Source organism: Oryx dammah, unplaced genomic scaffold (genome assembly GCF_014754425.2).
Source record: "Oryx dammah isolate SB20612 unplaced genomic scaffold, SCBI_Odam_1.1 HiC_scaffold_18, whole genome shotgun sequence".
In the NCBI taxonomy this organism is placed as follows: domain Eukaryota; kingdom Metazoa; phylum Chordata; class Mammalia; order Artiodactyla; family Bovidae; genus Oryx; species Oryx dammah.
The window spans coordinates 52,448,394-52,592,572 of NW_024070202.1; the positions used below are offsets into that span (position 1 = coordinate 52,448,394).

The following is a 144,179-nucleotide window of genomic DNA, read 5'->3' on the forward strand; positions in this document are numbered from 1 at the left end:
TGAATCACAGCACGTCAGGCCTCCCTGTCCATCACCAACTCCCGGAGTCCACTCAAACTCACGTTCATTGAGTTGGTGATGCCATCCAGCCATCTCATCCTCTGTCGTCCCCTTCTCCTCCTGCCCCCAATTCCTCCCAGCATCAGAGTATTTTCTTCCAATGGGTCAACTCTTCTCATGAGGTGGCCAAAGTACTGGAGTTTCAGCTTTAGCATCATTCCTTCCAATGAACACCCAGGGCTGATCTCCTTCAGAATGGATTGGTTGGATCTCCTTGCAGTCCAAGGGACTCTCAAGAGTCTTCTCCAACACCACAGTTCAAAAGCATCAATTCTCCAGTGCTCAGCTTTCTTCACAGTCCAACTCTCACATCCATACATGACCACAGGAAAAACCATAGCCTTGACTAGACGGACATTTGTTAGTAAAGTAATGTCTCTGCTTTTGAATATACTATCTAGGTTGGTCCTAACTTTCCTTCCAAGGAGTAAGCGTCTTTTAATTTCATGGCTACAGTCACCATCTGCAGTGATTTTGGAGCCCCCCAAAGTGAAGCCTGACACTGTTTCCACTGTTTCCCCATCTATTTCCCATGAAGTGACAGGACCAGATGCCATGATCTTCGTTTTCTGAATGTTGAGCTTTAAGCTAACTTTTTCACTCTCCTCTTTCACTTTCATCAAGTGGCTTTTTAGTTCCTCTTTACTTTCTGCCATAAGGGTGGTGTCATCTGCATATCTGAGGTTATTGATATTTCTCCCAGCAATCTTGATTCCAGCTTGTGCTTCTTCCAGCCCAGTGTTTCTCATGATGTTCTCTGCATGTAAGTTGAATAAGCACGGTGACACTATACAGCCTTGATGTACTCCTTTTCCTATTTGGTACCTGTCTGTTGTTTCATGTCCAGTGCTAACTGTTGCTTCCTGACCTACATACAGATTTCTCAAGAAGCAGGTCAGGTAGTCTGGTATTCCCATCTCTTTCAGAATTTTCCACAGGTTTTTATGATCCACACAGTCAAAGGCTTTGGTATAGTCAATAAAGCAGAAATAGATGTTTTTCTGGAAGTCTCTTGCTTTTTCCATGATCCAGCGGATGTTGGCAATTTGATCTCTGGTTCCTCTGCCTTTTCTAAAACTAGCTTGAACATCAGGGAGTTCATGGTTCACGTATTGCTGAAGACTTGCTTGGAAAATTTTGAGCTTTAGTTTACTAGCATGTGAGATGAGTGCAATTGTGTGGTAGTTTGAGCATTCTTTGGCATTGGAATGAAAACTGACCTTTTCCAGTCTTGTGGCCACTGCTGAGTTTTCCAAATTTGCTGACATATTGAGTGCAACACTTTCACAGCATCATCTTTCAGGGTTTGAAATAGCTCAACTGGAATTCCATCACCTCCACTAGCTTTGTTCGTAGTGATGCTTCCTAAGGCCCACTTGACTTCACATTCCAAGATGGCTGGCTCTAGATGAGTGATCACCATTGTGATTAACTTGGTCGTGAAGATCTTTTTTGTACAGTTCTTCTGTGTATTCTTGCCACCTCTTCTTAATATCTTCTGCTTCTGTTAGGTCCATACCATTTCTGTCCTTTATCAAGCCCATCTTTGCATGAAATGTACCCTTGGTATCTCTAATTTTCTTGAAGAGATCTCTAGTCATTCCCATTCTGTTGTTTTCCTCTATTTCTTTGCATTGATCACTGAAGAAGGCTTTCTCATCTCTTCTTGCTCTTCTTTGGAACTCTGCAATCAGATGCTTATATCTTTCCTTTTCTCCTTTGCTTTTCATTTCTCTTCTTTTCACAGCCATTTGTAAGGTCTCTCCAGGCAGCCATTTTGCTTTTTTGCATTTCTTTTCCATGGGGATGGTCTTGATCCCTGTCTTCCATACAATGTCATGAACTTCAGTCCATAGTTCATCAGGCACTCTATCTATCAGATCTAGGCCCTTAAACCTATTTCTCACTTCCACTGTATAATCATAAGGGATTTGATTTAGGTCATACCTGAATGGTCTAGTGGTTTTCCCTACTTTCTTCAATTTAAGTCTGAATTTTTAATAAGGAGCTCATAATCTGAGCCACAGTCAGCTCCCAGTCTTGTTTTTGTTGACTGTATAGAGCTTCTCCATCTTTGGCTGCAAAGAATACAATCAATCTGATTTCAGTGTTGACCATCTGGTGATGTCCATGTGTAGAGTCTTCTCTTGTGTTGTTGGAAGAGTGTGTTTGCTATGACCAGTGCATTCTCTTGGCAAAACTCTATTAGCCTCTGCCCTGCTTCATTCCATATTCCAAGGCCAAATTTGCCTGGGGGGCCTGGTGGCCTGCCGTCTATGGGGTCTCATGGAGTCAGACAAGACTGAAGCGACTTAGCAGCAGCAGCCAGGTGTTTCTTGACTTCCTACTTTTGCATTCCAGTCCCCTATAATGAAAAGGACATATTTTTTTTGGTGTTAATTCTCAGAGGTCTTGTAGGTCTTCATAAAACCATTCAACTTCAGCTTCTTCAGCATTGGTGGTTGGGGCATAGACTTGGATTACTGTGATATTGAATAGTTTTCCTTGGAAATGAACAGAGATCATTCTGTCGTTTTTGAGACTGCATCCAACTACTGCATTTCAGACTCTTTCGTTGATCATGATGGCTACTCCATTTCTTCTAAGGGATTCCTGCCCACAGTAGTAGATATAATGGTCATCTGAGTTAAATTCACCCATTCCAGTCCATTTTAGTTCACTGATTCCTAGAATGTCGACATTCACTCTTGCCATCTCTTTTTTGACCACTTCCAATTTGGCTTGATTCATGGACCTGACATTCCAGGTTCCTATGCAATATTGCTCTTTACAGCATCGGACCTTGCTTCTATCACCAGTCACATCCACAGCTGGGTATTGTTTTTGCTTTGGCTCCATCCCTTCATTCTTTCTGGAGTTATTTCTCCACTGATCTCCAGTAGCATATTGGGCACCTACTGACCTGGGGAGTTCCTCTTTCAGTATCCTATCATTTTGCCTTTTCATATTGTTCATGGGGTTCTCAAGGCAAGAATACTGAAGTGGTTTGCCATTTCTTTCTCCAGTGGACTGGAGAAGGCAATGGCACCCCACTCCAGTACTCTTGCCTGGAAAATCCCATGGATGGAGGAGCCTGGTAGGCTGCAGTCCATGGGGTCGCTAAGAGTCGGACACGACTGAGCGAGTTCACTTTCACTTTTCACTTTCATGCATTGGAGAAGGAAATGGCAACCCACTCCAGTGTTCTTGCCTGGAGAATCCCAGGGACGGGGGAGCCTGGTGGGCTGCCTTCTCTGGGGTCGCACAGAGTCGGACACGACTGAAGCGACTTAGCAGTAGCAGTCTCCAGTGGACCACACTGTGTCAGACCTTTCCACCATGACCCACCCGTCTTGGGTGGCCCCACAGGGCATGGCTTAGTTTCATTGAGTTCGACAAGACTGTGGTCCTAGTGTGATTAGATTGACTAGTTTTCTGTGATTATGGTTTCAGTGTGTCTGCCCTCTGATGCCCTCTTGCAACACCTACCGTCTTATTTGGGTTTCTCTTACCTCGGAGGTGGGGTATCTCTTTACAGCTGCTCCAGCAAAGCACAGCCGCTGCTCCTTACCTTGGACGAGTGGTATCTCCTCACAGCCGCCCCTCCTGACTTTGAACGTGGAGTAGCTTCTCTAGGCCCTCCTGTGCCCATGCAGCCACTGCTCCTTGGACATGGGGTTGCTCCTCTCTGCCGCTTGTGCGCGGTCACAGCCGCCAGCACTTGGCTCAGGTTAACTTAAACATGTATGGAATTGGGGAGTATACAATTAGAGAAGGAAATATGTGGGCCCTTGGAAATATGACATAAAACTTCCCATGAAAAATGTTTACAATACTTCTTGATGGAAACTTCAAGAAATATTACAGTATGAGAATATTGATATCCTGTGGTTATGATACTTTTTCTTTCTGGGTTTTAATTTAAATGAGAGATAAGATAGATAAGATAGGTTTAGATAAGCCTGGTGACTCAGATGGCAAAGCGTCTGCCTACAATGCGGGAGACCCGACTTCTATCCCTGGGTTGGGAAGATCCCCTGGAGAAGGAAATGGCAACCCACTCAAGTACTCTTGCCTGGAAAATCCCATGGATAGAGGAGCGTGGTAGGCTACAGTCCATGGGGTCGCAAAGCGTTGGAAATGACTGAGTGAAAGAGACTCAAAAAGGAGAATGTCTTCTGTTATCTAAAGATAGATAAAGCCTTTAACTATGTGGATCATAGAAAACTGCAGAAAGCTCTTCAACAGAATACCAAACCATCTTACTTGTCTCTGAGAAGTCTGTATGCAGGTCAAGAAGCAACAGTTAGAACCTGTATGGAACCACCGACTGGTTCAAGATTGAGAAAGGAGTATGACAAGGCTGTCTGCTGTCACCCTGTTTGTTTAATCTATATACTGAGAACATCATGAGAAATACCGGGCTGGATGAGTTGCAAGCCAGAATTAAGATAGTGGGAGAAACATTAACAACCTCAGATATATGGATGATAACCATTGTAATGGCAGAAAGCGAAGAGGAACTAAAGAGCCTCTTGATGAGGGTGAAAGAGGAGAGTGAAAGAGAGCTTAAAACTTGAATATATATATATAAAAAAAAACAAAACTAAGGTCATGGCATCTGGCCCCATATCTTCATGGCAACTAGAAGGGCAAAAAATGGAAGCAGTGACAGATTTCCTCTTCTTGGGCTCTAAAATCACTGCAGATGGTGACTGCAGTCATGAAATCAGAAGATGATTGCTTCTTGGCAGGAAAGTTATGACAAACCTAGACAGAGAAGACTCTTGAGAGTCCCTTGGACTGCAAGGAGATCCAACCAGTCCATCCTAAAGGAAATCAGTCCTGAAGATTCATTGGAAGGACTGATGCTGAAGCTGAAACACCAATACTTTGGCCACTTAATGCGAAGAACCAACTCACTTGAAAAGACCTTAGTGCTAGGAAAGATTGAAAATGGGAGGAGAGGGGATGACAGAGGATAAGATGGTTGGATGGCATCAGTGACTCAATGGACATGAGTTTGAGTAGACTCCAAGAGTTGGTGCTGGACAGGGAAGCCTGGCGTGCTGCAGTCCATGGGGTCACAAAGAGTCGATCTTGACTGAAACTGAACTGAGACAGTGTTTTGAAAAGCACAGACATTACTCTGCTGACAAAGGTCAGTATAGTCAAGGTTACGGTCTTCCCAGTGGTCATGTATGGTTGTAAGAGCTGGACTGTAAAAAAGGCAGAACGTGAAAGAATTTATGCCTTTGAACTGTAGTGCTGGAGAAGACTCCCGAGAGTCCCTTGGACTGTAAGGAGATCAAACCAGTCAGTCTTAAGGGAAATCAATCCTGAATACTCATTGGAAGGACTGATCCTGAAGTTGAAGCTCCAGTATTTTGGTCACCTGATGTGAACAGCCGACTCACTAGAAAAGTTCTTGATGATGTGAAAGATTGAGGGCAGAAAGAGAAGAGGGTATCAGAAGATGAGATGGCTGGATGGCATCACTGATGGAATGGACATGAACTTGGGCAGACTTTGGGAGATGGTGAGGGACAGGGAGGCCTGGCGTGCTGCAGTCACAAAGAGTCAGACATGACTAGGAAACTGAAAACTCCAAAGATAGAAGCAGACATATTGGCTATATTTTGTTTTTCTTTTTGCTTTGCAAGTATTTTTATATGCTTTCTTATTGTTTTATAATGTTACATAGAGGTGTTGGATGTATTTGTTTGCTCAGAGTAAAAATGTCTAATGGAGTTCTCTCACTAGTATGATTTATTGTAATTTGGGAGAGTTGGTTAGCTCATCACAAAAATGTTTTCAATAATAAGGACACTTTCTTTTAAATTTAGACACATTGTGAAAACACTGAAATAATAATTGTGTTCAGAAAAAGTGTTATGCAAATATTAGATTATTTAACAATACCCCCTAACTTCAGCCAAACCAGAAAATAGTGTTTCATGGGTCTTGAAAAGTTCTCATACATGTTGGTGGAAGTGAAAATTGGTACAACCTTTGTGTAGTTGCCAGGATTTCTCCACCAAAATATGGAACACATTTGAATAGAATTCTTTGAAAAAAATAATCACAATAATGATACATGTACAACATGAGAAGTTTATTGACATGATACACAATATATTTTATAGGTAACCTTAAGTTTAGGCTTTTTTCAATGTTTATCTTTCAAAAATTCAGGTTGCCTTTACAACAGTCAAAAATTTTATTTCATATATCTGTAAGTTCAAGGTTCACTTCTTATTTCTTTAAACTTCTTCAGTTTTGCCCACTAGTAGATAAATAATTCATAAAAATTACGTATTCTTTACATTTTAAACCACATCTTAATAAATCTCGTGCCATTGTTCCTACTGTGCTCAACTAATCATTTGAACTTTTTCAAAGGAAGTAAACTTTAGACATAAGACCTAGACTTTTCCATGAAGAACATTTGGAGTCTCTTTAAATTTTAAGTACTCCAGGAAAAAATTAGCAGAGTTTGGTAGATTTTTATCACTAATCCTCTTTTTAAGATATTCAAGAATTTTCCTATATTCATTTATTATTCTTAATGCAATTATAATATTATTTTTTGTGGTAAATTTAGCATCCTTTCTTTTATAAGAAAAAAATCAGAGGGCATACTTATGTTCTTAAAAAGTCTTGAAGGGTAGCAATCTTGAAAAATAAATCTACAATTGTTTCTTACAGACACTTCAAACTCAGAAAGATGAAAGCTAAACAAAGAACAATACTGTTTTGAATCATATATTTAATAAAAAGAAAAAAAGGAACTAAAGCACTACTATGCAAGCATACACTGGATTGCAGGCAAAGCTGATTAAAGGCTGGAGTAGGTGAATGTGCTGGCTGTGCGGTTTCCAGAGAGCTCAGGACCTGACCTTCCTGACCTGGGCTGGAGGGTGAGTGTGGGTAGACCATGCCTACAAGCCACCAGAGCACAGTGGGAATGAAACTTCCAACTGAATGACAGAGGTAGAGATGGCTCAATGAAGAGGATTTACAGCTTCAATTTCTTTTAACTTAAAAAAAAAAAAAAAAGAAAAATTAACAGCAGAAACAAGTTAGAAAATTAACAGCAGCTTAACAAGAAAAGGGCAATCTTCTCTCCATAAATTTGGAAAGTGGCAAGCTAAGAGAGAGAGAGTAGACAGAGGGAGGAATCCTTCCAGAATATATCATTCCTTTATGCAGAACCCTCTGATGGCTTCCCATCCTCCTCAAAGTAAAAGTGCAAGTGTCTTCCTGGGCTCCCACCGCCTATCTGACCTCACAGCTTACCAGTCACCTTGCCAGGATTGCCATGCTCTCCTTCAGGGGATCTTCCCAATGCAGGGATCGAACCCAGTTCTCCCATGTGGCAGGAGGATTCTTTACCATCTGAGCCACCAGGGAAGCCCTTGTCCTCCTCACTGTGACTCAGATATGCCAATCACCTTCCCAGTCCCCGGCTTTTGCATTTGGATTTTTTCTGCCTGGAGAATTTTTCTTCTCATAGCTACCTGGCTCACTTACTCACTTTCTTCTGGTTCATGCTCTGTCACCATATCAGAGGTTCTTTTTGACCACCCCATCCAAAACAGCGAGCCTTATAACTATTATGCTTCACTTTATTAAATCACATTTATTACCTGATTTATGTATATTTTGTTATTTATTCACTGTTATCTCATTCCCACCAGAAAGTAATCTTCATGAGGCAGAAACTTTGTCTATTTTTTTAAAAAAATATTTATTTTAATTGGAGGATAATTGCTTTTCAATGTTGTGATTGTTTTTGAATCAGCCACAGGTTTACATGTGTCCCCTCATCCTGCACAGCAACCCCCACCTCCTTCCCCACACTGTCCCTCTGGATTGTCCCAGAGTACTGGCTTTGTGTGCCCCGTTTCATGCATCAAACTTGCATTGATTATCTATGGTAATATACATGTTTCAGTGCCATTATCTCAAATCATCCTATCCTCATCTTCTCCTACTAAGTCCAAAAGTCTGTTCTTTACATCTGTGTCCTTTGCTGCCCTGAATGTAGTATCGTTATCATCTTTCTAAATTCCATATATATGTGTTAATATACAATATTTGTCTTTCTCTTTCTGAGTTACTTCACTCGTATAGTAGGCTCCAGTTTCATCCACTTCATTAAGACTGACTCAAATGCATTTCTTTTGTATAACTGAGTAATATTGCATTGTGTATATGTACCACAACTTCCTTATCCACTCATCTGCCGATGGACATCTATGTTGCGTCCATGTCCTAGCTATTGTAAACAGTGCTGCAATGAACATTGGGGTACATGTGTCTCTTTCAATTCTGGTTTCATCGGGGTGTATGCCCAGCAGTGGGATTGCTGAATTTTATGGCAGTTCTATTCCTAGTTTTTTGAGGAATCTCCACACTGTTCTCCATAGTGGCTATACCGGTTTGCATTCCCACCAACAGTGTAAGAGGGTTCCCTTTTCTCTACTTCCTCTCCACTATTATTGTTTGTAGACTCTTTGAAGATGGCCATTCTGACCAGCATGAGATGATACATCATTGTGGTTTTGATTTGCATTTCTCTAACAAAGAGTGATGTGGGAGAAAATAATAGCAAACGAAACAACTGACAAAGAATCGTCAAAATATACAAGTAGCCCTTACAGCTCAATACCAGAAAAATGAACAACCCAATCAAAAAGCGGGCAAAAGAACTAAACAGACATTTCTCTAAAGAAGACATACAGAAGGCTAATAAACAGGTCTATTTTTTTTTTTCCACTGATGTAAACCTAGAATGGTGCTCACCACAGAGTTGACACAGAAAAATACATGTTGAATATAGGAGTGAATTCTGATATGGCACTCTGTTTCTATTTGGCAGAAACAACACTGTTAATGTTGTGCATTCTACAACATTATGACATTCTCACCAACATCGTCCATAAGGAGGGAAGTGGATTGAGGAGGCATCCTTGGAAAGTCAGGAGAGAAATACAGGAAACACTTGAGTGCATGAGCTCTCACTGTAGGATCTCAGCAAAGGCAAAAAGTGCATTTCCAGGAATGTGTACTAAGTGGATAGAGCAGGAGAAGGTTGCAGAAGTGAATATAAGCCTGGCTGGGTGCAGGGGTCCTGCTAAAATGTGTTTAGTAACAGTGTTTCAGAAGGAAAACCATGTTTGTGACTTCATTTAAGCATTTCTCCCTTGGTAGCTTCAGTATACAGGAAATAGAACAAGAGATTTTAAAATCTCAAAACTCAGATCTTTAAATGTCATACCAAGAGATGAGGAGAGACTATCAAGTAGATTTTACCATACAGTGTCCACAGTCATATTATAAAAGAATGAGATGTAAAAGTGTGATCCATCAATCAATAGTTGGATAATTAGATGAGAAATATGGTATGTGAAAGGCAAAATGATGAACTTGGTCTGGAGGAAAATACCAAAGAATGGAAGACAATTTATGTGAGTGCCTTGAGTTTATTTTAAAAAAAAACCCAAAACTTAAAATTATGAAATCAAAAATAAATATGTAAGATGGGATTAAAGTAATAAAAAAGTAAGATGACATTAAGAGGGAGATTATTATGCTAAGTAAGCAAACTGGAACACTACTGGAGTAAAATGGCAAAAGCAATATATATAACTGGAAATCTTAATTCTTGTACAGTGAAAAACCATATTTTATTTATTTGTTTGTTTTAAGCAGCTTCAGTTTGATTATGAAATACTGAAAACTCATGAAACTTGCATTCATTGAAGAAGAATGGTGACACAAACCAAAATCTTATAGTAAAACAAAGGGATATAATGAAGTAGGAAACAAAAACCAATAGGGAAGATGTGTAATTATTCAAAGATTCTTGAAATTAATATTTATAAAACCCCCATTACATTCCAGAAATCTCATTAATTGCTCAACATATCATACATTATTTTTGTAACAGATTAATTTCTTTCTTGGAGGAGAAGAGATTTGGACCTGATGGTGGAATCATTGGGACATAATTTTTAATTGTCTTTGTATATGGTGTTTAAAAGTCCCCAACTGACAGAGGGTGCTGTTTTAGTCCAGAGTGAGTTTGTCAGTGAATGTTGAGGTTCTCTTTGTGACTGAAAGATTTCTTGAAGTCTTCATGTTGGCACGGTTTCTTCTCTCTGTGGATCTTCAGGTGAGTGCACAGGGTGGAGTAGTGGGTAAATTCCTTAGTGCAGAGTTCATAATGGTATGGCTTCTTGCCTGCATGGATTTGCTGGTGAGCTTGCAGATCTGAAGACTGCATGAAAATTTTGGGGCAGATATTGCATTTAAAGAATCTCTCTCCTGTGTGTGTGTTCTGGCAAACTGAGGTTTATAATGAAAGCTTTTCTTTGCATACCCTACTTTCATTCAGTGTCTGTGACTTCTTTTCCAGTAGGATGACCTACAGTGTTCAGTGAAGGAATTGAATTTGGCCCATGTTGTCCCTAGCAGCTCAGGACAAATATGTGGCCCCTTCTTGAGGTACTTCTTGGGAAATGGAACTGTTGTCCCATTTTTCTTTTGGAACTCTTTTGAGAGCCTCTTTTGTGTCCACTCTGAGTCAAAACTTCCCTTTCACGACCCTGAAATTTAAGTATTCTTGCTTCTGCCCCGTCTTCCATCAGGCCCTTCTTCAATTTCTGGTTGAGTCTCAGACCCTCCAGTGTACCCTTTTTTCAGGAATGGTCTTTGACAGGAGAATATTCTGTTCCTTCTGTCATCTGATGTATCTCACTCATAGAGCGTTTGGGCTTCCTGAATAAGTTTCTCCCATTACCCATGTCACTGACCTCAACTTCTACCATCTGAATGTTCAAATTTGCAGAAGAAAATTTTCTCCTTGTAAGGTGACTGTGGTCTATTTATTGGGTTTCTTTTTATTTCTTAGCACGTCCTTTGGGTCTTTGCAATTTTCCAAACCACTTTCCTTGACTAAGACCTGGAACTCCTGAAATGTGGAGATCCTAAACTGCTCCATCACCAACTTATCTACAATCTTCTTGTTGGTTTATAAACCTGGCCTCAGCCACAGATGACAGAGCTCAGAGAGTCTCCTCAGATCCTTGAAGGGGTTGAATTCCAATAAGGTGGTAAAAGTTCTGAATCTAACATGCCCAGTCTCAAAGTTGTAGTCTTGCTTTTCAATGTGTTCCTTGGGATAGTACAGACACTGGTGACTCTGATCCAGGGCTGTCCTGGGTTTTTCTATGACCCCATGGAAATGTCTGGTCTGTGGCTATATTTACTGGAGAATTTTCCAATATGACTCTGAGCCAAGTCTTCTAGAATTCGTGCCTAATTGAGATCTATCAAAAGGGATTTACCTTGGTTTTCCTTAGTAATAGATTCACTATTTATTCAGGAATCTCCTTCAATGTCCTCTTGCCTTCAGCTTCCTTGTGTCTGGGGCTGGATCTTAAACTGTGCCTTGAGTTGAAATGTCTTTATTTATATAGAGCTGTTAAAGTTCCTAGTCTCTCTTCCAATGATTGGGCACAACCTCATCAGCCCAGTGGTTGATTTAATGCCATGGAAGGAACCATTTTAGATGATCTGAGTGGATTAAATTTCGCATGGAAACTCCACAGAAAGAAAAAATAATTTGTTAAACAGTAGACTTCATTATATTATTTATTGTAGATTTTTATTGATTGTACTGAGTGGTTACAAGATTGGTTTTTCTGGTCTAGTGAATTTTTTATCATATGTCTGCAGTGTTCAAAGGAGTTAAGGAATATAAACCAAACCAAAAAAGATTTTGTTTAAAACCATCTGACAAGGCAAAGTGTGAGAAGAACATATTACTGAGTAGGCATTTAGAAAAATAGAAATTGTGTACCATAAAGAAAAAGAATAACATATAATTTAGAAATTCTTATTTTTCCTAAATGGCTAAGGCAGCATATCTTAATAAGTAAAGAACATGTAAGAAGTTGGTGGGCTGATATCAAATCAATGATTTAATATAGCTGGAACAAAATTTTAATATAGTGATTCAAAGATTTTGAAGAATAAAGAAAATTTAAAACATCATTAAGATTCCTCATGTAACATTAATTGCTTTTCATTTTTCAATAAAATGTGTGTATAAACCACATCTTCTGTATCCACTTATCTATCAATGGACATTTTTATTGTTTTGCTTTTGCTCACTTTGTTTGGGTAACTTTTTATTGTTTTATATTTTTTAATTGGGGTATAGATGATTTATAGTATTAGTTTCAGTACAACATAGTGATTCAAAATTTTTATAGATTATACTTCATTTAAAGTTATTATATTTGCCATATTCCCTGTATTATACAATATATCCTTTCAGCTTATTTATTTTGTACATAGTAGTTTGTACCTGTTAATCCCCTGCCCCTATCCTGCCCCTGCCTCCTCCCTTCCCTCTCCCCACTGGTAACCATTCGTTTTTTCTCTAAATGAGTCTCTGTTTTGTAATATTCACTCATTTGTTTTTTAGATTCCATATATAAGTGATAGCATACAGTATTTGTCTTTCTCTGTCTGACTTACTTCATTAAGCATAATACCCTCCAGGCCCATCCATGTTGTTACAAATGGCAAAATTTCATTCTTCTTTATTTCTGATTACTGTTTCATTGTATATATATAGGTACCACATCTTCTTTATCCATTCATCTGTTGATGGACACTGATGTTGCTTCCATATCTTGGCTCCTCTATATATGTTGCTGCTATAAACATTGGGATACATGTACATTTTCAAATTAATGTTTTTGTTTTCTTTGGATATATATACCCAGGAGTGGAATTGCTGCATCATATTGTAGTTCTGTTTCTAGAGAAACCTCCATTGGTTTCCACAGTGGCTGCACCAACTTATATTACCATCAACAGTGTACAAGGATTTCCCTTTCTCTGTATCTTTGTCAGCATTTGTTATCTGTGGTCCTTTTGGTAATAGTCATTCTGACAGGTGTGAATAAATATCTCCTTGTGGTTTTGATTTGCATTTTTCTGATAATTAATAATGTTGAGCATATTTTTTATCTGATTGTTGGCTATCTGTATGTCTTCTTTGGAAAATGTCTGTTTAGGTGTCTTGCCCATTTTTTTAAATCAAGTAGTTTTTTTTTTTTAATTTGGATATTGAATTGCATGAGCTGTTTATATATTTTGGCTATTAACACCTTATTGGTCATATCATTTGCAAAAATTTTCTCCCATTCTGTAAGTTGTCTAAAAGCTTTTGCGTTTAATGAGGTCCCATTTGTTTGTTTCTGTTTTCTTTGCCTTTGGAGACAGATCCAAAAAACAAAAATTGCTGTGATTTATGTCAGAATATTCTGCCTGCTTTCTTCTAGAAGTTTTGTGCTTTCAGGTTTCACATTTAGGTCTTTAATCCATTTTGAGTTTATTTTTGTAAATGTCATCATTTTTTTTTTAACATATAGCTGTCTAGTTCCCAGCACCATGTATTGAGGAGACTGTCTTTTCCCTATTGTATATTCTTGCCTTCTTGAATTGACCATAAGTATGTGGGTTTATTTGTGGGCTTCTTATTCTGTGTCTGTTTTTTGAAACAGGACTGTAACATTTGGATGACTGTAGCTTTGGAGTATAGCTTAAAGTCAGGGAGCACAATACCTCCAACTCTGTTCTTTCTCAAAATTGTTTTAGCTATTTGGGATCTTTTGTATTTCCATAAAAATTTAAATGTATTTGTTCTAGTTCTGTGAAAATGTCTTTGGTGTTTTGATAGGAATCACATTGAATCTGTAGATTCCCTTGAGTATTATTATCATTTTAAGGATCTCAATTCTTCCTACCCATGAACACAGTATATCTTTCTATCTGTTTATGTAGTCTTCAATTTATTTTATCAGTGTTTTGTAGTTTTCTGAATACATGTCTTCTACCTCCATAGATTTATTCCTAGATATTTTATTATTTTTGATGTGATTGTAAATGGGATTGTTTCCTTAATGGTTCTTCCTGATAATTCATTGTTAGGGTATAGGTTTGCAACAGATTTCTATATATTAATTTTGTAGCCTGCAACTTTGCTGAATTCATTGATGAGCTCTAGTAGCTTTTGATGGCATCTTAATTAGTAATTGCTATTTTGGAGCATCCACATGATTCTTTAATTACTGGAATAATGGCCCTAGAAGCAAACTTTAACACATTATATTAATCATTTCATTCTAATTCAGAACTAATTTGCTCTCAATTTTTAAGGAACAGAAAGCAAAACTGAGCATCTAAATCCCAGTTTAGCACCAGGGTTCAGTTTTCTATAGCAAACTTGGTTAGGCAGATCTTCAGAGGATAAGATCACCATAGAATTGGCCAAAGTGAGAACCGAACCCCTAGCAATAAGGACAGAGGTGGAGGATGGCTCCTGTGTTGTGGGGAGTCTCCATACAGGGAGAGCCTCAGAGGAGGAGTTCACTGAGGCTTCGAGGTGCTCCAGGATCAAGGACAAGCCAGAACAAAGTTACATTCTATGAGTCATATTGAGTCAGAATTTTCAGCCCAGTCAGAAAGCTATGCATAGAATGTTTATGGTATGAGAGAAAGTCTTATTGGATCATCTAATAAAAATCTGTTCATTTTACTGATGAGGAAAATGAAGACCAGACATAAAAAGCTACTCACACGTGGTGCAAACTAGATAAGGGTCCAGGATTCTGGTCTCCAAATCTAGTCAGTTGTCACCACCTCATGCCCTAGCTTCCTATTTGCACACAAATGCATCTTCCATTTGCTCCTAGTAGTCAAGGCTTTTCCCCCCCCCACCACCTTCTTAAATTGGTTTCTTCATCTGTTGATTCCTTAGTTATGGAATCCTAAACCCCATCCACTAAGTCAACTACATTGAATAAAAATATGGCCATAAGGACTCAGCAGGGGAAGAAGAGGGTGGGAGAAAATGAGAGAGAAGCAATGATACATATACATTACCATATGTAAAACGATACCAAACAGCTAGTGGGAGGTTATTGTATACACAGGGAGCTCAACTTGGTATTCTGCAACAACCCAGAGGGGTGGGATAGGGGGAAGTAAGGGAGGAGATTCAGGAGTGAGGCGATGTATGTGTACTTATGACTGATTCACGTTGTTGTAAGGCAGAAACCAACACAACATTGTAAAGCAATCATCCTCCAATTAAAAATAAGTTTAAAAAGTGCATTGCATATATATATGTATATATATAGCCATGGACTGATTGACCAAATCTGCTCTTACACAAGCTCCCAAAGTGAATGACCTTGCTGGTTTACTCCCACTTTTTTCCAGGGAGAGCAGCATCACCTCAGCTACTTCAAAGCAGATCTAACATTCCAGCTCAGGGAATGACTGTTTCTTCTGGGTGTGTTTCTGTGTGGACTGCTTGTTCTTTTCAGGGACCTCCCCCTGAGTTATTTGAGTATGAAGACTGCTTTCTTCTGAACAAACCACTGGCCTACATATTTCTATTTAAAAGCGGGGGAGGGGCACTGCTACATCAAGCAACATAAAGTCCCAGACAATTTCCTAGTTATCTTTCTCCTGTACTTTATTTTCCTATCTAAAAAGGGTGGTGCAATTTGTGAGCCAGCAAAATAAATTGAAGAAATTAACAAATAAGTATATAAAAGAATAAGCATTAAACTATAAACTCAGTGCTTCGGTAATGGGCTCCTTTCTGCCATATAACTTTCTTCAAAAAGATTCTTTTCTTTAACTACTTGTACTTCTGCATTTCTAACACTCAAGCCTCCTCTTAAACACAGTCACACCCTGTTCCTTCTCTCCTTCCCCTCCTTCTCCCCATTGCCCACACTTTCATCTTTAACCATTCAAATGAAAGAGCAATTTTAATCATTGAATCATACTGGTAGTGGGTTGCTATTAGTTAACAAGCCGTAAGCAACATTTAGGTCTAAATTTTATTTTGACTTTTTGTGCAAATTTAATCATGGTGGTAGATTTTTGTAATATTCAGAGTAAATGTGGAAAATAATGGGTATGTGTATATATTTGTGAGAAAAAGAATCAGAAAGGCACAGGGAGATAGAGAGACATCGACAGAAAGGGGCAGAAACAGAGAGGTTTCAGATGAATGTTATTTTACATTATTTGGTTCTATTAAAAACAAAATAAAGCATAAAGGACATTAGCAAGATCAAAGCTGTGAAATACTTAAATGGAATTTGAAGAAAATAGCAAAAGATAGTGAAAATAAATTTTAAAGTCATATAACTCTATATAATAAGGATTTTTGTTTGTACTGACCTTCCTAATTACATTTTAATGTTACTAATAACCGATTTCCCTAAATTTATTCCTACCCCATACTCAGTTTTTGTTTCATAAAGTCTTGTTTCCTTATGTGCTGGAAAGAGAGGTAGAAGAGTCAGGATGGTCTCAGCGCGGCATGCGCCGTTCACACTCCCACCGGTCTGTTATAACTGGTCATGTGGTCCCGCTGGAACTCTAAGAGAGGCTGGGGGATGGAGGAACTGTCAGCGGCTTCTGCCACCCTTGAGCTAGTTGAAAACTTATGGGTCTTGGAGTCCAGAAAATCTGGATTCCAGTCTACCCCAAAGTCAACAGAGGAGATAGACTCTTCTTTGATCAAAAGTCATACTCTGCTACTGCTGCTAAGTTGCTTCAGACGTGTCCAACTCTGGGCGACCCCACAGACGGCAGCCCACCAGGCTGCCCCATCCCTGAGATTCTCCAGACAAGAACACTGGAGTGGGTTGCCATTTCCTTCTCCAATGCGTGAAAGTGAAAAGTGAAAGTGAACTCGCTCAGTCGTGTCCGACTCTTAGCGACCCCATGGACTGCAGCCCACCAGGCTCCTCCGCCCATGAGATTTTCCAGGCAAGAGTACTGGAGTGGGGTGCCATTGCCTTCTCTGAAAGCATGTTCTACTTTTCCATATTTCCAATCACATGTATAGTCATGCTGCTACACTGTTGTTTTTTACTTGCTGAGTTGTATCAGACTCTTTTGAGATCCCATGAGCTGTAGCCTGCCAGGTTCCTCTGTTCATAGGATTGCCCAGACAAGAATGCTGGAGTGGATTACCTTTTCCTTCTCCAGGGGATCTTCCCAACTAGAGATCAAACTGTGTCTCCTGCATTGGCAGGTGGATTCTTTACCAAGGAGCCACGAGGGAAGGCTCACCTGGCCTTTAAATAGACACTTGTTACTGAAGAACATATATGTCCTTGGTTTATTGTTTTTCTTTTCATTGAGAGCAATGGCATTATATTCCAATGAATAACATTTCCACCAAAAAATAAGTAAATAGAAGTGAGAGTCAGAAATAAAGTTAGGAGAAACATTTATTTTACAGTTTACAATTTGTTGCGGTAAGCACACTGCAGGAGGTTTAACAGCATGTGTAGCCTCTATAGTCAAGGCTATGGTTTTTCCAGTAGTCACTACAGATGTGAGTTAGACCATAAAGAAGGCTGAGTGCCAAAGAATTGATGATTTCGAACTGTGGTGCTGAAGAAGACTCTTGAGAGTCCCTTGAACTGCAAGGAGATCAAACCAGTCCATCCTAAAGGAAAGCAGTCCTGAATATTCATTGGAAGGACTGGATGCTAAAGCTGAAGCTCCAATACTTTGGCCACCTGATGTGAAGAACCAACTCATTGGAAAAACCCTGATGCTGTGAAAGATTGAAGGCAAAAGAAGTAGCGGGCAGCAGAGGATGAGATGGTTGGATGGCCTCACTGACTTAATGGCCATGAATTTGAGGAAACTCTGGGAGGTGGAGGACAGAGGAGCCTGGTATGCCTCAGTCTATGGGGTCACAAAGAGTTGGACATGACTTAGTGACTAAACAACAACAACAACAACGATGATCAAACTTTTGATAATCGTCATTGATGAGACACTTTTTTTTGCATACATGATAAATTAAAACCATTAAAATATTCAAACTTTAAATTCTAGCAACCTCTTCCTTGTCTCTCATGACAATTATAACATTGAAATTTCCTTTGTTAATGAGGATAGATGTTTTTAATCCAATAGATTTTTTTTCAGATCATGTGTCTTGAGATAATAGCAAAGCTCTATTTTGGGACAGGTCTTCTTCACATCAAAATAGCTACTGTGCAGCCAGCACATCAACTGAAAACAACAACAATAAAAAAATCAATTTATGGGAAGCCAGAAATGTGGGGCAACTGGTTCAGAGATTCTTCTTGTTGTTCAGTCACTAAGTCATGTCCTGACTCTTTACCATGTGTACAAAGGCTAACTCCAATCTAATTTGGTATACAAATGCTAACTCCGATCCAAATGGATCCAATGTGGATCCAATCTAACCCACATTGGATCCAAATGTAGATTCAATACTAACTCCTCCAGTAGCCTCATGGGCTCCATGGTAGGAACCACAGAAAAATATATTTATTTCCTAATTCCTGGGAACTAGAACCGTATTCAGAAAAAGTGATCTTTACAGATGTAATTTCATTAAGAATTTTGAGATGAAGAGATCATCCTGGAATGTCCATACAGTCGACTAAAGCCAATGTCACACATCTCTGTAGGAAATACACAGGGGAGATTTGACAGACAGAAGAGGGGGAGGTGATATGACCACAGAGGCAGATATGGGAGTGATGCAGCCGTAAGGCCACAAGTCAAGGAATGCTAGCAGCAGGGTCAAAGGACAGAAGCGACAAAGGAAAATTTTCCCCTGAGCTGCCAGAAGAAATGTAAACGTGTCACCTTGATTTCAGACTTCTGGCCTGCAGAACCTCAACAGGATAGTTTTCTGTTGTTTTAAGCCACCACGTTTGTGGTACTATGTACCTCAGCCACAGGAAACTAAAACAGGGCCCTTGCTCCCTGTAGGCAGTAGGCACTTGGTAGCTGGCTGTTGAAGTGAAGTTCACTGACTGCCATATCCTATCTATGCTGAATGGCAAGAATGGCTGTTGCACTTGCCCCCTGCATGGACCACAGCAAGACCTGAGCTGCCTTTGAGGAGCTCTAGATGAGCCATGCTAGCCACCCCTGCCAGCTGCCCCAGATATCAGGACTCAGGTAGGCAGGATATTGTGGCACACCCACTCAGCCCCTCTTGACACACTGTCCTAGGGGCTGTCACACCAGGTTGCTAACTCATTTAACTCATCCTCTGGTTATGATGTGGTACCTTCTCACTCAGGTTACTGACTCTCTGCAGTGGAAAAGCAAATTATCTTCTACCAAAAATATTCATAATTTTTAGGAGGAAAAATATGAGGTTATGGTTAACCAAACAACACATCAGAAAACATTTCCAATTTTTATTGTGATTTTTATCCTTGAGCACAATACAATAGACACTGACAAACTGGTAGACAGTGGTAGAAATGCTTTGCTGCCTTCTATATTTGGGTTTAGAATTATCTTAAGTTCATGTGTTCATCTATTTGCACTTCATTTTATTAACTCTCAAGGGAAAAATGCTTTGAGAAATTTTCTTTAACTCACTTCAGGTCACAATTTTCTCTTTTTAGTTCCTGTACCTAGACCTTTAGTCTGCCCTCCTCAAGTAGTAATTGCCCTGCCTCTTCCAATGGCCTTTGTGTTGTCTCTCCTGAACACTGCACTGGGATAAGGATATTTTCCCAGGATAGCCTATGAGTACAATTTATTTAAGAATTTTATTCTAAAAAAAAAAAAAAAACAACACCAGAATAGAGTGCTAGATAACTTAAAATTAGTGATTGGTTAGTTTTTGGAATTTTTAAATAGCAGTGATAGGCTTATAGAATTAGACTTCTTGGGGCAGAGAGGTAAAGAGGGAAGTTGGTTTCTCTTCTAGATCAGAGCATAGTAATGTTCAACAAACACAGACAGAGCATGAGCAGCACCCACAGCCACTTCTAGAAGCATCTTCGGATCAGGACAGGAGTGAGAGCAGTCACAACAGCAGCACAGAGGGCATTTGTTTCTGGAATTGCCGTCATATAAATAGTGTTGGTGCAGTCCTCATATCCCAAGAAAACTGTCTAAATTGTAGTTGAGAAATACTAAGACTCCCCCTTTGGATGTAACTGAGCACCTCTGTAGCTTCTTGATGATGCTAGGGATGAGACCCTAGAGGAAGCTGGAACCTCTATTCATCTAGGTTGGTTTTCATTTGTTGTTTAGTCCCTAAGTCATGTCCAACTCTTTGTGACCCCTTAGACTGTAGCCTACCAGGTTCCTCTATCCCTGGGATTTCCCACACAAACATATTAGAGTGGGTAGCCATTTTCTTCTCCATGGAACCTTCCCAACCCAGGGATTGAACCCACGTCTCCTGCACTGCAAATAGATTATTTACCACTGAGCCACCATGGAAGCCCTTTTCATCTAGGTGTGTATGTGTGTGTGTATGTTAGTCACTCAGTCATGTCTGACTCTTTGCAACCCCATGGACTGTAGCTCGCCAGGCTCTCCTGTCCATGGAATTCCACAGTCAAGAATACTGGAGTGGGTTGTCATTCCCTTGTCCAGGGGATCTTCCCAGCCTAGGGATCAAACCCAGGTCTCCTGCATTGCAGGAAGATTCTTTACCATCTGAACCACCAGGAAGCCCATTCATCTAGGGAGGTGGGATTAATTTTACTTTGGCTCATTTAAATGACATATACTATGACCAGGGCTTTGCAGATGGCTCTGGTAAAGAATCTACCTGCTAATGCAGGAGACACAGATTCAGCTCCTGGGTTGGGAAAATCTCCTTGAGAAGGAAATGACAACCCAGTCCAGTATTCTAATCTAGGAAATCCCATGGATGAGGAACCTGGCAGGAAACAGTCCATGGGGTCGCAAAAGAGTCAGATACAACTCAGCTGCTAAATAACAACAGTAACAATACTATCACCAAAGCTCTAAGTACTGCCATTGCTCCATTTAATAGATGGAAAAACAAGGCACAAAGAGATTCAACATCCTGTTCAAGATGACAGTTAATAGAGGCAAAGACAGAATTAAACCCAGGCAGTCTGGCTAGATATTCTGTCTGATATGCTTTAAACTGCACTTACTTCCAGTAAAGAGAGTGGAAGGATTACTCTGTTGCTATTCAAATAATTGTTCCAAGAGACAGAAGGAAATATTGCGTGAGCTATTTACATGTTTGGGTGAGTTGGTGTCCCAGTGTGACAGGTAGATATTTCTGGCATTTTACAACAGGCAAGAGTCATCAAGGATATCTTGCATTTAGTCCCGGAAAAGTTGAAACTGCCTTATATACACAAAATTGAGATAATATTTATTTCGGTAAAATACTTTGAGCCTGTTCACTTTTATACCCCGAGGTTTGGAAAAGCTGACATTTTCTTAGCCTGGCCAGTTTAATCTACATTAGCATTAGTGTTCCCAATTTCTAATGAAGTTAGAGGTTTAGGTTAGAAGGAAGTCTTTATTAAAGTAAATGTTTTCACTGTAATGTTGTTTAACTTAACTAAACCAATATCCAAGTTGCTTCTGAAACACAAGATCTGTAGATCATGAAGTTTCAGTTCAGTTCAGTTCAGTCCCTCAGTCGTGTCCAACTCTTTTCGACCCCATGAAGCACAGCACACCAGGCCTCCCTGTCCATCACCATCTCCCGGAGTTCACTCAGACTCACGTCCATCAAGTCAGTGATGCCATCCAGCCATCTCATCCTCTGTCAGCCCCTTCTCCTCCTGCCATCAATCCCTCCCAGCATCAGGGTCTTTTCCAATGAGTCAACTCTTCACATGAGGTGGCCAAACTATTGGAGTTTCAGCTTCAGCATCAGTCCTTCCAAAGAAATCCCAGGACTGATCTCCTTTAGGATGGACTGGTTGGATCTCCTTGCAGTCCAAGGGACCCTCAAGAGTCTTCTCCAACACCACAGTTCAAAAGCATCTATTCTTCAGTGCCCAGCTTTCTTCACAGTCCAACTCTCACATCCATACATGACTACTGGAAAAACCATAGCCTTGACTAGACGGACTTTTGTTGGCAAAGTAATGTCTCTGCTTTTCAATATGCTATCTAGGTTGGTCCTAACTTTCCTTCCAAGGAGTAAGTGTCTTTTAATTTCATGGCTGCAGTCACCATCTGCAGTGATTTTGGAGCCCCACAAAATAGAGTCTGACACTGTTTCCGTTGTTTCCCCATCTATTTCCCATGAAGTGATGGGACCGGATGCCATGATCTTCGTTTTCTGAATGTTGAACTTTAAGCCAACTTTTTCACTCTCCTCTTTCACTTTCATCAAGAGGCTTTGTAGTTCCTCTTCACTTTCTGCCATAAGGGTGATGTCATCTGCATATCTGAGGTTATTGAGATTTCTCCCAGCAATCTTGATTCCAGCTTGTGCTTCTTCCAGCCCAGTGTTTCTCGTGATGTACTCTGCATATAAGTTAAATAAGCAGGGTGACAATATACAGCCTTGACGTACTCCTTTTCCTATTTGGAACCAGTCTGTTGTTCCATGCCTGGTTCTAACTGTTGCCTCCTGACCTGCATATAGGTTTCTCAAGAGGCAGGTCAGGTGGTCTGGTATTCCCATCTCTTTCAGAATTTTCCACAGTTGTGGAAAATTGTGATCCACACAGTCAAAGGCTTTGGCATAGTCAAGAAAGCAGAAATAGATGTTTTTCTGGAACTCTCTTGCTTTTTCCGTGATCCAGCAGATGTTGGCAATTTTATCTCTGGTTCCTCTGCCTTTTCTAAAACCAGCTTGAACATCTGGAAGTTCATGGTTCACATATTGCTGAAGCCTGGCTTGGAGAATTTTAAGCACTACTTTACTAGTGTGTGAGATGAGTGCAATTGTGCGGTAGTTTGAACATTCTTTGGCATTGCCTTTCTTTGAGATTGGAGTGAAAACTGACCTTTTCCAGTCCTGTGGCCACTGCTGAGTTTTCCAAATTTGCTGGCATATTGCATGCAGCACTTTCACAGCATCATCTTTCAGGATTTGAAACAGCTCAACTGGAATTCCATCATCTCCAGTAGCTTTGTTCATAGTGATGCTTTCTAAGGTCCACTTGACTTCACATTCCAGGATGTCTGGCTCTAGTTTAGGAAGGTTAAAAACACATGACTGGTATTTTTGAGTCAACTGACCTCAATCTCAACTAATATGTTATTATATTTTCAATCAACTTTTTAAGAACATGAACAAAATCTTAATTGCTCTTTCTGTCTAGGAAGCCAGGGTGTCGCTGTTGATCCCTAACACCCACTGAGAATCAATTATTTAATATAATATAATTTTAGTTATAACCAAGTCATTTATGTCAGTATCTTTTTTGGGAGAGTCTGGGTCATCAAAAAGATGGTAAAATTTCACATGTCATATTTAGGGATTAAAGATTAAGCCCAAACTAAAGTTGCAAATTTGCTCTGGCTCAACTAAAAGTTGTTTGAATGAAAAGAGAAACTGCCATTTAATTTAAAATATCAGCAGGTGGAGACCATCATATATAATGATATCTTCAAAATTTTTGACTCATGTGTGCTATTTCCAGAACTTCAGGCACATCTTATCAGCCACGTTTCCCTGGACATGATATTGTCTTTTTAACGAAACATGCCCCAAACAGAACTCCACCTCCCTCTCTCTGTCCTACTCCCCCTAGCCTGTATGGTCCATTCATCACTGATGCTAGAAACTGCAGAAACGTCATTGACTTATGTTTTGCACCTCTTGGCATTGCAAGTGAAATGGCTGAATTACTTTTTTTTTAAATGTTTTAGTTTGAAATAGTTTTAAATTTACACAAAAGTTGCCAAAAAGAACTAAAAATTTCCAACTAGATTGGTCACCAGTTTTTTTTAACATTTTTGCATATTCTCTCTCTCTCCCTCTCCATATATCTATATGCATGCATATATTCATATAACTTTTTCTGTTCTTTTTGAGAGTGAATTACAGAGCTCATGTACCCCACTCCAAATATTTCACTGTTGTTTTCTAAGATTAAGAATATTCTCCTAATAATCACAGTAAAAATTTTCAGAATCAAAAATTAACTGCTACAGTGCTATTATCTGATCCGCAAGACCTACTCAAGTCACTCCAGTTGCCTTTTTAATGTCTTTTATAGCATATGTTTTGCTGGTCCAGGTTTTAGTCTCCCTTGATCTGATAAGGTTCTTCAGCTTTTCTGTCTTTTGTGATATTGACATTTTTAGAGAGATCATTCCATTGATTTTATGTCTGTCAACTTGGTTTATCTGATATTTTTCAAGGTTAGTTTTAGGGACTTGCCTAGAGGTTCAGTGGTTAAGACTTTTGGATCCCTGGGCAGGGAGCTAAAATGCCTTGTGGCTAAAAACCAAAACATAGAACAGAAACAATATAGTAACAAATTCAATAAAGATAAGAAAATTATTTTCAGGTTATATATTATTTGGAATATAATGTAGGTGATACTGTATCCTTCTTAACATATTATATCAGTAAGAACATGGTGTCAATCTGTCTCATTATGGATGGTGTTACCTTGGAGTACTTGGTTAAGTTATTAGTTATTTTTCCCTTCTCATTCACTTCTTTACTCTCCATGTCCAACTAGTCCTTTGGTGCTGTCAATTCTGAAAGTTTCCCCAATTCAGACTTTTCCCTTCTTTTTCATTGTCTTTGCTTAGATTTTTCTCTTAGCTTCCTCGCTCATCTTCCAACAACTCTGTCTCACTTCCAATCTGTTTTCCCTAATCTTGCCAAAATTGCATTTCTGAAATGCAGATTTGGCCCCCAAACTCTCTGACCTTTAACAATTAAGACTTTCAATTTCACTCAACTCTTTATAGTATCATTTCCTAATTACCTTATGTGGAACACTGGCTCTTCAAAGTAACCTGTGCAAAATAAGGTTCTTTGGTCAAATAAATGTGGGAAATTCTCTTTTCTACCCTTTTTTGTATTGCCATATGGATTAGCATACTGAAGACTCTGAGAACTTCTGCAGAAAAGAAATTCAGCATTCCTCAAACTTACTTGAATAAGAAGCTTTCAGTTTACTATAAATAACCCAAGAAACAAGTGGTCTATGAAATTAATAGTTCATAAAACACCTTTTGGAAAATATTGCTGTGTAGTCCATATTCCTTCAGTTCAGTTCAGTCACTCAGTCATGTCTGACCCTTTGCGATCCCATGGACTGCAGCACACCAGGCCTCCCAGTTCATCACCAATTCCCAGATCTTGCCATATTCCTTTGCAACCCTTGCAGTAAGACTCACACCTTGCCTTTCTTCTTTGCCAGCCCGAAGTCTGTCAGTGTCTCCATCAATATTCCCTCTCTTTATAATCAAAAATTCCTACAACCTCATTTCATCCCATACTCATGTCTTGTTCCTGCACAATGTCTTTTTTTTTAAAAAAAAGTTATTGGATTATAGTTGATTTGCAACATTGTGTTAATCTCAGGTGAAGAGCAAAGTGAATCAGTTATACATATGCATATATTCACTCTTTTTCAGATTCTTTCCCCATATACACCATTACAGAGTAGAGTTCCATGTGCTATACAGTAGGTCCTTCTTAGTTATTATTGTATATATATATAATAGTATATATATGTCAATATCAATCTCCCAATTTATCCCTCTCCCCCTTATCTCCTGGTAACCATTGTTTTCTACATCTGTAAGTCTATTTATGTTTTGTAGGTAAGTTCATTTTTACCATTTTTTTAAATTTAGATTTCACCTGTAAGCAGTATCATGACATTTGTCTTTCTTTGTCTGACTTCATTCAGTTTGACAATCTCTAGGTCCACCATGTTGCTGCAAATGGCATTATATGAATTGCCCTTTACTGCTCCATCTCTCTTCTGAAAAAGAAAAGAAAAAAAAAAAAAAAAAGACCACATTCCTGTGTGTTCCTTTTCCTGCTCACAGAGAACACTTCAGTGGCCAGATCTGTGTTTCCTTGCAATCACACTGCACTACTTTACTTCTGGCATTTCTGATCACCAAATATGTGGTACTTTTCCCACACCAGACAATTTGTGACAACAATTGGGTATTCTACAGTTTAACTTAATTCTGATACTATCTACCTGGAGATGGCATCAGATCTCACAAGTTAAGGGCCCAGACCCACAAAACTGCTTCCCCTTTACGTCAGATGCCAGTCACAAGTTCAGGTTTTTACCTGGGATCTGACTGCTGGCTGTAAGTTGGGGCTCCCTAGAGCCTACTCCTCAGATCAATTAATTTGCTAGGGAGGCTCATAAAACTTGGGAACATAGTTTACTTACAAGAACACCAGTTTATTATAAAAGGTATGACTCAAGAACAGCCAGATGTATGAGAAGAATGGTTCCGTCTATTGATGGTTTAACATGCAGTATACTCATTACTTGTTGGCATGTCTGCTTCTTCCCCCATGCTGAGCTTCTTGAGGTTTATATACCTCTTTCACACCTTGTAAACATCACAAAATTTGGTAAGCCTTGAGAGGTTGATTGTTGAATAATTGAGTGAACACATGCTTGTTATTTTCTATATACTTATGAGATTGTTAACATCAGCCATATCCAGTGACTGTATCAGATGATTGATATGAAGGAAATTTTGCATCAAGTCAAAATTATGAGTATCCAAAAAAGGATTACTTATTATTAATTCCTCTTTTCTCACATTGTTCACCTTTACCAGGAAATACATGTTGCAAGGAATATAAGTAAAATAACGACTTATTTCTCTGAATATTAATCAAAGATTCATGAACTAAGAAGGTATAATCATTTTATTGCCTAGCAGTCAACATGATTTATCCTCTATAGTCTGAGAGAATATGTGAGCTTGATATAAGCTTTTTAGGGCAAATTCTAAGCTTGTAGCCACATATTTCCCAATTTTTCTGTTCATTCAAAATGCCTTTGTTGTTGTTCTGTTGCTAAGCTGTGTCTGACTCTTTGCAACTCCATGGACTACCTCACACCAGGCCTGCCTGTCCCTCACTATCTCCTGGAGTTGTTTCAAGTTCTTATCCATTGAATCAGCAATGCTACCCAACCATTTCATCTTCTGCCTCCCTCTTCTCCTTTTGCCTTCAATCTTTCCTAGCATCAGGGTCTTTTCCATTAAGTCGGCTCATCACATCTGATGGCCAAAGTATTGTAGATTCAGTATCAATCCTTCTGATGAGTATTCAGGGTACTTTTACTAGGTTGTTGTTTTTTTTTTTTTTCCATTTAAGATATTTGAGTGATTAATGCAGTCTAAGAAGAAAAGAAGATTTGGTTCTTACAGTTCTCCAGACAAGAATACTGGAGTGGGTTGCCATTTCTTTCTCCAGGGGATCTTCCCAACCCAGGGATCGAACCCGGGTTTCCCACATTGGAGGCAGATGCTTTAACCTCTGAGCCACCAGGGAAGCCCTACAGTGTATTTAGTTTCTTTGAAATGAAATTTAGAACTTGATAGCTAGTTGCAATTCATTTTGCCAGATAAGGTGCATATTGCTGATAAGTAAATCCATTTTCTTTATGTAATATAAACAGGTGATGACAAGTGGTGGGAAAGTGTTCCCACATCTATTCTGACTTTTATAAACATACCTATCTTACAATATTCTTAGTCTTGCAGTTAATGATGTGAGCCATCAGACTTCACATTTGTTCAATAGGACTGATGAAAACTATTATTTATGGTAACTCAGTTTTCTCAAACACATGCCTTTCCACTTCAGCACACCAAAGGATGGGATAAAAGCACATTAACTGACGAGGAAAGCTGGGTTGTCTAAAAGGGTCAAGAAATGGACTCCTTCCTAATCAGAGCTCAGAGCCCAAAAGTGTGCAACTTAGCTCCTGTCCCTTTGGAGACAATGTTAATGGGAATAAACTTTTCCAAAGCAGTAGAGACACAGTGCTTTTTCCATATTGCACTCCAGTTTTTTTTTTTTTTGATAGTGTGCTTGAAGTCAGATGTTGAACTAAACTCTAGATTTGTCTTCTATTTCAAATGCATTCCATACAGATTATGGCACAAGTGAGGGGTATACCACTCAGTCTCCCCACGCACTATGATTCATAAGGAAACCCCTTTTACTGACTGCCAACAAATCAAGAGCTTGGGAGAGCAGAGTTTGAGAGTGCTCAGATTCAGAGTGAGCTGGGGCTGGGCAGGAACACAGTGTGCATTCCAGGTTGGCAAAAGTGTGCAGTTTACAATTACAAGGCAAGGCGGAGCTGCTGGTGCTGAAGTCAAAGAAGCTAATAAAATGAACAGTTCTCTCTCTCTTTATTTCTCTCTCATTTCTTCAATGTTTTCAAAACTGAGACATTAATTATAAATTTTCCAAAGTCCGTTATTCATTGTTAATGGGCAAACCACCGTGTTATACTAAGCAATCTCTGCAGCTACACACTGATCATTGCTTAAAACTGCAGCTAAGTTTATAATGCTGAGAAATGTGGTGGTTTGAATCGGTGTTACCATACAAGGCAGCTTTGAATTCCTCATGGTAATCTTTTGTTACTCTTTTCAAGTTTTCCCTAGCACTGCCAAATATCTTGAACTTTGTGGAATGAATATAAACTCTATAAACAAAACCTTTGATTCCACTTTGAAATCTGTTAAAGAATGCCAAAATTATATTAACAATGCACATTTAAAAACCAAAGACCCAGATTATTTTGGTTACTTTAACCCTAGAAAACATCTGTTGTTATCATTGGACAATAGATAACGGGGCATTGCAACAGCTGTTTCCAGAAAGAAGATTATCCAACCAGAAGCAATGCTTGGGCTGGAAAGCTGGCCTGTTTCTGGGGTTGTTTGCAAATGTCTCAGATATTTAGAAAGCTGTCCCTTTAAAATCTCCAAAACATTTGTTAGAAACAGTTTATAACATAAGTATGTTTCCCTTGGCACCTCAGCAGGGCAGTTCTTGTTTTCAGCTCAAAATATGAGGGATTTAGTTGAGAAACAGAAAGGATTTTGTCTTTAGCAGGCTGACACAGGGCTGCTGCTGGCTGCGTGGCCCATGATCAGTGTGATGTGGAGCAACTACTTAAGGAGAGAAAAACTTCCTCTAAAGGATGAGCTAAATCTTTTGGAAGATGCAGAGGTGCCTATAGGAAATCCCTGTGCAAAGGCAAAAAAGTAAAAAAAAAATTTTTATGTGGTCTTGACATAGTTTATATGAAAGGGAAGTTACATATACTCGCTATGGCAGTATAGTGACGTGAATAAGAATTCAGACTTTTGGGCCAGATTGCCAGAATGTGAATTTCAGTTCTTCCCCTTCCTAGGTCTGTGACTTGGGCCAAATTACATAATTCCACTGTCCTCAGTTTTCTTATCTGTCAAAAGATTTAATAAAAATACCTACCTGAAAGTGTTGTTATAAGGACTGAGTGAGTGTATATGCATAAAACATTTAGAACAGTGACTAATTCAGTTGTTCAAAACACTCTTAAGGGAATTTTAAAAAGGGAAGAGTGACTAAGAATGAATTTTGTTTAAAGAAAATGTTTCAGCCCAATTTTCTCTCGTTTAATAATGCTTGTCCCAACACACACAAGTAAGAAAGATGATTCTAAAGCTGTTAACTCTTCCTTTGGTAAAATCCACATTAAGTACTTTGAAAAAGGCTTTGTGATTATCCCCCAAAGATTTTTTTGGCTGGAGATAAGTAATGGAAATTCATATGTTCATTTTATAAGTGAAGAAGCAAGAAATATTCTCAGCCTTCGATAGGATTGAGGAACTCTCCCTCTGGGATGAAACCCTTTATGTCAACAGCTTTGCCTGTAGTGTTTGCTCTCTATATATAAAAGCAGAAATATATATTTAACATATATAATATATATTTGTTATATATAAAATTTTATACAATTTTGCCTAAATATAAAATATAAATTTATATAAATATAAAATCCTATATTTATGAAAATAAAATTTTATGGTATCTGTAGCAAATTTACATATTTTGCAGGAATGCTTTATGTTAAAGTATAATGTGTATACATTATGATAATACATACATATGTGTGTATATATATGTATTATGCATAGTAATGCAGAAGATTCCTGTAAAACACGTATGTAATAATTCTGTTCAATAGGTGTTATAGATATCATGACTGCATAGCAGATTACCCCAAATTTTGTGGCACTAAGTAACCATTCATTATGCTCATGGATTCTATGGTTCCAGAAGTTGGACAGGACACATGGGTTTAGCTTGTCTCTGCTGATCTCAGGGTTTCAGCTGGAAGATTCAAGGCTCTGGATTGGAATTATCTGAAGAATCATTCACTCACGTTTCTGGCAGTTGATGTTGGTATTGGACTGGGAGCCTTGGTTCCGCTCCACATGGACCAAGTGGGCTATTTTGGTCTTCCTTACAGTATGGTGACTAGGTACAATCCTTGAGGCAGAGAGCCTGGAGAGGTCATAGCACTTGTTAGGACCTAGCCTAGGAAGGCATGCATGTCACATTCTCTTCACCCAGGTAGTTACAAAGTCCTGCTCAGGTTCCAGGTGAGGGAAGACAGACTCCAGATGGTGAGTGGCAAGGTTCTGGAAGAGGATATAGGACCAGAACTATTACCACAGCTATTTTTCAAAACGCAATCTGCCACACAGGGATTGATGTTTGTATTTTATAGATGAGAAACTGAAAGGTTATGGTTGTTCAGAGCTTGCAATGTATATTGTGGAAGTACCAAAACTGTTGGTATACTTTTCATTTTCTCAAAAAAGAGGAAATAGACTAAACTTGTCTTTAATTATATCCAGGAAAAGTAATATGAAAATCATTTCAAGAGTATTTTTGACATATAGTCACATTTCATAAGAAAACTTGGGCCCCTTTTTGTAAGTTAATATGAGATACTAATATAACTTTTATCCATTGGTTTCTTTATCTATATCTGCAGCCAGAGGTTTTTCTTGAGCATCAGATTTCAGGTTCTAAACTTATCTTTCCACATGCCTCAAACTCAGTGTGTTCCAAAGCAAGCTCATCATTTTTTCTCTCAACCTAGCTCCCCCATTAAGCCGCTTTCCCATTTATCTGGATTTCACTGTCATCCTTTCAACTGGCAGGGCTGGGGCTTCAGAGTTGTCCTTGACTCCTCCCTGTCCTTCAATCCCACTGTGATAGGTCTTTTAAGACTATGTTTTTGCAGTGTTTCTTCTATTTATCCATCCATTCACCTAAGAAAATTAAATATAACCTCTGCTATTAGAGAAGACATTTCAGTATCACAGTCACTCTGGGATCATTTTCATTGTCTTCTCTAGGGGACAGGTCTTCATTATTTCAATTTCCAGTTTACCTGTCTCCTACATGAGACTATGGAGAAGACAACAAGAGAAGAATGCAAGAACAGAAGCCTTGCCTTGTTCACCCCCAATTCCCCAGCATCCCAGTATAACACATGACCAAGTCAAGGGATGTTTGCAGAATGAGAAAAAGGTCTGCTTTATTTATCGGTATTAGTTAGGAAAGGTTAATTCCTATGACAAACAAACCTAATCTCAGTGCTTACAACAGTAAAAGCTTGTTTCTGGCTCACATATGTTCCAATGTGAAACAGTTTATTTCTTGGCTCCACCATCTTCTGGGGGATTCTGATTTTTTTAAGGCCAAGCCTAGAAGGAAACTACTTATTTTTGTTCATATTCTGTTGAACAAAATCACAAAGCCCTACACAACTGTAATGGATGCTGGAAATAGGCAATGTTTATCACACTGTTGGGCTTCCCTCATGGCTCAGTGGTAAAGAATCCATCTGCCGATGCAGAACGTGTGGGTTCAATCTCTGGGTCAGGAAGATTCCCTGGAGAAGGAAATGGCAACCCACTCCAGTATTCTTACCTGGGAAATCCCATTGACAGAGGAGCCTGGTACATGGGGTTGCAAAGAATCAGACACAACTGAGTGACTAAACAACAACATCACACTATCATTCTATCTACATGTTTGCAATTACAATAGTCATCTTGAGGAATATCTTTCTGCTCACAATGACTCCCTAAATAGCTGACCCTACCCCCGCCTTATTCTCACTGTTTCTCCCTCAAATCTCAGGCAGAGATTTTTAACTGTTTCAGGCAGATTTTTACCTGTTTGCTTACATTGCATGAGTCTACCCTCTGGAATTCAACTATTTTGTCCAGTATGAAACAATTAGTATTAATTAGATTTTCTTTGGGGGAAATTTGGAATCAGAACCTAGAGACAGCCCATCAGTCTCTCATTGTGACTGAACTCAGAAACATTAGGGCAGCCCTCTTTCACTGGACTGAGGACCGGAGAGAATGTGTCTACAGCAAAGAGAAAAATGGAGCAGATGTGCACGGGAGACCTGGAACGAGAGAAAGATGGGAAGAGACCTGATGGCTGCCCAGACTATGTCTGTTCTTTCTTTAGGCCAATGACTTCCCGCCTGTACCTTTATGATGAGTAATCTTTTTGGCCATTTGGAAAAGAAACAAAAATAATGCTAACCAAAAAGATATGCTACCTAGTTCCACAAAGAATCTGAAGCAGGTCAAAGGGGGAACTCATATAATAATGTAGTCTGGAAAAATAATAGAGATACTTGAGTCATAGTTGCTATGTTAGTGGAGGGTCAGATTTTGTTCAAAATTTCCTGGAAGTAAAATGAAAGGGAAATTGCAGTTATTTTTTTCACTCTCAATTTCAGAAACGTGGAAATGAATGCCTTCCTTTGGAGAGTGAAGCTCTATTAGTACTGACATATAATAGTAATTTTCTTAGGCCATGGGGTAAATAATCCATGTGAGAGAGTTCACAGCCTTCCCTCAGTCCACTCAGTGTCAAAGAGGTTCCCAATTCTCACATGTAAAGATAAAAGGCAATGCTTAGAATCATAGAATAATGTGGACCTCCATTTGTAGCTACTAGGTAGGTCCTTATTCTTTAATATTTTAATGGCTTTTAATTTGTTATTTGTATATATTCTGATTTTGAATCTTATTTTCCCCAGTTGGCCACATTTCCTTTTTTTGTGTTAGAATTCTTTACTTCTCTCTAGAACATAAAGCACCGTAACAGCAGGGATCTCGTCTCATTTACTACTTTGCAAACTGCGGCCATTCCAGACATATAGCAGATGGTCAATAAACATTAATTGAGTGAGTGAGTGAATGGATGAAGCACTGAGAGAAATGGAAATGGCAGAGGTCTAGAGAGAAGTTGGACAAGATTGGGGTTTGGGGGACTTGTGGACAGAGCAGATGGAGGTCTGAGGAAAACAGGCAGGACAGAAGAGGGGATTTTTAAAATAAGTACTGCTGGAGCAATGTACTTTGATCCTTGTAGCAATATGTTTTTTAAATATTTAAGTAAACCTTGATTTTTTTTAGCTTACAGCTCCTGAGCTGTTTCTTCTACTGTTGTATTTTTTAGAAATGACCAAATGAATTCCATCAAACTTAGTAAAATTCTCACTTAATTTTCATGGCTTATAGAGATCTCACTTAATTCATTTTGTTATTTACCATTTTAAGGCACAAATTAGATAGACAGAATGAGATGGTGGTGGTGGTGAGGCAAGCCAAGCAAAATCTGGTAATGTCACCCTAAAGACTTCACAGTGTCTCTTGCTCTGCCTCCACATAACCTCTGGTCATGTAAGTGACACCCTGCCTAGGAAAGATGCTCCCAAATGATGCCCCTGTCTCATCTCAGAGGCCAACAGAAACCCCAACTTTCACAATAAACAATTGCCCAGCTAAAAGACTCTGAGTTCTAAATGACTATTCATTTATGTGGTCTTTGTCATTCAACAACTCAATGGTCATTTCTTTTCTTCCTGTATCAGAACATGATGGTCATGTGTCCAGTACTCGGAGTATGAATTATGATCAGATAAGTCAACTCTAGCTACTGTTTTTTTCTTCTCATGTGAAGGAGCATGTGAATTAGTTCTAGCTAATGAAATGGAAGGGTAGGTAGGTCTGCTGGAGCCTCTGGGGAAAGATTTTTCTCCTTATTAAGAAAGTAAAATAACCTTTTGCCCTCTCTCTGCTCTGTATCTTGGATGCTATTATGTGAAGGAGTGGTGCTTGAATGGAAGGACAAACCTGCGAATGGAATGCAACACATAGAGGATAGCAGAGCATAGATTAAAACAGCTTGTTCTGAGCCAAATTTGGACTAGCCTATGTCTGGTCTTTAAGTTAATCTTAGCTGTGTTTTTAGTTATTTACAGACAAAAGCTCATCCTTCACTAGCAATCTAAACTTGGCATGCCCCTCAGTCCTGTTTACCCCAGATATCTAGATTTTTCTGGCTTCATTTGGAAACTTGATATCCATTCTTCTTTGTGAATTTCCTAATTTGGCTCTTTTCCTTCCTACACTCCTTAACTTTACCTCTGGGCTCTCTAAAATTCAACTTCTATGAACTGCAAACTCCCTTGTACTCTCAAGAGCTTCATCTTGCTCCAACTGATCCCTGGTTATCCCTCAAAGTCTTTCAAGCAGAGGCCAGCTACTCTTTCTCCCATATGGGAGTTCTGCAATGCCAGTGGAGTAGGTATCTTCCTCATTCCTCACTGTTATTTCTGATGCCAAAAGCTCAGCCTCTCTGTACACCAAGGCAAAACTGAATCTCAGAGATAGAGTTGGGGTAAAGAATAGCTTTATTGTTTGGCCATGCAAAGGGGGACAAGTGACCTCCTGCCTTCGAAAGCTAGGTTTCACAACCTTGGGGAATCTGATGGAGTTTTATAGCAAAAATGGGGTTTATATGGGTTGCCAGGAATGGGGGAGCCTGGTGGGCTGCTGTCTATGGGGTCGCACAGAGTCTGACACAACTGAAGTGACTTAGCAGCAGCAGCTGACAAGATTAGGGTATCTGCAGGGCCTCAGATGGTTGGTCTCTGATCTTTTAGCTTCTCTGGTCCCTTTAACGTTGCCTCACGTGGTTTCTTGGCCGCTTCTCTTCTGATTAGCAACTGTCCGAATCTGCCTTTTGGAACTCAGAGAAGACTGGAGTCTTGCCTACAACAAATGGGACATAAGAAGACTTCTGTGCTCAGGAGCCCCTCAAGATCCTTCTTGGTTTCATGTCAATTCCTTTTTGTTTCCTCAGTCACAGCTCTTTAAAATGTATCTAGTACATGGCTACAGACTTTACCACCTATTTCTATCCTTAGATGCCATGTTCTATCAAATCCAGCACACTCCTTCATTTTTTAACATGACTTTAGCCTCTGGCTCATTCTTCTCTCTGCTAATTTCCCTACTGTTATTCTCAGTGGGTGGTGCTGTTTAGTTGCTAAGGCTTGTCTGACTCTTTGAATCCCATGGACGGCAGCATGCCAGGCTTCTTGTCCTTCACTGTTTCCCAGAGTTTACTCAAACTCATGTCCACTGAGTTGGTGATGCCATCTTCTGTTGCCCCCTTCTCCTCCTGCCCTCAATCTTTCCCAGCAACAGGGTCTTTTCCAGTGAGTCGGCTCTTCACATCTGGCCAAACTACTGGAGTTTCAGCTTCTCCATCAGTCCTTCCAATGAATATTCTGGGTTGATTTCCTTTAGGATGGACTGGTTTGATCTCCTTGCAGTCCAAGGGACTCTCAAGAGTCTTCTCCAACACCACAGTTCCAAAGTATCAATTCTTTGGTTTGCAGCCTTCTCTATGGTCCAACTCTCACATTTGTACATGACTACTGGAAAAACCATGTTAAGTCACTTCAGTTGTGTCTGACTCTTTGCAACGCTATGGACTGCCAGGCTCCTCTGTCCATGGGATTCTCCAGGCAAGAATACTGGAATGGGTTGCCATTTCCTCCCAGCATCTTCCCAACCCAGGGATTGAACCTGCATCTCCTGCCACCCCTGCATTGCAGGCAGATTTTTACCACTGAGCCACCAGGGGAAGCACATACCTTTAAGTATATGGACCTTTGCCAGCAAAGTAATGGCTCTGCTTTTTACTATGCTCTCTAGGTTTGTCACTGCTTTTCTTCCAAGGAGCAAGTGTCTTTTAATTTCGTAGCTGCAGCCACCATCCACAGTGATTTTAGAGCCCAAGAAAATAAAATCTGCCACTGTTTCTACTTTTTCCCCATCTATTTGCCATGATGTGATGGGACCAGATGCCATTCAAATGTTTTTTGAATGTTGTTTTAAGCCAGCTTTTTCACTTTCCTGTTTCACCCTAATCAAGAGTCTGTTTAGTTCCTCTTCATTTTCTGCTATTAGGGTGATATCATCTGCATGTCTGGGTTTGTTCTCTCTCCCAGTGATCTTGATTCCAGCTTGTGATTCATCCAGCCTGGCATTTCACATGATGTACTCTGCATGTAAGTTAAAAAAAAAGAGTGACAATATACAGCCTTGATGTACTCCTTTCCCAATTTTGAAGTTACCGTTCTTGGTGACTTCAATATATTTGTAGATGTCCAACCCACACTCAGGCCTGTTATTTCCTAGACTCCTCAAATCCAACAATCTTTCCTCTGTTCTATTCAGTATAACTGTGAGAGAAAGGATCAGTGGGACTTAGCCAGGTCTCTAGACTCCTAACCCCAGCCCTCCTTTGAACTATGCCATGATGCTTTCAAAGTTAGTCGCTACTTGGGAATGTCAATCCAAATGTTTCTGCATTCAATGGCTGGCTCTAGTAAAGATACTTGGGTACAAGTTGTTTGTGTTATTGTTTGAAGGTCAAGATATCCTGGGGAAAAGTATCACTGAAGAAAAATCAATAATCTCCTTTAAAAATGTCAGCATAAAATGCCATTCAAAACAATATGAAAGGTTAATGATGTGTTGAGGGTTTCAAAATACATTATTAGATTAAATAGAAGCTACAATGACATGCTGTCAGCCCATGAAGAGGCAAAATACTTAGTTAAAGCTATTTAAACATCTAGTAAATACATGAAAAAAAAAATCTCATTAATCAAGCAAGAATGTGTTTTAGGTTGTTTGCTCAAAACACACCCATGTACCCCAGTGAGTCCTTTCATGTATATGAATATCTAGTTCAATGTTAAGAGTTCTCACTGAGCACTCAAATTGGGAGAGGTCAGGGAGGGGCAGGACATGTCTAGCAAGAATGTGTGGTAAAGTGCTATTTTACGGAGGCACTGATGGAGTCATAAGTTTTCTGAGGAATTAAGTGAACAGTCAGAAGACAAGTTCAGATATGCCAGGGCATCTTAAGACAAAGGCTTAATGCTCATCTTGGGCTGTGGTGTCTCTTTGGTAACCATGGTGAAGTTGGATGAGCTTAAACACTTCATGTTGAAAATTCCTTAAGAATGAGTCAGTAATGAATCTCTTGACTTTGGTGAAATTGGGCTGAAATACTTCAAAGTCAGATTTGGAAATCTGCGCTTGAAGACTTCAGAGTCACAGAAGTTTCAGCTAGAGTTGATTAAAGGAAAAACAACCTTCAGCCCCTCATTTCAAAAAATAAATAAATAAATAAATAAATAAGACACCATACTGTAAAGTATGATGACTAGTCTCTTGAGCAACTTGTATTTCTGAAAGGGACTGGATGACAAAAATACACTGATTTCTTAAAATTACAACTGTACTCAAAAGTTAAGAGCAAAATGCTTTTGTTTAGAGATGAATACGTGTGTGCTCAGTCGTGTCCAACCCTTTGAAACAATCTGGACTGCAGCCCACCAGGCTCCTCTGTCCATGGGATTCTCCAGGCAAGATTATGGGAGTGGGTTGCCACTTCCTCCTCCAGGGAATCTTCTCAACCCAGGGATCATACCTCCATCTCCTGCACTGGGAGGAGAATTCTTTACCACTGAGCCACCTGGGAAGCCCTTAAAAGATGAATAGGATATGCAAATTCTGTGGATGAGTTCATGATTAGTCATTCTAATGTCTGATTCTTCCAATAAGGATACTAAATGTATTATTTCAATATACTCCACCAACTGATGTGTCAAAATCTTTTTTCGAACTTCCTGGGTCTCAGGAAAAGAAACATCTCCCTTCTCTTTCTGCATCTAACACTACTGTTTCAAGTACTCACTGCTGAACAGGGGCATCAGATGGGAAAAGGCACTTATTTTCTTACTGTTTGTGGTACCTTTATTGTGTGCTTCACATTCCAGTATCCTGCCCCTCCTGATCTAGTCCCTGTCAGGCCACGGGTCTCTCAACTGCTAATTATCAATACACAGACATGTTAGTCAAATGCCTGCTATACTGAGTACAAAAAAGGGATAAGCTATATATTTGAAAAATATAACTTAAATGGGATTTGGATAATAGAAATTTCCATTTATTGACCCCATAGGAAGTTAAGTAGGCCAAAAAGTTATTCTTCATATTTATTTTTGAAGGAAAAACTGCACACATTCAGATAGAAACATTACTTTCTTATCTTTTCCCCATTGCAAGGGAAGGATTTAATGCTGGCACCTGTATCAAGTAAGCCATTATTTAGAATTGAAGTCAATGCAGAATATAAAGTGATGACTATATAAAATGGGGTGACCATATCCTAAATGCTAGAGGAAAAGAAAATCTTATAGAATCTAGTAACCATCTTACTCTCTTGTTAAGTGCTTAAAGGGCAAAGTATTTGATAAACATTTTTGTTTTTAAATGATAAACAATGAAAATGGTACACATTCTCTTGCATTACATTTCATTACAGTTCATTCTATTGTATTACAAGGCCAAAGTAAAACCAAGTCAGGGTAATGAATCAAAACAAAGATTCTGTATTCCTCAGGCAAAGTAGTTTCTTCTTCCAGGAAATACCTAATATTCATGCAATCAGTATCTCAGGTAGTGAGAGATGGATTTAACCAAATTTCTTGAGCCTCTCCATCTCCAAAACAGCCTGCTTCAATCCCAGCTCCAGGAGAGGAGAGGCTGTGCAGGCAGACATGTGAAGAGTAGTTCTGTTAACATGCAGAGAAACTGTTTCAGTTTATTCTCACTTAGCCATGTTTGGGAATATTAAGCTGTTAAACGTCACAGAAAAAATGCAATGGAAATATATCTTTTGCCATTGGAGACAAAGGTAAACTAGAGAAAGCATAAAGTGATACTTATAGACAATGATGGATATCTGTGACATTAGCATTTAAAATTACTTCTTGGATAAGGTGACATGTTCAACTCACTTCTTCATGGCTAAGGAAAGCATAATGCAGAGAGGGAATATATGTGGAAGGTGAGTGTGGAGTTGGGATGGGTGGGGGTGTGGGGTATAAAATTTAGGAGAAACACTATTAACCAAACAAATATGAGCTCAAAAATAATCAAATTATCCTGGGTATGTGTCAGAGAAAAGTGCTACTTCTACTGTGACAAATACTTCAGACTGAGGGAAAAACAAAAAACAAACAAAAAAACCACCTCATAACCTGCTAATATTAGGAAGAACAAAGCTGCAACTCTTCCACATTTGCTTCCTTTTTCACAATAGCCTGCTGTGAAAAAATTCATAGAAATCCAGAGTTGCAATTTGAGTGTAAGAGTTAATACTTGTTAGACTTACCTGAAAAGAATGTAGCTTTCCAGACTTCAGTTAAAATGACACTTCCTTTTTTCTGAAAGAAAAAACTGGTGCATGACTTGAAAACCAGCTATTTAAATGCTTTCACTTATTATGAAGTTTCATAAAACTTAGCCCTTTAGCATAATGAAAAGTCTAGTTTCTGTTCTGTTTTGTCAGGAAGTAGTCCTTATTTGTCAGGTTATTTTTTATCCTTGGAAACACTGCCCCCTGCTGTAACAAATACTTAATTGCAGAAGGACTTTTTGGCTCTCAAATGAAAAAGATACAAAAAATAAAGGTATAACTATTAAAGTGAAAGAGACTTTATTTTGAATAATAATACATATATCATTCATTCCATTTAATTTTCATAGTGCATAGCTTTGTATGGAAGTAGAAAAGGAAAAATAAACATTAGAAATACCTAAGGAAGGAAGTATACAGGCAAAGAAGACATTTGTTATACATCCATGAACAGGCATCATATCATAGGACAGTATCCATTAGAAAAGAATGGAAACCGTGCAAAACGTCTATTCAAATCACACAGCCAAGTGAAAAGAGTACAAGTTATAGCTTCTTGGATACAAAAAAGTATTCATGTTCTTTGGATTGAAAATATAACATAAATGAGTGGCTTGCCAAAAACCATCTATAGAAGTAAAAAGTGTGGAAGCCACATGTGACAATAAAATATTCAAGGCCACAAATGGAGGTCATCAGCTTACAAAGAGAATATTGAGAGGTAGAGCAGATTAAAAAAAAATAGAGATATGCAGTAAAGCCATCTCTGCCTAAGTTAGGAAATAGCAAATGCATAGACATTAAAATGATAATGGTTCTTCATACTATGCTGCATTTCTATTTTGTCTGTCAAAAGAATTCACTGTGTATCACGATAAAATTCAGCGAATAAGATGAGGCAATAAACGCACAGCCTTGGCATTAGGGCAAGTTTAATTTCCTTTTCATTTTATACAAGAAGGGAAAAAGAATATAGAACATGAAATGCTCATCTTTCCATTCAAACACTAACTTTTAAGTGTTTCATATATACTGTGTTTGGCACAAAGAAGGTAGGAATATGAAGACATTAAATTCAAGCTTCCAACTCAAGAGATTTTACATCTGGAAAGCCAAAGAAAGGTAAAATTCTTTACCATTTAAAAAATTAAATGCTTAAAGCAGGTTTTAAAAATTGAGATGCAAAAATTTGGTTAGGAAAAACATCAAAGAAAGATACTGAACAAAATTTCCTGGTTTCCTTTATAGTTTCTTTTTTTTTCCTTTTATTTTTCCAAATTGCATTTTACAGTAGAAATGCAGACCACTCTGGATAGCTAGGGCTCACTATTGCTTGGTGCTCTCCTCTTAAGACATCATCTTCTTACACTCCACTGAGCAGAAAACCATCCCTTCTACAGGCATGAACTTCTGCCCAATGAGACACTTGCTGCAGCAGGAGCACAGAAAGCACTCTGTGGACGCATGCCAGCTAAAGTTGTTATAGGTCACCCGCTGCACTTCAGGATCAATGGCATTGTGGCATCCTTGACATACCTGTTAAGGCAGTTATACAAAGAAGAGAAGAGGATTAGAGATCAAACTGTGATGGTAACATTTTCACAATAGAATGAACAGTGCATTTCTTTAGATGGTGAAATAAACCAAGAATGACAACCTCAAAGATACACAACTGAGAATGACCTTCTAGTTAACCTTCACAGTTATATGCGGAGCATGTGGGAAATAACAGGTGAAGTCCAAACAGCACTTGATGCTTCTAAGATAAGCCATGGGAGGGAGTTCAAGGCAGAAACTCTTGAAGTTCCAAAGCAGTGTGTTCGGTTCCAGTGTATCTATTAGATTGTATATCAGCAGTTATATTTTTTTTAAGTTTTATGATTTTTCCTATATCACAAATGCTGGCAAGAACAATAGAAACTCTTACTCATTGCTGGTGGGAACACAAAATGTTTCAACTCATGTGAAAGACAGTTTGGCAGTTTCTTATAATAAGACTAAGCATACTTTAATTATATACTCCAGCAGTCGTGCTCTTTGGTATTTATCTAAATGACTTGAAAACTTATATCCACAAAGAAACCTGCACATGATGCTTTAATTGTAATTGCCAAAATCTGGAAGCAACCAGGATGTCCATCAGTGGGTAAATGGATAAAGAAACTAATACATTCATACTCAAGTGAAGTTGCTCAGTCATGTCCGACTCTTTGCGACCCCATGGACCGTAGCATGCCAGGCTCCTCTGTCCATGGGATTTTCCAGGCAAGAATACTGGAGTGGGTTGCCATTTCCTTCTCCAGGGGATCTTCCCAACCCAGGGATTGAACCCGGGTCTCCTGCATTGTAGGCAGATGCTTTCACCATCTGAGCCACCAGGGAAGTCTCCACATTCATACTACTCAGAGCTAAAAAGACATGAGCTATCAAGCCATGGAGGAAAGTTAAATGCACATTACTAAGTGAAAGAAGCTAATCTGGAAAAGCTATCTGCTGTATGATTCCAACTATATGGCATTATAGCAAAGGCAAAACTAGGGAGAAAATAAAAAGATCATTGGTTGCTAGGGGTATGGAGTAGGAGACCGGCAGGATGAAGAGAAGAACAGGCAGAGCACAGAGGGCTTACAGGCCAGTAAAAATATTCTGTATGATATTACAATGATGCATATATGCCATTTGTCCAAACCAGAGAACACACAACATCAAGAGTGAACTCTAAGCTGAACTATGGACTTTGGGTGATTATGGTGTGCCCATGTAGATTCATCCTTGTCTAAAAATGTACCACTCTAGTGAGTGATGTTGATAATGCACAGGACAATGCATGTGTGGGAGCAGGGAATACATGGGAAAATCTCTGGATTTCCCTCTTAATTTTGTTATAAACCTAACACTGCTCTAAAAAATAGTCTTTTTCAAAAAGATTTTTTCCTCATTCACTAAAGCTCTGAAGCAATAATTTTACCAGTCTTACCTATGACACATGAGATGATTAACACTACTAATTTCTAGACAGCAGTAAGTGAAAATCTGGAGAAGGGAATGGCAACCCACTCCAGTATTCTTGCCCGGAGAATCCCATGGACAGAGGAGCCTAGCGGGCTACAGTCCATGGGGTCGCAAAGAGTCGGATATGACTGAAGTGACTTAGCACACACAAGTGAAAACTATGTTCAAAGTAATTCAGGACTCAAGCAAAAATACTGACAGTGTTTGAGAATAATTAGTGTGCACTAAAAATATCTCTTCTGTCATAATTTATGTAAAATCAAATATCATGGAATATTAGCACTTATATTCCATATGCCATTCAGTATATATGTATGTTATGTACAGATATATATGAGATATACACATCCACACCCACAAAGACACATAATTTTCTTCTTTAGCTGAACATGTTTAGCAAGAAAATAAATGAATAACTGGCATTATTACAGCAGAAGACAAAACTACCCAACTGAGAGCTCCAAAACATTAGATAGTTCATATGCCTTCTTGTTTATATGTGTTATGACTGAAACTGCCTAATATTTTTCTTTTAAATATTTTATAAACAAATGAAGAAACCAGTAAGATTGTCCAGCATTACATAAAGGTGGCTAATCTTCTGCACTCTTGGTCTCTTACTGTGATTGTCAGGAATTCCTGTGTGATGAATTGCAGATGGATTGCGGAGGGTCACAGATGTGTGACTTTCACTCACTGGGTGAACTGATGTAGCATGTAGTGTGAGGCCTTGGTATAGATATCCATTTCAGACCTGCAATATAGTAATACTTTCTATATTTTTAGATAAGTACAAGGTTTCTAATTACAGAGACTGTAACTCCTTATCTCACAGTTTATGTCAACCCAGTCTTCCCTAAGAAGCAGGGGAGATCTTTGCATGATCAATCCTGAATACAACAAAAATGACTGTTTTGATTACAATGACTCCTAATCTGAAGCTGCACCATGCAAGCAATTGCTTTTGTATAAATTCATTTTTATAGCTTTGTAATTTTTGTTTTCACACTCAATTTTTTATTCCCCTGATTTTAGATCATGATCTACCCTCTCTATCTCAGCCCTTTAATAGTAGTTATAGAGCATTTTATAATCTTTCAAAACTCATGTTTTCACTGTAATTTTTAAAAAGTGATAATTACTGTTCTATGTACAATTAAGGAAACTGTTTTGGTAAAAAAATTTAATATATAAATAGCAGTAACAGGCAAATTTGGCCTTGGACTACAGAATGAAGCAGGGCAAAGGTTAATAGAGTTCTGCCAAGAGAATGCACTGGTCATAGCAAACACCCTCTTCCAACAACACAAGAGAAGACTCTACACATGGACATCACCAGATGGTCAACACTGAAATCAGATGGATTATATTTTTTGCAGCCAAAGATGAAGCAGCTCTATGCTGCTGCTGCTGCTAAGTCACTTCAGTCGTGTCTGACTCTGTGTGACCCCAGAGATGGCAGCCCACCAGGCTCCCCTGTCCCTAGGATTCTCCAGGCAAGAACACTGGAGTGGGTTGCCATTTCCTTCTCCAATGCATGAAAGTGAAAAGTAAAAGTGAAGTTGCTCAGTCGTGTCCGACTCCTAGCGACCCCATGGACTGCAGCCTACCAGGCTCCTCCGTCCGTGGGATTTTCCAGGCAAGGGTACTGGAGTGGGGTGTCATTGCCTTCTCCGGAAGAAGCTCTATATAGTCAGCAAAAACAAGACCGGGAACTGACTATTTCTCAGATCATGAACTCCTTATTGCCAAATTCAGACTTAAATTGAATAAAGTGGGGAAAACCACTAGACCATTCAGGTATGACCTAAATTAAATCCCTTATGACTATACAGTGAAAGTGAGAAATAGATTTAAGGGCCTAGATCTGACAGATAGAGTGCCTGATGAACTATGGACAGAGGTTCGTGACATTGTATAGGAGACAGGAATCAAGACCATCCTCAAGAAAAAGAAATGCAAAAAAGCAAAATGGCTGTCTGAGGAGGCCTTACAAATAGCTGTGAAAAGAAGAGACGCAAAAAGCAAAGAAGAAAAGGGAAGATATACCCATTTGAATGCAGAGTTCAAAGAATAGCAAGGAGAGATAAGAAAGCCTTCCTCAGTGATCAATGCAAAGAAATAGAGGAAAACAAGAGAAAGGGAAAGACTAGAGATCTCTTCAAGAAAATCAGAGATGCCAAGGGAACATTTCATGCAAAGTGAAAGTGAAGTAGCTCAGTCATGTCTGACTCTTTGTGATCCCATGGACTATAGCCTACCACGCTCCTCCATCTGTGGGATTTTCCAGGCAAGAGTACTGGAGTGGGTTGCCATTTCCTTCTCCAGAGGATCTTCCCTGACCCAGGGATCAAACCTGGGTCTCCCACATTGTAGGCAGACGCTTTACCATCTGAACCACCAGGGAAGCCTGCAAAGATGGGTTCAATAAAGGACAGAAAAGGTGTGGGCATAGCAGAAGCAGAAGATATTAACAAGAGGTGGCAAAAATACACAGAGGAACTATACAAAAAAGATCTTATGACCCAGATAATCATAATGGTGTGATCACTCACACTCAACTAGAGCCAGATTTCCTGGAATGTGAAGTCAAGTGGGCCTTAGGAAGCACCACTACGAACAAAGCTAGTGGAGGTGATGGAATTTCAGTTGAGCTATTTCAAATTCTGAAAGATGATGCTGTGAAAGTGCTGCACTCAATATGCTAGCAAATTTGGAAAACTCAGCAGTGGCCACAGGACTGGAAAAGGTCAGTTTTCACTCCAATCCCAAAGAAAGGCGATGCCAAAGAATGCTCAAACTACCATATAATTGCACTCATCTCACATGCTAGTAAAGTAATGCTCAAAATTCTCCAAGCCAGGCTTCAGCAATACGTGAACCGTGAACTTCCAGATGAACCAGAGGAACCAGAGATCAAATTGCCAACATCTGCTGGATCATCGAAAAAGCAAGAGAGTTCCAGAAAAACATCTATTTCTGCTTTCTTGACTATGCCAAAGCCTTTGTGTGGATCACAATAAACTGTAGAAAATTCTGAAAGAGATGGGAATACCAGACCACCTAACCTGCCTCTTGAGAAATTTGTATGCAGGTCAGGAAGCAACAGTTAGAACTGGACATGGAACAACAGACTGGTTCCAAACAGGAAAAGGAGTACGTCAAGGCTGTATATTGTCACCCTGCTTATTTAACTTATATGCAGAGTACATCATGAGAAACACTGGGCTGGAAAAAGCACAAGCTGGAATCAAGATTGCTGGGAGAAATGTCAATAACCTCAGATATGCAGATGACACCACCCTTATGGCAGAAAGTGAAGAGGAACTAAAAAGCCTCTTGATGGAAGTGAAAGAGGAGAGAGAAAAATTTGGCTTAAAGCTCAACATTCAGAAAACTAAGATCATGGCATCCGGTCCCATCATTTCATGGGAAATAGATGGGGAAACAGTGGAAACAATGTCAGACTTTATTTTTTTGGGCTCCAAAATCACTGCAGATGGTGATTGCAGCCGTGAAATTAAAAGACACTTACTCCTTGGAAGGAAAGTTATGACTGACCTAGATAGCATATTCAAAAGCAGAGACATTACTTTGCCAACAAAAGTCCATCTAGTCAAGGCTATGGTTTCTCCTGTGGTCATGTATGGATGTGAGAGTTGGACTATAAAGAAAGCTGAGCGCCGAAGAATTGATGCTTTTGAACTGCGGTGTTGGAGAAGACTCTTGAGAGTCCCTTGGACTGCAAGGAGATCCAACCAGTCCATTCTGAAGGAGATCAGTCCTGGGTGTTCATTGGAAGGACTGATGCTGAAACTGAAACTCCAATACGTTGGCCACCTGATGCAAAGAGCTGACTCATTTGAAAAGACCCTGATGCTCGGAAAGATTGAAGGCAGGAGCAGAAGGGGATGATAGAGGATGAGATGGTTGGATGGTATCACCGACTCGATGGACATGAGTCTGAGTGAACTCTGGGAGTTGGTGATTGACAGGGATGCAGCAGGGATGGCGTGCTGCAGTTCATGGGGTTGCAAAGAGTTGGACATGACTGAGAGACTGAACTGAACTGAAATAGCATAGAATGTAGGGTTTGTGGGCTTCAGAAAATTTAGGGTTATTAATAATTTGATTGCCATTCATCCCCAAATCTGACATGTCCCCAAGTAAAAACTACCGATCCCTATCCCTGCTGCTGCCTCTAAGTCAATTCAGTTATGTCCGACTCTCTGTGACCCCACAGACAGCAGCCCACCAGGCTAGCCCGTCCCTGGGATTCTCCAGGCAAGAACACTGGAGTGGGTTGCCATTTCCTCCTCCAATGCATGAAGGTGAAAAGCGAAAGCAAGTTGCTCAGTCGTGTTCGCCTCTTCACAACCTCATGCACTGCAGCCTACCAAGCTCCTCCGTCCATGGGATTTTCCAGGCAAGAGCACTGGAGTGGGGTGCCATTGCCTTCTCCGGATCCCTATCCCTAATTCCTCATAATCTGAAAGCTGCCCAGGACTCAGCTAAGGGTCTGGAGACTCCAGGACTGGTAAGGGAATTTATGGACTTCATCCACCACTTTATGCTTGATATTTGATTATCCTGAATTCTTAATTAAACTGCTAATAATCTGTTATTATTTCCTTCAATTCCTCCTAATTCTTTTATTTATTTGTATATACATTATAAAATAAAAAAATTGATAATGACGTTTACTCTCTAGCAGGAGGGTCCTGTGAAATCGCAGAGATGTGAAATCTTGGGGTGGCCACTTAAGACTGGAATTCCAGAGACCATGCAGAGACAAACTGAGTGTATTTCCCACTTTCCTCCTTCCAGGTTAATTTTTTCTTCAGAAAAGTCCTTTTTTGAGTTGAGGTTTTAGCTTCAGGTCTAAAAATTATTTATATTCTCACTCTTTTTTTTTTCTTTTTAAAATTAAAAGATCTAAGCAGATCAATGCCCAAAACTAGACAATCTTCCAATTTTTATATCCTTTAGCATGCTTCTATCACTTAAGTTTTGTTCAGATGATGAATATTCATTTTAGTATTAAGCACATGGCAATAGTGTATCTTACTGAGAAAGTACACCTTCTAAAATAAATCATGCTATATTATAAAGCTAAATAACTTAGGGTCTCTTGCATTCTCTCTGTAGTTATTCCTCTCCAATAACTACTGCAATGTAATGGAGAGAAGCTTGTATTTAATAACAAAGTAGCTTCATCTGTTAAAAGCTTTATTCTATAAATGAGTGCCTACTATGTTGTCCTGTGTTGAAAACAGAACCGAAAAGAAGCAGAAAAATCCCTGCCCTCATGGAGTTTACATTCTAGTCCTTGAGGCCAAGGTAACACACCATACAGTGAATGCTTATTATGATAATCCTCTTCTGCAGAGAAACTGTTGCAACTACATTCAAAGAAGCATTTTTTTAAGCTAAATGATCTATTAGACTGCATAGTGGTTCAACATCTTATCCTCAGTTATAAGGAGGGTCCATGCTGACCCTCACAGAAAATGAGAAATGTTAAAACACGAGTCAGTCACTCAAACATTTCCTAAGTGCAGACATTGAGGGTATGGAAATAGAGGGAAGCTCTATGCTCCAGCTATTTACAGTCTGGTGGAAGAGACAGATGAGTGATATTGACAATCACACATGTGGGTAAGTACACAAAGAGCCCCAAAGGGAAGAGAGACATCCTGCCTAGCCAGAGAGAAAGGGGTGGAACATGGGTAGGGAATCAGGAAAGGTGTTCTGAAAAAGTTAAGCTTAAACTGAGTCTGGAGGAGTGTGCAGGCATAATCAAGTAAAACAGGCAGGGGATCCTCTGGCAACCCAATGGTTAGGACCTGGTGATTTTACCGCCAGGGGCCTGGGTTCGATTCCTGGTCAGAGAACTAAGATCCCATAAGCTACGTGGCACAGCCAAAAATAAATAAATAAATAAAAACAGAATAGGACGATACACTAGACAAAGGAATGAGTGTTAGCAGAAGACAAAGAACAGTATAAACTATGAAGTGTAGGTACCTTGGGAAATGGTATGATTTGGGTTAGATAAATAGTAGGCAAGCCTGGCCTGCTGCAGTTCACAGGATCACAAAGAGTTGGACTTGACTGAACAACAACTAGTAAAAGTGGCTGGATAGGTAAGAAGGGGCTGGATCTATTAAGTAAAGGCTTAATGATCAGGTTTTCATTTTAGAAAGATTATCTTCCATCATTATGGAAGGCAGCTTTGAACAAGAAGAATGGAAGTGGGGAGGCCAAATTTGAGGTCACTATAATAATCAAAATGACAAAAGATAAAGCTCTGAAGTGGAATAGTTGTAACTGTGAGAACCTGAGATACATTGATGAGGCAGCGTTGATAGAAAATGATAGCTGATAGATTATATCTGAGGGCAACGGGTAAATGTTGAAAATTGGCACTGACATCAAAACTTCTTAAACTTATTTTCATATTAATAATATCATACTTCTAGAACTATATAAATATGTCATTATATTCCTCAGCCAGGAGTCTCCTCAAGTTGATAGTTCAGGGAGATCTTTAGTATTTATTTACCTGCATATAAAGTAAACATCTATCCTTTTAATATTCCTGGATTATAAGTTTTACCATATATGGTCAACTCTTTATCTGTCTCTGGGCCATCATGCAATAGAAGCTCTGTGTAAGCATGGCAGATTTTATACATATACATATATGTGTGTGTCTCTGTGTGTGTGTATACACACACATATATATATACTTTCACATTAAATATTTGAATGCTTGGCTTATGCAAATAAACATGCAAGTCAAATTTTGTTCTGAAATTGTTTCACAGATATATTAATTCAGTGAGGGTTTAAGAAAGGGCACTGTACAATCTCCAGGTAGCAAAAACAAAGCCACAGTGTGTGATCTGGTAACATGAACAGAAATTTATAAATATTCAAACAGAGCTAAGGCATATGAACAGTCTCTAAAAACCTTAATTTAAGTGAAAGCTGATCTGTATGATGAGAATCAATCAATGTTACTCCCATTAAGGAATTTTCTTGGTGGAGATTTGGTTATCAAGTAGCACTTCATAGTATAAACTGCATATACAGAATCTTGAGGTGGGTCATCCTAGTCAACGCATGTACTGTTTTTGAATTACCTGGATTTTAACACCCTATGGTAGAGTTCACCTGTTTCCTATTTGAGAGTAGTACTTTCTGTTTCTCCTTTGTAAGAGACCTAAATAAAGCAGGTCAAGGCTACTGAATCCCAAGGTGTCTCTTACCACAGCATGGTTCTTCACATAACAGGGTTTGCACACAGGCTTGTCATTGACCATCACGTATATTTCTCCAGCTAGGATGTTGTCACAGTCAAAGCAGCAGAAGTGTTTCAGATGCCAGTTTTGGTTTTCTGCCTGGGTATACTCGTTACTGAATATCAGCTAGGAAGAGGATAAAAATAAGATCAATCATGTTTTTTCCTTTTTGCTTCAAATGACCAAGCTAGGTTCTTTAGACAACAGATTTAGATCCACAAGGAATATCAGTCTACTTTTGGGGGTTTGAAGTCTGAAGATAACCTAAAGCTTGAACTTGGATGATTACTTGGTTTAGTTCAAATCAATGTTTCAGGTATCTGGACAGTCTTCATTTATCAACACTATTAACATGGGCATTCAGAATGACTGAAATGTTTTTGTCATTCAACTTCTTTGGATGTAAATAAAGCACACGATACTGGCTTAATTCATTCTGCTTTCTCATTTCTCACTAAGGGAGGCCTGGTTAGCATGGTGAGGGAACCACAGGAAGATGCAAAAGGGAGCCTGCATGTGGGTGACCCTAGGGAACATACCTCATCACAGCCAGCACACCGGGGTTTCTCACTGTCACAGTAATGTCTGCCACAATACAGCTTGCCATTCTTCCAGAAATAAATCATGTCGACCAGGAGTTCATGGCAGGTACTGCAGACGAAACAAGCTGGGTGCCATAGTTTATCGTATCCGGCCCTTTCAGCATAGATGGCTGGGTCTCCCTCCTTCATACTCAGTTTGCAGCAGTAGCAGGACTGAAAGGGAAACCAGCCAAAACAAGCTAGTCATCCAAGACTGGCGCTTCTCATCAACAGTTCCAGTAGGAATTCAGAGAAACCACTTCCAAGAGAAATAATTTCTACTGAAGTTAGTAATTTGTCCATATAGGAGTATGGTGTTAGTATTTGTGAAAAGCAATCTCTTGGCTTTCTCCAGGTTCTCCAAATGTAATTCTTGCACCCAGTGTGTAACAGAGCACTGTTTACTGAATCAAAGTTGCTTATGGAAAAAGGCTAAAAGTAATCTGCACTTCAGGTTTAAGTAGTTCTCTCAAAAATGATTACCTTAAAACTTATTCTACCATTTTTTTGTTTTGTTTTGTTTTAATACAGGACTAAGCCTGGTTGGTTGATGTGCTAACAGGATCTATGAAAAATACCGAACAGTAAGTTTAGTTCTTATTTTTGGTTCATCTATGTCACAATTTTCTTCTACTTTCAAGGCATAAAAATGACTTCAATTCCCCTGTTTTAGGAGACATTTTTAAAAAGTATGATTGACTATATATCCACATGTTTAAGTTTGAATTTTATGCATGTTCTCACGAGCAAAACCAAATTAACCTAAGCATATATTATTCTTATTTATGGGGAGAGAGAAACAATTAACAGCAAAATTATGTTTAGAAACAGATTCTAGATTGTATGTTTTATTCCAGCATGACACCATGTTAACTGCTGTGTACACATAACACTTGTAATTGTCTTTGGCAACAGATAATCAGAAAACCTGGCTTTAGACCAAGGTTTCAAACATGATAATTATCTAAAATAAGCCTAAACTGAAATTATAATTCAATTTACTTCCCTCATCTACTCCCTTCTGGAAACAGAGGAATGCAACTTCCCCCGCCAGTCTCCCACAATTCAAAGAAACGGAATGAACCTGTAAAATGTACCAGATGGGCTAGCATCACGACTGCGTTACTTACATACTGAGCTCTTTTGGGTTCCGCTGGTTTGTCCTCCATGGCCCCTACTGCTGCTGTGGTGCTTCTGTCCCCTCCAGGAATGTACATCCTGTTGGGGCCTTGAGTGTTCATGTCACACGGGAGTTTGACATCTCCTACGCCCAGAGCCTCGCTCTTGTATTTCTTCACAAACTGCTCCATCTCCTTCACCTCTTTGGGAGATAACTCATGGCATTTTGAAGGGTCCTGGTCATGGGCAGGGAGCTGCTTTGCCAACTGCTTCTTCCGGTACTGTGCCCCCTCTGAGCCTGCCACCGGCTGCTTCTCTTTGGGCAGCATTTGCATGTACTGCCTGGCCTAGACCACAAAGGAGACCAGTGTTAACTGGGAGAGGCCTTGGCCATCAGACAAATGATACTATATAACACTCATTAGAATCAAATTACTGAAGAATTCAGTTTTATCCATTAATAGCAACTGATCTTCATAACACAAGTTATCTTGAGATGTTAATATATTAAAAAACACATTAAAAATGGTGCAATAAATAGATTTAGTCAGTAAAAATGAACACATTCAGTAAAAATGAACACATTTTTTTCTTCATGAAAGTAAAGCTTTTTTTTCAGTTTGTAAAGACTTGGGTTATTGATGTTTACTTGTGCTAAAATTACTTTGCTATACATCTGAAACTAACACAACATTGTAAATCAACTATACTCCAATAAAATTAATAAAAAAGACAAAGCCCCCCAAACAAACAAAAATACAACTGTATAACTGCAAAAGAAAACAATTTTTTAAGCGACATGTTCAGAATGGCCTAAGATCATCAGTATTCTGTAAGAAAATGATATCACAAGATTCATTCTCATGATTTAACTAACCGTCTTAAAAGATTTCCAAATGTCTCATCTAGTTATTATATTAGTGGAAGGAGCTTGACACAAAATTGCTTTTTTCTGCCTTATATATAAAAGAAATATAGTGTTGACCACCTTTTGAGTTACAAAAAATTGAAAGAAATTCTATTCTTTAGATTTTTTTAACCATCTTAAGAAAAATCTTCCCAAAAGTAACAAAGAAGTTACTAACTTTATACAAAACATGTTTTTCATTTAATTACTGAAAGTGTCATGCCATTTCTTTGAAAAGGTCAACACCAATTATCTAGGCAGTGAGAAAAATTCTATGGGATATCTAATCTTACTTCCAAAAGTCCAACAGGAGTTGGAAGTCAAGGTACTAGGAAAATCCAAAAATAAAAGACCTGAGGTCAATTAGATCACTAAAGGAACTGCCCTTAATAAGTAGCGTAGGAACTTTAATAAAGGGACTTCCCTCCCCCTTATTATTTACCAGTGCCTGATTCTGGACAGGAGGAGCCCATTCGTAGGTAACTGTATTGATGGAGACATTCTTCTTGGCAGCAACTGGATTGGTCAGTATCATAACATTGCGTTTATACATAGGAATTCCATCTGATTTTAGCTTTGCAATCAGGGTGGTGTACTTGGTGTCTTCAAAAAGTTTCCCCACTTTTCTATCCTCTTCATTGCTCAAGAGGACATCATGCTCTTCTTGGCCACACTTGCAGTTACGACATATTTTTCTATAATTTTGGAGATAAGCAGGCAATGATTAATTATACTTAATCAATCATACATATATAGTTCATAATATATTTTTACAAATATTCCTTATAATGGTATGCAAAGTCAAGACTTATGACAGGTGGGGGTGAGGGGATTACAAGTAGCTATACATAAGTTTAAGTAAGGAAACATAAAAATGCATCTTTGCTTTATAAGACTTTGAAAAAGGTTTTGATTAGAAAGTGCATGCTCAAGGGAGTATGGCTGAGAGTAACCCCAATGTGACAGTCCTCATTCTCTCAACCAGATACGCAAATAAAACAAAATCACCAAAAACTATCACAGCAAGCATTTTCATATTTTATTGCATGATAGCAGCCATTACCTATTTTTTTTTCCCTAAGTGAGAGATAAAGAAGTTGATATAACTTTTCTCCTCAAGGATGGTAACCCAAGATTTATGTTTAGTTGTTTTCATTTTCTTTCCAATTTCCTTTTCTCTCTTTTCTCATGTTCCATTTCCTTGCTCTTCCTTTCCCTTTCCTCTTCTTTTATTTCTTCAAAACATTTAGTGACCACCTAACCTGTGCTCCCTTATGTATAAAAGACACAATCTCCCTTCCCCAATCTGGTGTGGTATGTAATCTTTCATTTATGCAACATATATGAGTGTCCATGTGCCAAGCAATGTACCTGATACTAGGACATAATGATGAAAATAATTAGGCCCAGTCTCTGACAGTCTAGATCTTATGCTTACCACCTAGTGAGGAGACACATTAAACAAATATACACACAGACATACAGACACACAGACACACACAGACACAGACACACACACACACACAGACACAGACACACACACACACACACACACAGACACACACACACACACACATATACCTATAAATGCATTTGTGATAATCACAGACTACTTTGAGAGGATATAATTTTGACTTGGAACTGGTGAGCAAAGGACTCCATAAGAACATTAATCCTAAGAAAGTGACATTTAGGTTGAAATCTGAAGGATGTGTAAAATGAATGTGAACTGTGTGTGTGTGTTTGAGAAGAGGTAAAGACAGGAGAAGAAAAGCCTCCAGACATTTTGGGTAGAAAGAGTATGTGTGGTCGTCCTGTATTAGGAGACTGCATCCTTAGGCCCTATGATCAGAGAAGTCTGGTATGTATGACTACAGTGAGCTAAGTAACTTGGGTAGGGACAAGGCTGGAAAGGTAGGCAAGCCTGAGATCATGCAGGGACTACTTGTAAGGCATATTAAGAAGTCTGGCTTTCATTGTGTGAGCAATCAGGAGGCTCTGAAGGCTTTTAAGTCATGGAATAACATGATTAGATCTATCATTTTCAAAAGCTGTAATACCAGCCATATGGAGGACTTAGGGATAGATGTAACTTAAAGCAGGAAGACCAGTTAACATGTCAATGGTGCATCCAGTCTGCTAGGTCCTAAGGAACAGGGATTCTACTGCTATTTCAAAACTGGAATTTACATCTTGGATGGTTACTGTTTTGGCCTGGGTAAGATGTGTAATAGTTTGCACTGAAGTATCTGATAGTGGAGATAAAAAGGGAGGAACAAATTTAAGATATCCTTAATGTGAAACTGGTCTTCCCTTGTGGCTCAGTGGTAAAACAATCTGCCTGCAATGCAGGTGACTCTCAGGAAACCTGAATTGGATCTCTGGGTCATGAAGATCCCTTGGAGAAGGAAATGACAACCAACTCCAGTATTCTTGCCTGGGAAACTCATGGACAGAGGAACCTGGCAGGCTACAGTCCATGGGGTGCAACGAGTTGGACAAGACTGAGTGACTAAACAAATAATGTGAAACGAATTAAGCCTTGTGAATACAGCGATGAAAGGAAGACAGAATCAGCTAAAAAATGAACCCAGGTTTCTGGGATGAGTAAGATTGTAAAAGGAATGTAATTTATTAGATCATAAAAGCAAAATAAGAATAGTACTGAGGTATGGGATGAAAATGTTGGTGAAATCTATCCAAACTGAAATAATAAGTTTGAAATGCCTATAAAACAGGGTAAAGATATCAAGTAGATTATAGGGTATATAGATCTATTATTAGAAACTGTAGCCTGGTGGAAAATATAAATTCAGAAGTCAAGGAATAAGTTGAATAGAGCACTTTCACCTCCTGGGGGAAGAGCAGAGGGAGATGAGGCCTCAGGAGGGAGCCTGGTACAGGAGCAGAAGCTGGCAAAGATGACAGAGGAAAACAGAGAGTAGAAAGAATTTGTGGGATTAAAAATACAAGCTGGAACTAAAATACAGCACAATGATAGCATATAAGTTAGAGGGAGAAATCGGAGAGCTAAAAAAAACAATTTTATTATCCTTACACTGTTCAGGAAGATACTGAAGATATAGATTAACATTGGATGTTGTTAACTATATATGTTAAAATATCCAGATAACTAAAGAAAGAAATGTAATTTCTAACTATGATAAAAAGGGATGAAAATATGAAAATGTAATTAGTCAAACAAGATCGGAGAAAAATAAACTTGGGAACTTAGGACATGTAGAAAGCACAAATTAGATGGTTGATATAACACAAGCATATCAACAGTCACAATAAATGGACTCATTTCTCCAGTTAAAAGATGAAGGCTTTCAGAAGGATAATATAACAAAGTAGTTAAACTATATGCTGTTTAAGAAACACTTAAATTTTAACCACATAGAAAGGATGAAAAGTATGACGATGCAAAAAGATAAATCTGGCAAATACCAGCAAAACGTTGTTACATATATTGAAAGTGAAAGTCGCTCAGTTGTGTCCAACTCTTTGTGACCCCATGGACTAAGTCCATGGAATTCTCCAGGCCAGAATACTGGAGTGGGTAGCCTTTCCCTTCTATAGGGGCTCATCCAACCCAGGGATCGAACTCAGGTCTCCCACATTGCAGGCGGATTCTAGACCAACTGAGCCATGATATTAGGGAATACAATTAAGTCTTTTTCCCTCAATGAGTATCAGAATCACTTCACAGTAACAAATATTTAAAATCACTTCTCTGCTATAACAATTAACTTAATACCACCTAATAACCTAACTTCAACATATATAAGCAAAAGTAACAGAACTATAAGAAGCAAATGGACAAAGCCATCATTATGGTGAGATTTAAAAAAATTAGAGATAAAGATTTGAATAACACAAGTATCAAGCCTGACCTGAGACACATGAAAGCATTATATCCAGTGACTGGAGAATATATATTCTTTTTACAACTATTTGAAACACTTTGAAAAACCTAACATCTACTAGGTGATAGAGCAAGTCTCAAGGACAGATCATCAACCAGATAAACTGAACAGAATGCAGTTATGTTAAAAATCATCAACAAAAACATTACAGAGTACTTTAAAAAAAAGACTCTTAAAAAATTAAATGTTGAAAGAAAAGAATTACAATTAAAACAAAAAACATTTTAGGAAAAAAGAAAGCAAAACTATTACTTCCTGAAACTTGTAAAATACAACTGAAGAGATGCTGAGGAGGAAAATTGTAGTTAAGGTATGCTCAAATTAGAAAGAAGAATAAAAATTAATAAGCTAAGTGTTTAACTCAGGAGGTTAGGGAATATTCAGACAAAACCTAAAGTAAAAAGGAAAATAAAGACAATAACAGAAACTGATAAAGGTTTCCTTCTCATTGGATACAGAAAACATTCAATACATATCAACATTTCTTCTGATTACATTTAAAGTAATTTTAGTTGTAGAAAGGAATTAGGACTTTAGAAAGGGTTTCTGGGGAAAAAAGTCAGCAAGCACTCAGCATCCATCATACTTAGTGCATTCATTTCAGGATCTGAAGCAAGAAAGCAACCTTGCCATTGCCACTGCATTCATTTTTCCTTGGGTAGTAATCAGAGCAATAAGAAAGTTCAAAGAAATACAAGTGGTAAGGATTCATCAGAAAGGGAGAAACTAAACTGTTAATTACACATGCTCAAATCAATCATATAAAAATGTATTAGCATCATGAAAAGTTAATTAGTAAGTCTTACATATTTAAAATTAATATAAATAATCGGATTTCTCTACATCAGAAAATTACCAAAAAAAACCCCCAAACACTTTGCCAAATAACAAATTATTAAATAATTATTTACTTTTATGTTCTGTTTTTCTTAAGGTGAGGTATGCAAACTGAAAATATTACATTGGACTTATACAGTCCCAGAAAGAGAGAGAAAGACAATGTGTCAAGAGATGTAGGGTAGGGAGGCAAAGTATTTCCCTTGTGTACACATCGGTCAGAATTCTTTATTTGCTAATAACTTGCTGAATAGTTTGCATATTCTAGTTCAGCTATAAAAGACTTACATCTGGTTATCTCATACTTTCATCTCCTGCAAAGGAGCATACTATCCTACTACAGTATGTTCTTCATTCCTGTTCTTCAGTTAACAAAAACAATACAATTATTCATAAAACTATCACAGTGCTTTTGGATCAAGTTTAACATGATGCCTTCCTGAGGGGAAAGAGGTAGGCTGGGAGTTTAGTTCTTACATAAATAAACAGTTCCTTATATGGCTGTGAACTACGGCATGCATCCTGGTATCAGCAAAGTGACTGCCTAAAGAAGGAAATAATAATGTTACAAGGATAGTGATGAATACTGGCGTTCCTTTAAAAATGTTCATTATCCAGGTGTGCACCAGTATAACATGTATGCCACGAAATAAAGAGAGCAAGATTCTAAAATCTGAAGGATTAATAGTAAAAGAGTAAGTGAAACAAAGCCTGTGGACTTTCTAAAGCATGAACTATACTATGACAAGCTGTAGCATGGTTAAATAAATTATATTTACTATGAAAATGTTATATAAAAAAGTATATTAACCAATGACATACTAGCCGTCTCTATACTTCTTCTTCTTATTAATCTTGGTTATTCTTTGAAGATTTACATTCTGAGAAAATCTATATTCCCTGTCTACCCGTTAACCTATCCAATATAACTTTATTAAGCAAGTAAATTCAGGTTAAGACACCACACTGATAGCGCAGTGATGAGGGAAGAAGTAGTAGCTAAAGGAGTCAGCCTATGCCTGATTAACAGTTTCCTAAGCGGGGAAAACCTATGATTGATTCATGATCATTTTTAAAATCCCAATATACTATAAGCCTCATCTGCATCCTTACTCCAAAACTGTGACCTGCAATAACAGAACTGGCAAGAATGTGACTCAAGAAGGGTAGGATGATTCTTTTAGCCAGAGAGTTGTCATCAATGTAGTAGCTGGAATGACCACATTCGTTCCAGACTCCGAAAACCAGAACTCCATTTCTGCAATAAAAAGGGACAGCTACAAACCACTAGGCAAGAAAGAAACCCATAAAATCTGGGCCAGGTGCCAAGAGCTATCCTTGTGGGAATGTGCACTATCCACTACTTACCTAAGTTTTAAAAAATATTTTGGGGGGTTTTAGTCTACAGTGTTTTATATTCTAATCTCCCATATTTAAATTATTTTTTTTAATTTTTAGAAATATCTTTTAGGAAATTTCAAGTCATTTGGAAAATAGTCAATAAATTTATTAAATGGAAAATTCTGTTAAGAAACTAGGGAAGAGAGAGATACCGTTATTTTTTATCTAAGAGAAAGTCTGAGGATGAGTAGGATATTTAAGAAAACAAGGAACTTTAAAAAGTTTGTTTTAGACCAACCTGAAATGAAATGAAAACGGCACAGGTGAGCAGAGCACCCATGTGCAAGGGGCTATGTTTAGAAGGCGTGTGCAGTATGCTTCTTCAGGTGATTCACATGTAACTTTTGATGATACGTGTAAGGCTTAAAAAGTTTATTAAATTTATTTGAGCTATTCGTTTGAGGGGAGTATTTAAATCAGCTCCCATACTTAGCACAGCCGTCATATCTCTAAATCTTCTAAACTGCCCTATAGCATTTCTGCCCAAATTTTCCATGGGAGGTTAAAAGTTGTGTGAAGGGGAAATGTAGGGGAGACTCTGAATTAAGTTAGTTTAAAACAGTCTTTTTTATATGACTTTCTAAAAAAGATTTGAGGGTAGACTGGTAGACTGGGAAGCTCTATGATGTAGGGTAAGGAGGGCTATTTGTCCTAAAAAGTTTAAAGCTGTTAACATATACACATGCAAAGATTAATATGCATGACAAATCAGAACTGTATACTCACAGTTTTATATTACAACTTCAGAGTTCTTGAGTTAATTTCAGGAGAGTACAAAACTTACCAAAAGCACTGCTCAGAAAAGTACATAGATTTATAGTTGCAAGCTGAAAGCAGTCAAGAAACTATCCCTCAAAAGAGACGTTATTTTTGTAGCACTATTTGTAAAAATTACTATTTTTCCAAGGCAAGTAGTAGCAACTGGCGTGCTCTGACATACCGCCAGCAGTCCCGGTGATTTAACGGAACGGTCATGGCACAGCTATAAACGAATAATTTAAAAGGGTTGGGAGCTGCCCTTTTACAACAGGCATATACATATATGGACTTAAGAGTGGGCCTCTGTTATAGAATTCAACACAGGCATTAATCCATTTATGGTGGGGAATTTTCAGTTTTCAGCCAGCTCTAACCCAATCAGAAATTCTCTGGACAGATGTATGCTATATTCATCCAAATAACACTTTTCTTGTAAAATGCAACTGTTTTATTGAAACGATTTATTGAGGATTAAATAAAATAATAATTTTATTACTTATTCTATTACTTATATAATAAATGATCTATGGTTCCAATGATATTACTTTCAATATGAAATAATTGGCTATAAACTTCATATCCTGGGTTTCTGTCTCGTATTTCATAAGTATTTGTTATTTCTAAATATTACTTAAAAGTGTGCCCAGAAGATAGTAGTTTTTACATGATAAGTATTAATATCAGGTATCCTCAGTCTTTTACTTTCCTCTAGCTTTGTAATTACTGGTACACTGAAAAAAAGGAGAGCTCACTGTTACAATATTTTTGTCCACAACCATGTCTATGCTGCAAAAGTGCCACACTGGGAGGGCGCACAGCCGGTGCAGTCCACAGTTCACTGGGCAGAAGAGTGTGAATGTGGGTTCAAGTTTTTGTTATGTCCTGTAGAAAAGTGGTGATAAGGAAGGTTTTGGTAGGCTTTGGGTCCAAATTCCAGCTCTGCCATCTATAAGCCATGCCTTAAATAAGTTATTTAACTTTCCTTAAGTCTTTGACTTCTCAAATATAAAATAGGAATACTACACTACTTATCTCAAAAGGTATTATGAGGATGAGGTACAATCAAGTAAATAAAGTGCTGTGATAAACAGAATTTTAAGACAGTCCCTATGACCTTCACCTTGGTATTACTCCTATTATGTTACTTTATATGGAAAAGGAGAGGTTATTCAGGTGTGCCAAATCTAATCACAAGAGCCCTTAAAAAATAATAAGTTCTCTGGCTGGGAGTGTAAGAGGAATTTGAAGAGATCAGAGGTGCAGAAAGGATTCTAAGCCAACTATGTTGGCTTGGAGGTTGCCATGTGAGTGGCTTCCAGAGGCTGAGAGTAGCCCCTGGCTAACAGCCAGCAAGGAAACAGGGACCTCAGGTCTACAATCACAGAGAAATAAATTCTACCTCCCTAAGGAGTGAGCCTGGAGGCAGATTCTTAGAGCTCAACCTGGCCAACACCCTGATTTCAGCCTTTTAGGAGCCTAAGAAGAGAATCCAGCTAAGCAGCCCAGACTTCTGACCTAAAGCACAAATGGATGTTGAGTTAATTAACATCCAGTTATTGTTTTAACCTGCTAAATTTATAGTCATTTGTTATGGAGCAACAGACAAGTGTTTATTGGTGTGCGACAAAGATGTTCATGTATTTCTTACTAAGAACCAACAGACTCAAATAAGTCTCTTCTTAAAAACTCCTTTGGGTTTTAAGTTCGATCTGTAAAATGAGCTTTGGCTAGCTAACTTATGAATCCCACTCTAAACATTTGTATGTCTAAGAGTTTGTTTTCAGCTTTTTACAACCTTTGGGACACACTTTGAACAGGCAGTCATGCCTGCTGGATCTCTCCCACTCACTCTCTAGACCCACTCTGCACAGTACCCTGTGCAGGGCCTTACCAGGCAGACACTTAAGGACTGTGGCAATGGGCCACCTTGCCCCACCAATGGAAAGCCCCAGCAGGAGGTCCGAACGATGAAGAAAATGAAATTTGAGCATTTACTTCCTAGATTTCTACAAGTGTACAAGGTGCTAAAGGGGAAAATGATTTACTTTACTTGGGTGTGTGTGGACCAGGAAAAGAAGGTGCTATGGAATGAACAAGGTCCCTCCCCCAATTCATATCTTGAAGCTCTAACCCCCGATGTGACTGTACTGGGAGAGCTTTTAGGAGGTAAAATTTAAATGAGATCATAAGGGTGGAGTTCTAATCTGAAAAGATTGGTGCCATATAATATGAGAGAGACCTTCTCTCTCTGCATGTACACACAGAGAAAAGGGCATGTGAGGATACGGCCAGGAGGCGGCCATCTACAAACCAGGAAATGGCTCCTCACCGGAACCCAACCATGCTCATGTTTTAGTCTTGGGCTTCTAGCCTCCAGAAGTGTAAGACAATACATTTCTGCTATTAAGAAACCAGCCTATGGTATTTTACTACAGAACCTGAGCTGACTCATATAGGGAGCAAACACAACTTCTCAGAGACATCGCCTGGGCCAAGACTTGAAGAGAACAGGAAGGACTTTTTGTTTCCATGTGGTGAGACTTCTTTTTAGTTTGACCATATAGGGTCTTTCTAGGCAAAGGGAACATGAGATAAGGCACAGAAATTTTAGGAAACAGCATGTGTCTAAGTAATTGAAGCACAGGGTACTTGAAATGGAAGGAAGGTTGGAAGAGTAAGCAGAGGATAGATATTGAGGTTTAACATCAAAGGCCAAAGACTTTGTTCAAAGGATCAAGTCCAGTGGGAAAGCATTAAGATTCTTAAGCTATTGGTAAGTACACAATAGTATCCATTTTCAAAAGACCATTCTTGTGGCTGCATAGAAGGTCAGACTGATAAAAGTGAAGAACAACTAGGCTCTGATTTTCACAATGTGCTCCAAGAAGCCCTAAGGGTCTTAGAAGTCAAGGTCACCATGAAGATGGAGGAGGAGGTTAAGTGGGCAGGAACTTGAGACCCCATGTCAACTTCAATCACAGCAGTTCTATGGCCTCGAACCAAATCTGGAACCTTTGTTACACAGGACAACCAGCCTTAGAAAGTCTGTAAAAGTCTTCAAAATGGCTCATCTGGAAGTCAAAGGGACTTACCCTCAAGCTTTCCAGCTGTGGTGAAAAGGTCAAGGAATTATCAAAAATTCTGAGAAATGTGTCTGGGCTGATGCCAGGAAGAAGACAGAACTACTAAATAACACCATTTGTACAGACTATATAAATCCAAGTTAGACTGGAAGCTGTGGCAAAGCCCTAGTCTTTTACGAATATGTGTGAACATGTATGTATGTTCAGTTGTATCTGATTCTTTGTGACCCCATGGACTGTAGCCCACCAGGCTCCTCTGTCCATGGGATTCTCCAGGCGAGAATGCTGGAGTGGGTTGTCATTTTCTATTCCAGGAGCTTCCTGACTCAGAGATTGGACCCTTGTCTCTTGTGTCTCCTGGATTGGTAGGTGGATTCTTTACCACTGAGCCAGCTGGGAAGCCCTAGAACAATGTGTATCAGGAAGGAAAGAAACATGGTACATTAATACAGAGCAACAACAGAATAAATCCACATAAATGGGGAAGTAAGAGAAAACAAAAAACCTATCTGAAGAGGTAACATTTAAGCCATGATCTGAGGGCTGAGCAGTTATACCCAACAGGATAAAGAGGCCAGTATCATTTGTGCAGACAATGTAAGGGAAAATGTAGGGGAAAAAAACTGGATTATGGGGGATAAATAACTTCTCAAATACTCTAGGGAACATAGAGAAACTAGTAAATCATAGGAAATATCTACACTTTGGGTAAGATCAGGGACTTTTATCTTTCTTCAGTTCAGTTCACTCAGTCATGTCCGACTCTTTGCGACCCCATGAACCACAGCACGCCAGGACTCCCTGTCCATCACCGACTCCCAGAGTCCACCCAAACCGATGTCCATTGAGTAGCGACGCCATCCAGCCATCTCATCCTCTGTCGTCCCCTTCTCCTCCTGCCCTCAATCTCTCCCAGCATCAGGGTCCTTTCAAATGAGTCAGCTCTTCGCATCAGGGGGCCAAAGTGCTGGAGTCAGCACATGGCAAAATATCTAAAGCGTAACAGATGCTTGGTGAATGTGTGTGGAACAGCTAATAACTCAGCCTGAGTTCTGAGACCCTGGGAGGTCAGGCAGCAACATGCTAATGAAAATACTACTAGGTAGTAGTCAGAGTTTGTCTCTTTTTACTTGCATATGGTTTCTCATAAGCAACCTGAGGCAATCAGAAACACAAGACATTTGCAGGTCCCTAGGGTAAAATTATTCAACAACTACCACCTCTAGGAAGAGTTTCAACTGATCTGACTTTTGTCAAGTGCCCATAAATGGACCAATCAGTGTGAACAAGGAAATGACGAACCATGACTGGGTCAGCTTACATCACATACCCAACACTGTGGTTATTAGCCAGAAGAAAAGTGAAAGTGAAGTCACTCAGTCATGTCCGACTCTCTGTGACTCCATGGACTGTAGCCCACCAGGCTTCTCCATCCATGGGGTTTTCCAGGCCAAGAGTACTGGAGTGGGTTGCCATTTCCTTCTCCAGGGGATCTTCCCCACCCAGGGATCAAACCCAGGTCTCCCGCATTGTGGGCAGATGCTTTACACTCTACGCCACCAGGGAAGCCCAACCAGAAGATATAGTATTTTATGGTTCTTAACAGATTCTCAGAAAATACTGAGGCTAAGGAGATGAGACTACATGGAAAAATGATAATAAAGTGATTTTCATGTCACTGCTCTTATCTGACATTTTTATCTGAAAATATCAGATGATAGTTATCTACAATACAAAAATAATACAGAGCAAATAAGAACTACTATAAACTAACCTGCTTTAAATAAAAATCTCATTAGCAGTTTTGGCAAATGCATAGTCAAACTAAAAAGAGCATGATGTGAGACTGCAAAGCAAGAACTGTACCCAGCAGAGGGCAGTGCAGCTCTCCACAAAATCCACTGAGTACAAAGAGCTGTGTTCTCAGGAGCTGAAATATTCTAATGCATGACAACTATTTTGTGTTTGGTGACTTTACCTTTCCAAAATATTACAGACATATTCACAAACTGCTATGTCCCTTGAAGAGGCAGCATAAAGAAGAGCCAGTAAAGTCTTGTAATTTTAAAATTCCCTGGGCCATTTTAGCTCCTTACACATAGAGAACTGTATCATCATTTGGGGGAGGGCTAAGGTTTCCTTTGCCTTCACTATTTAAAACAACTGTCCTTGTTTCCTAAAACTTATTATGTAAATGAGCTTTTAAAGAAACTTAATACCCTAAATTTTATTTTACATTCTTCAACTTATACTGTATACAACCCTATAGCCGATTACATTTTTTATTCTACAGTGTTTCCTATGGAAATATGCAGTGTAAGAGTGGTCCTCAAATGAGATTCATTCTAACAGTCAGCTGCCATCCTAATGATGTATGGTTGATCACTTTAATTTTTTCTTCTAGCAATAATATGCTAATTCTAGCTTGGAAGAAAAGTTATGACCAACCTAGATAGCATATTCAAAAGCAGAGACATTACTTTGCCAACTAAGGTCCGTCTAGTCAATGGCACCCCACTCCAGTACTCTTGCCTGAAAAATCCCATGGGCAGAGGAGCCTGGAAGGCTGCAGTCCATGGGGTCGCTGAGGGTCCGACACAACTGAGCGAATTCACTTTCACTTTTCACTTTCAAGCATTGGAGAAGGAAATGACAACCCACTCCAGTGTTCTTGCCTGGAGAATCCCAGGGACGGTGAAGCCTCGTGTGCTGCCGTCTATGGGGTCACACAGAGTTGGACACGACTGAAGTGACTTAGCAGCAGCAGTCAAGGCTATGGTTTTTCCAGTGGTCATGTCTGGATGTGAGAGGTGGACTGTGAAGGAGGCTGAGCGCCGAAGAATTGATGCTTTTGAACTGTGGTGTTGGAGAAGACTCTTGAGAGTCCCTTGGACTGCAAGGAGATCCAACCAGTCCATTCTAAAGGAGATCAACCCTAGGGTCTCTTTGGAAGGAATGATGCTAAAGCTGAAGCTCCAGTACTTTGGCCACCTCATGCCAAGAGTTGACTCACTGGAAAAGACTTTGATGCTGGGAGGGATTGGGGGCAGGAGGAGAAGGGGACAACAGAGGATGAGATGGCTGGATGGCATCACTGACTCGATGGACACGAGTCTGAGTGAACTCCAGGAGTTGGTGATGGACAGGGAGGCCTGGTGTGCTATGATTCATGGGGTTGCAAAGGGTCGGACACGACTGAGCGACTGAACTGAACTGAACTGAACTTTGAACACTTATAAATTATCATTATGGTCTTGGCAGCCACTGATGAACGACATTTATGTTCTTTAAAAGAATGGATTTAAAATACCAATTTTAGGTTTATATGACATAGAATAATGATTTTTAAAAAACATGCAAATAAGAGCTATAAAAAATTCACGTTTTTGATCCACTAACATTTGTCTTCCATAGGTAGGCACTTGATTCAAATCAAGACAATGGCAACAGATTATCATTTTTTTTTAACTCAAGCTTTTCAAAGGTTTTCAGTAGTAAATTTACAGCTGAAAATTTTTTGGGGAAAAAAAATCTAGATTCAAGTCCGTTTCCTGACAACTAGGACATGAATGCTCAACTCATTGTATTTATTGTTTAATCACAAATATGCAGATGAGATGTGCATAGCTGTCCATTCTTAATAAAAGACTAACAATTGATAAATAGTCCTTCAGGATCACCATAAACTTATTTGCCACTCAGAAGAGACATAGTCAATATTTTAGTCTCACAGGAAAACTGAAAACCAGCAAATAAATCAAGCAAATAAATAGTCACTATAGCCCAATAAGCTCAAATAATGATAAGAAGTCAGAATAGCTTTATTTCTTATTTCTTAGAAAAGAATACAATAGATCACAACTTATCAACCATGCTGGATAACTTGTAAGCAGTCTCCACTGTCTGAGGAAGCAGTGCCAAAAAGCAGAAATTACTAATGTGGCTTTAGTTTTCAAAACATTACCTCCAGAAGTGCAGTTCGAATCCCTCACATTTTTCTTTGCATTTTAAACAAGGGGCTCCAAATCCTTGCTCATGACCTAGACCCATCTGTTAAAGAGAAAACAACATGGATTTATTATTATGTTTTAAAAAAATCTTAAAAAAAATCAAAAGACCACAACTTTAATTCAATTTACCACTCCTCTTCATATAACTTTCAAACAAATATTTCATGAGTATCACATTGTTTAGTCAGTGATGACATCCAGGTATGCTATATGGTGATTCCAAGTGCATACACAACATACCCTGTATTCTTATTGCTTTTTTCATGAATAAAAAAGCATTAGAATACAACTATATAGAAGACTAAACATATTGCAAAAGTCACAAAAAGTCATGAATTTATCTTTTTGGCCACCACATGCCCTGTATATAATAGGTACAGGAAACAGTCAGAGGAGCCAGAGCTTGGAAAGCAAGCATGGCCCCAAATGACATATTTTTTTGGCAAACAAGGAATATGCAAACGATTTGGGGAAATATTGTTTTAATTATTTAATTAAATATTGATTTAATATTATTATTTTATTTTTGATAAATATAATAACAATAATAGCAACAACAAACATACTGAATGACAGGGATAGAGATGAGCACTTATTTCACTAAAATTTTACAGAACCTCATAAAATACTTATAAAGTAGGCAATTCTATTCTCCATCTTAAGAGATGACAACTGAAACTCTGAGAGGCCACAGAGCTTACTTAAGATGGTGTACAAGAGATCTGACTCCAAGGTCTGTGCTCTTATGCCCTAGATAGGGGTGCAGGGATTGCACTACTGCCCTTATATAGCAAACCATTTTTTTCCTTCTACCATATTAACAGTAATTCTCAGGAACTGCTGAGACATGACTTAATAAGCAAAAGAGGAGGGGTGCAGATGAGGGAAGGACACCAGAAGGCAATGTAAGCTCTGTAACCCAACTATTGGTATTAGAGTGAAAAAGATCAACTAGCTTTGCTTTAGCACATCAACAAATCACCAGTGCTTCCATTATTCATATCACTGACTGCTGACAGATTTGTTACTGTTTAGTGTCTGGAGTGAGTGTTACAAGTCAGACAAGAGACTTTTTTCAATGGCTCCCTTTTGTAGCTTTATCAAGTTGTGTTTGTCACTGCAATCAAAACCACAAAATTCTGTAAAGCAACTATCCTTTGATTAAAAAATTTAAAACAAAACACATTGTAACTTGTTCCATGAAAGATCAGCTTGATCAGATGAAGTTTAAATGAAGCCCTTCCTTTTTTCTTAAGAATTTTACCACATCCTTTTACATAACTAAGGGCATATTCAAAACCAGCTGGTCTACCCAGCTGCTTAGGAGAACCTACGATTTTTAAAGTTAAACCATTTCAAGAATATTTGCTAAACGTGATAAAAACCTGTCCAGCATTAACTACACTTTATTACCTTTGCCATATCTCCATTACCATTTTCAAAAGATTAAAAATTCTCTAAATTGTATACTTTAACACTAGCCACTTTGTTTTTTTTGAAATAATCAAATTATTTTCTTGTCACTTATCATTATAGTTCACAGTACAGAAATAAAATGGGTTACCAAAAGACAGATTCTAGCTATTTTAGTTTATTGGTCTTTTGCGATGAACATAATTAAAAAGTTTTTTTCTCCACTACAATACCCATAGTAAAATGAATAGCAAATCTAAAAAAGTCAATTATTTTTCCAGCCCTTCCTCGTTTTCCATTACAGGAGAGGTAACAATCCTGAATCTGTCTAGTATATGGATTTGCCTCATACTATGTTCCATGTATCCCCTGCTAAACTGAATCTCAGATGAAAATTAAGATTATATTATTAAGGCTTAATCACATAGCTCAGCTTAAATCAGCTGCTTCTAAACTCACAGTAAGAAATACATTTTGAGGTGGTCCTAAGATGGCGGAGGAATAGGACGGGGAGACCACTTTCTTCCCCACAAATTCATCGAAAAAACATTTGAATGCTGAGTAAATTCCACAGAACAACTTCTGAGTGCCGGCAGAGGATATCAGGCACCCAGAAAAGCAGCCCATTGTCTTCGGAAAGATGTAGGAAAAAATATAAAAGATAAAAAGAGACAAAAGAGGTAGGGACAGAGATCTGTCTGGGGAAGGGAGTCTTAAAAAAGAGAGAAGTTTCCAAACACCAGGAAACACTCTCACTGGTGAGTCTGTGGCGAGCATTGGAACCTCAGAGGGCAACATAACGGGGAAGAAACATAAATAAATAATTAAAACCCACAGATTACGTGCCCAACGGTAACTCCCAGTGGAGAAGCAGCCTCAGACACCGGCAGATGCCCGCATCTGCCACTAGCAAGCAGGGGCTGGGCAGGGAGGTGCAGGCTGCATTGCTTACAGTAAGGACCAGGCCTGAATGCCCGAGGGCAATCTGAGGGAACTAACTTGAGATAGCAAACCAGACTGTGGGATAGCTATCCCAAGAAAAGCCCTAACCTAAGACACCGCCAGGCCCGCTCACAGAATAAAGGGCTGAGCAGAGCTAGCCGCCTGAGGACTGGACCATCCCCCGCCAGAGAGGCAGGCGAGGGCAGCCAGAGCTGGAAGGGGGCAATCGCGGCCCCAGAGAGGCATCATCTACCAAACTGCAAGCAGGCTTCGTTGCTAACAAAGACTTCTTGGGATTCTGGATGGTCAACATCTGCCGGGAGGGTTGCAGCCAGAGATCAGATCCCCAGAAGAGACACAAGGCACACCTAAAAAGGTGCTCCATTGTACACCCAGAAAACTGAGCGGCAGGGACGGGGGGAGGCCATAAGTCACAGTGACCATTCTCGCCAAGCACCTGGTCACTTGAGTTGCTCAGACCTGGGAAGGGCACAAAACACAGGCCCAACCGAGTCTGTGCCTCTTGGAGTATCCGAGTACCTGAACCTGAGCGGCTAAGACCTGGGAAGTGCATGCAATCCAGGGCCAGCCTCAGACAGTTCTCGGCAGAGCAACCTAGAGCCTAAGCAGTGTAGACAGGGAAAGCACACACATCGTTCAGTTCAGTTCCATTCAGTTGCTCAGTCATGTCTGACTCTTTGCGACCCCATTAATTGCAGCATGCCAGGCCTCCCTGTCCATCACCAACTTCTGGAGTTCACTCAAACTCATGTCCATCGAGTCAGTGATGCCATCCAGCCATCTCATCCTCTGTCGTCCCCTTCTCCTGCTGCCCCCAAATCCCTCCCAGCATCAGAGTCTTTTCCAATGAGTCAACTCTTCGCATGAGGTGGCCAAAGTACTGGAGATTCAGCTTTAGCATCATTCCTTCCAAAGAAATCCCAGGGCTGATCTCCTTTAGAATGGACTGGTTGGATCTCCTTGCAGTCCAAGGGACTCTCAAGAGTCTTCTCCAACACCACAGTTCAAAACCATCAATTCTTCAGCGCTCAGCCTTCTTCACAGTCCAACTCTCACATCCATACATGACCACTGGAAAAAACATAGCATTGACTAGATGGACCTTTGTTGGCAAAGTAATGTCTCTGCTTTTCAATATGCTATCTAGGTTGGTCATAACTTTCCTTCCAAGGAGTAAGTGTCTTTTAATTTCATGGCTGCAATCACCATCTGCAGTGATTTTGGAGCCCCCCAAAATAAAGTCTGACACTGTTTCCCCATCTATTTGCCATGAAGTGATGGGACCAGATGCCACGATCTTAGTTTTCTGAATGTTGAGCTTTAAGCCAACTTTTTCACTCTCCTCTTTCACTTTCATCAAGAGGCTTTTTAGTTCCTCTTCACTTTCTTCCATAAGGCTGTGAGCAGGGGCAAACCCAGTGTGACTAAGACACTGCGAGCACACGCCAGTGTTATTTGTTTGCAGCATTCCTCCGTCCCCACAGCACGACTGAATAAGTGAGCCTAAAAAAGTGCCCACCACTGCCACCTTGTGTCAGGGCGGAAATTAGACACTGAAGAGACCAGCAAACAGAAGAAGCTAAAACAAACAGAGGGAACCGCCTTGGAAGAGACAGGTGCAATAGAATAAAACCCTGTAGTTAGCATCGACCACATAGGAAGGGGCCTATAGATCTTGAGAGGTATAAGCCAGATCAAGGAACTATGGGAGAATGAACTGACCCCACACTGTCCACAATACCAGAGAAAGTCCAAGATACATTTTTACTATTATCATTTTTTTAATTAAAAAATTTTTTTAAGTTCTCTTATTCCTTTACTTTTCATTACCTGCTATTACTTTGCAAAAAAAGACCCTAATTTTTATTTATTTATTTATTTTTAATTTTTACTTTACAATTCTGTATTGGTTTTGGCATAGATTGACATGAATCCACCACGGGTGTACATGCGTTCCCAAACATGAACCCCCCTCCCACCCCCCTCCCCACAACATCTCTCTGGGTCATCCCCGCGCGTCAGCCCCAAGCGTGTCATATCCTGCATCAGACATAGACTGGCATTTCGATTCTTACATGATATTATACATGTTTCAATGCCATTCTCCCAAATCATCACACCCTCTCCCTCTTCCTCTGAGTCCAAAAGTCCGCTATACACATCTGTGTCAAAAAAAGACCCTAATTTTTAAAGCAAACTTCATATATATATATTTTATAAGTTTTGTGACTTTGTTTTTTTCTTTAATATTGTATTTTTGAGAATCCAACTTCTACAATAGATTTTTAATTTTTGCTTTTTAGTATTTGTTATCAACTTTGTACCTTTAAGAACCTGATCTTCAGTACTCATTTTTATGAGGGAGCGAGGTCACTGGCCTGATTGCTCTCTCCCCCTTTTGACTCTCCTTTTTCTCCACCAGGTCGCCTCTATCTCCCCCTCCACTTTTCTTCTCTACCCAACTCTGTGAATCTCTTTGTGTGTTCCAGATGGTGGAGAACACTTAGGGGACTGATTACTGCCTGGATCTGTCTCACTCCTTTTGATTCCCCTCTTTATCCTCCTGGCCACCTCTGTCTCCTTCCTCCCTCTTCTCTTCTGTGTGTAACTCCACGAACATCTCTGAGCAGTCCAGACTGTGTAGCACACATAAGGAAGTGATTACTGGTTAGCTTGCTCTCTCCTCTTTTGGTTCCCTCCCTTCTCCTCCTGGTCACCTCTATCTCCTTCCTCCCTCTTCTCTTCTCCATGTAACTCTGAGAACCTTTCTGGGTGTCCATCACTGTGGAGAAACCTTTCATCTTTAACGTAGATGCTTTATCACTGGTGCTGTATAGATGGACAAGTCTTGAGGCTACTGTAAGAATAAGACTGAAAACCAGAGGCAGGAGACTCAAGTCCAAATCCTGAGAACACCAGAGAACTCCTGACTCCAGGGAACATTAATTGACAGGAGCTCATCAAATGTCTCCATACCTACACTGAAGCCAAGCACCACCCACGAGCCAACAAGTTCCAGAGCAAGACATACCACACAAATTCTCCAGCAACACAGGAACACAACCCTGAGCTTCAATATACAGGCTGCCCAAAGTTACTCCAAAACCACTGACATCTCATAACACATTACTGGACACTTCATTGCACTCCAGAGAGAAGCAATCCAGCTCCACCCACCAGAACACAGACACAAGCTTCCCTAAACAGAAAACCTTGACACACCCATCCAACCCCACCCACAGCAAGGAAACTCCACAATAAAGAGAACTCCACAAACTGCCAGAATATGGAAAGGCTGCCCCAAACACAGCAATATAAACAAGATGAAAAGGCAGAGAAATACCCAGCAGGTAAAGGAACAGGATAAATGCCCACCAAACCAAACAAAAGAGAAAGAGATAGGGAATCTACATGATAAAGAATTCTGAATAATGATAGCGAAAATGATCCAAAATCTTGAAAACAAAATGGAATTACAGATAAATAGCCTGGATACAAGGATTGAGAAGATGCAAGTAAGGTTTAACAAGGACCTAGAAGAAATAAAAGAGAGTCAATATATCATGAATAATGAAATAAATGAGATCAAAAACACTCTGGAGGGAACCAATAGTAGAATAATGGAGGCAGAAGATAGGATAAGTGAGGTAGAAGATAGAATGGTAGAAATAAATGAAACAGAGAGGAAAAAAGAAAAACAAATTAAAAGAAATGAGGACAATCTCAGAGACCTCTGGGACAATCTCAGAGACCTCTGGGACAATGTTAAATGCGCCAACATTCAAATCATAGGAGTCCCAGAAGAAGAAGACAAAGAGAAAGACCATGAGAAAATACTTGAGGAGATAATAGTTGAAAACTTCCCTAAAATGGGGAAGGAAATAATCACCCAAGTCCAAGAAACCCAGAGAGTCCCAAACAGGATAAACCCAAGATGAAACACCTAAAGACACATATTAATCAAATTAACAAAGATCAAACACAAAGAACAAATATTAAAAACAGCAAGGGAAAAACAACAAATAACACACAAGGGGATTCCCATAAGGATAACAGGTGATCTTTCAATAGAAACTCTTCAGGCCACGAGGGAATGGCAGGACATACTTAAAGTGATGAAAGAAAACCTACAGCCCAGATTACTATACCCAGCAAGGATCTCATTCAAATATGAAGGAGAAATCAAAAGCTTTGCAGACAAGCAAAAGCTGAGAGAATTAAGCACCACCAAACCAGCTCTCCAACAAATGCTAAAGGATCTTCTCTAGACAGGAAACACAGAAAGGGTATATAAACTCGAACCCAAAACAATAAAGTAAATGGCAACAGGATCATACATATCAATAATTACCTTAAATGTAAATGGGTTGAATGCCCCAACCAAAAGACAAAGACTGGCTGAATGGATATAAAACCAAGACACCTATATATGCTGTCTACAAGAGACCCACCTCGAAACAAGGGACACATACAGACTGAAAGTGAAGGGCTGGAAAAAGATATTCCATGCAAACAGAGACCAAAAGAAAGCAGGAGTAGCAATACTCCTATCAGATAGAATAGACTGTGAAAAGAGACACAGACAGACACTACATAATGATCAAAGGATCTATCCAATAAGAAGATATAACAATTATATGAATTTCACGTTTTTCTCAAGTGCACACGGAACGTTCTCCAGGATAGATCACATCCTGGGCCATAAATCTAGCCTTGGTAAATTCAAAACAACTGAAATTATTCCAAACATCTTTTCTGACCACAATGCAGTAAGATTAGATCTCAATTACAGGAGAAAAACTATTAAAAATTCCAACATATGGAGGCTGAACAACATGCTGCTGAATAACCAAAAAATCATAGAAGAAATCAAAAAAGAAATCAAAATATGCATAGAAACAAATGAAAATGAAAACACAACAACCCAAAACCCGTGGGACACTGTAAAAGCAGTGTTAAGGGGAAGGTTCATAGCAATACAGGCTTACCTCAAGAAACAAGAAAAAAGTCAAATAACCTAACTCTACACCTAAAGCAAGTAGAAAAGGAAGAAATGAAGAACCCCAGGGTTAGTAGAAGGAAAGAAATCTTAAAAATTAGGGCAGAAATAAATGCAAAAGAAACAAAAGAGACCATAGCAAAAATCAACAAAGCCAAAAGCTGGTTCTTTGAGAAGATAAATAAAATTGACAAACCATTAGCCAGACTCATGAAGAAACAAAGGGAGAAAAATCAAATCAATAAAATTAGAAATGAAAATGGAGAGATCACAACAGACAACACAGAAACACAAAGGATCATAAGAGACTACTATCAGCAACTATATGCCAATAAAATGGACAACTTGGAAGAAATGGACAAATTCTTAGAAAAGCACAACTTTCCAAAACTGAACCAAGAAAAAATAGAAAACCTTAACAGACCCATCCCAAGCATGGAAATTGAAACTGTAATCAGAAATCTTCCAGCAAACAAAACCCCAGGAATAGATGGCTTCCCAGCTGAATTCTACCAAAAATTTAGAGAAGAGCTAACACCTATCCTACTCAAACTCTTCCAGAAAATTGCAGAGGAAGGTAAACTTCCAAACTCATTCTATGAGGCCACCATCACCCTAATACCAAAATCTGACAAAGATGCCACAAAAAAAGAAAACTACAGGCCAATATCACTGATGAACATAGATGCAAAAATCCTTAACAAAATTCTAGCAAACAGAATCCAACAACACATTAAAAAGAGGACCAAGTGGGCTTTATCCCAGGGATGCAAGGATTCTTCAATATCTGCAAATAAATGTAATACACCACATTAACAAATTGAAAAATAAAAGCCATATGACTATCTCAATAGATGCAGAGAAAGCCTCTGACAAAATTCAACATCTATTTATGATAAAAACTCTCCAGAAAGCAGGAATAGAAGCAACATACCTCAACATAATAAAAGCTATATATGACAAACCCACAGCAAACATTATCCTCAGTGGTAAAAAATTGAAAGCATTTCCCCTCAAGTCAGGAACAAGACAAGGGTGCCCACTCTCACCACTACTATTCAACATAGTTTTGGAAGTTTTGGCCACAGCAATCAGAGCAGAAAAAGAAATAAAAGGAATCCAAATTGGAAAAGAAGTAAAACTCTCACTGTTTGCAGATGACATGATCCTCTACATAGAAAACCCTAAAGACTCCATCAGAAAATTACTAGAGCTAATCAATGAATATAGTAAAGTTGCAGGATATAAAATTAACACACAGAATTGCATTCCTATACACTAATAATGAGAAAATAAGGACACAATTCCATTCACCACTGCAATGAAAAGAATAAAATACTTAGAAATATATCTACCTAAAGAAACAAAAAACCTATATATAGAAAATTACAAAACACTGGTGAAATAAATCAAAGAGGACACTAATAGATGGAGAAAAATACCATGTTCATGGATCGGAAGAATCAATATAGTGAAAATGAGTATACTACCCAAAGCAATCTATAGATTCAATGCAATCCCTATCAAGCTACCAATGGTATTTTTCACAGAGCTAGAAGAAATAATTTCACAATTTGTATGGAAATACAAAAAACCTCGAATAGCCAAAGCAATCTTGAGAAAGAAGAATGGAACTGGAGGAATCAACCTGCCTGACTTCAGGCTCTACTACAAATCCACAGTCATTAAGATAGTATGGTACTGGCACAAAGACAGAAATATAGATCAATGGAACAAAATAGAAAGCCCAGAGATAAATCCATACACCTATGGACACCTTATCTTCGACAAAGGAGGCAAGAATATACAATGGATTAAAGACAATCTCTTTAACAAGTGGCGCTGGGAAAACTGGTCAACCACTTGTAAAAATGAAACTAGAATACTTTCTAACACCATACACAAAAATAAACTCAAAATGGATTAAAGATCTAAACGTAAGATCAGAAACTATAAAACTCCTAGAGGAGAACATAGGCTAAACCCTCTCTGACATAAATCACAGCAGGATCCTCTATGACCCACCTCCCAGAATCCTGGAAATAAAAGCAAAATAAACAAATGGGATCTAATTAAAATTAAAAGCTTCTGCACAACAAAGGAAACTATAAGCAAGGTGAAAAGACAGCCTTTGGAATGGGAGAAAATAATAGCAAATGAAGCAACTGACAAAGAATTAATCTCAAAAATATACAAACAACTCCTGCAGCTGAATTCCAGATAAATAAATGACCCAATCAAAAAATGGGCCAAAGAAATAAACAGACATTTCTCCAAAGAAGACATACAGATGGCTAACAAACACATGAAAAGATGCTCAACATCACTCATTATCAGAGAAATGCAAACCAAAACCACAAAGAGATACCATTTCACACCAATCAGAATGGCTGCTATCCAAAAGTCTACAAGCAATAAATGCTGGAGAGGGTGTGGAGAAAAGGGAACCCTCTTACACTGGGGTGGGAATGCAAACTAGTACAGCCACTATGGAGAAAATGTGGACATTCCTTAAAAAACTGGAAATAGAACTGCCATACGACCCAGCAATCTCACTGCTGGGCATACACACCTAGGAAACCAAAATTGAAAGAGACACATGTACCCCAATGTTCATCGCAGCACTGTTTATAATAGCCAGGACATGGAAACAACCTAGATGTCCATCAGCAGACGAATGGATAAGAAAGCTGTGGTACATATACACAATGGAGTGTTACTCAGCCATTAAAAAGAATACATTTGAATCAGTTCTAATGAGGTGGATGAAACTGGATCCTATTATACAGAGTGAAGTAAGCCAGAAAGAAAAACACCAATACAGTATAATGATGCATATATATGGAATTTAGAAAGATGGTAATGATAACCCTATATGCTAGACAGCAAAAGTGACACAGATGTATAGATCAGTCTTTTGGACTCTGTGGGATAGGGCGAGGGTGGGATGATTTGGGAGAATGGCATTTAAACACATATATTATCATATGTGAAACTAAGCGCCAGTCCAGGTTTGATGCATGAGATAGTGCTCGGGGCTGGTGCACTGGGATGACCCAGAGGGATGGGATGGGGAGGGAGGTGGGAGGGAGGTTCAGGATGGGGAACACCTGTACACCTGTGGCAGATTCATGTCAATGTATGGCAAAACCAATACAATATTGTAAAGTAATTAGCCTCCAATTAAATAAATTAAAAAAAAAAATACATTTTATCTCCTGAAAGAGAACATGCACACACATACAAACTTATATGTTTGTGGGTGTGTATAAAATCCTGAAACAAAGGTTTACTGGCTTATATAATATGGAGAACTAAGTATGATTCTGCCTCTAAGTTAAATGGCCACCTAAACAAATTCTTGCCTGCCTTCAAATCTGAATCATCTGGTTTGAGCAATACTGGCCTAAAATACCGGAAACATACTAGACCAATACCACCTCATTCTGTATTTCTGAATGAAACTTGGAAGCTCAGCTCATATAACTAGAAGCTCAATCAGTTAGCAGAGGTTTTATACTAAGAACTCAGTGTAGCTCATTGCTGATTTACAAAGTCAGCCTTCAGTCAGTTCAGTCGCTCAGTCCTGTCCAGCTCCTTTTCATAGTTCCAGATATTTAAAATTACTCAAGTAATTTAAGTTTGGAAATACAATTACCATTTTAAATTTTACTTTTACTCACTGCATCATGACTAACTACTATACCCCTCCTGTGAATTCCTGGAAAAACTTCTGCAGCACTTACTTTCCCTGCAGTATTAATTAGCATGTAACAGGTATGCTTATGTTTATGTACTTGTATAATTTGTTGATTGTAAATTTCAGAGAGTATTGACCATATAGGAGGGTTTCTCCTAAGTGACTCACAGGGCTTGATACTTTACGTAGAGTAGTTTTTTGAATAAACATGTGGCTGATATTTGGATGCTAGGAGAATTCAGTGCCAGTCTAGAAAGGACATTAGATTGCAAGCGCCTTGAAGGCATCAGTTCAGCTCAGTTGCTCAGTCATGTCCCACTCTTTGCGATCCCATGGACTGCAGCACGCCAGGCTTCCTTGTCCATCACCAACTCCTGGAGTCTACTCAAATTCATGTCCATCGCGTCGGTGATGCCATCCAATCATCTCATCCTCTGCTGTCCCCTTCTCCTCCCACCTTCAATCTTTCCCACCATCAGGGTCTTTTCAAATGAGTCAGTTCTTTGCATCAGGTGGACAAAATATTGGAGTTTCAGCTTCAGCATCAGTCCTTCCAATGAACATTCAGATTGATTTCCTTTAGGATAGCCTGGTTGTATCTCCTTGCAGTCCAAGGGACTCTCAAGAGTCTTCTCCAACACCACAGTTCAAAAGCATCAAATCTTCAGTGTCCAGCTTTCTTTACAGTCCAACTTACGCATCCATACATAACTACTGGAAAAACCAAAGCTTTGACTAGAAGGACCTGTGTTGGTCAAGTAATGTCTCTGCTTTTTAATATGCTGTCTAGGTTGCTCACAGTTTTTCTTCCAAGGAGCAAGTGTCCTTTAATTTTGTGCCTGCAGTCACCATCTGCAGTGATTTTGGAGACCCCCAAAATAAAGTCTGTCACTGTTTCCAGTGTTTCCCCATCTGTTTGCTATGCAGTGATGGGACCGGATGCCATGATCTTTGTTACTGAATGTTGAGTTTTAAGCCAAGTTTTTCACTGTCCTCTTTCACCTTCATCAAGAGGCTCTTTAGTTCTTCTTCACACTTTCTGCCATAAGGGTTGTGTCATCTGTGTATCTGAGGGTATTGGTATTTCTCCTGGCAGTCTCGACTCCAGCTTGAGTGTCATCCAGTCCAGCATTTCTCATGATGTACTCTGCATATAAGTTAAATAAGCAGGGTGACAGTATGTAGCCTTGACATACTCCTTTTCCAATTTGAAACCTTTCTTTTGTTCCATGTCCAGTTCTAACTGTTGCTTCTTGACTTGCATACAGATTTCTCAGGAGGCAGGTAAGGTGGTCTGGTATTTCCATCTCTTGACGAATTTTTCACAGGTTGTGGTGATCCACACCGTCAAAGACTTTGGCATAGTCAATGAAGCAGAAGTAGATGTTTTTCTGTAACGCTTTTGCTTTTTTGATGATCCAATGGAAGTTGGCAATTTGATCTCTGGTTCCTCTGCCTTTTCTAAATCCAGCTGAACATCTGGGAGCTCATGGTTCACGTACTGCTGAAGCCTGGCTTGGAGAATTTTGAGCATTACTTTGCTAGCATGTGAGATGAGTGCAACTGTGTGGTAGTTTGAACATTCTTTGGCATTGCCTTTCTTTGGGACTGGAATGAAAACTGACCTTTTCCAATCCTGTGGCCTCTGCTGAGTTTTCCAAATTTTCTGGCATATTGAGTGCAGCACTTTCACAGAACCATCTTTAAGGATCTGAAACAGCTCAACTGGAATTCCATCACCTCCTCTAGTTCTGTTCATAGTGATGCTTTCTAAGGCCCACTTGACTTTGCATTCCAGAATATCTAGCTCTAGGTGAATGATCGCACCATCGTGGTTTCTGGGTCCTGAAGATCTTTTTTGTATAGTTCTTCTGTGTCTTCTTGCCACCTCTTAATAGCTTCTGCTCTGTTAGGTCCATACCATTTCTGTCCTTTACTGCGCTCATCTTTACATGAAATGTTCCCTTGGTATCTCTAATTTTCTTGAAGATATAGATCTCTATACTTTCCCATTCTATTGTTTTCCTCTATTTCTTTGCACTGATTGCTAAGGAAGGCTTTCTTATCTCTCCTTGCTATTCTTTGGAACTCTGCACTGAAATGGGCATATCTTTCCTTTTCTCCTTTGCCTTTAGCTTCTCTTCTTTTCTCAGCTATTTGTAAGGCCTCGTCAGACAACCATTTTGCCTTTTTGCATTTCTTTTTCTTGAGGATGTCAGCCTTGGAAAGGGGCAATTTGTTTCTTTCCTACCTGCGTTTTAATATTCTTAAAATTGTTATCCGTTTATTCATGAGAGCTATTAGAACTGGTGGTGTTCCACGAACATCTACTCTTTTAAAGTGCCCTACATATCCTTCGTGCTGGACAAGCCTAGACATCCTCCTGATATAAGAAATCAGGAAACCAAAATTTAGAGGAGATGATTTGCTGCTGGTTACATGGCCGGTCAACAGCAAACTAACCTAAAACCCAGTGTCTGACTTGTGCTCTACTGTGTTGCTGGGGCAGACTCTGTAGGGTGTCCAGTTTTCAGAGATTCCCTGGCTCATTTCTGCTTCAAGGAAAAGGACTACAAGCCCCAAGCCTCCTGCATTGCCTCTCAATGGAGATGACTTTGAAACCTATATAAAAAGACACCATGAATCAGGCAGGGAAGATGGGAAAGATCTTTTGAACAAGTGGTACATGAAGTAAGCTGGAAATGATGAACATCTAACTCAGTAAACAGGAGGAGGAAGTACATTCAAGGCAGAATGGACACTGTATTTGAAGCCTGTGACAGAAGAAGGATGGTTAGAGTCGAGGAACTCTTAGAGAACATGAGAGGTGATAGGGCCAGCCTTGTAGTGGCCAAGTGGGGCTTTCTATCCTTTTTTTTTTTTTTATTTTTCCTGAGGAACAAATAAATCTCCTGAAGCATCTGACACCATGTCTTAGGTTACCAGGTTTAAAAAAGAAGACATCCCCAGAGAGAAGATGAGACTCTATGGAGGACAGTCCTAGAGAAAAGGCATGCAGGTACAGGGTGGGATGGGGAACGGGGAAGCAAGAGCCCCTCTTAAGTTCTGCTGGCCAAACCTCAGGAAGACCCTTAGGAAGACTAGGAGACCTAACTCTGAGAGAAGCAGTAATTTGAGAAAACAGTTCTGCAGTCTGCCCTGGAAAGCTCAGAAAGCACTGCTCCAGTGTTGTTCTACTCCTGCTGGCCTGCCTGGAAGATCAACTTCATCTTCTTTCCTGCAGTTTGGGTTTGTGTCCACCTCAAGAATGTGTCCCTTCCCACCTTCCCAAACACACACACATTCCTCTTCCCCTGGGGTCCATAAGGAGTGAGGAGACTCTCAAAATATCACAAAGAGACAAGTAAATGAAAGACAGCGGAATGAGGTCACAGCAATATGATACACAAACTCTCCTGTTACAACCCAATGTTTCTAATTAAAAAACAACACACAAATGAAAAAAAGCACGTAGGTTTCAAAACCATTTTAGCAGCCAAAGTGATCAGAGTTTCAGATTGACAATAAACTTACTTTCTTTAGAGTAATTTCATTAAGAGAAATTTTATAGATGTAAATGAAGCTATGAACTCAACCTCCTTAACACCCAGCACTGAAGATCTCTAACTTATGCCACTTACTGAGACGGGAACTTCTTCCATAATCTCACCCTCTTTATCAAACTCTGTTAGGATACAAAAGCACAAACTCTGTATCATACTCAAACAACAAAGATCTGTGGAAAACAGTGTTTTATAGATTGCCTACTTTCAGATTAAGTAATAATCCAGAGTACAATGTGTTCTCTAATCCTTTTCAACCCAATTTATGTGATAAAATTGCACCCCAGCAGACATATCTCTACTGGTATGAGGTAACTTCCTTCTGCTTTTGTTCCTGCCCCAATTTAGGCATCTGCTATTCTCCCTTTAACAAGTTAAACATATAAAATGAGGTTAAATGTTCTAAGTCTACTTTGTAGTAAAATGAATTTCTGAGCCAGAGTTTCCCCAGGAACATTCTCAAGACCTATTCCAAGACTCTTTTGGGCAGAGGTCACAGGAGCTTGGAGTCTCCAACTTTTCTTAGTCTGTTTGCAGGTCTGGAATACCATCTGTTCTAAGGGCTCAGCCAACTTCTCCTCCTCCTTAAGTGTTCAGGAGCCCCTAGGCCCAGAACCCAGAATTCTCTCTATACCCCATACTCCCCTTTACCCACAGTACAGACTGCGCTCTTTGGTCAGTCAGGGTCCTTCTCCTTTCCTCAAGAGTTATGGCCAGTACTCTTAGACATCCAGATCTTATAGGTTAGTTTCTGCCCAGGTTTCTGGGCTAGAGAATTTTTGGTGAGTGATGAGAACAAGGAAGTTGTTATTTAATGATACCCACGGTGTGTGGGAGGGGATGGTAGAGGAAGTATTAGTTCCTCACCTAAGGCAGCCTGGCTGTTTAGAACAGGAAGGTCATATATATTGGTGTTTTATATACGTGCTTATAATATATGTGCTTATATGTGCTTATATGTAATATGGATGAGAATTAACTATACTAGGTATTAATGATCAAGAATTACACAACTAAATGGTGAAAATGTAGAAAGAGCACTGGAAGAGAGTCAGGAAAACTGTCATGTGGGCCTAAGGAATTATGACCAAGTCCAGTGATTTTAGAGGTTACTCTTCTTCTGTAGGCTTCATCTAGGTAATGAAAGAATTGAACTAGATCAATTCTAAGACACTTTTCAATTCTAAAATTATGGCTGAAAATTGTGTTTCAGATTAACTTCATCTCAGTTGCTATTCAGCATGGTCACCTGCTTAACATTTAAATACTAAATAGAAAATAATTATTTGAGAAAGCTAATGTATTATTGGCTCTAACAGGTCAGAATCATCTGGAATTCAGCTTGGAAGAGTAGTTTAAAAACTACATAGGAAACACAAAATTTAAGTTCTGAGGGTAAGACACAGTTCTGTTATACATAATTATTTCAGCAGCAAATGGGATGTAGTATTCCCTGCAGAGTCAACACTTAGTGCCTGAAAACACGTGTTTTTCATAAGCACACAAGTCCAAAATTTGTCTACTTCATATAATTTTAGTAACATATTCTGGCCAGCATCAATACAAGGATATGACAGATTAATTTTTCTTTTTCAGTGTCCAAGAAAACAGGTCCTTTGAATTGACTATATTTGGAAAAACTACAGTCATGCTTTAGGAATACCTATCTATGTCCTTTGAAAAAATAAAAATGACTGTATAATATTTATCCTGAAATACTAGTCATAGACAAATAAGACTTTTTAAATATCCTTAACTATAGGATCCAGATACTGAACATATAGCACTGTGATCCATGCCTAAAATATCCCTCATCTCCTGCTTATTTCAGAGAAAGAAATGAGAATGGGATCAATTTCTCCATATTTATAATTTCAGGCAACCACATAGGTTGGCAATATTTCAGGTGACTCTTCTGACCCAGGAAAGGGTATTACATATCAGATACTTTAAAGAAAAAGGAAAGTAGGGAACATCTGGTATTTCTAATACAGTCTGACTTGATTTGGATACAATTTAGGTCTGGAAGATATTATTCAGTATTCACAGTGAGATCATCTGATTCATGCTGTTTTCATAACCAAATTTCCCTCTGGAGCAAAAAATCATATGTGGTTACTAAACACACACGTGTTACTAAGAATTCTTTAATCATCTTGGAATGAAGCTGACCAAGGTAGATTATATGAAATACATATATATTCTCTCTCTGTACATGTACACATCTATTCATTCACATATATATATGTATACACACATATATTCATATTACACTCAGGTATTTTAGATCTTGTTCACACAAGTGAATATTCTGGACAAAGGAATTAAATTTCTAATTAAATAATTCTTCTCAGCACATGGCTCTTCTAGAAACCTGATATAATCTTTGAAGTTTCCCCTCAACCCAACTTCAAATTGGTATGTTTTCATTAATATCTAACATAAGATTTTAAACTGTTCTAGTTTTTTAGCTCAATGCCTGTTTCCCAATATCTACTAAGATTTTCAGTGACCACCCACCACCCAAAAAAAAAAAAAGGTCAGGTAACAGAGAAAACCAGACTTAAACATAAAGAGGGGCACCTTCAACTTTCATATAGTTTGTCAAGTTTTTTAGGTGGGAATACAAAGAAGTAACATTGTGATTAAGAGGTATGATTAATCATTTCTAGGAAAATTGCTGTTATTTTTTGCTTTGCTCATAAGAACAAAAACTTTCCATCTCTCACTTAATTCTGAAATACATGCAAAGAAGAATGAAGAAAAAGTCATCACGCTTACCTAGTTACCCAAACTTGGGCATGAGGGCCTCTTGATCCTTGTCAAAGGCATGTTTTTAATGTCCAAGTTTTGTTAAAAACTACACTTTGCTCTTTCATCTCCACTTCCCTGTTCATGTCCATATTTCTATCACATCAAGCTAGGATCACACTCTCCAAACTGATCACTCCCTTCATGTAATGTCGTAGTGCTACTCCCAAAATTATTTTAATAAAACCCAAAGGTGATCGTAATATTGCCCTTGTTAGATACATTCAGTGAGCTCAATGAACACCACGTGTCTCAGCCTGGAAAAGAAAGGCCTTTCAACCCGGCACCACCCTGGTTCCTACAACTCCCTGCCTCGCAGCCCTCCCCCACAGCCATGCTCTGCTTCTAGACGAGCTTTTCCCTTGCCTGGACCTCATTCCTCTTCTCCTCCATCTGTACATACCCAATTCAAACAGCAGTTACTCTGTATCCTTCTTGAACCATCCTCAGCAGAGTTCTTCCGAATTCCAATGCTCTTAGTTCAAGTTCTATTATTTAGTCCTTTTTTTCTATACTATGATACTCATTTACCCCACTGGACTGAGTTTCTAGTTCATATTTGAATTCCTGATGCCTGCTGCAGAGCCTGAGATTTGTAGAAATGCCAGAAAGTGTTATCTACTTATTTAATACTTGCTTTAATTTAATCAAATCATTTATGATATAGCACCAAGGAATTCCCATTGCTTTTCACAAAAAATAAATCAAGATTTTAAAAGGGCTCTGGCAGGGGTGGTGGTGATAATAACTGCAATGGCAAATAGTTATTGAGCAATTATATTGTCAGGAATGGCTATAAATTTTCACCTGGGTCATCTCATTTTATACTCATAACAATGCTATGAAACCTGTTAATTATTATCTGCATTTTCATCCAGGTGAAGAAACTAAAGCAGAAAACTGTTGACAGGTCTAAGGTCAGCTGCACTGTTCTTAACCACTAGTGCCTAAGCACAGATCATGAACATGCAAAGACCTCGGCTCAGATAAATATGTAATATATTAATTCTTTTTAAACAGAAATGTAAATTTTGAGATCAAAATATTATACCAAGAATAAAATAATCAAGTAAGGGTCTTTAGTTGTCAGGACCACTTATTCAGAAGCAAGTGGGAATAAAACTCTTCATAGCAGATTCTAGAATTCACTTTCACATCCTTTCAGCTTTTCAGTGCATGAAGTACAAAGGCAGAGCCCTTCGTGAAACTGTATCATAAAATCCACTGTGAGACAAATGAAGACACTTTTTTGTTCACACATAGTAGTAAATCATCACTGTGATAGGAAGGAAAAGAAAACAAGTGATCTTTCAGTCTAAATAGTTCATAATAAATTCTGTTCTGGAGGTACTGGGTCAATCTTCCTGGAACTTTAACAAATTAAATAGATAACTCCCATTCAGTCTTTCCCTACATTCCTTAAGGCAGTACCAGTATTAGGTAACTGATACAAGGACTGTAACCAAGGCAATTTGTCTACTTTGGTCTGGGATATAATCAAATCGTAAATTACTTAAAACATCTACACAACCTCAATAAATATAGTAACAGTTTTGACAAAGACCAGAAGTAGATCCTGCTGCTTTTTTCTAGGAAACAATAATGAATTGTAGTTTTGTTAGGGTACCTTAAAGCAATTCTAATTATGCTTTTTCTTAATGACCACTGGTAGTTGTGAAGGTGGAAGTGGTAATAAAAATACCTCAATTACAATTTGTTAGGGGCTTTCCTGGTAGCTCAGCTGGTAAGACACCTGCCTGTAGTACAGGAACCCGGGTTCGAGTCCTGGGTCAAGAAGATCCCCTGGAGTAGGAAATGGAAATCCACACCAGTATTCTTGCCTGGAGAATCCCATGGACAGAGGAGCCTCGTGGGCTACAAGTCCATAGGGTCACAAAGAGTCAGACACAACTAAAGCGACTTAGTACGCACGTGCACCATTTGTTAAGACGTTAATACTTACCAAGCACGATACATACATCACCTGATTGAATTTTCAAAACAACTGATGGGAAAGTGTTATTACTCCTATTTCACAAATAAAGACACTGAGACTTGGAGAGATTAAGTAATTTGTTTTGCGGGCAATCTGCCAAAAGCCGACAGAGCTGATTTGAATCTTGACCTTTCTAACTCCAAATCCTGAGCTTAACTACAAAATCACTATTTTTTCCTCTAAAATGAGACTCTGAAGTAATAATTTAAATGAGTCATATTCCTCATCTGTAACTTCTGTAGAACAATAGATATTCATCTGAAAGACTGTCTATTTGTCACCAGCCAGGAATTCCTCCTTCCTAGACAAACCTGAGACTGATTATAAGAAACCTGAGTATCTGCAAACCACCTGCACTACACAGAAAGCCCTGAGGTGATCATTCACACATACAAGAGGACCCTCAAAAGTATGGGGCATAAGTCAAGGAAATATCCAGGGTCCTAATGCAAAATAGGTCTCTTACAATGTTTTAGGAAGAGGAAAAAAAATGTTTTAAAAGAAACAAACGAAATGCAAATGAACAAGTTAATTCTCAAAGTTGAAAGATCTTTATTCAAAACAAGTAGGTTTATCACTAGTACTGAAAATTATTAACTATATTATATAGAAGATTCCAAATATTTATGCAGTGTCCAGGGATAATATAATGAAGAAAAACTGCAATAATTCTTTTTTCAAATCACTAAATTCCTAGATTCCTAGTGGGAAACCTGTGTATTACTTTCAAATTATTCCAAAATTTGGGGGTTGAAAATAACAAACATTGATCATCTTATAGCTATCTATGGGTCAGGCAGGTGGGAGTGGCTTATCTAGGTGGGCTGGCTCAGAGCCTCTTGCAAGGTTGCAATCAGGGGTCAACTAGGGCTGTAGTCACTCAAGGCTCAACTGGGGAAGATCCACTGTTAAGCTGTCTCACACCGGCACCTATGACATGGCAGCAAGTTTTTCCCAGGCCAAGCGAACCATAGAGAGTGAGCGTACCCAAGATGGAAGCTGAAGTCTTTAATCTTCGAAGTACCATCACACCTGCCATGTTACATCCCTCGGCGGCTATTGACCAGGACTAGCCCACACTCAAGGGAAGGGACTATGAATTCTAGGAGGTGGGATCAATGGGGCCATCTTGACAGCCTCTATTCTGTTTCAATTTTAAAAGCTAAGACTAAGTGATCTGTAATGACAGACTTTACAAAGGGAGGGGATATAAATGTGCTTATCTACCACCCTTGCCTTTATTTTTTTTCCACTTCAAATACTTAAGTCTCTATTCACCCCAATGGGCAGAGTAAACAAAACTTTGCTCTTTCTTTATAAATGCTCTCATTTTATTCCCCTCAGTTTAACTGTTCACTCAGTCAAGATCAGGGAACAGTCTTTCAGAAGACAGAATAGAATGATTTTGTCTCTCATCTTATTCTCTAACCATCTCAACATATATACACACTTGTGTACACACATACATACATACTTGTTTTAGAACACAGTCACAAACCAGAATACAAACTATCAGGTTTGACTAGCAAGAAATTTCTAGAAATACATTTAAAAGAAAAATTTCACAATTTTTATAATATGTCATAGTCCTCCTTAATGAACAGAGGATAAAACTGGAAAAAAGACTGATATAAACCTTATTTTATAACTTTTCTGATGATGAAAAGGAAAAAATATATAGTACTTCTTTGTGATATCAGAATGTAAATTACTTGACTCAAATTAGGTATATTTATAGGCAGCAGTTCATAACTAACTTTTCTGTACTGTATACTTATTCAAAACCTAATGTATCCTCACAGTATTATTGGAGACAAAATAATTTAGTTTTTTTTTTTTAAAGATTGCACTTATTTTAGGTAAATAAATTATAAAAAGAAATGTACTGCATCTGTTCAGTTTATGCTGGTTCCTTATAAACATTTTTCAAATTGACTACTATCAAATTATTTCTAAACTCTTAAGTAAAGGCAGTCACCTGAGCTGTTCATCAATTCTCTTCTGTGAATTCTATTCAAAAAGAGCCTCCTCCTAACCCTGTTACTTTGAGAAAGACAATGCAGGCTATAAAAGTGTCACAGGCTACAGCTGCTGATGAAATGATTTCTTAATTAGGATTGGCTGAGCTGTGGCTCAGTGGAAAGACTTTGTCATGCATGCGCTTTTATACACAGGCCTCAGAAACTCCCAATTATCAGCTATAAAAGGTATTTTTAAAATGTGATTCCAAAAGGCATCTGTAAGAGTCTCCTAAAAGAATTTAGATCATGACAAACAATTCTAATTTGGTCTTGTGTCACTAACTCCACAGCTTGCTCAAAGAGTGGATTCCACAGATATTGCTGTTTATTGAGAAGCCTTTTTAAAGACTGTACATACCAAAACTTAAATATTGCCATCATTTTTTACCAGGCTTAAGGGCTACAGTATTTTTTTAGGAGTATAATTGAGGAGAAAGGATAACTGTACAATTAAGTGATGTATTGCCATTGACTGTCTACCTAATCAGAGCACATGCAGAAAAGAGAACAGTACAGGCATGTTTTCAGAGACAGAATGAAGGGAAAGCCCTGTGGCACTGGCTTGAAAGAGCTGTTAGAGCAGGCTGCCCAGACAAAAACAAGCATCCAAGGGAATCTGGAGAGGAAAAGCCCGATGAGGAGAAGACACAGAAAATCTGGGGTAAAAGGTGTCAAAAGGCAATCTTCTTATTTTCCACTTTGCCCAGGATTGGCATTCAGGTGTATTTAGAGCAAAAGTAAAGTTTTAAAGCACCGGTAGAGGTGTTAGAAACTTTGAAAGGAAGGGAGAGATGCAGGAACCCTACCGCCAGATGCCTTATGCTTATGTACTTTTTGTCTAAACTTTTCACACCATCCATTGCTCTGGAAAAATAGAATTATGTTTATATGATGTGCTATGTAAACTTAAGTGCTTTAATTAATTTCTGACCCATCGTTTGGTTTTTGATTTATTAGAGAAGTGGTGTGGATTCACATGCTTTTTGTTCTATATTTAAACTACAGCCCAAGGACTTCCTCACTACAAAAGGTACTGGGGTTCAGGGGAAATAGACAACTTTCAAAACATACATACATCACCTTTTTACAACTAGAATCAAATTTCAGTTGCAGAGTAATTTAATTTTCCTTTATATTGATGAAACAATAAGCAAATAAATCAAAATTAGATTTGACTCGGTTAGAAAGGGGGCCGTTCTCAAGTGATCAGTGATGTCAGGGAAGCTACAGTGCCCAGATTCTTTCTTATGTACAGAGGGCTAGGAGGGTAATTCAGAATGAGAAAAGTCTTCTCTCAGACCTTTTCCATAGCTTTCACTGTGGGAGGCCAAGAAGACTTACATCCTAGCAACAGAGGGAGTATGAGTTATGATCTGTTGCCTAACAAACCACCACTAAACAGAGTGGCTTAAAATAGCAACCATTTAGTTTGCAGTTTCTGATCATGATATTCTGCTCATGCTTCTGTAGTTTAGCACCTTGGGCTGGGTTCAGCTGATGACTCTTCTGGTCTGAGCTGGGCTCACTGCATTGGTAGTCACCTTTCAGGTAAGCTAGGGACAACTAGTTCAGGGGAGGCTCATCCGGGATGTTTCATCTTTTCTATGTAGTCTCTCATTCTCCAGTGGGCTGAGCTAGGCTAACTCACATGGTGGTAACAGGGTTCCAAAAAAGAGATGCAAACAAGCCCCGTGAAGTCCATGGCCACAGCACGTACACCACCACTTCTAACACTGTCTGCCAGCAGCCTAGATTCAAAGCGTAGGAAAATAGACTCCATTTCTTAATGGGAGGTGCTAAAAAGAACTGTGTCCATTTTTGCAACTTACCAAAAACTCTAAGGAAGACTGCATTCAGGAAAACATAACTGTTTCCTATACTGGACCAGAGTACCTGGCAATGTTACATCAAGTGCCCCCACTAGAGACCCAATAATATAGCTCTGAAATCTTTCCCACAGTGACTAGCATACAGCATGTACTCAACCAACTGCTAGCAACAGTTACTTATAAATTTTTATTTTTATCATAAAAAATAACTTGCAAATTTTAAAAAAAGAAAAAATGAAATCCAGTAATTTAATATATTCCATTTATTGAATTTTAAATATTTCTTTGTGTCCCACAAAGCATCAAGTATCAATAATTTTTCTGAAAGTGTTAGGTCATAAAATCCTTGATGATATATTCGGGTACCTGTTAAATGGTTTTAAAATCTATGCAGGATTTTCTTCTGTCTAAACTGGATTTCTTGATAATAATTATGATACACCTATTTTTCATATGTGCAGGTACCATACTTTGTGCTTTAAAATGTTCATGTTAATTATTCTTTATACCCCTGTGAGATAGACGGTTGTAATGGATTTTCAGATAAAGATCCTGAGGATTAAAGGATTAAGTAATTTTGCCAAATTCACAAAGCCAGTAAGTGTCAGGGCTAAGAATTCAACTCAAAATTCTAAAGCTGATGAACTTTCTGCAATTCTGGATCTCCAAACATTTACTTATTGATACTAAGGTCTAGATAACTAAATAAAACTCATCAGAGAACATGAATAATAACACTGATCAAGTACTTGCTACATGGGAGGCACTGTTCTAAGTGTTTACATGTATCATTTTATGTAGTCTCACAATAACCCAATAAGGAGGTATTATCCATGTTTTACAGATAAGTTTCCTAAAGCCAAGGAGGCTAAGAAACTTGTCTAAATTTCTAGGGGAATGTCAACCAGGATTCAAACCTATGTAAGTTCTGTTCTGCATCCTCTAAACTCCCTGTTCCAGAGAAGTGGGCAGCAGTGGTCCACTGGATGATTTCCATTCCCCAGCTTGATTTCATCTGGTCCATGAGAAAAGTGCCAACAAATAGCATCTCAATTATTTTTACCTGTGACATCATAAAAGAAATATGGATACTGAACCACTCATCTGTCTTGCCTCTCTCTACCGCTAATCTGCCTATTTCTCTTGGGAAAATTTTCTATTTTGCTACCAATGACAGAGTATAACACACAGCATCATTTGAGTATCTGTATAATCTATTTTCAATTTATTGCAGTATTTAAAAGGTTAGATTTTGCAATTCCTCTTAAAAACCTTTGGCAATTTGATCTTTTCCAGAGAAATGAGTTCCACATTTCTTTACATGGAGATCATATGACCTAGCTGGGATAAATCTAGAGAGGTCTGTTAGTCTCAAAACTAACAGAAAAGGGACTAGATCACTCTAAAAATCAAGTAAAGGATACCTCAAGATTTTTTCAGAGCTTTTTCAGAAAGGTCAAAGACTGTCCTGCTTTGAAGTATCAGTTGTCTATGAAACTGTGCAGAATATCTTCTCGGAACAGACTTGTTACAGGAAAGAACTTCAGAAAAGTATACTTCAACCCCCAAATTAAAAAAAAAAAAACACAAAATTAATCCCACTAGAGAATAGATAATAGTCTGAAGTAATGATCCAAATTCTTCATTCCCAGGTAGTAGTAGTAAACATCCACACGCTTGCCTCGTAGTCATTAGACTAGAACTTTCCTCCCCTTGAGTTTGAACTTGGACATGTGACTGCAGCGACACGAGCAGAGGCTTAAAATGTGCTCCTGCAGTTGGACATGCCCACTATTCTGCAAATGTCTGCTTAAGATATCCAGTGATCTCAGGAAGATGAGAGATCTGGAGAGCCAGCGTAGTCCCAACCCACAGCTTGCAGCCAAGCCCAGACTCCCTCAGCTAGGCTCCAGTGTGATGTTTTCTCCTCTAAGTCAAGAGATGACATTAAATAAGAATCATGATTAGGAGAGAGATATAGATCCTCAGCAGGAGATTATGTTCCCGTATAAGCTCAGTGGCACACTTCAAAATTCAAACCTATAATCTAGGAAAATCACAAATCATTTACCTTAGCTTTATTCTAGAAGAGTCAATGCTAAAAATGTTAATGGTGAGAATCTGAAGGGTTTACTGACGTTTTGCAGCCATGTTTCTTTAGTTCAGATTATCTATTCTTCCTGGAAATCCTTCTTTGTCTACTTGTCCTACAGGAGTTAGTTTGACTGATGTTTCCTCCATAATGTTGTTCCCAATCCGCCCACTTTTATTGCTTCTGCTTCTGAAACCTCATAATACAGTAGTTGCCCCTTATTCACACTTGTGCTTTCTGCAGTTTCAGTTATTTATGGTCAACTATGATCCAAAAATATTAAATGGAAAATTTCAGAAGTAAACAATTCCTAAATTTTAACTGCATTCTGAGTAGTGTGATGAAATCTGGAGTCTGCTCTGTCCTGCCTTTAGTTACAAATCATCCTTTGTGCAGTTTATTCAGCTGGTTAGTCACTTAGTAGCCAATTTCATTACCAGACTGATTGTTACAGTATCTCTGTAGTGCTTACATTCCAAATAACCCTTATTTTTACTTAATAATGGCTCCAAACTGCAGAAATAGTGATGCTGGCAATTCAGATATGACAAAGAGAAAACTTAAAGTGATTCCTTTAAGTGAAAGATGAAATTTCTCCACTTAACAACAAAAAAATTATATGCTGATGCTACTAAGATCTACAGTAGGAAGAAATCTTCTATCCATGAAATTGTGAAGAAGGAAAAACAAATTCATGCTAGTGTTGCTGTTGCACCTCAAACTGCAGAAATTATAGCCACACAGTGCATGGGAATTGCCTAGTTAAGATGGAAAAGGCATTAAAGTCATGGGTGGGAGACATAAGCAGAAACATATTCTAGTTGGTGGTAACATGTGGCCCCAGAAAACATGAAGCCCACATGAAGACTTCAGCAAGGGATCCCTTAAAATGACTTACACCATTTAGTGCTTCCCAGATGGCGCTAGTGGTAAAGAACCTGCATGCCACTGCAGGAGACAAAAGACACGAGTTTGGACAGAAAAATATAAAAATTACTGCAGAGACTGGGTCTGCCATTGAATAAGCCACTGCTCCATTTTTGGTAGGAATGAAGAAGTTAATTAAGGAGAGAAACCACTTCAACAAAACTTTTACTATAGTATACAGTTATGATTTTTCTATTTTTAGTTCTTGTTGTTAATCTCTTATTGTGCCTAATTTATAAATTAAATTTCATCATCAGTTTAGTTCAGTCACTCAGTCGTGTCCGACTCTTTGTGACCCCACGAATCGCAGCACGCCAGGCCTCCCAGTCCATCACCAACTGCAGGAATTTACCCAAACTCATGTCCATCGAGTCAGTGATGCCATCCAGCCATCTCATCCTCTGTCGTCCCCTTCTCCTCCTGCCTCCAATCCCTCCGAGCATCAGGGTCTTTCTAATGAGTCAACTCTTCACACGAGGTGGCCAAACTATTGGAGTTTCAGCTTCAACATCAGTCTTTCCAATGAACACCCAGGACTGATCTCCTTTAGGATGGACTGGTTGGATCTCCTTGCAGTCCAAGGGTCTCTCAAGAGTCTTCTCCAACACCACAGTTCAAAAGCATCAATTCTTCGGTGCTCAGCTTTCTGCACAGTCAAACTCCCACATCCATACCTGACCACTGGAAAAACCATAGCCTTGACTGGACGGACATTCGTTGGCAAAGTAATGTCTCTGCTTTTGAATATGCTATCTAGGTTGGTCATAACTTTCCTTCCAAGGAGTAAGTATCTTTTAATTTCATGGCTGCAGTGATTTTGGAGCCCCCCAAAATAAAGTCTGCCACTGTTTCCATTGTTTCCCCATCTATTTCCCATTAAGTGATAGGACCAGATGCCATGATCTTCGTTTTCTGAATGTTGAGCTTTAAGCCAACTTTTTCACTCTCCTCTTTCACTTTCATCAAGAGGCTTTTTAGTTCCTCTTCACTTTCTGCCATAAGGGTGGTGTCATCTGCATATCTGAGGTTATTGAGATTTCTCCCGGCAATCTTGATTCCAGCTTGTGTTTCTTCCAGCCCAGCGTTTCTCATGATGTACTCTGAATATAAGTTAAATAAGCAGGGTGACAATATACAGCCTTGACATACTCCTTTTCCTATTTGGAACCAGTCTGTTGTTCCATATCCAGTTCTAACTGTTGCTTCCTGACCTGCATACAGGTTTTTCAAGAGGCAGGTCAGGTGGTCTGGTATTCCCATCTCTTTCAGAATTTTCCACAGTGTATTGTGATAGGGATGTGTATATAGGAAAAAAACATATATATAAGGGTTTGGTACTATCTGCGGTTTCAGGCATCCACTGGGGGTATTGGAACATCTTCTCCACTGATAAGGGTAGAGAATGGTAGTCGTAATTGTCTGTATTCCTATTATTGCAGTGCTACAAAGTGTGCAGTGTGCAAACTGTTGGTTACCAGTTTGTTATGGAACATACAAAGAAAGTAAAAGAAATTAGGAATTGTTAAGCACTTTGACAGTAGGTCTGGTATATTTCTTAAATTGGCCTCATTTTTGTCTTTTTCTTTTAGTAATTCATTTCTATTGTGTTTTTAAAAGTATTATGCCTGGGACAGATTTGGAGTTTTGAAAAAATGGTTCCTCAACACAGATATTTTGAGCAACACTGTACTACAGCACTGTAGTTAATTCACATCTTGCCCACTAGCTAGCCTGCCTACCTTCCTTCTTTGATCCACCAGAGATGACATCATGGAATTTTGGGGGATATAAGCTCAACAGGTGATACTGATAGAAAAGGAATTAAGATACTGTAGTTTTACATCTAAATTGAAATTTTAATATCCTCTATGAAAAACAAATGGTGACTTTGTTTTGTTTAACCCTCAATTATTTGTATTGCATGCCAGTATTCCATAATGAAAATATATTCTTTACCTTTACTTTGTGACTCATTCTATGAAGACTTCCATGATATTACACTCATAAAAAGAAAAATACACCCAATATTTGCATTGTCATTTTGCAATGAAACACGGTATCAGTTTATCTTTAAACAGAACAGGGGTAATAAGTGCATGGTGGCAACAGACATTAACGGACTCAGCACCAAGGCATCTGTGCTAGGATTTCAGCCTCTTTTGCTAGGCTCACTGTTCATATACGAAGCTATGTAACCAACAGATGCCCTGAAACCCCTTTTTAAAATCTGTATGGTGGTCAGAATGTCACTGTAATAAAGATAGACTGAAGCATAGGTGATTTGAGGATGATCCGGCCTCATCCAGAGTTTAATTATATTTACACAGTGGTAGCCTGGCTGTTGCTTGGCAGATGCGCTCTCAGCAGTCCTCAAACTGCCGGGCTTCTCCTACAGTCCCTCCCTCAAGCCATACTCAGACCCAAGCAGTCCTACATTCTTGACTAGCCAAGGATAAGAGAAACTGGCAATCCTAAACTATGCTTTTCTCCTTTGTTGAATATGACCAAAATAAAAGCAGTGATACCTACAATCAACCAAGTTTTATAGTTAAATACTACAGAAACATGAAATACTTCCATAGCAGTTCCCAGATTATACCTAGTGAATTTCTTTAAGTAGGTTCTTTCTTCTATCACCTTCTGTTCTTTCTTATAGTTTTGTAAATGGCAATGAACAGTGATTATAACGGTTGAGAAGAAAAAAGAAAAAAAATAGTTAAAAAGTCATTTTAGAATCACAGCTTGAACTTGCATTAGAAAATTACAGTTATGCATATTAATTCTTCTAATTTCCTATTATTTAAGTAGGGAGTTAGGTAGATCAGGTAATTGAAAAAAAAAAATAAGTGAAACTAAAATATGACCGGAGCTTTTTTTAAGAGAATCAAAGACTGGAGCTGGATAGCTGTAAAACATAATCTCTAAATTTAATCCTTTAATAACAGTGCTTAAGACACATTTTAATCCATGGATTTTACTCAAAGATCGAATACAAATTTATCAATTATCAAATTAATTTTTCCTTAAAATCTTGAAAGTTTGAGGTTCTAAAACTCATTTTCAATTTGGTTAGTCTTTTCTCTATTTTCTTATCATTGAAAAAGTTATTTCATAATTCATAATTTATATAATAATCCCTAACATCACTACTTTGTAAAAAGCAAAATAATTTCCTGTATGTATTATATATCAATGATCTAGTAAATGGATTTTTAAAAAATCATTCTTTCAGGTACCATGACAGTAGTTACCAAACAAAAATTAGTAATGATTGTAAACAGGAAATGCAATACAGGAATGACCCTTGTAGCACATTTGTAATCAGGAAAAAGACAGTTTGTGTATCTATAGATGTAACACTGTAAATATTTTAGCTTTATCTAATTATGAGCTTCTAATACATATAAGCTGCTTTCTCATTTCTTTTTCATTTGCTATTACTTAAGACAAATAATCACTCCTAATTACAAAGCTTGCAAAGCCAGGAACAAATGCCAAGAATCACCACTAAATTAGGACATTCTGTGTTACAAATCTAGTGTACTCTTGTCCTGTAAAGAGTTCACTAAGGGATACAATCCCATTTGTACTTACTTTCTATCATTTATTTTGTCATTTTTTTTCTCTATCATTTCTCTCAATAGTGTAAGTTCTGTAATACAAGGTATCTTGTCTTTTTGTTCATACTATACCCCCAGGGTTTAGAAAAATGTTTTGCACAGAAACTACTCACACAGTTTTTAAATGAATCATCTTATTTTGGGAGAGATAACTTTTAAAGACAATAAAAGCTCCATTATTTTTCATTTTCCTGTAATATATCACAGAGAGTGATATACACCATAACTAGGCTTATTTGCCTCATGCTAAGAAAGCAATTTATATGCCTTTGAAGCTGTAAATTAAAGAGTTAAATGAATTAAACAATGTTTTCAAATATGCCACAAATATTTAAAAGGCAAACTAAGTAAAAACAAGTTGAAAAAGCAGCTAAGATCTATAAAAAAATTTTTCATTTTTTCATGGACTCCATACAAATATATAACATTTATATACAGGCCATTTCATTGAAAATCATATATATTTATATATTCTTGGCCTGTATGATTTTTAAGCACTGTGGAATATTATTATATTTGGTAAACTACTGATAATATTTTCCAAAGTCAAAAAGAGTAACTGGGTTTGAAGAAATCTTAGAAATCACTTGGCTCCCCTATTGACTTTTATGGAAACTGAGATCCAGAGTGGCGAAGATCACAAAGACTACATCATACTGACAAACAGACATGAGAAAGCTTAATATACCACAGATCTTTCTGTATACTACTGCGCTTTACCTATACTGGGTACTTACTGATCTTTTCAATTTCTGAACACACAGTAGTGATTTGGCATGTAAAAAACATATTCAAATTAGCATGGGGCAAACTATATCCCTACTTCTGGCTTTCAGAAAAAGAACATAGGAAGTAGTACTCTTTTACCAATTTATTGTTCTTTCTACTAAATAGACCCCTTAGACTAACTCTATGGTCCATGATGTTAATTCCAGGCTCACAAGACTGGTACCCTACTGGAGTTCAGTGAGTGCCTCGTTAAATAGTTCATTTGGGTGTTTCCTACTGCTTCTCAATAGATCTTCTTGTATGAACAATTCTCCTAACATTGAACTTTTTGTTTTTAACTGCTCTATTCTAAGCTGCATGATCTGCCATTCCAGCAGCACTTAGAGTACTTTGTTGCTAGGAGAAAAAGAGGTTTAGCCTACCATTTTATGTGTAAGGCTTACTATCAACTCTGGGGTTCAGCAGGTAGAACAGATTCTTCTACAGGCCAACCATGAGTACCTGTATACAATTCCAGATGTCACTAGTTGAAAGACAAAGAGCCAAAAGCAGGGTTGCTATTGTTCAGAACCACATTAAATAGCTAGAAGGCAGCACTATCACTGCTCCCAACAAAACCTGGGAATCCGAGAAGATATGGTCCAGAATATTATTGGAGCTTATGGAATTTCTTTGACTGTAAAATCTCCCAGAAGTTACTTTTCTTGATATTTGTACTTATTTAGACTTTGTTTCCATGCAAAAAATGTCAAAGGCAACTTACACTAAAGGCATACATATGATCATGGGTAAAGTATAAACTATAGAAAACCAGTAGAGTGGTCATTTTATTGGAATAGAAACCATTTCTCCAATATAATTCCTTTAAACAAATAAAAATGTTGAAATGCATCTTAGGTTTTTTCTATTCGGGAACTTCATTCAACATATATGCAGTGATCAAAGCAAGGGTATCAGAGGACTCGGGCTAGGTGATGTGATGGAAGTCACATGGATTATTAAGACTATGGTGCAAGATCATAATTACTTTCTGCCAGTTTCAGATCAACCTATCTAAGCCTTAATTTTCTTATCCTTAAAATGAAGCTAGTCTGCTTCATAAACTGTTTTGAATAGAAAACAAAATAACTATACAAGTATAAATAGGATATGAATTTCCCTCAAGAAGCTTGCAATCTAAGTAAGAGAAAGACTATAATATAGAGGGAGAAAGTAAAAAGTTTGCTAAGAGTTATGATAACATGCTTTGGGAATATAGAATAAAGAGATTTTCCATCTAGCTGGTAACAAGAAGAATGATTACCTGGAGGGTGATGTGTGTGTTGGGGGGAAAGGGGGGCAGGCAGGGTGAGGAGTGTGTCTTGGATTAGTAATATTTAGTATTATTGAAGGTGAGCTAGCAAAGTCAAGGAGAGAGGTGATGGTACACAGCTTGACAGCCAGTAGAGACATAAACCCCTAATTCAACTTCATAGGATAGGATTAAGGAACAAATCAACAGAAAACCTACTACAGTTCTATTCAAACCAATATTCAAAGCAAGTTAGAAAAAGTGACTTTTCATGTCTAATTAATGTAATGACTCACACTATGGCTTAAAAGAGATAAAAGCCCTGCTGAGGAACACTTTATTCTGTACTTGTTCTGAGAGAATAACTGCCTCTAAGGTAAAGCCCTGGAAGCCCTCCCATTACCCCAAGTCTTGCCAATGATTCTCAGCAAGAATGGCTTCAAGCAGAGAATTTAACTGTAGAGTTGAACCTCCAGGTCACCATTTACTTGCCTTTTCCACTTCAGTCAGGGACCACCCTAAGAGAAAGGGTTCGTTCTAATTTCTAATGGAAATAATCTTTGTGGTTCAGTTATCTTTCCAACTGCAATCACATGGTTTCACTTTGATTTTTCGGCAAATGACAGAAGCTTTCAGAACATGTTTGGATGCTGAGAAATGAGATGTTTTAGTGACTTTGTAATCTTTTAAATCTCATCTTTTAAAATTAAAGAAACAAAGAAAAGGATCCTAGAGAAAAAACAGGCAAGACATCAAGAAGGATCAAAAGATGGAGGTTAGAAAGGAGGAAAACAATGAATAAGGTGTAAAATTAAAAGCTCTATAGCAATTCCAGGCAGCATAAGGGAAATTACTATAGTTCTCTTTCTCTCTGGTATGTTTTTAAAGGGAAAAAAGTGATTCTCAGGGGAGAGTAACACAGAAAGGAAAGAGGAAAATAGCTGGCTGTGGGCCATGATTTAGCATTCACCACAAAATGAGACTCTGTTTCTGTTTCTCAAAGGTCATTGTTTTTTCCAAGCAGACACAGGCTCTACTTACATGAAGTCAATTATAATGAAGAAACACAAGACATAAGGAAGAGATCTAGACAAGTAACTCCAAAGAAAGGGCAAAGATGTAAAAGTCAAATTCTACTCTAAAATATTACTAAAACAAAGCTCTGTATAACCAAACTAGCTCTCACTTCCTAGCAACAGCTCACTTAGCTCAAACAAAATACTATCTAGTAAAATCTAGTTATAAAAATGCCTGGCCTTTTTGATGGTGTATTTTAACTGGTAATTAATCCAAATTTATGCCAATGATAGACACCCAAGTTCTCCTTTTAAAAACAAAAAATCTTATAATAACATCATCCACCGAGGTGGATGTGAAATAAAGATAACCCTCTAATTCTTCTTACATGAAATGTTAATGGGAAAGTAACATTTGTCATCTGCCTGGAGAAAATTTCTTATGAAAACAATAGTAGAAAGGTTTTAAAAGGAAAAAAATGCCATGCATCTTAAAACAGAAGTCAAATTTAGTTTTACTTAAATGGCTGTGTCTTTATTTCAACTTTCAGCTATGATTTTTAAAAGGTATATTAAAACTATCAGTTTTCTTGTATATCCAAGTCAAAAAGAAGGGAGACCTGAAAAGTATCTAGATACCAAAATAAGGTAAGAAGGCTCATTAAGATCAAAGATGATCTTGTACTGTTTCCTTCTTCTCATGTGTTAGAAAACAATTTCTAAAGGGAATGCAAGTTTCTTTTTGAAATTATGAAATGTATTCCTGGGACCTCTAAATTCTTTGTACTGGGAAACACTCTGTCAAATACATAGAACATTAATCTGTCAAGGATCCTCCCTAGACACAGAGAGGGTATGTTGGCAATCAGATTGGACATCTTTGGGATCTTTCACTTTCCAACTTACTAGTTGAGGACTTTGCCCTGAGAATCACCAGTGATAACAGGGTAGTGAAACAAGGATTTGTTACTGTCATGGTATTGTCTGTACAAGTTTTAAATTTAGGGAATCCTTTTTCTTGGGGTGGGGGTAGGGGAGGAGGAGGATTAGAGAGAAGGATAAGATTCTCGGTAGAAAAGATAACCTTTTAAAGTAAAGGGAAGATGCAGGAGAAAAATTACACCATATATCAAGACCATTATTTATGATAATCCACATTCTGAAACTAAGGAAACTGTGTATAAATAATGTCTGGATTTTTCCCTTGCTAGCACATATAATTCTTAACTCTGGACTTTCTTCCTCAGAATTACTTCTTGTCCCAAATAATTTCAAAATCACTTTTGAATGTTACTTGTTTTTTTTTCCCCCTCCTTTTAAATAGAGGGTTTGTTTTTTTTTCCCAGAGCAGTCTTAGGTTCACAGCAAAATTTAGCAGAAGATACAGCATTCCTATATACCTCCTATCCCCTTTCAGACCACCCCCTCACTTGCACCCCCGTTATCAATATCCCACATCAAAGTGGTACATTTGCTATAACTGATGAATTTACACTGGCACATCATCATCCCCCGAAGTCCATAGTTTATTTTAGGGTCCACTCTTGGTGTTTATTCTGTGGGTTTTGACAAATACATAATGACAGGTATTCACAATTACAGTAGCATACAGAATGGTTTCACCCATTCATCCCTCTCTCCCAAAGGATCTGGGCATTTAAAGTCTTTTTTGAAGCACTATGTTTAACCATAGACAAGATCCCCCCCAAAAAATTTTAGACAAGTACTAAATTATCCACTGTTTCCCACATAAAAAAAAAAAAACAAAATAAGCAGCGTTCATCAACGGATGGCTAATTAAGGGGCAAACAAAATGCTTTCCTAGTAGCAAGCAAGATTAACAAAAAATGTTAGTGTCATCTAAAAGCAAAGAAAAGAATAAGAAATCAAACTAGAAGACAATAGAATTCAATCACTGTACTCTCAGAATTTACGTTTTCCTGTTCTTGAATTCCCTTTTGGAAGCCGAGTCTAGTCACAAAGGGCAAACATGTTTTTTTCCCCCACTGCAGGCTTTTTATTTTTCAACAGCCTCCTAACCTAACCTAATATTTTGCACTTGCATATATTTTCAAAAATCCAACTCTGGTCATGAAACACAACTAATGCTTAGGTTAGAAACCTTGTCTTTAGAAGATGAAGGAATGGCAATGTTGATAACCCACAATGAGCAAGAGAAGAAAATTAGGTTCTCTACTTTCCCCTCCTTTACTCTCAGCAGAACTTCCTTATTTGATAAGGAGCAACATTTCCTTCTCCAAGGAGCAACTAGCTTAATCAATTCCCTGGAATGAGACGACCTTTCACACAGAACGTTACACTGGAATGTGACATCAGCATTCCCTCTGAGTCACAGTCTAGTCCCAGCCTTTTCTCCCAGGAAACGCGAGTCTCCTAAAGTCACGGAGCGGCTCAGGTAGGGCCGCGGGGCCTGACGCTCGGAGGGCAGCCAGTCAGGAAACGTCTCCTGGAGCTAAACCACCGCTGACAATCGTTCTTTGGGACTAGTTGCCAAAGAAGGAGAACATTTTCTTTGGAAGTCGAAGGCAGTGCTTTGGAAGTCAAGTAATGAAGGACCAGAGGGGGAAAAAAAAAAACCACCACTAAAGTTCACCTTTCACGCCATCATCAGCCGCTGCTGCGAAGGAAGCACATTAAATCAACGCTCACTCTAGAGAGCCTCTCGACTGCCAAGGTGGGAAGGGAGGAGGTCTGAGCTGTCAAAAGTCTCATCAGTGACCCCAAACCACAAAGGCTTAATAAAGTTCAGCTTCCTGAGACAGGAAGAAGTAGTGTCACGGTTTCGCCCGAACTCGCCCTAAGCTCATCCTTTTCTTCTAGGGAGGCACAGGCCCAGCCAAAACATCTTAAGGAAAAGTTTCAAACACCTCCAACCGTTGGACTTGGTTAGACAGGGAGAAATGCCCCGCGCCCGCCCTCGCGCGCGACTCTCAGTCGCTCCTGGGTTTCAGGAGTTAGTATGGCCAGCGGACACCCCCTCTACCCGAAGGACCGGGTACTGGGGCCCCAGGCGCCGGCGATCCCGACACCGCTCGTGCCTGACGGCCCTTGCGCCCCACCAGCCTCTGGTAGACAGGGGGCGGCGCCCCGCGCAGGTGAAGCGCCTGCTGCCAGCCACCCTACCTTCTTCACTTTGGCCTCCAGGTCCATGTCTATGTGTCAGAGGGGGTTTCTCCTCCGATCAGGGATACCACGCCCAGGATCGCCTGGCGTCTGGCACCGCTGCGGGTACTGGAGGAGATGTGCCGGGACACCGGCACCACCGCCGCAGCCACTTGCCCGGCGCGGTCAAACTTCCGCCGCCCAGTCGGCTGCAGCCGGCCTGCGGCGGGGACCGGGAACAAAGAGGCCCAAGCAGCCAATGGCAGCCGGGCCCCTCCGGGCAGCCGCCAATCACTGAGCGCCGCACGCACCTTCGCTGCGGAGCGCGGCGCCAGCAAGGTGAGGGGCGGGGCCGCGTTCGGGGCGGTACCCTGCGGAGCTCAATCCGGTAGCCCCGAGTTGGTCTCTGAGGCTCTGCTGGGCGTCCTGACTACCTGCTCCCAAAGAATTGGAGCCCAAGCTGCCTCCAGTTGAAATGAGGAGCCCAAGCTACCTCCAGCTGAAATGAAACTTCCATTCAGTCAGTTTGAACCTGTTTTGCTTGGGACTGTAAATATGAATTCAGAGCAAAGAAAAAGAGAAGTTGTGGGGATTGTTAGGGATCTTCGTGATGGGCATTGCACTCTATAATTTCACTGTTGAGTTGTGGAAAAGGCACTTGGCTAAATACTTTTCTCCAATATCCCAAGCACTGGCAGGAAACCTTATCTCAGACAGCCAATGAAGAGGGTTATATGGGTTTTCTGAGCATTTGATAGTTCAAAAATGAGGATAGTGTGAACCACTAAAGGGATAACTTACACCATTCCTTTGGAAGGAGAGGCTTGCCCTTTGCCCCTGTTGTGTGAAATGATGTGAGGCTGCTCATGTGCCTCATGCTTAGATGAAGCAGTATCATAGGCATAACAAGCAGCGCTGCAGCTCTAGATTTGGATCCATATTATGCCCTCGTTCAGGAGCAATTGCAATGAATACTATTGCCTTGGTGGACCTGAAAGGAATTCTAGGGATTATTGAGAATAACTTAAAATTTCTTAGTCTCTTGGGGACAGAGCTAAAGCTCATGAGTCTTTGTTCCGGATGGAAAAAAACAACCTTTTGACTAATTAAAAGAGAGGAGTCCTTTTTTTTTTTTCCTCTGTTCATGGTAATGATAGAAAATTATAATGATTAGATAGCAAGTGACCACCTAATCTGCATCTACTTTTAAAAGGGAAAAAGTCCCAAATCATATAGCTATTTAGGTCCACATTTTTCTCTCCCCTTTGGTGGTGGTGGTGGTTTAGTCTCTCAGTCATGTCTGATTCTTGCAACCCCATGGACTGTAGCCTGCCAGGCTCCTCTGTCCATGGGATTCTCCAGGCAAGAATACTGGAGGGGGTTGCCATTTCCTTCTCCAGAGGATCTTCTCGACCCAGGAATCGAACCCAGGTTTTCTGCACTGCAGGCAGATTATTTACCAACCGAGCTACAAGGGAAGCCCTCTCTCCCCTTTACCTCTTGAAATATGGTAACTGAAAAAAAACCCAAATTCATTTTAGCTAACGTTTTCAACCCTTAGGATCTTCCCCTGGACAGACCCCTGGTGTCCCCTGCCTTTTGTTTGTAGAAGAACATTAACTTCCTAGGTTTTTCCCAAGTTCCCAAAAGCAAATTTAATCAGTTAAATGAGAAATTGCAAAAACAAAGGAAAACAGTCAAATGAAACTAAATAATAATAGTTTGGCTGTAAAGTAAAGCCAAGGGCCTTTAGTTTCTTCCTTCAGTGCTATAGATAGTATCCTGAGCCATATCCTTGTACTGGTTTTTTAGAAACCAGCCCCCACTCCAACCAGATGAACCACCAACATGGAGGCCCCAGACCAGTTGGAATTAAGAAGGTTGATGATTGGGATTCCTGAAATTGAGTGCTGTTACTTCACCACCGACAAGTCAGAGAATTGTGCACAAGCTGGTCATGCACCCTACAACCCATACCCCAAATGCTGCCTTTAAAAATCCTCCCCTAAAAACCATTGGGGAGTTTTAGTGTTTTGAGCTTTAATTGCTTGTCCTCCTTGCTTGATGCCTTCACAATAAACACTACAGTTTGCTTCACCACAACCTGGTGTCAGTAGCTTAGCTTTGTCTCATATTGGATGAGCAGACCCAAATTCAGTTCAGTAACAAACAGAGCACTGATTTATGATGTGATGTTTTTCTTATTCTATTAATAAACTAAAAATGGAATGACCAAGATGGTAATGAATTTTTCTTCTCACTCAGTTTAATTAAAACTTTTCCAAGCCATTTTCCCAAACCATGCTACAATGTTTGGGCTCCTGCAAAGTTTACCCAATGTAAACTCCAATGAACATGAGGTTTAGTTATGACAAGGCAATTTGGTCTCTTTCAGGGAGCTTAACAGATGGAAAATGTCCAGTGAAACAGTTTAAATAAGGAATCAAATGATGTTGTAACATAAATTTTGGGCTTATTTTGTGAAATTTGAGAGACAAACACTAAAGAAAATACCTGGAAACATTTTTTAGCATTGTATTTTGCCTTCTCTCTCTCTTTCCTCCCAAACCTTCTAGCATCACTTTGTGTATCATTTGCTAATTGAAATTTTTATCTACCTGGAAACATTACTGTGCCAATTATATACAAATTAACACTGAGGTAGATAAGTTTTAGGTTAGGAGGATTAGATTCCAATTTCTTATTAGCTGTTCAAGTGTTATGCTAGAGAGATACTAAGGAATTAGAACTGGCATTGTTTGATGACAAGATGTAATTGATGACAGAAAAATGAGTAGAAGATAACACACATGTGGCTGGCTTGCTCATTTTTGTAGGTGGTTCTGGAAATAGGAAAATATAGGCTGTGTTTAGTTGTGTTTTCCTGGGAGTGGGATGAGGACAAAGGGTACAGTTTTTAATTCATTAGATTTGAGGCTGGGATACTGAAGTATCCAAATATTAATCTTAGAGATGAGAACTGGAGTGGAAAGGTGATTTAAGTGTCAATATCTTACACAGATAAATAATTGAAAGCCATCGATGGAAAAGATCAGCATGGGATATAACAAAATAAGAGAGAATATCAATGACCTCAATTGAGCACAGTTGAGCAAGAAAAGCACAGAACGGAAATAAAGGTTAGTTAGTAAGAAAAAAAAAATTAGAGTTCCCAACAACCTCTTAAGAGAAGACATTCAAGAAGGAATTCATCAACAATGTCCAGCTATAGAAAAGGGTCAAATTCTCTTTGAATTTAACAGAAAGTAAAGTTGGGGAGTAAAAGCTGTATCCCATGTCAAATAGGCTATGGGACAAACTGAGGCAGGAACATAGAGAGTTAAAGGAATAACCAATGATTTTAAGGAAGTAGAAAATGTTGGAATTGAGTGATTGACTCGAAGGGAGGAGGGATGAGCATTCCTAAGTCACTCTTAGGAATCTAATTTGGTGACTTGTAATCTCTCCTTTCCCACCTTAAGACGAGTTTCATTTGCATGTAATGATTTTGCAAGGCTGATTGGATCTGAGTTTGGCAGTCAAAAGAGACATCTGGGATGGAGATGCAGATGACGGGTTATAAATACACAGGCACAAACATCTACATATACACATGTACATATAAACACACACACACTCAACATACCAAAACACTAGGAAAAGAAAACACCAATAGGAAAGTGTTCTACACCAGGTAAGGTAAATTTCCAAGATAAAGATGAATGTACCTGTCTCCTCAATTATTAATGTGGCCCCAGGTGGCCTCTTTAGCAAATGTTCATAATTTATTAACACCTGTTAGAGGAACTCCTGTGCTACTGACTTAGCTATTATTGCTCATTAGCAGCTTGTATGGATTACACATTGTTCTATGGGGAGACAAACATTTTTTCAGAGCAAATTATTACCTGTAAAAAATTTTTTTAGTTGACCAAACACTGGTGTTTGGCTAGGGAAATAATGAGTGATTCACATGATAAGTTTATATTAATTTTTTCTAACAGTAAACAATCATAATGTTATAGGAACAAAATAGAAAATAGAATGGTATATAGATTATGCTCACAAATGTGCAAAAATATCATGCACAGAAAAGAAACATGAGGAAAATTCATAAAATGTTAGCAGTGGTTTGTCTCTGATTGATAGGTCCATGGGGATTCCTTCTTTCCTTTAAAAAATATTCCATGATCATGACATATTTCTTAATGGAAAAACCTTATCTAAAAATATATTATTCAAAGCATTTTAGGAAGATGGGGCAGTGGCAGTATAATTTTTCAATCTGCCTGAAAAATATACATTCAAAAAAAAAAAAAAACTGATCAACTGGTTAGCAAAACCAAAAGCCATGGACAGCCTTCATAATAAAACTGGCAAAGTATCTCCATAAATCCAAAAACACGACAGATAAGGACAAGCCAAAAGAGCCACAAGACACGCATGTATAAAAAATTCTGTCAGGGGAGGGAGAGAAGCAATAAGTTGGTGTCTGATGGACACCAGAAAAATTCAAGATGTTCTCCTCCAGATATCCATTTTAAAACACTGCAGGCCAAATTTCAAATAGCAGTGGAAACAGTGAAATGTGACTGAAGGGGCTGAATTAATCTCACCCTGTGATATCTCATGACTCACCCACTAGGACTTCTTCCTAGGAGAGGGTCCCACAATAAGAAACTTTGTCAAGGGAAATCAGAATAAGTAGGCTGGGGCAGAAGAGACAGTGGAAAGTGAAAGGCTAGAGGAGCTCTCTCCAATGTAGTAGCCAGTAACCACATGTAAGTTATTTAAAATTTAATTGATTAGGTTAACTAAAATCCATTAAAACTTAAAATTTGACTTCTCAGTCATACTAGCCATATTTCAAGTGCTCAACAGCCAGAAAGGGAAATGGAGTCAGGAAATCTCCAAAATCTTGTTGTATTTGTTAGCACTTCATAAAAACAAGGGAGGATGGAGCTCTCTGAAGTTGGACACAATTTTATAAACTCTGCATCATTGTATAAGTTTAGGAAAATTAATGTCACATAATAATGGGTAACAGTAAGTTATTAAGGTCAAATCCAATACAAACTTATAAGAAAAGAGAGCAAACAGGGCAGAATAACTTCCCTACAGTACATCAGAAAGATGTGTCCACAAAACAGAGCAAAAGTGTATTACTTGAAAACAAATTAAAGACATCAAAAAGTTAATGCATGTCATGAAAGGATCACACAAATTAGAATTAGAAAAACTCATAACTGAGGTAATAGAATTCAGGAAAGAATTAGAAATGAAGAAAATAATATTACATAGATGAAGTCTAAACTAAAAAGAATACTATGGCAAAAAACTGATAATGCCTACAAACAATGGATAGTAAAAATTCTTCTTTCTAAAAAATTGAAAAGTAATGACATATGTATACCTATGGCTGATTCATGCTGATGTGTGGGAAAAACCAAAACAATATTGTAAAGCAATTATCCTTCAATTAAAAATAAATAAAAAATTTAAAAAGTAATGACAAATATAGAGTATTCTAGAGAAAGTAGCAAATATGAAAAAGATGATGAGATCAAGTACATGGATGATAGAAGTCTCTGAAGATGGAAACCAAAGGAACAAACACTAAAAAATGGTGACTCAAGAAAACTTTCTGAAATTAAAAAAATGATATGAAACTAGATATTGAAAGATCATGTTGCTTACCTGAAAATATATTGACTCAAAATAACCAACACAAGACATATTCTAGTAAAGTTACTGGACTTTGAAGACTAGGAAAGAAAATCCTTTGGGTATTCAGCTTTAGGAAGGGATGTGACTTAAAAGGGGAAGACAATTGTATTAACATTGCACTTTTGCTTTAGCAATTCTCTAGATCAGTAGAGGATAGAGTAACATTTTAAGCTATTCGAGAAAGACAATGTAAACCAAGGATCTTATATGAAGTAACTTTCAAGTTAAAGGGCAAAGACTTTTATAAACATAGAATTTAGGAAATACAGTTCTCATGAGCTCTTCCTGAAGAATCTTCACTTGGCTGTTTCTCTTACCTCTGTCTAAATCTCTCATCTCTCTCTCATGAAGACACTAGTCGTTGGATTTAAGGCCAACCCTAATGAGGTATGGGGTTTCCCAGGTGGCACTAGTGGTAAAGAACCCACCTGCCAATGCAGGAGGCTTAAGAGATGGGTTTGATCCCTGGGTCGGGAAAATCCCCTGGAGGAGGGCATGGCAACTCACTCCAGTATTCTTTCCTGGAAAATCCCATAAGCAGAGGAGCCTGGTGGGCTATAGTCCATAGGATGGCAAAGAGTTGGCCACGATTGAAGCAACTTAGCGTGCACATCTGATATGACTTCATCTTAACTAATTATGTCTATTAAAAACTCTATTTCCAAATAAGGTTATATTCTGAGGTTCTGGGTGGATATGAATTTTTTTTTGGGGGGGACATAACATAACCCATTACAGTGGGAGAACAAAAGCAACATAGTCACAGTAAAACTGTTACTAGGAAAAAGCAGAAGCAATCAGTGGCCTTTCTTCCACACTCAGCACTGTATCTCGCAGAATTGAGAATATAAGCACTAAATTTACTGTCAGTGGCGTTAGTTCCTTTGTCTTCTACTTTAGAGGCACTGGATTATTACTTCTGGAAAACACTTCCTTATCCATTGTTCCCTAAAATGAATTCTAAAAAGGCATTGATTGAGGATTTCCTTCTGGAAAGCTGTGCTAGCGTAAGAGCAGCTTTTTGGAGGACTGAGATGTTTGGGATAAAACAACACCTTTTGCCAGGCTTGAGACTTAAGAATATGCCTGTCATTTTTATTTCAGGGGAACTTTAAATCAGCATCTCTCAACCATTAGACCAATGACATTTCATGTGTGTGCTAAGTTGCTTCAGTTGTGTCCAACTCTTTGTGACCCTACAGACTGTAGCCTGCCAGGCTCTTCAGTCCATGGGATTCTCCAGGCAAGAATACTGGAGTAGATTGCCATGCCTTCCTCCAGGGGATTTTCCTGAACCAAGGATCGAACCCCAGTCTCCTGTGTCTCTTGCGTTGGCAGACGGTTTCTTTACCACTAGTGCCACCTGGGAAACCCAAATAAATTCCAGTTGATGGCTTTCAGAAGGTCGGCCTGTGATGAAAGAAGATTGAGAAGACTTCATGTCTCCACTATGTGCTAAGAAAAGTGAAAGTGCTAGTTATGTCTGACTATCTCTCAACCATGAGACCAATGACATTTTGAGCCAGGTAATTATTTGTTGCAGGGGGCTGTCCTGTGTATTTTAGAATGTTAAATACCATTCCTGGCTTTAACCCACTAGACGCCAGTGGCATCCCTCCCCAGTTGTGACAACCAAAAATATCTCCAGACATTGTTAGATGTGTTCTGTGGAGCAAAATTATCCCCAGTTAAGAACTACTCAGCTTTAAAAGATTCCAGAGGTCTATTATCTATCTTTGTGTAACAAACCACCCTAAAACTTAATAGCTTTAAACAACAAGAACAACAATTTTATTTTGCTCACAAATCTGCAGTTTGAGCAGGAAAGGCCAGAATCCCCCGTCTCCACTGCATGCACTCTCAGCTGAGATGCCTGAATACTACACGACATACTGCAAGATGGCTTTACACAACAGGCCTGTTAGTGCTGGCTCTCAGCGTGGACCTCAGTGATGTTTGTGGGTGGGGGAAGGCCTCAGTTCCTCTCCAGCTAGGGCCTCTATGAGCTGCCTGGGCTTCTTTACAGCTTGGTGGCTGGGTTTCAAAAGCAAGTGTTCCGAGAGAGTTAGGTAGAATTCATGGCATTTTTTTATATTCCGGCTATGGAAGTCATATAGTAGTACCACTTCTATCTTGCTCTGTTGTTTGAGATAATCACAAACATCTGCTCAGTTTTAAGGGGAGGAGACACAGACCCCACCCTGATGAGAAGAGTATAAAAATCACAATTTAAGAAGAGTATATAAAATAGGAGATATTGTTGCAATCTTTGGAAAATCTTCCACCATCTACCCTTTGTCACAAAAACTCACCTTCCTTCACATGCCAAAATAACTATGTCATTCTCTCAGAGCTGCAGGTCTCCTTAATGCAAAGTCTAGTCTCTGCCATCCACATCAAGTCCAGATGTGGATGGTACTCCTCAAGTGTAATTGGTTACAGCTCCTTGAAGACAATTCCTCTTGATCTGAAAAACTCTGAACTAAACAAACAAGATATCTGTGCCTCATGCATACTTAGTGTATAGAGGGCAAGTCCTGGAATACCTGCTGCAGACAATCCCCTTCAAAAATGTGTAAAACAGGAGGCACATAACAACCACCGTTCCATAGCAGTTCTGAAATCCGGCCAGGACCACGCTGTGACTTCCTTGATTGGCACTCATTTCTGTTCCTTGGCAATTGTTCTTCATGGATCTTGACTCCACTCTGGAATCTTGGCTTTGCTTTCTGATGCATTCTTCTTTTCCTACCAAGAGCACATCATGTTTGCATTCGAGTTGTTTTCTCAACCTGCTTCCTGAATGCAAAAGATAGGAGTCCAAAGGCCTTTTAGCATTTTGTACTGATTTTTTCCTTTCAGTTCAAGCTTTTATAATTATTTGAAAAACCATTTGTGTTTCTTATGTGCCAATGTGTAATATATTCTGTTAAGCCAAAGCCACATCCACAGACTTCTCTGATAGTATCCTTTCTTTTTCTTGTCCTTCCAGTGTGAAATTGCCATGAGACATTATATTTAGTATTCTTAGAAACACTTTAAAATGCAGATGATATCTGAGGCACACCCTTAAGAACCTCAGGCGGCCTTCCATCTGTCTAAAAGACTATATATGAGTCAATCTGTTAAATTTCTCTGCTGTCTTAACAAAGACTGTTATACACCACCCCGGGTTTGATATTTACCAAGAAGCCATTTCTCAATACTTCATTTAAAAATTGTTAGACATATGGAAATGTTGGTTATGTGAAACAGTTTTACTTTTGAACCCAGAAAGTACCAGTCCCTTTTTTATTTAACAATGCATTTCATTCTTTGGTTCATCTCTCTTCTCACATTTTATCGTAGAGAGTAAAAAGAAGTCAAGTGGCACTTTCAATATTCTCCAGTTATCCAGTTCTAGCTGTTTTCTGTTTTATACATTACCACAGACAACAGTCTTGGCAAATTTTCTACCACTACATTAACAACTGCTTTCTTTCCTCCAGTTTCTAGTAACACTTTCAAACTTTCCTTTAAAAACTCACTGACAGCCTTCTTTAGCTTTAGATAACTGTTGCCTGGAATCTCTTTAGACTTTCAGATAGTATGCTTAGGCCCTTGAGCTTCTTCTCACTTCTTCCCAAAGCCAGTGTAAGATGTTTTAGATTTTTTTTGTGTGTGAGGCAGGGCGGGGAAGGAGGCAGGACCTTACTTCCAGTGCTTGAAGTCGGCTGCCTAAAACAGCCATTTTAGTAGGATTAGAAACTATGTGGATCAAGAATTTGGAGAGAGCATAGTGGGAAAGTCTTGTTCCATGATCTCTGGGACTTCAGCTGGAAGTCTTAAAGGCTAAGGATGACAAGACATTTGGGGAACAAAATTCTCTGGAGATGTCTTCTCATGTATGATTAATGATAGATATTGACCAGACTACCAGCAAGAACATCTGAATATGGCCTCTCTATGATTTCTTTTTTTTTTTTTTTTTGGCCTGGGTTAGTTTGAACTTCCTTACAGCATGGTAGCTGAATTCCAAGGTCCCAGAGAGCAAGGTAGAAGTGCTGGGCATCTTTCTGAACTAGCCTCATGCTCAGTAGAGGGGTAACTCAATGGATATCAGTTGTTCAAACCCTGCAAATTCCAAAAATAAAATTGGCTTTAATTGTCACCTAGGAGATAACCTCTAAACTTTTGGAGTATCCGGCCTCAGAAACATGCATTTATATATCTGGAGACTTAAGATGTACTAGATGGTTTAAAAATGTGACTCATGGGCTGTGCTGTATCAGTTTGACCTCTTGGGGACTATAGACTGAGTTACAAAGGTCAGTCACACAGACAGCCCATGCCTATGTAGAACAGTGGACACCAAGGCTCAGGTGAGTTTCTCTGGCTGGAAATAGTTCCTGAATATTGTCACATGTCATTACTGGGAGAATTAAGTGCTGTCCTTGTAACTCCACTGAAAGAAGAGAACTAGAAACTCTTGTCTCTCCTGGATTCTGCCCTGTGTGTCTTTTTCCTTTGCTGAAATTAATCTGTATCTTTTCACTGTAATGAATCATACATGTGTTTAACAGTTTTTCTGAGTTCTGTGAGTCTTTCTACTGAATCATTGAACCTGAGAGTGGTCTTGGGGACCACACAAATAGGAAAGCCTTGTTTGCTGAAAGACTTGAAACCTGGGGTTGTCTCAATGGTTAGGGTTAGGATAATCTGAAGGTGCTTCACGTGTCTAGTTGATGATGGCTGGTGATTAGGATTATCAGCAAATACATCTACAAATGGTCTCTCCATGTGTTCTTTCAGCATAGGCTAATTTGAACTTCTTCACATGTGGCGGCTGGGTTCCAAGAATAAACATCCCAAGAGAGCAAGGTGGAAGTGATTGACATTTTTTTCTAAACTAGCCTCATAAGCCTCATGGTATCAGTTTCACTAAGTTCTGTTGATCAATGTAGTTACAAAGGTCCCCTCAAGATCATGGTGTCATAGACTTTACTGTGCAATAGGAAGGATGTAAATATCACACAGTTAAGAATGTGGCATGGAAAATATTTTTATGGTCATCTTTGGATACAATCTGCCACCCTTGTCAAGTGAAATCTTTGCATCTCTAGCCTTAAGCCATAGATTTGATCTCTGAGCAACAAGTTTGGTTTTCTGTCTACCCCTCTAACCTCAATTTACTTGCCTGCTCTAAGCCACTATCCTCAAACAGCCCGAGATAATAGAAAGCTTCACCTTGCCACAGGACTGATTCCAGGTTACTGCATCTTGAAATGAGGCTTTTGGAGAGTAGCCTAACAGCGAGGACACAGGAGATCATTTGGTGAGTCATGTGGGATAAAATCTTCCATTTCTCTGATTCCTCCTGAAAGCACCTCTCTAAGCCAACATACTACGTTCAGTATGAGACAGAGTGTTTCATCTTTGTATGAGCAGAACATGTGCTTTTTTGACTTTCTGCTGTTTTGGATTTCTGGCCACAGGTAGAAAGTACTTCTCTTAACAACACTGACACTGTTGGTTGATACCAAGGGATCCTTTCTTCCTTCTGATGATCCAGCTTATCTCTGTCTTATAGTTTATGAAGACTGTAAAATGTCACCCACACCCTCCAATACCCTGACATTTGTTTTGGAATTCTTTTAAGTAACAGCCTTGGTGTGCATGGCCTGTGTCCTAATAGAAAACTGGAAAGAAATTTAACTAACTTTTTTAATATCATTTTCAATGGATTGTATCTCACCATTGTCTCTCTTCACCAATAGAATCACATATTAAGGCCTTTCCTTTGCAATACCCCATTTTCCAGATAGTAATTTCTCAATGTCTTGCCATTGTCTAGGTAGCATAGGACAGAAACATAATTTGAACTAGTTTAACGCAATTGGGTTTATTGACTTCATTAGAATTATTTCTCTCCCTTGCAATATTTCAGATTCATTCCCCTACAAAGCTTCTTCATGTTACCAGTGACAAGGCAACAGATCATTCCAGTTCACACCTTTCATAACTAAGTAAAATAAGACTCTTCTTTACAAGTTTAATTTTGAAAAATTCTGGAAATGATCTATGGCCAATCAAGTTTTTTTTTTTTTTCTTATTAAACTAAGGAGTCACAAGGTGTTATTATCTATTTAAGTCCCTTATAATCTTAAGGGAAATGCTGGCATAATCATTTTCCAATTCTAGGGAAAATTTTTTTTCTTTTGTTTTGATAGCAAGAACTCCATCACTATTTCACCAAAATTTAGTAAGATTTACTTTTAACCTAAACCTAGAGCATTGAGTAATCCCTCTCGAATTGCTGGATGAATTTAGAAATGATGTAAAAAGCAGAAAGCAAAGTTATTATCTGTTTCTTCCACAAGTCAGTGTTAAGCATTAATAATAATGCTAAATGCTCACTACTTTCCTAGGCAAACAAGGAAAATGTGATGTAAAAGATAGGGTTGTAAAATAAAAGCATGAGACATTAGAGCATTGGAGTTTATTGAAGTCATTGGCTAGGAATCCCTGTTTCTTGCAATGGAGAATTTTACATCATTTTTAGAATAAATATTTCCTTGTGGGCAAATGCAGTGAGGGCTGAATGGTATTTGTGGAATTATTGTCTATGGCAGCATGTTCCCTGGATAGAATGATAGCTTTTAGGAATAAGTACTGAGGGCTTTTTGAAGTTTTGCTCATTGGCAGGAACAAAAAACCATATGCACTGCCATAGACTAAATGCTTGCATCTCCCCAAAATTCATGTTGAAATCTAACCCCTAATGCAGTAATAGTAAGAGGTGGGACATTTGGGAAGTGATTAGGTCATGATGGTAGAACTCTCATAAATGGGATTAATGTCCTTATAAAAGAGGATTTCTCAAATGACAGTGGTAAAGAATCTGTCTGCCAATGCAAGAGAGGAAGGAGACACGGCTTCAATCTCTGGGTCAGGAAGAGCCCCTGGACGAGAAAATGGCAACCCCCTCCAGTATTCTTGCCTGGGAAATCCCATGGACAGAAGAGCCTGGCAGGGTAATGGGGTCGCAAAGAGTTGGACATGACTGAGTACACACTCATTATAGAAGAGACCCAAGGGAGCTCCCTTGCCCTTGAGCAAGTGAGGACACAGGGAGGAGCAGGTTCTCACCAGACACCTAATCTGCTAGTGCCTTGATCTTGAATTTCCCAGCCACCGGAACTTTGAGAAATAAATATACGCTGTACAAGCCACCAAGTTATGGTATTTTTATTATACCACTCCCAAAGGGCTAAGACAAGTATCACAAAAAATTAAACAAATACTGTTGTCTTACATTTTTCTAACTATTGTAGCAGTTTATTTCCTAAATAATGTAATTATAGTTTTTCTAGAAAAGTGTTTTAGTACAGAAAAAGACGAAGTGGCTTGTATGTCAGACAGTACTATGTGAAATTCCTATATGGCTCAAAGCTCACAGACATTTTAATTCTATCATTACTTAAATTATAACACAACACCTTGCCTTAATGGAATATTATCACGTAATAGTAAAATCATGATTTTGCTTTATAGAAAAGCATCTTTCTATCTATTATATTGTCACTTAATAAATTTTCTTACCTTAAGAATGTACATAGATCTCATTTTTCAAACACTGCTTTTCCTTGGGTATGCCATTTCCTGAGAGCTAAATATGTTATTGCTAATGGAAATGTACTTTTAAGATTGCCTCTTAACTGTAGTATAAATATGAGCCTCTGGTAAGCCTCAGTGTGAACACAAGATACTAATTTATTTTTCATGAGTTTAATCAGTCCTAAAAAGGGATGACTCCAGCTTATCGGTGACTATTTTAGTGTAGTACTTGCAGTAATAGCTGGGTAAGGAGGAGAATCAGTTACAGTTCTGAAAGAGATGTAGGTTTTGTTCACTTAAAACTCAGACTTTTAATCCCTGGGCAAAACCTAGCCTGGAATGCATTCTAAAAGGCATTTGCTTCTACCATAAGAGGATGTAGGAACTCCTAGACGCCTATCATTTAAACAAAAGGATTAGTCAAAAGTGATGTGAGAGATAACACCAAATAAGGTCAGTGTTTTCTTTTTGAATGCATGAAAAGGAAACTGTGCAGTAACATTTCCATTTCTCATTTCTCATCTGTTTTTGATAGGTCATAAAAGGCCTTTCCCGGTGGCTCAGACAGTAAAGAATCCACCTGCAATGCAGGAGACCTGGGTTCAATCCCTGGGTAGGGAAGATCCCCTGGAGAAGGGCATGGCAACCCACTCTGGTATTCCTGCCTGGAAAATCCCCATGGACAGAGGAAGCTGGCAGGCTACAGTCCATGGTGTTGCAAAGAGTCAGACACGACTGAGCAATTAAGCACAGCACAGACAGAATATGTATCAGTATTCATATGCACATGAAAAACTCCAAGAGTATCAAAGGTGAATGAATTAATTCACTGGACTAACAAGGTGGCTAAGTGGTAAAGAACCACCTGCTAATGCAGGAGACGTGGATTTGATCCCTGGGTTCGGAAGATCCCCTGGATAAGAAAATGACAATCCGCTCTAGTATTCTTGCCTGGGGAATCTCATGTACAGAGGAGTCTGGTGGGCTGTAGTCCATGGGTTCACAGAAGAGTCAGAAATGACTTAGTGACTAAACAATAACAACAGGTTTCTCGTTAAGATTCACGTTCTCTGTAACTTAAAAAATAAACAGCTATATATATTCAAAATATGTATGCAGTTAATTTTATCCTGTTGCTTCTGCTTTTGGTGAATAACAGGAAATAATGTTACATTTCACTGCCTATAGAAGGCTACTGATTCTATTCAGTTTAATTCAACTCAATTCATTTACTACTGAGAGCTCATCTCTCTTCTAGTCAGGGGAAAAGATGTAAGATTATTGTCTTCTTTTTCTCAAGTCCTAGTGTGAAAAGAGTGAATAAGTAATAGGAAATAGTTAAATATCAATTCATTTATCCAATTAATGCAAGTTATATGTGATAGACAGTAAGTCTTATAGACTTCAGAAATAACATGTTATAAGCACATTTACAAAGCTCTGCTTATAATTGCAAAATTTTGGAAATAACCAACATTGCTGGATTACTGGAGAAAATAAATAAGTTGTTCATATTTACACAATGGAATTCAATATGTAGAATGAATGAATGAACAGTAGCATCAACACTGGTGAATCTTATACATGATGTTGGGGTGGAGCAACTAGGTAAATTCCACTTAGGAAAAGATACAGTTAGAGCCAGTCCAGTACTCTACATGGATATAAACTCAAAGATTTAAATAAAATCACGTAAGTACTAGAAGAAAACATTGAAGAATATCTTGACAAAATTAAATTAGGAATGCACTCTTTACCTTTGATTAAAAACCCAGAGCTATTTTAAAACAGACAAAACTAACTAACATTTATAAAAATTTCTTTGTGGCAAAACTATAATACCCAAAGTGAAAGATAAAAAATCAGAGAAAAAGTTGTTATTCATATAATTCTAGGAATTGATATGCTAGGAATTAATTTGAAAAAGTATCAATAATCTAAAAGAAAAATGTACCAAGACATGAAAAGCTAGCTCATAGAAAAGATAGACAAATGATCTTAAAAATAAGAAAATATACACAATTTAAAATCCAATAGATGAATTTTTCACCTATTAGATTAGCAAAAATCTAAGGTTAATGAAACAGAGGGAAAACAGGAACATATCGTTGGATAAGTATAAAATAGCACACTTTTTCTGAAGGGCAATTTGGTAATGCCTGTCAAAATTATAATTATATTTTCCCCTTCCATCCAGGAGTCCTATTCATAGGAATTTATCCTACAGAAATACATGCACACAGAAGAAAATGGCATATGTTGTTATCTGCAACATCGTATTAGTAAAAGATTAGAGAGTATCCAAGAGTCCATTAAAGAGGCTAGTTATGAAACTAAGGCAGACGCATATTATAAAAAAATAAGAAAGTTCTCTGTAAATTTATATGAAAAGATTTATACATGATGTTAACGCCTTTTTTAATTGAAAAGGTGGGGTGGGGATAAGAATACAGTGGTGTTTGCTTTTACTGGAAAAATTCAATAGAAGCATAGGAAGAAGGTAGAGGGAGGCATAGGTTAGCTGCAACGGTGGAGAGGGGGAGGGTGGAGTAAGGCTATTCAGTATTTTGTATTGTGTTGCTTTGCTTTCTGAACCTTGTATATAATTCCTACTCAAGTTAACTGACAGACCCATGATGATAAAAAGGAACAAGGTACAGAACAAATACGTTATAATTGCTTTTATGTGAAGTTAAAAAAGACAAAATGTAGCAGTGTTTTATTTCAGGAAATACACATGAATGATAAATTCTGTGAAATAAACCAGGAAATAATAAATACAGAATTCAAAATAATTTTTACCAGGTGTGTGTGGAATAGAGGTATAGAAGAAGGAGAATACAGTTTTAGAAGGAAAATAGGAAGGAAGGAAAGAAGGAAGGAAGAAAGGGAGAGAGGAAAATCTAGAAAAGAAAAAGAAATAAGAGATCAATGAGGACTATAGGAGTTTAGTAAGATCCTTGGATGAAGAGGAAATTTAACTGGTTCTTGAAGAATGTGAATGCAAGTAAATGTAGTTTACATCAATGTATTCTAGTTTACACAACATTGCATATACATAATGTCTTACTGGGGCTTCCCTGGTAGCTCAGCTGGTAAAGAATCTGCCTGCAATGTGGCAGACCTGGATTCAATCCCTGGGTTGGGAAGATCCCCTGGAGGAGGGCATGGCAACCCACTCTAGTATTCTTGCCTGGAGAATCCCCAGGGACAGAGAAGCCTGGCAGGCTGTAGTCCATGGGGTTGCAAAGAGTTGGACACAACTGAGTGTCTAAGCACAGCACAGCACACAGCACAGTGTCATATGGAGTGTCATACCTAAGCAGAGAGATGAGAGCAGGCATTCAGTAGTATAGCTAAGGCACAGAGGATGTGAAGGCTCCTTGAGTTACAAAACCCTGAGGGATTAATCTAGCTGGGCAGTTGAATTGGCAGTAATGAGCAATAGTTTAATAGATTAGTTTGATTATAAATGGGATTGGGAGCTTATCTCAGAAGCCATTAAATGTATGTTTGCTTATAGACAAAGACAGATCCAAGAAATAAAATTTGAGAGTTGAACACAACAGTGCTCCTTAGGCCCTACCTAACATTGATTTTAGCCTTAAGGCTTAGCACAATCTTCTATAGCACTAACATCTCCCAATCCAGCTGCCCAGCCAGGTAGATCTATTGATTATTTAGGAGTAAGTTGTTTAACTTCTATATGTTTGTAAAATTTTCAAATTTCCATCCATCATTTTATTGTGATTTTCTAACTTCATTCCATTGAAGTTAGAGAACACATTTTGTAAGATTTTGATTCTTTTAAGTTTGAGACATGTTTTTATGACCTAATATATGATCTCTTCTGGAGAAGTTTCCATGTGCATTTGAAAGAATATATATTGTGATATTGGGGGAGTGTTTTATAGATGTTCTTTGTCTGTTGCTATGTTTATAGTTTGATCAAGTTTTATTTCCTTGTTGATCTCTCTAGTTGTTATATCCATTATTGAAAATAGGATTATGAAGTGTCCAACAATTATTGTTATTGTCTATTTACCCCTTTAATTCTGTCGGTTTTTGTTTCATGCATTTTGGAGCTCTGTTTTTAGGTGCATACATATTATCATTGTTTTATCTTCTTAATGAAACAATCCTTTTTACCATTATGAAATGCCCTTTTTGTCTCTAGTAATAGTTCTTATTTTTAAGTTCATTTTGTCTGACAATAGTAACAGACACTCCAGCTCTTTCTAGTTACTGTTGGCATTTGTCTTCTGGGACAAAGTAGTGTATAGGAAAGAGGAGGAAACTAATGTTTATAAAGTTTCTAAAACTTCCTGAACTATGCAAGAAAATTCCCATATAAGCAATATTTTTTAACTGATGATGATAATGCTTTCCAAGAATGAATACTTTCTGGCTTGCCTCCATGTTGTTACTATATAATAAAGTCCTAAGTTTTGATAGAGAAGGTATAGAGTATTTGAAAACCAGAAAAATCTCATTCTATGACATGAAAATTAGTAAAAATCATTCAATTGCATAACTACTTAAATACTGATGGGCCATGGTTATAGTTCAACATAATAGACCAGGTACAGCCTTTAGGAACACGTGATTTGGAATATGACTGTTGTAGAAAATGTGTACACACTTTCACTCACATCCCTCAATAAATAATTGATGTAGGTATGACCCTGACTTACAATTGTTTAACTTATGATTTTCAGCTTTATGATGGCATGAAAATGATATGCATTTCAAACCATACCTTGAATCTTGCATTTTTCATCTTTTCCCTGGTTAGTGTCATACATTTGTTCTTCTCTTGAAATGCTGGGCAGTGGCACTCTGCAGCTTCCAGTCAGCCTTGCAATCACAAGAGTAAACAATCAGTACATTTATAACTATTCTGTATCCATACAACCATTCTGTTTTTTACTTTCAACATAGTATTCAACAATTACTTGAGACATTCAACACTTTCTCATAAAATTGGCTTTGTGTTCGATGATTTTCCCAACTGCAGGTTAATGTTACTGTTCTGAGCATGTTTAAGGTAGGCTGGGCTATGACGTTCAGAAGGTTTGGCGTATTAAGTGTATTTTTTACTTAATCATATTTTTCAAGCCATGATGGATTTACTGGGTTGTAACCCAGAATCCCAGGGACGGGGGAGCCTGGTGGGCTGCCGTCTCTGGGGTCACACGGAGTCGGACACGACTGAAGTGACTTAGCAGCAGCAGCAGCAGCCCCGTTATAAGTTGAAGAAGATCTGCATTAGTTTTCTATTTGCTGCTCCAACAAATTAACACAGATTTAGTGACTTAAAAAAGTACAAATATATAAGGCTTCCTTGATGGCTCAGTGGTCAAGAATCTGCCTGCCAATGCAGGAGACGCAAGTTCTATCCCTGATCTGAGAAGATCCCACATTCCGTGGAGCAACTAAGCCCGTATGCCGTAACTAGCGAGCCTGTGCTCTAGAGCCAGGAGCTACAGCTACACAGCCCATGTGCCACAGCTACCGACACCTGTGCCCCAGAGCCCGTGTTCCCAGCAAGAGGAGCCATCGCAATGAGAAGCCGTAGCACCACAACTAGAAAGTAGCCCTCACAGCAACTGGAGAGAAGCCCTTGCAGCAAAGAAGATCCAGCACCACCAGAAATAATAAATAAATAGTATTAAAAATACAAATGTGTTATTTTACAATTCTGTACGTTGGAAGTCCTAGAGGGTTCTCACTGGACTGAAAAGATGTCAGCATGGTGTGCTCCATCCTGGAAGATCTAGGGGAGGATTTGCTTCTTTGCCTTTTCCATTTCCTAGAGGCTGCCTGAATTCCTTGACTTGTGGATCCCTTACTCCACCTACAGAGCCAGCAACTTAGCATCTCTCTGACCCTGCTTCATCATTATATCACTTTATCTGACTACCTGTGGAAAAGGTTCTCTGTTCTACTTGGAAAAGTGATTAGATTGGACTCAGCTCAATATTCCAGCATATTTTCCCATTTCAAGGTCCTTGACTTTAATCACACCTGAAACTTCTTTGTTTCTTGTAAGGTAACATATTCATAGGTTCTGAGGACTATGACATGAACATCTTTGAGGGATTTATTGTGAATGTCACAGGAGGGAAAGTTAATGAATTCTAAAACCAGTAAGTAAATGGTTGATGGGGAATGCAGATTATATGTAGCTCTCAAAGGAAAATAACTTAATTTTAAAACCATGAGATTAGCTCATCGCCTTTAATCCAGTCATCACATTTACTGTCACTAACAGTGGGACATCAGATATGACAGGGACACACTGCCAGTGCCTTTCAGTGTGATGCACAATGTTGTTCACAGGATCACTTAAGAAGGGTTCCTGTTAAGAATTTAATCTTGAACATAATTCAGGAGTCCCAGTTTTAACTTCCAGTGTATAGGAAATATAGGAGCTAGAGGATTAAAGGATATGTGTGTGTGTGTGTGTGTGTGTGTGTGAGTCACTCAGTCGTGTCCGACTCTTTGCAACTTCATGGACTGCAGCCTGCTAGGCTCCTCCATCTATGGAATTCTCCAGGGGATCTTCCTGACCCAGAGACTGAACCCGGGTCTCCTGCATTGGAGGCAGATTCTTTACTGTCTGAGCCACTAGCTAGCTAGCTAAGTCACTTCAGTCATGTCAGACTCTTTGTGACCCTATGGATTGTGGCATGCCAGGCTCCTCAGTCCATAGGATTCTCCAGGCAAGAATACTGGGATGGGCTACCATTTCCTCCTCCAGGTCTGAGCCACTGCTGCTGCTGCTGCTGCTGCTAAGTCGCTTCAGTCGTGTCCGACTCTGCGGCCCCATGGACTGCAGCCTACCAGGCTCCTCCGTCGATGGGATTTTCCAGGCAAGAGTACTGGAGTGGGTTGCCATTGCTTTCTCCTAGGAAAGCCCAATTTAAAGGATACGACAAGGAAATAGACAAATCAAGGATGTGGGATATTTTGCAAGACAGTTGTCTTATCTCAAGTCTGTATTGTAGTGGAAAAAGGAAGAGGGAATCGTAATTGTTTTAGATTAAGCAAGACAAAGCAACTAAAGACAATGCATGGTTCTTGATTAGCTCTTGGTTTGATAGTAAAAAGCTATACAATGTGTTTTGGAAAGAGGTAACACTATTTAAATACAGACTGGGAAATAGGTGACATTAAGATGTTTTCCAAATTTACTAGATGTGATTACTGTACTGTCAGGCTGCCCAGGGGGCGCTAATGGTAAAGAAGCTACGTGCCAACGCAGGACATGTAAGAGACACAGGTTCAATCCCTGGGTCAGGAAGACTCCCCTGGAGGAGGGCATGGCAACCCACTCCAGTATTCTTGCCTGGAGAATCCCATGGACAGAGGAGCCTGGTGGGCTACAGTCCATAGGGTCACCCAGAGTCAGACATGACTGAAGCAACTTAGCATGCACACGTGCACAGTACAGTCAATAGCTGGGAGAATGCTCTTATTTTTCTGTAAATGCATGCTAAAGCAGTTAGGTTGAAGCATCAGAATATTTATAAATTATTTTATAAGGGTTCAAGAAAAAACATATAAAGCAAACAAATATGGCAAAGTGTTAGTGATGTAGGACATCTCTAGGTGATATTTTGCTATTTTTACTTTTCTGTATAATAAACATCTTCTTGTTAGTAAAACTTTAAATATCCAATATAAAAGTACATATGCACATAACTTAATTGCATTATAACCTGTTGGAGATAGTGATGTTGTCATTACAGAAATAGTGTCATCTGTAGGAATAATGAGAAAAAAGGGAAAAGTTTAGAAATAAACACTTGTCAGCTTTATCTAGTCTCACCTTTTCTCATCATTCTAGGAGACAGAGCTATTTTTCTTATCTTTTTTTTTAAGAAAGAAAGATATTTTCTAGAGTTACTATAACATGATGAATTTTTTTTAGAACATCAGGTTTTTCTTTTTTTCTAGTATGCTTAGAGGTCTCACCAAACCTTATACAATCTGTATGTTGGGTGCTAGTGTGTCCTAGGCAGATAATCAGTCCAGTTCTGAAATGGGAAAAGTATGTTTCATTCATTTATCATCTGATAAAACTGCCAATACAAGTGACTACAGGGAAGTCAATAGACCTCAGACCAATGGATCACTTGAATGACTCATCTAACTTTACTTCAATCAAGAGTATCAGGCATCCAATAAACTTACTGTTGTGAGGCACCTGATGTGTAGATGGCACAGCTCAAAAAGCCCTCCTCTTAATGCCACGTTTATGCTCAGTTGTTCATGGAGTGGATTGTCATTTCCTTCTCCAGGGAATCTTTTCAGCACAGGGATTGAACTCACATATCCTGTGTCTGCTGCATTGGCAGGCAGATTCTTTACCCCTGAGCCACCAATCCTAAAAGATGATGCTGTGAAAGTGCTGCACTCAACATGCCAGCAAATTTGGAAAACTCAGCAGTGGCCACAGGACTGGAAAAAGGTTAGTTTTTATTCCAATCCCAAAGAAAGGCAATGCCAAAGAATGCTCAAACTACCTCACAATTGACTCATCTCACATGCTAGTAAAGTAATGCTCAAAATTCTCCAAGCCAGGCTTCAGCAATACATGAACTGTGAACTTCCAGATGTTCAAGCTGGTTTTAAAAAGGCAGAGGAACCAGAGATCAAAATGCCAACTTCCATTTGATCATTGAGAAAGTGAGAGAGTTCCAGAAAAACATCTACTTCTGCTTTATTGACTATGCCAAACCTTTGACTGTGTGGATCACCACAAACTGTGGAAAATTCTTCAAGAGATGGGAATCTCAGACCACCCAACCTGCTTCCTGAGCAATCTGTATGCAGGTCAGGAATCAGGAAGCAACAGTTAGAACTGGACATGGAACAACAGTCTGGTTCCAAATTGGGAAAGGAGTACATCTAAGCTGCATATTGTCACCCTGCTTATTTAACTTATATGCAGAATACATCATGAGAAATGCTGGACTGGATGAATCAAGTCCAATCTAGAATCAAGATTGCTGGGAGAAATAGCAATAACCTCAGATATGTGAATGACATGACCCTTATGGCAGAAAGCGAAGAATAACTAAAGAGCCTCTTGATGAAGGTGAAAGAGGAGAGTGAAAAAGTTGGCTTAAAACTCAGCACTCAAAAACAAAGATCATGGCATCCAGTCCCATCACTTCAGGTCAAACAGAAGGGGAAATAATGGAAACAGTGAGAGACTTTATTTTGGGGGGCTCCAAAATCACTGCAGATGGTGACTGCAGCCATGAAATTAAAAGACACTTGCTTCTTGGAAGAAAAGTTATGGCCAACCTAGATAGCATATTAAAAATGAGAGACATCACTTAGTCAACAAACGTCTATCTAGTCAAAGCTATGGTTTTTCCAGTGGTCATGTATGGATGTGAGAGTTGGACAATTGAATGCCAAAGAATTGATGCTTTTGAACTGTGGTGTTGGAGAAGACTCTGGAGAGTCCCTTGGACTGCAAGGAGATACAACCAGTCCATCCTAAAGGAAATCAGTCCTGAATATTCATTGGAAAGACTGATGCTGAAGCTGAAACTCCAATACTTTAGCCACCTGATATGAAGAACTGACTAATTTGAAAAGACTCTGATGCTGGGAAAGATTGAAGGCAGGAGGAGAAGGGAATGACAGAGGATGAGATGGTTGGATGGCACCACCGACTCCTTGGACCTGAATTTGAGTAGGCTCTGGGAGCTGGTGATGGACAGGGAGACCTGGCATGCTGCAGTCCATGGGGATGCAAAAAGTCAGACACGACTGATCGACTGAACTGAACTGAACTGAAAGGATACTTGTTGAGGGCTCCCCTAACAGATATTGCAGGAGTTACTAGAGACCCCTGGTGGCAACATAAAGGGAAAACAGCTCACCACAAAACTCCAGATTCCAGTTTGGAAATTAGAGTAAATGCAAACTGAAACCACCTTCTTTAAGTCTCATTTACATCTCTAACCTTTCCACTTAATTTTTGTTCCTCCCACTCTTTAAAATTTTGTCATTATTTAAAGGCCTTTTTCATGCCTCTCTTCTCATTTTTATATTCTACTAAATGATAACACCCATTCAGCAAATGCTGAGCTTGTGCTCACACTTCCTACTCCCTGCTTTGTTGTTGTTCAGTTGCTAAGTCACATTCAGCTCTGTGCAACCCCATGGACTGCAGCACTCCAGGCTTCCCTGTCCTTCACTATCTCCCGAAGTTCGCTCAGACTCATTGAGTTGGAGATGCTATCTAACCATCGCATTCTCTGCTGCCCGCTTCTTTCTCCTCTTGCCTTCAATCTTTCTCTCAAGTCTTTTCCGATGAGTTGGTTGTTTGCATCAGGTGGCCAAAGTACTGGAGCTTCAGCTTCAACATCAGTCCTTCCAATGAATATTTAGCGTTGATTTCCTTTGAGATTAACAGGTTTGATCTTCTTGCAGTCGAAGGAATCCTCAAGAGTCTTCTCTAGCACCACATTTCAAAAACATCAAGTCTTTGGCACTCAGCCTTCTTTATCGTACAGCTTTCATGTCCATACATGACTATTGGAGAAACCATAGCTTTCTCTATACAGACCTTTATGGCAAAGTGATTTCTCTGCTTTTTAATATGCTGTCTACATTTGTCTAACTTTTCTTCCAAGGAGCAAGTGTCTTTTAATTTTGTGGCTGCAGTCACCATCCACAGTGATTTTGGAGCCCAAGAAAATAAAATCTGTCACTGTCCACTTTTCCCCCTTCTATTTGCCATGAAGTTATGGGACCAGATGCCATTATCTTAGTGTTTTTAATGTTGAGTTTTAGGGCAGCGTTTTCACTCTCCTCTTTCACCTTCATCAAGAGGCTCTCTAGTTCCTTGTCACTTTCTGCCATTAGAGTGGTACCATTTGCATATCTAAGGTTTGTCCTACTCCTTTCCCAATTTTGAACCAGTCAGTTGTTCCTTGTCTGGTTCAAATTGTTGCTTCTTGACCCGCACACAGGTTTCTCCGGAGATGGGTAAGGTGGTCTGGTATTCCCATCTCTTTAAGAACTTCCCATAGATAGCTCTTAAACTCAGCATACAAAAGAAAGCTCCTTTGGCAAACTTGCTAATGCTATATTTCCTATTTCAAGAAATGCTGTCATAATACAGCCGAGCCAGAAGGCTTATACTTCAATAAATCAAATAAATACAGACTCTTGCACACTTGCCTTGTTCCAAGAACAGGGATAAGTGCTGGAACGAAGAAAATAAGAACGTATCTTAGAGTGGAGTGAAAAACAACAACAACAACAGACCCTTTCATGTGATAGAGTAATGTATATCCTGCTCTGGGAGTTCTGAGGAAAGAAACCTAACCTAGCCTGAGATGGAAAGAATCAAGATGAAGGATTCCTTAAAGAAATTACTAGCAAGCTATATATTGTACACAGTAAGAATTTCTATTATGGGCTGAATTTTGTTCCCCACTACCCCAAAATGAAGTCTTAACCTCCAGTACTTCAGAATGTGATTATATTTGAAGACTGAGTCTTTAAAGAGATAATTGAGCTAAAATGAGATTATTAGGGTGACCCTGATCCAATATGACTCCAGTTCAGTTCAGTTCAGTTCAGTCACTCAGTTGTGTCCGACTCTTTGTGACCCCATGAATCTGAGCATTCCAGGGCTCCCTGTCCATCACCATCTGCGAGAGTTCACTCAAACTCATGTCCATCGAGTCAGTGATGCCATCCAGCCATCTCATCCTCTGTTGTCCCCTTTTCCTCCTGCCCCCAATCCCTCTCAACATCAAAGTCTTTTCCAATGAGTCAACTCTTTCCAAGAGGTGGCCAAAATACTGGAGTTTCAGCTTTAGCATCATTCTTTCTAAAGAACACCCAGGGCTGATCTCCTTCAGAATGGACTGGTTGGATCTCCCTGTAGTCCAAGGGACTCTGAAGAGTCTTCTCCAACACCACAGTTCAAAAGCATCAATTCTTTGGCACTTGGCTATCTTCACAGTCCAACTCTCACATACATACATGACCACTGGAAAAACCATAGCCTTGACTAGACAGACCTTTGTTGGCAAAGTAATATCTCTGCTTTTCAATATGCTATCTAGGTTGGTCATAACTTTTCTTCTAAGGAGTAAGCGTCTTTTAATTTCATGGCTGCAGTCACCATCTGCAGTGATTTTGGAGCCTCCCAAAATAAAGTCTGACACTGTTTCCACTGTCTCCCCATCTATTTCCCATGGAGTGATGGGACCAGATGCCATAATCTTCATTTTCTGAATGTTGAGCTTTAAGCCAACTTTTTCACTGTCCTCTTAGACTTTCATCAAGAGGCTTTTTAGTTCCTCCTCACTTTCTGCCATAAGGGTGGTGTCATCTGCATATCTGAGGTTATTGACATTTCTCCCGGCAATCTGGATTTCAGCTTGTGCTTCTTCCAGCCCAGCATTTCTCATGATGTACTCTGCAAATAAATTAAATAAGCAGGGTGACAATATACAGCCTTGACATACTCCTTTTCCTGTTTGGAACCAGTCTGTTGTTCCATGTCCAGTTCTAACTGTTGCTTCTCAACCTGCATACAGATTTCTCAAGAGGCAGGTCAGGTGGTCTGGTATTCCCATCTCTTTCCGAATTTTCCACAGTTTATTGTGATCCACACAGTCAAAGGCTTTGGCATAGTCAATAAAGCAGAAGTAGATGTTTTTCTGGAACTCTCTTGCTTTTTCCATGATCCGGTGGACGTTGGCAATTTGATCTCTGGTTCCTCTGCCTTTTCTAAAACCAGCTTGCACATCAAGAAGTTCACGGTTCACGTATTGCTGAAGCCTGGCTTGCACTTTACTAGCATGTGAGATGAGTGCAATTGTGCAGTAGTTTGAGCATTCTTTGGCATTGCCTTTCTTTGGGATTGGAATGAAAACTGACCTTTTCCAGTCCTGTGGCCACTGCTGAGTTTTCCAAATTTGCTGGCATATTGAGTGCAGCACTTTCACAGCATCATCTTTCAGGATTTGAAACAGCTCAACTGGAATTCCATCACCTCCAATAGCTTTGTTCATAGTGATGCTTTCTAAGGCCCACTTGACTTCACATTCCAGGATGTCTGGCTCTAGGTGAGTGATCACACCATCATGATTATCCAGGTCATATAGATCTTTTTTGTACAGTTCTTCTGTGTATTCTTGCCACCTCTTCTTAATATCTTCTGCTTCTGTTAGGTCCATACCATTTCTGTCCTTTATCAAGCCCATCTTTGCATGAAATGTACCCTTGGTATCTCTAATTTTCTTGAAGAGATCTCTAGTCGTTCCCATTCTGTTGTTTTCCTCTATTTCTTTGCATTGATCGCTGAAGAAGGCTTTCTTATCTCTTCTTGCTATTCTTTGGAACTCTGCATTCAGATGCTTATATCTTTCCTTTTCTCCTTTGCTTTTCACTTCTCTTCTTTTCACAGCTATTTGTAAGGCCTCCCCAGACAACCATTTTGCTTTTTTGCATTTCTTTTCCATGGTGATGGTCTTGATCCCTGTCTCCTGTACAATGTCACGAACCTCCGTCCATAGTTCATCAGGCACTCTATCAATCAGAATAGGCCCTTAAATCTATTTCTCACTTCCAGTGTGTAATCATAAGGGATTTGATTTAGGTCAAATTGATTTAGGTCATTTGAATGGTCTAGTGGTTTTCCCTACTTTCTTCAGTTTAAGTCTGAATTTGGCAATAAGGAGCTCATGATCTGAGCCATAGTCAGCTCCCAGTTTTGTTTTTGCTGACTGTATAGAGCTTTTCCATCTTTGGCTGCAAAGAATATAATCAATCTGATTTTAGTGTTGACCATCTGGTGATGTCCATGTGTAGAGTCTTCTCTTGTGTTGTTGGTAGAGGGTGTTTGCTATGACCAGTGCATTCTCTTGGCAAAACTCTATTAGCTTCTGCCCTGCTTCATTCCGTATTCCAAGGCCAAATTTGCCTGTTACTCCAGGTGTTTCTTGACTTCCTACTTTTGCATTCCAGTCCCCTATAATGAAAAGGACATCTTTTTTGGGTGTTAGTTCTAAAGGTCTTGTAGGTCTTCATAGAACTGTTCAACTTCAACTTCTTCAGTGTTACTTGTTGGGGCATGGTCTTGGATTACTGTGATATTGAATGGTTTGCCTTGGAAATGAATAGAGATCATTCTGTCATTTTTGAGATTGCATCCAAGTACTACATTTCAGACTCTTTTGTTGACCATGATGGCTACTCCATTTCTTCTAAGGGATTCCTATCTGCAGTAGTAAATATAATGGTCATCTGAGTTAAATTCACCCATTCTAGTCCATTTTAATTCACTAATTCCTAGAATTCTTGCCATCTCCTGTTTGACCACTTCTAATTTGTCTTGATTCATGGACCTAACATTCCAGGTTCCTATGCAATATTGCTCTTTACAGCATCGGACCTTGCTTCTATCGCCAGTCACATCCACAACTGGGTATTGTTTTTGCTTTGGCTCCATCCCTTCATTCTTTCTGGAGTTATTTCTCCACTGATCTCCAGTAGCATATTCGGCACCTACTGACCTGGGGAGTTTCTCTTTCAGTATCCTATCATTTTGCATTTTCATACTGTTCATGGGGTTCTCAAGGCAAGAATACTGAAGCGGTTTGCCATTCCCTTCTCCAGTGGACTATATTCTGTCAGACCTCTCCACCATGACCCACCCGTCTTGGGTGGCCCCACAGGGTATGGCTTAGTTTCATTGAGTTAGACAAGGCTGTGGTCCTAGTGTGATTAGATTGACTAGTTTTCTGTGGTTATGGTTTCAGTGTGTCTGCCCTCTGATGCCCTCTTGCAATATCTACCGTCTTACTTGGGTTTCTCTTACCTTGGGCGTGAAATATCTCTTCACAGCTGCTCCAGCAAAGCACAGCTGCTGCTCCTTACCTTGAACGAGGGGTATTTCCTCACCACCGCCCTCGTGATCTTGAATGTGGAGTCATTCCTCTAGGCCCTCCTTATGTCCTTACAAAAAAGAGGAAATTTGGACACAGATGGAAGAACAGTGTGGGGCTTTCCAGGTGGTGCTAGTGGTAAAGAACCTGCCTGCCAAAGTAGGAGACATCAGAGATGCAGGTTCTATTTCTGGGTTGCGAAGATCCCGTGGAGGAAGGCATGGCAACCCACTCCAGTGTTCTTACCTGGGAAAATCCCACGGACAGAGGAACCTGGAAGGCTACAGTCCATGGCATCACAAAAGAGTCCGACTTGACTCAGTGACTAAATCAACAACCACCTCAACAAAAGAAAATTAGTTTACCCACTGTTGTCTATCAACAAACCCTGATAAGACAGTTATTAAATTAGAGTAATTTAGAATCCCCCAGTTTTAGAAAATTGGCAGAGGAACCAGAGATCAAATTGCCATCATCTGCAGGATCATTGAAAAAGCAAGAGAATTCCAGAAAAAACATCTATTTCTGCTTTATTGACTATGCCAAAGCCTTTGACTGTGTGGATCACAATAAACTGTGAAAATTCTGAAAGGGAACGGAATATCTGACCAGCTGACCTACCTCTTGAGGAACCTATATGCAGGTCAGGAAGCAACAGTTAGGACTGGACATGGAACAACAGACTGGTTCCAAATAGGAAAAGGAATACGTCAAGGTTGTATATTGTCACCCTGCCTATTTAACTTATATGCAGTGTACATCATGAGAAATGCTGGGCTGGAAGAAGCACAAGCTGGAATCAAGATTGCTGGGAGAAATCTCAATAACCTCAGATATGCAGATGACACCACCCTTATGGTGAAAGTGAAGAACTAAAGAGCCTCTTGATGAAAGTGAAATAGGAGAGTGAAAAAATTGGCTTAAAGCTCAACATTCAGAAAACTAAGCATCTGGTCCCAGATGGCATCTGGTGCCAGATGGCATCTGGTCCCATCACTTCAAGGGAAATAGATGGGGAAACAGTGAAAACAGTGAGAGACTTTATTTTTGGGGGGTCCAAAATCACTGCAGATGGTGACTGCAGCCATGAAATTAAAAGATGCTTACTCCTTGGGAGGAACGTTATGACCAACCCAGATAGCATATTCAAAAGCAGAGACATTATTTTGCCAACAAAGGTCCATCTAGTCAAGGCTATGGTTTTTCCAGTAGTCATGTATGAATGTGAGATTTGGATGATAAAGAAACCTGAGTGCTGAAGAACTGATGCTTTTGAACTGTGGTGCTGGAGAAGACTCTTGAGGATTCCTTCGACTGCAAGAAGATCAAACCTGTTAATCTCAAAGGAAATCAATGCTAAATATTCATTGGAAGGACTGATGTTGAAGCTGAACTCCAATACTTTGGCCACCTGATACGAAGAGCTGACTCATTTGAAAAGACACCGATGCTAGGAAAGATTGAGGGCAGGAGGAGAAGGGAACGACAGAGGATGAGATCGTTGGATGGCATCACCGACTCAATGGACATGAGTTTGGGTTGGCTCCAGGAATCAGTGTTGGACAGGGAGGCCTGGCATGCTGCAGCTCATGGGGTCGCAATGAGTCAGACACGACTGAGTGACTGAACTGAACTGAGAATCCCCTGAATTGTCATTATACATATGTGCTAGTCCCTACCCACACCAAATACTGATCTGGGAGGAGGAGATAGAGGGTTCTAGGCATAAGTACTGTACATTGAAAAGGCTACCAATATTATTTTGATATCCATTACTAACTGGTAAAGACAGAGGTCTTACTGCTTTTATCTCAGGTGAATTCCTTCTGACCTGGGTTCCAGGATGAGGAAATCTGTTAGGCAGTGAATGAAATATTTTGGAGAAGGGTTTTTGCTCACAGTTTCTCAACACATTCTTTAGCTGTTTGTATTATTCATAAGGTTGGTTTCCATTGAGATCAATGTCCTGTATAGTCTTCCTGTATTATTGTAAAAAGTAGTCTTTTTAAAATAGTCTTATTGTAAAAAATAGTGGCTCTGGAAATATGGGAAGCACAACAGACTTAGAATCAGGATTTCATGGCTAGCTTTTGCACTTCGGTTTGAAATCTCAAGCAAAATATTTAGATCTCTGAGCTTCAATCTCCCCATTTGTAAAAAGTTGGTAATAATATCTACAGTTGACCTTTGAACAACATGAGGGTTAGGGGCACCAACCCTCAAGGAATCACTATTCCCCCCATATAATTTATAGTCAGCCCTCCACATATGTGACCTCTGTGGCATCTGGGTGTTCAGTAGCACAGTTGCGTCCAGCTCTTTTGCTACCCCATGGACTATAGCCCGCCAGGCTCCTCTGTCCGTGGGATTTTCCCCAGGAAGAATACTGGAGTGGGTTGCCATTTCTTCCTCCAGAGACTCTTCCTGACCCAGGGATTGAACCTGTGCCTCTTGTGTCTCCTGCATTGGCAGGTGGATTCTTTACCATTCACCCACCTGGAAAGCCCTGTATATACACATCATATACAAGGCTCTTCTTCATCCCCAGTTCTGCATCTGTGGATTCAACCAAGTGCTGATTGTGTAGTTTTCAAATATTTAATACTGAACAAAAAAAATTTCATATAAATGGACTCACATAGTTCATACCTGTTTTGTTCAAGGGTCAACTGTATTTAAAAAATAAGTAAATATCAGCATTTGAGAAATGAATTGTTTTGATTAACTTTTATACTTGAAGAGTACTGCTTGCCACTCTGAACCTTAAGGTATGTGCTTTGCTTTAAAGATGTAAACCAAGAGCTATTTATAGGGGAGGAAAAAGAGGTGTGAAGTTCTTAATAACAGACTTCCAAAGTTAGCTGTCCTCCTAACTAAAATTACTGCTAATTGACTTCTCCTCCTATAACTCAAATCAAGGACACAGTTGCAATGGCTTTTGGCAATGCTTTTCCAAACTGTCCGTTTAAGACATGGCAAATATCTCTATTACATTTTTTAAAGCCTTCATATTAGCTAGGTGGTGGCTTTTCATCATTGGAGGTTTTTGCCTTGTGTCTTTCTAAGGGAACTTTCCATTCTAATTAACTGAAATCATGTAGGTTAATTTGTTTTAAACATGAAGAAACAATAGAGAGTACAGAAATACTACAGGGTCCAAGGACAAGAGGTGTTCTTGGGCCTCATATGAGTCTTACATCAAGAACTAGAAAGTTACAGGAGCTGAGGAATACCATAAAACATCAATAATCTATATGTTTTGCTGTACTTTGCAATGGTATCTTCCGTTTAAAATAGGGACTATGGTAAAAGGACACAGAATTTGATGCATAAAAAGCAAGGAGCACATATAAAGTCATGAATATTTGACTATCAAGCAATAAGTACTGATATGCTTTTCATACTGATATGATAAGATTTACTTTGAATTTGTTATTTATTTTAAAATTAATATGCATACTTTACCCAAATACTGGAAGATGGGAAAAACTAAGTACAATCCCCCATATTCCTGTCATGCTAGCAGAAAGCAGTTTGTCTTTTGAAGTATGTCTACTTTTGCATTTTCCCTGCGTGGTTACAAACTTGAAGGTAGGTGACCTTGGTCAGAAGTTGGAGTCAGGGCACCCATAGGAAATCCTTTCTTTGTGACATTTAAAGGAAGCTATTAGAATTTAAATTTGTAATCTCTTTCTGAGATTGCTCTGATTGCCAGTGAACCAGCCATTCATATTTGGCTGATGTATTGTGAATTCTTATGAAGGGTAAGGGGAATGGCCCTTCAGGATCCAAACTGGAAAGAGTGTCAGCCTGTTGGGACCCTGCTCCAGGATCCCAGATGGCACTGGGAAGTGCCAGTGAGTGTCCACAGGGTAGCTGACAGTGGAGTTTCCCAGGGCCTTTTGAAACGTGCAGGGGAAACAGCATAATCATTAGCTATTGAAAAGACATGGAGTAAACTCTTTGGAAAGATATTTGTGTAAAATATGAGAGAGGAAAAAGTGAGATATAAAAGGTAAACCCAGCAGGCCCAGTATATGATGGAAGTCATATAAAAAGAGAAGAGATATGGCAGGAAGAAAATTACCAAAGACATAAAAGAAAACATTTAAAATTAGAAGAAAGAAAAAGGTATGGAGAAAGATCACACAGAATTCAAAACAGAATATAAGAAAAAAATGACTCATACCTACACATATTCCTGTAGGATTTAGTTAATCCCAGTGAAAAAATTCAATAGTTTTTTTTTTTAAATATAGTTCTGTAATACCCAGGCAATTCAAATCACAAAAAATAACTTATTTAATTTTGATTAATAGATAAAACAAAATTAAGGGATATTTTACCAAATCTTTAAATCTTACTTTGTGTGGTAAAAAAAAAGTGTATGCTTGCTTCTCTGTACCATAATAGATGAATCTCTGCTTTTTGTCTGCCTTTCCTAAAACCAGTAGTAAGTGAGGTGGGGTGGGGAGGTGGGAGATGGGGTGCTTTTAATTTTCTATAATTGAAAAAAATAGACCCTTACAATCAAAATAGAAAATAAGTAAGATTTCATTGAAAACAAATAAACAAAACTTTTTAATTGATATTTCTCTCTTAGAGCTCTAGATCTTTCTTCACACTATCTTAAAAAAAATAATAATTAATTAAGAGTCCAGTAAAGAGAAGGGAATCTTCTTGGCCAAGAAGTTCCCCAAAATATTTTGATATTTTGATACTTTCCTGGTTTTTATTCCCTTCCCAAGTGGGTAGTCCCATTTTCAAGTTCCAATTAAGGTAGTCTTTTATAAGTCATGTTCTTCTGTTTCTCACAGCTTATCAGATACAAGAACAGAATGATATTTATGATACCCATGAGTCACACTCCTGATGCCTCAGATAATTGCCCTAGGAATCTTTCCCTTGCAGGCTTAATGTGAGACTCATATGAGGTTAAATATTTAATAGCACCTTCAAAATATTCTTTTTTGTTATTTTAAAAATATGTAGGCAATTATGTCTTTATTTATATATGCGAGATGTGAGTTGATCCCTGGGTCGGGAAGAACCTCCGGAAGCAAAAATGGCAACCCATTCAGTATCCAGTATTCCATGGACAACGGAGCCTGATGGGCTATAGTCCATGGGGTTGTTAAAGATTTGGACATGTTTTTATCTCACACGCTAGTAAAATAATGCTCAAAATTCTCCAAGCCAGGCTTCAGCAATACATGAACTGTGAACTTCCAGATGTGCAAGCCGGTTTTAGAAAAGGCAGAGGAACCAGAGATCAAATTGCCAACATCCACTGGATCATCGAAAAAGCAAGAGAGTTCCAGAAAAACATCTATTTATGCTTTATTGACTATGCCAAAGCCTTTGTGCGGATCACAATAAACTGTGGAAAATTCTGAGAGAGAAGGGAATACCAGACCATGTGACCTGCCTCTTGAAAAACTTATATGCAGGTTAGGAAGCAAAAGTTAGAACTGGACATGGAACAACAGACTGGTTCCAAATAGGAAAAGGAGTATGTCAAGGCTGTATATTGCCACCCTGCTTATTTAACTTATATTCAGAGTACATCATGAGAAACGCTGGGCTGGAAGAAGCACAAGCTGGAATCAAGATTGCTGGGAGAAAACTCAATAACCTCAGATATGCAGATGACACTACCCTTATGGCAGAAAGTGAAGAGAAACTAAAAAGCCTCTTGACGAAAGTCTAAGAGGAGAGTGGAAAAGTTGGCTTAAAGCTCAACATTCAGAAAACTAAGCATCTGATCCCAGATGTCATCTGGTCCCATCACTTCATGGGAAATAGATGGGGAAACAGCGGAAACAGTGAAAGACTTTATTTTTGGAGGCTCCAAAATCACTGCAGATGGTGACTGCAGCCATGAAATTAAAAGACGCTTACTCCTTGGAAGGAAAGTTATGACCAACCTAGACAGCATATTCAAAAGCAGGGACATTACTTTGCCAACAAAGGTCCGTCTAGTCAAGGCTATAGTTTTTCCAGTAGTCATGTATGGATGTGAGAATTGGATTGTGAAGAAAGCTGGGCACTGAAGAATTGATGCTTTTGAACTGTGGTGTTGGAGAAGACTGTTGAGAGTCCCTTGGACTGCAAGGAGATCCAGCCAGTCCATTCTAAAAGAGATTAGTCCTGGGTGTTCTTTGGAAGGAATGATGCTAAAGCTGAAACTCCAGTACTTTGGCCACCTCATGCGAAGAGCTGACTCATTGGAAAAGACTCTGATGCTGGGAGGGATTGGGGGCAGGAGGAGAAGGGGACGACAAAGGATGAGATGGCTGGATGGCATCACCGACTTGATGGACGTGAGTATGGGTGAACTCTGGGAGTTCGTGATGGACAGGGAGGCCTGGCGTGCTGTGGTTCATGGGGTCGCAAAGAGTTGGACACGACTGAGTGACTGAACTGAACTAGCAACTAAACAGCAACAATAGTACTTTACTTATAAACACATTAGTGACATAGAAAGATGGAATTTTGTCCACAGAAGATGGATTATCTTTCAAACCTCCAATTATCCTTATACTGTAACAGTTTTACATTTAATAGTAGTATGTGGCAGTTTTCTAATAGAGAGGTGTACTGACTAGGCATATAATAGATTTTAACTGAGCTATTTTTATTCATGATATTTTAAAATGATAAATACTTATAAAATACCCAAAGGCATCTAAAATAAAATTCTAGTCATGTCTATAAACCTAATTTGTTCAAAAAATTTTTGTGTATATTGGCATATAGGTTATTTTCTGGGAAAGTGAATTTATGAGTAGCCTTCTAACCAGTTTCAATTACTCTGTTGATGCAAACCATCACAAGAGCTTCTAAATACACTCTGAGTAGATTTGCATGGCCTTAAAAAGAAATTTGGGGGATATCAGCAAAATGGCAGAGCTGTAGCTCCAAGCTCCTATCTCTCTGCAGAAACACTGAAAAGAAGCAGAAACTGGCAGGATCAACTTTGTTAGAATTCTGGAAAACACTCAAAGGTTTACAGCAGCCAGGTGGATGCTGAATCAAAAACAGAAGGCAACTTAACAATGATAGGAAAGCGCTGTGGCATTTTTACTTCCTCTTGCCCAAACCCCTCCCTAGCTTTGTGGTGCTCTTGAAGATGGCAGCCCACTTGCCCAGTGTAAGAATCCGACTCCCTGGTCCATAGGGAGCAGAGCAGATCTAATTGACAAAATATTATGTTTGTTTAGTCTAAGCTCTCTGAGAGTTGCGTGAGACACTAGCAAGTTCTCTGCTTTGCCTAACTTGGAGCTCACTCAGGGTAGAAAACTGGCCAGCATTACCCTGAAACATTGTAAGGTAACAAACAACCCATAGCCACCTGGGGCTAAACATTTTGGCTGAGACGCAACAGACTGTCCCAAGGCTGGGAAGAAAAGCTGGGAAGAATTTTTTTTTTTTTTTGAGAAACCAGAGCTTGGAAAAGCATCCACATATATTTGGGAATTTAGAAACCCAAATATTTGTCCAAGGAAGGTCAGATGCTCAGAAAAGACCATAGAATGCTCTAAGCTTTTACCTCTGGCTGACCTCTAGTCTCAGTGCAAGAAGGAAGTGAAGTCTAATTCAGAGTTGTAAACAGCCTGGCTAAGTATTGAGGGAGTGACTCATCAGGGAGTCAATCTCTAAAAACTGGGAGGGTTTTGTGTGTATGTGTGTGTGTGTGTGTGTGTGTGTGTGTGTGTATGTGTGTGTTTTAGCTCCTAGTGAACAAGGAAATTGCTGTCAAAATACTAGCTGAACGCAAGATAAAAGAACAAAGACGTAAGTCTCAACACATTGAAATGGGATACTTTATATTCATTTGGAATCGTAAGGGGCCCTGAATAGCCAAAACAATCTCAAAAAAGAGAGTAAAGTTGAACAACTCATATTTCCCAATTTTAAAACTTCAACAGAGCTATAGTAATCAAAATAGTGTGGTATTAGCATAAGCCTAGAAGTATAGACAGATGGAGTAGAATTGAGTATTTAAAAATTGAACCCATACATCTATGGCCAATAGATTTTCAACAATGTGCCAAAGCCATTCAGTGGGTGAAGACTCATCTTTTTAATATATGATGTCTGCATATCCACATTCATAAAATGAAGTTGGATTCCTACCTTGCACTATGAATACAAATTAATTCAACATGGATCAGTGACCTAAATATAAGAACTATGAGAGGAAAACATAGGGGTAAATTTTTTTGACTTTGGACTTATCAATGGATTCTTAGGTATGACCCCAAAAGAAAAAGTAAGAGAAGAAAAAAAATAGGTAAATTGGAATCATCTCAATTAAAAACTTTTATGTGTCAAAGGATATTATTCAAAGAAATGAAAATATAATCCACAGAATGAGAGAAAATATTTGCAAATAATATATTTGACAAGGGACTAGTATCCAGAATATATAAAGAACTGTTGCAACTCCAGAATAAAAAGACAAACAACTGAATTAAAAAAATAAGCAATGGACATAAATAGATTCTCCAAAGAAGATATACAGATGGCCGAAAAGCACATGAAAAATGCTCAACATCATTAGTCATCAGGGGAAAATAAACCAAAACCACAATGAGGTATTACTTCACATCTCCGGGGCTATCATAATAATAATAAATGGAAACTAAGTGTTGGCAAGGAAGAACTGGAACTTTCTTACATTGCTGGCAGGAATGCAAAATGGTTCAACCATTATGGAAACCAGTTTGGAAATTCTCAAAAAGTTAAACATAGACTTACCTTATGACCCAGCAATTGAACTCCTAGGTAGACACCTAAAAAAAGAAAAATGGAATATAGGTACTAAAATAAGTTCTTGGATACATATGCTCATAGCAGCACTATTTGTAGTAGTCAAAAGGTGGAAACAGTCCAAATATTCATCAACAGATAAGTGGATAAACAAATTATGATTAAAAAAATATATTTCAAGAACTTCCCTGCTGGTCCAGTGACTAAGATTTCACACTTCCATTGTGGGGGTGCAAGTTCAGTCCGTCTTTGGGAAGCTAAGATCCCACATGCCACGCATCACAGCTGAAAAATGAAAGTGTCCTGTCATTTTTAAGAATATGTGTATACATATATGTATGTATGTATATATATATTTCGGCCATGAAAAGGACAGAAGTACTTATACATACCACAGTGGATGTATGTGGTGAACCTTGAAAACATTATTCTAAGTGAAAAAAGTCAGCTATGAAAAGTCAAATATTATATGATTCTATTTACATGAAATATCCAGAATGGATAAAGCCATAGAGAATTCAGATGTCCAGGGGCTAGGGAGGGGTGAAAATGGGAAGAAATGGTTTAATGGATATAGGGTTTTACTCTGGAGTGATGGAACTGTCTTAGAACTAGACTAAAGAGGTGATGGCATAACACTGTGAATGTGTTAGATATGTCACCAAATTATCACTTTAATGCTTAAGTTTATGTTACATGAATTTTATTTCAATAAATTATTAAGAAAATAAATAAATCCTGGAAACACTTGAGACTGGCTTGAGGCTAATTTTCTTGCCTCCAGAAGCTATATCTCATCAGACAATTTCACAGGAACATCTAATCTAGTCTTGCCTGATATTTCATGATAATAAAACTTATTTCTCCTGGAACAAATACATCATCTGTTCCAATCATTTTTACACCAAACATGGTCTTCAGCAATGGCACAGGAAGTATGAGGTAGGATGTTAATGAGGTGATTGTTGATCCAGAGTTGCTGAAGTGTTTAAAAACATCAAAGATAAGAAGAGAGCCTAGAATGAAATGCTTCCAGAAAAGCTTCACCATACAGTCAATCCCTTTCCATGACACCATGATTCTGTAACTGGTCAGTGATAACACATGGTGGAGATGTTTTGAGGGGTAGGTGACTAAGCTTTAGAAGCGACAGGGCACATCCTTCCTAAATGTGTGCTTCATAGCATACATTTGCAAAATAGAAATGGAAGGAACGAGTTTTTCTAAATTGGTCATTTTATGGACCTTCTTGTAAACTGTGATGTAGAGCTGATTTACTCAGGTGGAAACATATAACTTTTGCCAGATTTCATATTTTATAACATGGGTAAGTCCTATGCTTAATGACAGGGTCTCAGGATGTAGTAGACCCATTTCAGAAGTGTTTTCTAAGTCCACTACTGAATCTTCCCTGAAACTGCATGCTCCACCAGGGTCTTCAACCCCTCCCTTGTTCCCAGAATAAAGAGAGGAGAATAATACAAATGAAGGAATTCTGGTTACTAATCAGGTGCCAAAATATTCTGATTGAAACTGATATAACAGGAGAAGTAGAAGCTTAAGTATATGTTTTCAAAAGTCTCCCAGTCTGTTTCATATGACATACACTGAAAATGCAGTTTGTGTGGCATTTTGAGGGAAATAGATGAGACCCTTTGATCTGGAAGAAAGCAGCCTGGCTGATCTGGCCCTGGAGACCCCGAGGGCTAGGGAGATAAAGATACATCTGTATATCTGTTATACATAAGTGGTACAACCACCATGCCCCAGCTCACTTATGTAGAAGTTCTTAACAAAGTTATGTGGAGAACTAAGGGGATCCTTAAAAACAGAAACCTCAGGAAGATATCACTTTATACACATTAGAGTTGGTACAATGAAAATTACTGCCAATATTAATACTAAGTATTGATGAGAATGTAGAATGTCCTGAACCCTCACATATTTCTCACTGATGAGAATAGTAAATTACTATTTACTATTAATAAAAACTTTAGAAAGTAATAGTAAAACTTTGGAAAGCAGTTTGGTAAACCTGTAAGGAGTTAAGCCTTTAACTCTATACATACTTTTAGTCCTTGTACTTGGTATATTTCTGTCCCTATTTGGACCTTTTTCTGCTCTACCCCAAGATATTAATGGAGGCGGGGCAAGAACAGCATTCCACACCAGAAATTCAGGGATGGACGTGGTCCCTACAAAACAGGTGAATTTGGGGGTGAAGGAAGTGGATATCTTTGTTTTATTCAGGAAATCTTAGACAAGCAATTTTGACAGTGTGTGTTATAATGATTTTCAAACTTGAGCTTGTAATTGAGAGGTAACTTTTCAGAAAGAGGATGATTTCACTCAGATGACACAGGACTGGTGATAAAAGAGATGAAGATTACAGCCTAGTATTTTTGACATGACTGGTGTTTATTGATTTCATGTTTATTTCTAACTACTGGAGTCAGCTTCATAAAAATAGAAAACTTGTAGATTATTATTGGCATATATAATTAACAAATTCTTTGGACTGGATTGAAAAAGGAAATCTGAATCTTTTTTAATTTGAAAGATAATTTACTTTAACAATCAAGCCTTTAAATTCAATACACTATGAATCTTGATGTTTATGGAGCCCCTTCCACTGAGAGGTAACGATTGAACATTTTTATTTCTGTTATAACCTGTCAAGACATTGCAAGATAAAGGATTTGGCAGTGTTTTGCTGCCACCTAATGGAATAAGTGGAATACTTTTCATTTTCCTTTAAGAGACAATTACCCTTTTACCTCATGGAACATTCATATAAAACTAATAATTATTTTAACAAATATACTTGAACTGCAAATAAGTTTTAAAAATTTATATTAATTTTAACATTATTGCATGTGCGTGAGTATGTTATGGTGGTGGTAGTGTGGGTATAGTAGAATGTGAAAGTTAGTTTGAGGTTTTAATCTAAGGGCCATGATTCATTTTCTATAATTTTGAGTTAATTTACTAAAGGCTTAAGGATATAATAGATTGTTTATGAATACTGATCTTTTTCTCTCAATGAACTTTAAGCAATTCAGGTAACCTATGAGTGAAATGAGAGTTAGTCATAATGTGAAAGGACACTGGAGAAATAAACAGGAAAGAGTAAGAGAGAAGGAGAGATATCTGCTTGCTGAGCTTGAAAATATTCAAAGTGGCTATTTTTCTATTTATAATCTAATGTTATATTGTATTTATTTAAAATACTGGCAAGGATTGAGTTTTGCTTTTTTTTCTCACTGATGAAGAATGACTGGTACATTCTATATGTTGGAGAAACAGTATTTATGTGTATGTAAACTCTAGAAAATAAAGGAAGGAAAGCAAAATCATCTATAATCCCACTCATAACATAAACCCATATTAGTCATCTAATGACACATAGCCATGGAACTTGCTGTTCACTAGGCCCCTTCAGTAACCTATGAGGGCTGCTAGAAGATGCAACTGTAAAATCTGTCATCTATGTGTCCTGGAGTATTTTTCAAATCCCAGGGATTTGCCACTGGGCTCTAGTATTTCTATTTCCACTCTTGGATTCTGAGGTATATTTGCCCCAATATATTAACATTCTTTTTCCATTGGATCCATGGAACCTCTTGGCCATCCCATTTGTTCATACTTCACAAAACCATCACATCCAATTTTCTAAGAGTATACGACATTTTTAGGATAAAGGCAATTTTATAAAGGAGTTACAAGCCTGAGAGAACCAAGGTCAGAGTCTTAGTTAACTTGAAGTTTCTCTTGAGTCCCACATATTAGGGAATCTAAATACTTAGGGCTTCACAGGGATGAGGTTTTATGGATGACTTCTGCTCCACCTTCTAAAGATGACCGGCCAGTTGTGTCTCTCTTCTAGCTTCACACCCTTCTTCCTTGACACTCTCCATTCAAAACTCTGCTGTCTTTCCTTGGCATAACCACTGCTTTCCATAGGAAGGCCCATCATCCCCTGGATCCACCTGGGTCTGACACTCAGGGCTTTAGTCTGATGGATATTGACATTTATCACTCCCTAGACTCCAGGGAGACTGGCTTCAGTCATAAGAGAAAATGAATGCAGGCCCTTCAATTAGAGTTTCCTTTTTTAATCCTTTCACAGCAAGAACAGTGGGGTTTCTGGTCTCTTTATTAGCTGACTTATTACTCAAAGTACCATTCCTCAAAGTAAGTGACTTGGAGTGGTTACGGCAAGTTAAAATATATGCTTTGCCAGTCAGGTATACAAGAAAAAGTAACTTTTATTTTCTCTATATTTATACACCTTGCTTACAAGGCCTTATTTTTGTTAGTGAGAAATTTGGGGACCGGGCACAAAAATAAATTAAATAGCTCATGCTGTTTTGTTTTAAAATGGTCTCTTTTTCTTAAGTTTAATGTTTCTTTTATTAAGCCCAGTCTTTCATATATTCTCTTCTACTTTGTTTTACAAAACTCATGTCAGAGCCAAGGAGGAACATTTGCTTTCCCCTTCGTCTCTATCTGTGGCTCTCATGGACCTTGAGTTGGGTTCTTTGGGCATTAAAT

The 144,179-nt window shown here is 38.8% G+C and overlaps 1 protein-coding gene and 1 non-coding gene across 2 annotated transcripts; both read right to left on the reverse strand.

Annotated features, from left to right (window-relative positions):
- Window positions 1–40,141: 40,141 nt before the first annotated feature.
- On the reverse strand, window positions 40,142–102,902 carry TES (testin LIM domain protein). Its single transcript, XM_040260892.1, has 7 exons — window positions 102,613–102,902; window positions 66,453–66,538; window positions 52,922–53,174; window positions 51,584–51,919; window positions 50,412–50,627; window positions 49,840–49,998; window positions 40,142–41,089 (listed from the first exon to the last, which is right to left on the reverse strand). The coding sequence occupies exons 1-7, from the start codon at window positions 102,637–102,639 to the stop codon at window positions 40,901–40,903; spliced, it is 1,266 nt and encodes a 421-aa protein (XP_040116826.1). The 5' UTR covers window positions 102,640–102,902; the 3' UTR covers window positions 40,142–40,900.
- Window positions 41,863–41,935, reverse strand: TRNAC-ACA. Its single transcript has one exon. It is a non-coding gene; the product is annotated as a tRNA-Cys (tRNA).
- Window positions 102,903–144,179: the final 41,277 nt, after the last annotated feature.

What these genes read in the sequence shown, in the direction of transcription:
- TES (XM_040260892.1), bottom strand. Translation starts at nt 102,639, where the DNA reads ATGGACCTGGAGGCCAAAGTGAAGAAG. An exon ending in TGGAGGCCAAAGTGAAGAAG is followed by an intron (nt 66,539 to 102,612) that starts GTAGGGTGGCTG and finishes TCTCTTTAACAG; the next exon opens with ATGGGTCTAGGTCATGAGCA. An exon ending in AACCCAAAAGAGCTCAGTAT is followed by an intron (nt 50,628 to 51,583) that starts GTAAGTAACGCA and finishes TTTCCCTTTCAG; the next exon opens with TCCTGCTACTGCTGCAAACT.